This window comes from Poecile atricapillus, chromosome 1, assembly GCF_030490865.1.
Source record: "Poecile atricapillus isolate bPoeAtr1 chromosome 1, bPoeAtr1.hap1, whole genome shotgun sequence".
Taxonomy (NCBI): Eukaryota; Metazoa; Chordata; class Aves; order Passeriformes; family Paridae; genus Poecile; species Poecile atricapillus.
This window is the reverse complement of record NC_081249.1, coordinates 63,085,046-63,229,224: the sequence shown is the minus strand read 5'-3', so window position 1 is coordinate 63,229,224 and position 144,179 is coordinate 63,085,046. Positions and strand designations below refer to the sequence as shown.

At 42.2% G+C, this 144,179-nt stretch overlaps 1 protein-coding gene and 1 long non-coding RNA gene across 2 annotated transcripts; one reads left to right on the top strand and one right to left on the bottom strand.

The window, feature by feature from the left end:
- The first annotated feature begins 51,060 nt into the window (after positions 1 to 51,060).
- Positions 51,061 to 98,724, top strand: LOC131577135 (uncharacterized). Its single transcript, XM_058834614.1, has 4 exons — positions 51,061 to 51,309; positions 97,015 to 97,101; positions 97,643 to 97,961; positions 98,645 to 98,724. Exons 1-4 carry the CDS (start codon positions 51,061 to 51,063, stop codon positions 98,722 to 98,724), a joined length of 735 nt encoding a protein of 244 aa, XP_058690597.1.
- An 8,606-nt stretch (positions 98,725 to 107,330) lies between these two features.
- LOC131586715 (uncharacterized) lies at positions 107,331 to 129,472 on the bottom strand. The gene is made up of 5 exons (XR_009279219.1): positions 129,296 to 129,472; positions 112,328 to 112,491; positions 111,084 to 111,405; positions 109,938 to 110,102; positions 107,331 to 108,100 (listed from the first exon to the last, which is right to left on the bottom strand). It is a non-coding gene; the product is annotated as an uncharacterized LOC131586715 (long non-coding RNA).
- Between the last annotated feature and the right edge of the window lie 14,707 nt (positions 129,473 to 144,179).

The following is a 144,179-nucleotide window of genomic DNA, read 5'->3' as shown; positions in this document are numbered from 1 at the left end:
TCCTGTAGTGCTGGCCATCCTGGCAGGCTGTTGGGTTTGCAAGCCACCCTCAGCTATTTCATGCCTGACTGTGTGACTGCACACTTGTTCCTCACAAGCACTTGCTTGGGGGATGAGGGCCTCTGATCCCACCCCCCAGGAACTCAGCATTTCTATGATTTATGTGTGCATTTTGCACCACGTATGGGATACATATATGTAATGTAGCCATGGCCCTGCCCTCCCCAGATGACAACATCGCAGCTCAAACATCACGGCGTCACTGATGCCAAAACACAAACACCATAAAACAATCATCACACTATTGGGGCTATAAACATCACAACATCAACCCAGGCCCTAACAGCCTTAATTCATTCCTTTAGGCAATGCTCCAGGAAAAAATGACAAAAAAAAAAAAAAAAGGGGGAGAAGGAAGAAAAAGGCAGGGTGGTGGGTGGGTGGCACATGGAGGTGGGGAGTGTGGGCACCCAAAGCCCCCCTCCCCGGGGTCCCCATGGGGTATCTACACTTTATTAAAACTGTCTCTTCTCATCCCTGATTCATGCATCTCAAATCAGGATAAAATCCCGTAACCACATTAGTCAATCCAGACATATTCGTCCATTACTTAATGCATTACTCAGATTTCAGTAACAGAAGGTATGTGATCTAGAGTCAAGTTCTGTTATGCTTGGATGAAAATAAAAACACTTAAAAAAAGTTCCTGGTAACTGCACCTGTGAGACAAGATTCACTGATTTTTGGAATGATGGCTGTGAGTTTTCTAGCAAGTAATTTAAAAAATACATTTACATTAACAGCTTTGTTCTGATGATCATGTCAAAGGGCTAATTGACTAGCAATGAGCTACCTCTGTCAACAGAAAGCAAAGGGACATTTTCCTCATTGGTATTTCAGCAGCTAGATTTGGTCACATCCAGTTTTTCCTACAGTAGCAGGATAGCATAGGGGATCTGTGGGTGTTCAGTAAAAACCAAAACAGACAGAGGAAAAGCCAAAGTTAAGGCAAGAAAATCATGCTCACTATTTCATGGTCCAATTTGGAGAGGGAAAGAAAGAAAATAAAGTCTCTAGCTGAGTGTTTCGATTTCTACCCAAATTTATCTATCAGAGCTTGTGTGGACAGGAGCATAACTTGCTTTTTTGCCAAGAAACATCTCCCAAAGGTTACATGTGATTTGAAAACAAAGAAAATAAATTTCTAAAAGGTAATAAAACTTCACTGCTCCTTGCCCATCTTAGTTTGACACCCAGATTGGGCTTTAGTGAATCCCTTAAGTCATCATCCATAGTTCTCAGAAGCACGATTGCTGGCTGCTCCCCAGGGCCACTTTGGCTGGAGGTATCCCTGCCAGAGGATACAGAGGTGTTGGCCACTTTGCTGTTGCAGCTCAGGAAGTCTCCTTGGCCTCTCATGCCGTGTCACCAAGGACAGAACCAGATACATAAAGACAGATGTCTTTCCAGCATTGCTGTCCTGATTCCTGCCCTGGCTTCCTTGTCTCTCCTCTCCAATCTGACAGGGCAGCAGCTCTGAGGCACTCTCTGAGGGTGAAGGGAACAAGATGCTTTTGGGGACTAGGTAAGAACCGTAAGGGACTCATGCAGGGCAGGAGGGACTTCCCTAATCCTCAGCATTTTGGCCCACATGTGCAGTGCTGCTCTTCCAGGGGGATGCTAGGAGAGAATCTGATAAAAACTAAATCAGATCTAGAAGTCCCCTGAGTCCCACCAGTATTCACATGCCTTGAGAACCTTTTATCCTACCACACCCTGCACCCAGCTTGGTACCTCCCCTGCTAACCCTGCCTGATCTAGTCTGCTCTGGCCCACTTGTGGGGACCAAATGTCTTGGTAGCCCCAGGCTCAAGACAGCCTTTGCCATTGGTCCACACTCTTCTTGTTCAGTATAGATCAAATCAAAGAGCACATGGATTAAATGCAAGAAGTTGATAGCGAGAAGGGACCTTAAGGTCATCATTATGCTTATTACCAAAAAAACACCCACACTGTGACCCCCAAATATGGCAAAAGCCAGGCAATCTTCTGGAGCTCAGCTCCATCTTTCATCCCCTCCTGCATCCTATCACACTCTCCTTTGCATGTTTGCAGGCATTGGGCAGAGGAATTTAGCACAACCACACCCTGTGATCCTGGCTTCTGATCTCTTCCTGGTACTGCCCAAAGTAGGGAACTTCAGTAAACCCTGCATGCAGCTCACTGAAATTTCTTGTCAGGGTGACACATGCCACTCAGAGCCAGCAAGAGGGACCCCTTGAGGCTGACTGTAAATGTCGATGTAGAAATACCGGGAGAGTGTTTGGGAGGAAAGCCAGGAGGTGAGTTTGTGGGACTTCATATCTGCAGCCTTGTCGATGTGTGTGTTGAAATCTCCCAGGATGACAAGTCAGGGTATTTCATCACCATTGTCAACAAGGTATCAGTTAACTCCTTTATGAACCCTTTAGTCTGTAGAGGTCTGTAAATGAGCATAAAACTCTTATGTTAGCTTTGGCTCAGGTTTCTATTGTCAGATGAATGAATTCAAACCTTACTCTCAGCCTCCATCAGTGCTGCCAAATCCCACCCAGAGGAACTATCTGGGGCAGCAAACTGCTTTATCAAACCTTTGTGCCCCTGCACTTAGCTGAACTTTTTGCCAAGTGCTGTGCATGACCTCCTTGCTTTGCAGAAAAAAATCATGCACATCCAGGAAGGTTCAGAAACAGCACAGATCCTTTCTACTCCTGTTCACCGAATGACAGGAGACTTCCCACCCTGGGGGAGTCTGTATTCACTCATCAAGGGCTATCAAACTCTCCAATGAGAGAGTAATCAAAGTGCATGTGTTGGGGCTTCAGCAGCTCACCTGCAGGAACCTGGAAGTGTTCGATTTTTTTTTCTCCAGTGTGCATCTGGCTGTGTGTTTGACTGGTTTGTCTCTTCCTTACCTTGCTCTGAAGTCTTGCCGCAGCTGAAGACTCAGTGCTCAGGTGGGTAGCACAGAAAATTGTCTCTTTTTTTTTTCCTTTTTTTTTCCTTTTTTTTCTCTCTTTTGGGGTGTGTTTTTTTCACATCTCCTGAGATAGCAGAACTACTCTAAACCTTTTAAAGGCTTTTAACTTTTACAACTCCATTGTCATCTAGGAGAAGCCACTGTTCCCTGTGGTTCTGGCAGATATCCTCTCCAAAGGAATCAGACTATTTGAGGGCACTTTTCTGAGACCCATTCTGTCCTTATTTGCATCTTCCGTAGGTCTGCTCAAGGATTTTTGTGTCCTACCCAGGAAAGTATGTGGAGCCCTAGATAATGAAACCAACAGTAAGAATGTGAGTGCCAGTAGTATCCACAGCACCTGATAAACAGAAAACCAGGGCCACCCCTGGCTAAACGAGCAGACAGTGACCTTGATGCTAAGCAAAGAAAAGCACCCCTTTTCTTGCTCATAACGCATGGGCTGTATGTAAAAATAGCCGCTAGTCAGCAGCAGCGTGTTGCTCACATGTGTGGGCAATATGAGAACAAGTTTATCTCCAAGCCCCCTTTCTTCTATTAGTTCCTCATATTTGATTTTATGTGGGTTATCCAAGGATGAAGGTTATATGAGGACTTATTTTCAGCAATAGATATTTTTAAAGGGCTGGAGGTTATCTGAGGTTTAGCTTGAAAATAACAGTACTTTGGAGAGTTTACAGCCCCGCCTAGTATCATTTAGTTGAAGATATGCCCACATGCACAACTAGTCAATTCACTCTGGTAATTTAACAGTGTTGTTGAATTCTTCACTGATGCAATGGTTTCATTTGCCAGCTTTTATAAATAACACTTTCTAAAAATCTCTGTTTACCCAGGACATCCTGGCTAACAGTGTTTTGGCACAGGGTACTCGTTCCTTCATCATTTTGTAGCGAGACCTCAGCAAAGCAACACACACAGACATGAAGCTGTCAGCCCCTACAAAACTCCAGTTCAAAACACAGAGTAAAATCTTCCTCAATAGCACTCGTTATCAAACTTTACTAAACACACTCTTCAACTTCAGCTTCACCCTCCCAAAAGATTCAAATTAACAGTCTCAGGTTTTCTCTTCAAGGCATCCAATGGTCACAGACTGTGTCATCTGAAGTTCAGATTAAGCTGTAGGAAGAAGGGTGGTTAACATGTGCATTCGTGGCGTATTAAAACTACCCACAACAGTGCAAAAGCCTGTCTGGGCACAGAGCTTTCCTATAGGCAGATCCTAAAATGTGCAAAAGACTCACCAAAAACTAAGAGGCTGGATAAATGTCATTACAAGCGAGTACTCTATAAGACAGTACACATTTGTTTACCTTCTTTTTCTTGCTAAACATCCAAAGAAATATTGATTAAAAAACCAGAAACTGGAAAGACTGTGGTGCTATCTGACACACTGTCCTATTCTTCATAGGAGAGAAGGAGGGAGCTGCAAGGATCAGAGTTAGTCACCTTGCTCAGCGCCAGCTGGATGGTGCTGGGAAGTCCTGATGACGAGACCAAGCTTGCCCCAGGCAGGTTTCACACCACTGTGTGGTAGATCATCTCAGGCCATGGAATGAGCTGGAAGAAACTTCTCCTGCAATGCTCCAGGCAACTTCTAAAACTATAAAAACAGCCATGAACTGGGACCTTGTGTCCCATCACTTGCACGTAAGCAAACACCGGCAACTTCCATCGAAACCCGTGTCTGCCTTTGTTTTAATTGAGCTGCTGAAGAGAGGACACCGATGTGGTTAGAAATAGCATATTGAGAGGTCAAGAATTCAATCTGTTCTAGAGAGGCCTACCGCTGGTTTTCTTGGCAGGGCTCGCAGGGTCTGCCGTCAGCCAGTCCCCAGGAAGCATTCTCGCTCGCGGAGCAAGGGCGATGCGAGTGGCCAACATTCAGGCTTGGCTGCCGAACCAGAGGAAGGTTTTCAAAATGTCAGCTTGGATCAACCTAAATCATTTTTCTGAGGCACAAAGGGATGGAGGGGGAACTGAAAAGTGTCCTTTACTTCTGTTTCACATCTCACAGTTTCATTTTCAGTTACTGGAATGAAATATAGAGGCAACAAAAGGCCAGGCAAATCCTGTACCTTCCCCATACCTTAGCCCAGCTTTTAAGGAGTCCAGGATATGAGTAATCCAAATTCACTTATTTTTCCCCATTCGCACTTCCCCCATTCTGAGACACAAGAGCGTCTTAGAAACCTTCCTCATGGCTTTCTGGCCATGACCCACCAGTCAAAGCCAGCTGGACCCCAGGATAGGCCAAAGATTCTCTTTCCAGGGTATACCATGTGGAATGTACTCATTGGAGCTGGCAACATGGGTTCAGAGCCACTCAGACACTACTGCAAGTGGTACTTGGCTGTCTCATACATTCTGTGCATGCTCTATTTACCTTGTGATTGCATGAGGGTGTTAAGACATCACCACGAATTTCAGGAGTGCCCCCTTGCACATACAGCTTCAAGCACATGGATTCATGATTCACTCAAGATGACTGCAATCACATGAATGGAGTGTCTTGTTTCTTCTTTCTATTTTTGAAATTTCAACTGGAGGGAGACAGTCCATCCCAAAGCCCCAGGCTTTGGCCCACTGCTTCACACGTCTGAAATCTGATGACTGTGTTTGGTTTAAGGCTGGCTGCAACCTGCAAAGACTTTGAGAATTTAAGCCTTGCCATAGCCCAGTCCCACAGGATACTCAGCAGTATCATCTAAACAGAAATAGCCTTTTGGGGTAGCTGTGTATGATGCTGGGATTGTGCAAGCCCTTGCATTACTCTCCAAAGGAGAAATATAAATGGACTCGAGAGAAAAATACCTTTCTAAGAGCAAAGCATCCTGCTGAAGGCACCAGTATAGGCAAGGGCAACATTAAGTACAAAAAGAAGTCTTCAACATGTGCTGTGAGGAAGTCATTCAGCATCAAAAGAGGGCAGAGAAATAGAAAGGTTTCCCTTCAGAAAAGATGCCATAGTGCTGTGTTCAGGTTCAACATCCCAATGCCCTGGGCAGCAACCAGAAATCCTTAATATTAATGCCAGTAGAGACACAGAAATTGCTTTCCTAAGTTACAAAAACAGCCTGGGCTCCAGGGGATTCCCTGTCCCTCTGAGCACTTTGTGCCCATCTGTGTTGCAGATAGCAATCATTATCTCATCCAAGAGAAAATGAGCAGCGTTTGCAAAGAAAAGGCAGAAGAACAGCAGCCTTTGCCAAACCAAAGAGGGGCCACCAATAAGAAGATGGTTATTTTCCAATAAGAGCCTATTTTTACTAAAATGTGATAAAATGTGTGTCATTGTGAACAGCCACACAAACACTTAAAAATATTGGCATCCATGTGACGTATGACCTTTGTCCCTATGGCAATTTTGTTCAAAAGAAAAATATGTGTCACTGACTCAGTATGTTTTCTTAGCATGTAATGCTTATATTAACATAAGAGTATCTTGCAGCCTCACTACAGTAAGCTTGTGTCAGCACTTCCACTGCAACTAACCCTCTTCAGAACTGTTTGGATGAAGCAGGATATGTAAAAGACTGTTTAGGGGTAGAGTTTCAATCTTGATTTTGAAAGCATTTGTTTTGTTAAATCAGAAGATGTACAGGCTTCTTGGCCTCACGTTTGATCAATCATGACTTAAATCCTATTCTGAGCAGTAGTGGTTTTTGTGGATGGGATTATGGCTATCTTTTCATAACTAGGAAAGGAATCTTGCCAAATAACATGATTGTAACATTAGTTTTGCAGTATGCACTGCCATTCCTGAAGATCCAGTTCTTAGCTTTTGTGAACTTCTGAGAAAATCCTGCTTAGCTTTTGTTTATTTGTTTGCTGATCTGTAGAAAAAGTAAAAAACACAGTTTCTGAAAGAAGACAGGGCATGTTAACTTTAAAGATTCTAATACCCCAAGTCAAATATAAGAGCAGAAAGACCATTCATTTTTAACTAATATTTTCAGCCTGTAACTTTTCATGGTTATACGTTGAATATATATATTCAACTGATATATATATGTATATTATATAGAAGGTATAAGTCTATAAATATAATTTACATATATATGTTCAGGTTTATATATAAATAAATACATTTAACAAATATTTTCAGCCTTCAAAAGTTATAGACCTGTGGCAAGATTTGTGACATTCAGCAAAGTTAAACTGAGTGTTAACAGTGTACTTAAGCAGAAAAGTCAGAAAACCCTGCAGTCCAACCTACATAACCACTGTAATTGAGCCAGGGTTTCTGGCTTGAAGTATGATTACAAGTTACAGAAGGAACAAAAGTTGCATCCATGGCAGCCCAGGGTTTTTTCTGGGTTTGAGTACAATTCTCATTGCAACAAAGAGGCAATCCAGTATTAGGAGTGTTTGTGGACAGACATGCCAGACAGCTGGAAGTCAATGGAGGATAAGGGGGTGGTTGTGGTTATACAGAGGAGTATCTTTATATCTATTCTGATGTGTATCAGAAAATAAATTTCCCCATAAATTAAACGTTCTGTCTCAGCCTATAACAAGAGAGTTTTTTTGAATATGAGGTTTTACATAATTTGGGGAATAGTTTTCTGTATAAATCTCTAAAGCCAAAAGAATGGAGACAGTCGTAAAAGTCATATATTGTCAGTGTCTGACAAACCTAAATAGTTTTCTAATACTCTGTATTGTGCTAGTGAGTGGTAGATGTAGCATGCATGCAGAGCTGCTTCACTGTGAGAAAGCCTTTATCTGACATCAGAAAGGACTTCATGCATCTTTAATAGTATTTCAAATTACAGCCCCAAATATTTTTTAAAACATAGGAGAGACACATTGGGAGGTACCCACAGGTGTTATTATTTCCTTCTTTGTGGATGTTCTTTTGAGGCAGGAGAATAAATGAATTGTTCTTCCTTTAGAAAGAGAGGTGGAGAGAGAGATAATATTTCTAAGGGAATGAAAAGAAAAAAACAACATTGAGTGCAATTAGCAGATCTAGAGGATTAGTCATAAAATCTACATTATGTTCACAACACATGTCAGTGTAAAGACACATGACTCTCCTGATAGACTGCAAGAGGTTTGTTGTGCTTCAAATGAAAATAATATCGCAAACCAAGGAGGACATGGGCACAACCAGCTGTGAGCAAAAGCACCTGTCCCTTACCAAGGACATGCAAAGAGGGCAGCAAGAGAGCTCTCCTTTCTCCTTCTCAGGCTGAGGCACTAACACAAAGGGAGGGGCAAACTCTAATCCCTCAGATATGGAGAAAAAGGTACTTGCTATCTCCATAACAGAAAATAATTCAGAGGCGCGGAGCTAGATCCCAAGGTGTCAAACATGCTGCTCACAGCCAAGTGCCAGATCCAGGAGGTGGCTGGAAGTCCTCACAAACACCCATTTGCCCCTTGTTTCCTCCTCCCTTTTTCCAGCCTCAGCACATCAGTCTTTCTGGGCTGGTTTTCAGAGGTGCCTGCGGATTGAAGGGGCAACCTGAGCACCTGACTTCAGCAGTCTGGATTGCCCATCTGGGGTTGTGCAGCTCCTGAGCTATCTGTCAGAAAAACAAGCCCAGCTCTCATCTTGATCCCTTGCAGGGAAAGGGAACACTTGGCATCAAAATAAAGGGCTGAGGAAACACAGAATTATTCTCAGAACCCAATCATGTCTGTAGCACCTTTACAATTGACTCCTTCCCCTTTAACACCATTTCTTGAAAAATCCCTGTTATTTTCCCTCCTTGGTTGTTTCATGGTTGTGAATCTCCCTGTAAAGTGAAAATAATGCACATCGCAGCCTTCTTGGTTGTAGTGGCTTTGACTTGCCAAGTATTTTCATGCACATTAACAAAGCAAAAACTGAAAACTGGCACAGCTTTCTCTTAGTTCAGTTTGTCCTTTTAGTACTTGTTCCGTGGATGCAAGCCTCACTGTCAGGTCTATTCTTTATGAGATGGAAAGAAGCTCTTCTATTCTTATAATGGGTTTCATTGAAAAGCAAAGCCACTTCTCTGCATTTCTTTAAGTGCAGAGCTAAAATAGAGACCAGCATGATGAATTTTAAACAGAGTTCACATCTGGTCCAGAAACCACAATCAATTTATTGCTGTATCTGAAACATTTTCAGCATCTGTCATATAATATATTTTCACACGTTTCTAACAAGACATTTTCTTGGACATAACATAGACAGGTATATCTGTCAGTTCAATTTCATGCAAACGAAATAGAAGAATTTTTGGCATGGTTTATTATACTGTCTTTGGAGCAGTGTAACTATCATGTGAAAAGGGTATTACTTAAGGATGCCAAAAGCTCAGCAATTTCTTCCAAAATGTGGAACTACTGACTACACAGCAGATTTTTTTTTTTCTAAATCTGTTTTCTTTTTTTTTCCATTTTGATAGAATCCATTATCCAATGAATTTGAGAGAGAGGTGCATACCTAATATTATAAAACCTATCTTAGCTCATTCTGGGAACTCTCACATTTTATGTCAAAGTGGAATCTTCCACTCATGATGGCCATTTAATCACAACTTTATTCAAAGTTTTATTAAAAATTAAATGGCAGTACAAATCATATTAAAATTCTTAAGAGCTTCACATTTTCACCCAGACCTGTCATGGGCTTTCCCACACAGAACCACAGATGTATCAAATAGCCTGACAGGACTTCAGCCCTATAAATAGGTACGCCAACTTGCCCCCATATTGGCCCCAGAACAACCATTTACCACCTCATTTTTGGCTACATAAACTGCCTCTAAGCACTTTCTCATTTGAAAACCCTGGGGTTCCTGTAAGAGCACTGCATCAGCAGACAAAGTCCTGCACTCCTCACCCTTTCCCCTGTGCTCACATAAGATCGCCCACAGCCATTACTTCTCTGATTAAACAGATAGAAAGAAATTAGGGGTCTCATGTCCTATTGATAGTTTACTTGGTTTGTTTGCCCTTTATTATCCCAGTTAAGCTGAGGGAAGATGAAGTTCGTCAGGGCATACTGGGGTGCACGCATGAGCGCGCAAGCCTGTGCTTTGGCTGTAAGCACGCTCCAGAAGTGGGGAATCTTATGGGCCTGATGCATATCAGTCCCCCAGAGTGAGAGGAAGAGCCTAAGATGATTAAACATCTGTTCCTATTAAATTAATGTCTGCCATAATTAAGGGTGACATTTAGCTCCTTGACCCAAGAAGGAGGACCATACTTGGCTATCAGGACCAGGTAAAACAACACGGTCCCTTCCAAGCAGAGGGCATTTTGGTCTTTTGGAATTGGCTTAAGCATTGGCTATGAAACTGAGCAAAGTAGCCTGTGGCTGCAGAAAATGCTCAGGCAAAATTGATGGAGGAGGGGGAGGTTTGTAAGCAGTGACTGTCCAAGGCTGTTCACACCATGGAGGGGATGTGAATGGAGACCCTGGTGCCACAGGGCTTGGTGTCCCTGTGCAACAGGGCTGGAGGGTCACAGCTGGGAAACAGACATAAATTCTGGTAATCCCATACCAGTATTTGCTTATTTTCTTATCTTTGCAGAAGTCTTTCCATCACTGGACAAAGAGGAAAGTCTTGTGAGGACAGAAGTAGAAAGCAGCACTCTCTCCTGCACCCCCATGAGTCTTGTGCCTCAGGGATGCTCAGCAGCTTGTTTTCCCATGCATAAATCTCTGTGGGAAGTGACAGTGCAGCAGGGGCCAAGGCAGGACAAGGTGGGTACCTTTTTGCTGGGATGTGGTGCTCTCAGGCTTGTTGTCATCTCTGAGTTTCTCCTCCAGGAGCTCTAGATAAGACTCGACTCAAATATGGAGCTTGAAAAAAATGTCAATTTGATTTCTATTGCATTTTAATTTGTAATAAATGTTTTATTGACTTTCTTGATAAGCCTATGACAGTTTGGAAGTTTGTTTTTATGAAGCTGAGGCATTTATATAATTTAAAGACTTTTTTTGTGCTAGAAACAAAACTTAGGACCCTGATTCATACTATCACTCTTGTTTTATTTTTCTCTACTATGAATCCAGGTTTTCACAAGAAGATTCTCTTAAGATATTTCATGTGGGCTTGGCTCCACAATAAATATAAATGTATTTCCAGTGAATGTGCCACATGAAACTTGCCAGCTCCTTTGAATAAGTTTGACTATTTGGCTACTAAACAGCATAGCAGGTATACAGTGCTGAGAAACTCTGTGTCTCATGTATGTCTAATAAAGGTATGTTTCAAATTAAAGCGCTGGTATCTCAGTGAGGCACCTTTCTTAAAGGAAGCCCATAAAAGTTATAATGGCACAGGCCAGCAAAGGGTTAAAGAAGTATACCTCCTACTGTGGCATGCCCTGAATTAATAAGAAATGGAATTTCTTCAAGAGAGAAATTAGGTGATATCTAAAGTTCACTTAGAACAGAGCTTTTCAATATTTATATCTAATTATTTTTTAGCCTGAAAAAGAGGACAGTACTTCATCTGTGACTCTGAAGAACCATACTGTCCCCATTTAATTGCAATGTTTTAAAATAACTGCACATTGGCTTTAAGTACCAAGTTACTCAAGAAAGTGCAGGACTGATGGGTTACAGAAAATCACCTGTGGAAAAAGCAGATTTTTATCTTTTTCAAAACACTGTATTATGTGTTGCCAAGATTTATAATTTCCCTTGAAGCTGGAAATCAAACTTTCTCCAAAGGCACGGAGAAGTGAATGACTTCTCTGCAACAAGAAAGCCAGATCTATGGAAGAAAACAGACTCGAGGAAGTGAAACACATCTATTTACACATCTGCAGTCATTTGGGACAACTGACATTTAAAAAAGAAAATTCTCACATTTTTCTCACACTTAAGTCATAAATAGTTGAGACAAGGTCCTCACCTGCCTTAAATTTTGCTAGTGTGCTGTAAAGAGGTCACAGGGAGGCAGGGAGTGACTTGAGGAGCAGATGGAGACAGGGGCTGCAGACGGATGGTACGGAGTGGCAGGAGACAGCTGGAGGGGTTAGCGCATCCCCCGGCACGTCCCATGGGCAGGCGTCAGGTGAGCGGGGCACCGAGCGTGAAATCCTGGCACTCCAGTGGCAACCGTTCCTAATGGAAATCCCAGGCTGGGATCTGACAGACAAGTCTGAGCCTGCGTTGTAAAGCAGATGAGCAGTGCCAGGCTGTATCAGATTGGAAGCTGCACAGTCATGTTTAGGGTTGCAAGTATTTCAAATCAAAATGCAATGATCAGTTTTCCCCTCTCTCCAACTGTGCAGCTCTGCAACATGTTTTTACTGTCTCAGCCATAAATATTGATGCTGAACATATGTATAGTATGACAATCTGCAGGCATCTTGTGCTTCAATTCTGCAATGATAACTCAGCTGTCTCCAATACCACACAATGGTTGTAGTTTAGTTTTAGCAAACCTGGTACCCTGTATTTCTTCATCTTTTACTCCTTGCTGTTTGTACACATTACACTTGTTTTCTGTCACTGCACATCTTGAAGTCATAGGAAATGCATGTGAGTACCCAATGTGTCTGTGATGAGCCAAGTTTGTGAGTTAAAGCAAGACCCCTCAGACATCTTTCCAAAAAATAATATGGCCCATACATCTCCAATCTCAAAATGTGACATCATTTACCATATCCAGAATTATGAGTGAATAGGAGCAAAAGAGGCAAAAACTCATTGTATGGCCTTTGCCAGAAAGCTTCATAAAATTGTTTCTATTACAGCTTCTAACCAAAAGGCAAATTAACCACTGCATCCAAATCAGCCCTCATCAGCCTTGCAAGGCCAGCTCACTTTCTGAACCACCACGCAGGGTTTGGTTGGCTGTCAGGCTGGGTCTGGTCTCAGTGAGTATTGCCTGTCCCTCTAACTCCCAATAGAGGATCCCTTGAAGCTGCCTCAGGCTGTAAAGCTCAAAAGGCTCAAAGGGAAGGATGGACTTCATCTTACTGCCTACAGCTCTGTCTGATTTACCACAACTGTTCAACAAATGTTGCTCCTTCATAGGAGAGAGAGGTTTGGCTAAGTCACCACTGAAGACATCTATGTCCGGCTGAAACATAACATGGAACTTTGTTTTTTTTCATGCTTGCAGCATCAGGACTCAAAACTCATGACAAGAGCTAAGCAAATAATTAGATTTTTTTTCATCTCACTAGCCAAAACTTGTTTGGTTGACCAAAACCAAATAATTTTCACTGTCCCCACCCAAAGCAAAGCATTTAAAATCTTCAGTCTAACAAAGGGTTTATTTGTAAATACAAAGCCTTTTGTTTTCCCGAGGAGTGGAAAGGGGAAGAGGAAGTACTTTATTATTTTTCAATTAAGGCTAGATTAGTCTCTAAAAATAGAAATCTCCAAACAAGCACAATAATTATTCTTTTTCAAATATTGAGACAAAATGTTTTGATTTTCTCCTTTCCCTTTCAGAAAAATTTTAATAACTTAAAAGTGCATTTTCACCAAGAAAAAAAAAACTAAAAATCATCCAGCTCAACTTTTGAACCATTGCCTTCAGGAAAAGAAAAAAAAGCCCTTTGCTCTGTTGTCATTCAATCTGCAGTCCATAGATGACTGGGATCAACACCATGGTTGGGAGTAGTCTGCAAAATTCTTGCAAAACAGTGAATTTTCAAAGCAACATGGTCATGGTTTTCCATGCAATCAATGGGTGCACCAGTCCTTTCCAAAAGAAAAAGATCAGAGTTGGCTCCCTACTGCTGAGTGTTTCCATGAGGATTGTCCTTATAGTCTCAAATTCCTCTGATGAGCTTGTTTTTTAAAGTTATTAACATTTTGGCAAAATATCATCATCCTGTGTATCTAAATATTGAATACTAAATATGAATACTTTATCTCTCTTCCTCTTTCCCTTCCAACTGGTAAACACCAGCGAGACACAAGATGGCAGTAAGTTTTCTGGTTTTCCTTTTTTAACTGCTGGGTGAGATGGTTGTTAGTCTGAAGAAGCCTTCCCTCCTGCATCAATTCGGAATTAATTGTGTGAACATACCTGGCAATTATCCAGTAACGAGCAGAGAACAGAAATACAGAGAAGGCCTGTTTCTCCTCACTTACTCTGATCTGTGTATGGGCATAATGGTGCATGTCACCCAACGCATCTGGCAAATCTCATCAGAGCGTCAGGCAATATCTATATCCACCTCTGCTCTGCTCAGACACAGACAGACACAGCTAGAGGAGATGACTCCCACCCATAGACACTTCAGTGGCTAATGCAAAAAGCAAATACAGAAGCATTCAGTGTGCACTCCCCATCCCCAAACAGTTTGTATGTTTTATTCAATAATTACATAATGCCAAAGGGGTAAGGTCTCCCAGAGTCCTGAACTTCCAGCTGAGATATATAGTCCCCAGGCTGGCAGGGGAAGCACCCTCCTTCTGTGGCACAACAATTCTTTCTACTTTGTGGCCAGGTTTGGTAGCCGAAGGGCTACAGGGATGGCTTCTGTGAGGAGCTACTGGAAGCTTCCCCCATGTCCGATGGAGCCAATGCCAGCTGGCTCCAGGACTGACCCTTTACCGGCCAAGGCTGAGCCCAGCAGGAATGACAGTAATGCCTCCGTGGTAACACATTTAAGAAGGAAAGAAAAAAAAAAAGTGATGTTGGTTTTATCCTCTCTTCCAGAGAGAGGAGTGAGAATATATGAGAGGTAAAACTCTGCAGGCACCAAGATCAGTGGAGAAGGAGAGGCAGGAGGTGCTCTGGGCACTGGAGCTGGGATTCCTGCCCATGGTGCAGACCACAATGAAACATCTCGGCCACTGGACCCCATGGAGGACCACAGGGATGCAGAGCTCCATCTGCAGCGTGTGAAGGAAACCCACACTGGAGCAGGTAGATGCCTGAAAGGAGGCTTGACCCCATGGAGCAGGGTCCTGGCAGGAGCCTGAAGACCCCAGGAGAGAAGAGCCCACTCTGGAGCAGATTTCCTGGTAAGACTTGTGACCTTGCAGGGGATCCATCTTGGAGCAAGCTGTGCCTGAAGGACTGCACCCTGTGGGAGAGTGACCCGTGTCACAGCAGCTTCTGGAGAATTCTTGCCCATGGGATGGACTCATGTTGGAAAAGTTTGTGGAGGACTCTCTTCTGTGGGAGGGACACCATCACTGTGGGGGGAGAAGGTAGAGCCTGGGAAGGAGTGGGGAGTGGGAGGAAGGTGTTTTTAAGATTTATTTTACTTCTCATTATCCTCTTCTGATTTTGTTAGTAATAATTTCAATTAATATCCCCAAGGCAAGTCTGTTTTTCCCGTGACAGTATTCAGTTTGTGATCTCTCCCTGTCCTCATTTCATCTTTTGAACCTTTCATTAAAGTTTCTCTCACTTGTCCAGCTGTGGAGGGGAGTGATAGAGCAGCTTTTGTGGATGTCTGACATCCAGCAAGGGTCAAACAAGTATAGTCTTCCTTCCTACAGCCTGATTAGGGGAGATGGGGGACACTTGTTGGTGGCCTTCTGCACCAACAGAGATGGAGTCACGGTGCTGAGGGATGGAAGCTATATGCACAGACCCATTCACAGTGAGTGGAAATGAACCATACATCCTACCAAACCGTGGTCTTCTTAACATCCAGAGGGACATCTCCTGTGACAGGTAGTGACACCACAATGCCCAACCAAATCGACAGGGAAGTAGCTCTGGACAAATAAAGTGCACTGGGATGCACTGGTCAAAATCCAGTGAAGTCATAGTAATAGCACTTCTAATAATGAAAAACAGGGTGCAAGCTTTGAGGACCTGTCTGGGATTTAGACACCTAAATTCTACCATGTTTTCTTTTTAACCAACTAAAACCTCAGCTGCTCATTTGAACCTCTGAGCCTAGAATTCTAGCACTCATCAGCCAGTAGAGGTCTGACAATTGATCCCAGAGGGGTGAGAATGAGCACCAAAACTTCCAGGGTTTGACAGCTGTCATCTCAGGATGGATCCATGCTTCAGGAAGTACATTCATCATCACAGACTGGAGCTGTACTTTAGCCACTATTGGAGTACTTTAGCCACTATGAACTGCACAGCAGAGGCAGCTATAAACAGTAATGAGATAGATTGACCTGAAACTGTTGTAAGGGGGTTATCTGGTCTGATTGGTTTCTGTAAAAGCTGAGTAGCAGGGAACAAAAAAAAAAACCAAACAATTTTCCAAAGGACCTCTGCTAGCAGTCATGTGGATCCCTCTACCTCTGCATCTCTTCTGACTTCTCCAATGTGCTCTTATATATTTCATTCCCCAGTTCAGCCCTATTTCATTACATTTCCTTCATTCTACATGAAGAAAAGAGATGTAAAAGACACATAAATATGAGCTGGGAAGCTTCTGAAAGCTCTTTGCCAGATGACTACTCGAGCTGATTTTGTCCTGGGCAAATCATACCTTCCAAAGAACAATTCCTGCCACCAGGAAAAAGCTATCAGTGAAGTGCTGCTGGAATTGCAACATAAGTCAGCAGTCCCAGTAAGAGGCAAAAAATTGATGAACAATTTATCTTTTTTTTTTTACCCACAAACTGTCCTTTCCACATCAAACATCAAACATGACAGAATATCAAGAAAAAATCCAGATCTATAGCAGTGTGTTACAACAGAGCAAGCTGCTTTTCAGGGCCGGAAATCTGGCTCTTTAAACAAGGACTAGCACTAAAAACATGTTTTAAAGGTTATAGAAAGCACACTCTAGTCAATTTGCTCCAAAATGTGAAATCAAATAGACTGTGTAAGTTCAGTGTCACTAAGGTTGGTGAATAATCAGTGGAATGAAATCTCCGCCCAGAAAAATACCCTGTCTATGGATTAATGCTATAGATACCCCTGAACAGACGGGACCCAGAAAGGTCCATGACATCTAGAGATGAAAATAGCTTTTACAAAAAAAGCCAAGATTGCAGGCCTGATTCTGATCTCACCTTGCTGTAAATCATAAGTCACTCTGGAAGTTAAGTGAAATCAATTTAAGACACTTAATTTTTAAGGAAGGATAATTATCTTATTCCCTCCTTTCCAATTTGAAGCAGTCCATCAAGAATCCAGCTGGCTGCAGGCTGTAAAAGAGCAATTCTCTGGATGAAACCAACCCTTCTCCCTCCTTTAAATCCCCTGCCCTCTAGTAAAACACTTTAATAATGTGTAAGAGCTATTTTTGTTGGGGTATGCCCAGTTGTCCCAGACATAATATAGACTGTCTCCCAGTCCAAAATCAACTCAGGTGGCCACTGTGAAGCTGTGAAGTCAGAGACATGAAGCATGGAAGCACCAGAAGTACCTTCCAGAACAAAAGGTATCTCTTTCCCCTTTCTGTGTCAAATCACCTGCAGCCAGTGGAGATTCATCTAGGAAACAGCTTCCTGGCCTGTTGTTGGCCTCTGAAGACATCTGTCTCTGAAGGGCTCTGCATTTAGGTAACAATCCATTTTTGAAACAACTCAATTTCTTTGTGGAAAATTTTAAAAATTACTCCAAGATATATTTCTTCCTACATCTGTCAGGGTAATGTTACACATCCTGATGTGCATGAGAGATGAGCAGGGTCACAGATGTGTCTTGGTTTTGAGCCAGACCCTACCAATGTTAAAATGTGCAATTTCTGTGTCCAATCCAGCATCCAAACTAAAACTGTAAAAAAGCATGCAAACCTCTCATTTGCCTGATTGCAATAGCATTAAACCTTCCCCAAGCAGGGTTAATTCTATCTTTTTAATTTAAATTAAAATGTTCTCCTTTTCCCATGCGGGCTTGTAAAGTCATGGGAACATATTCTGCTGCCTTCCTGACATAAATCAATGGATATATTGGAGGGTCAGGCCAAAAAATATATACATTCCTTGCCCTTCAGCTCTATTTCACCCATAAGCATTTGCCCACATCCTGGAACAGAAGAAATGTTTTCTTTCCATTGAATTTCCGACTTTCATATTTCTGCAGAAGTTGGCCATCACCACACAGTTGATATTAGCAACTCGACCCAGAATCTGTTAGGAAGGTAAACTCTTATAACAGAATTACAATTATAATTCATTGAAAAATACCTACAAACAGACTAAAGTGAAACACAAAGGAATGTTTTTCTTGAGGATACTGTCTAATACAAACTCCTTTCCAGTCTGACTCTCCTTCAAACGTACCACTCTTTAATAGGTAATTGCCAGTTTATTCATCCTAATCCTGTTCAGAACATGAACAAAATCATTGCTTTGAATATAACAAAAGAATAAAGATCTATGGAAAACCAGACATTTCTTGGCCAAGAATGTGTAAACTCTGACAGTTTATAAATTCGGGCTGCTGGAAAGTGCAAGTTTATGGTCCTCACTAAACTACCACATACAATAGTTACAGGAAAATGTTAAAAAAAATGTGTGCTGGAAGGAGAGAAAATCAAAATTTAAATTAATTGCATGTAACATGCTGTAAGGTGTATCTATGATTCCTGTGGACCACTGTTTGTCTGGAGATCAGTCATTTGGGGACGGGTCATTTCCCAGCAAACCTCAGGGCATGATTCTTTTCCATGCCTTTCATGACAAGTATATTTCAGCCAAAAGTAGTGTTCTCCACTGTGTTATTTTCAAACCTATCTTGAGCAAAACTTTAAAAGTTTCTAAAGTGCAGCCCGCAGTGTTCTGTGACTGTGATGTTTCATCTTTCTGCTGTCAAAGGAACAAGTATGACTCTGGCTACATTAATATAAGAGGGAAGTCTTTACTGAATTCACCTTTATAGCAACCCTCACAATAGCAACCTTCACCACCCCCTTGCCCCAAGGTAGAGAATGGTGTCTCAGGAAAATCATCACCAGGATTCATCCCAGTGCTTAGACATATTTTGATGCTCAAATACCTCCTGCTGGACAACTCTCCCTTATAGTCTCACCTGATGGTCTGAAAGACCCTGCAGACTAAAGTACCACTCTTGGAAATAAAATGTAATCATCTGTTCTGATCAGCTCTAATCTCTGCTATTTCTTAATTGACCTCACACTTTGTAGTTTTGACAGCCCTTTTAGCAAGGTGAATGCAAATACAGCTGCACTGTTTCTAGACAGTGTGTCACTGCAGCAATAACAGCCACTTAGGGACATTTATCTTTAAATAGAAAGTTTCCAGGCAGTAAACAGGTTGTCTGAATTATTTTATGTGTATTATTATGTATTACTACTTTGATTTTTTTTCCTCTTTTCCTTGACATTTTTACTCTTCTCAGAGGTACACAATGAAAGGATAACACAAGCAGTAATATATTGCAGAATCTATTTGGATATTAAGGAAGAAGATCTTACGATGAAGATCTTGTCTACATTAGCACAGAGGTTGCAGAGCCTCTATCCTCAGAGATACTAAGAATTTGACAGTACATGACCCTGAGAAATGTGTTCTAATAGAGTTGGAGTTCAAGTCAGCCCTGCTTTACATGGTGGTTGGACCACATGACCTTCAGACATCCTGTTCACCTGAGGTTATTCTATTAACATTTCTGTGTGAATGTCTCCTTAGACCTTAATTGTAGTGGTCCCCCCATTTAATTTTTCAGCTTTTGACAGGTTTTCTCAAAGGTCTTCTCTAGTGTTTCAATAGTTCTAATGCCTTGAGGAAAGAGAAGTCATCTGGGTTTGCATATGAGCCCATCAGGGCAGACACCTGTGTTTCGCTGCTGTAGCACTTCCATCCCTGGGCTGACACCAGCCCCAGATCTCACTTACGGGCAACCACCCAGCAGCTGTGGCCAGGAGGCTGTGCAAGGAGCCCTGGCTCCCCACAAGCCTCCGAGGGCTCAGGAGAAGCTGAGTGCCCAACATCAGCCCACATCCTAGACATCCATCATGAGATGGTGAAAGCCAGTGGGTTTGGGCTGCCCTTCTCCGGCAAGGCATTAAGCTGAAGCAGTTTCTCAGCAAGAGTCTGAAGGCTGACTGTTTTTATTAAGGTAAAAAAGTTTCCCGTGACACATTTCAGTGTCCAGATCTGGTGGGAGCTAAGGGAGAGCTCAGATAGAAGGTAAGCTGAGAGCACAGCCATACCCCAGCACACCTGGGAACCTGGGTAGTAGTAGAGAACTTACTTTCTTTTTCCTTAATAAAGCAAAATAATTTATTTCCTGGCCTTTGCACTTCTATTACAAGCTGTGTAAATGGCTTTGTTTGTTTGTTCTGTAGTTTTATAGCTGGACACTTTTGTAATTAAGGGTGTTTTTCAGTGATATGTGTATAAAATTGAAGTGGGCAAGTGGAAAAAATAAACAGAAGGAAAGTTTTTAAGAAGTTATTTGAATTGGCCGTGATATTCTTCCCTACTAGCTAGTGAGGTTTTAATTAGCATTGAAAATCATAAGTAACTGGAGATGAAAGAGCCCCATTAGGTCATCCAGTCCAGTTCCCTGCCAGTTCAGAATTGTGCCCAACAGTGTATTTCCCAGTGTTTTGTCAAGTCCAGCACTAAGCCTGTTCATTACATGAATAATATGCTCTTTTGAAGTAGCAGGAGGGAAACTGCTCACAAACCATATCCAGGCACTTTCTTACAGTTTGTAACAAAAAACAAAAAAAAAAAACCCCAAAAAAAACCCGATACGTGAAGATTCAAGCCAGTATAGAAATTTATATGCAGGACTCCACATGGGGTATTTACTCTCATTATTCTTATAGGGGAGCTCACACGTGGCTGCATAAATATGAACGATGGACTAAATGTCATAGCAAGGATTGCGGGAAAAGTGTTTAACTGCTTCACTGAAATGATTCTAAAGGGGCCCAAAAGAGGGAGAGAGGAGGAGCTGCAAAGTCTTCACTCAACTCCTCCTGGCCTAGGTCAGACTTCATCCCACAGGGATATCTTGCATAGCTCACTTGCGTTTTTTAAAAAATCTGAGCAAGGATTAAAAAACAAACCAACAAACAAAGAAAAATCCTCAAGAGCATATGTCTCAGGTGAAAAACCCCATAAAACAAGCAGCCAGCAGTGAGTTGTCAAACAGAGGTGAGGGTTTCTTTTAGAGCAAACCAGAGATGAGGGCAGCTACAAAAACTACAAATTTGGCAAATGGGGACAAGGGATCCTTCTATATTCGGCAGCCTGGCATCAGTAGGATTTCTTTGAAATACCTGCAACATTTTTCTAATAAAAATGTCTTGCATAGAATACAACTCTTTATACATCATTATAGTAAAAATTACAGAGAGTAAACCGTGACAGCAATCATGATCAAAAAGACATCAGCATGAAGCAAAAAAGCCATTTTTAAGATTCAGCCTACTTAAATACAGTTTTATATAGACATAGTTCTGCAAACAAAACTTAACAAGTGCTTCAGAAGATCTTTGCAGGCAGGAAGGCAGGAAGGCAGGCAGAAAGGCAGGCAGGAAGGCAGGAAGGCAGGAAGGAAGATTAGAAAGTAATTTGACTGGGGATTCAAAACTAAGAAACAAAAATATAGATAATGTAGGGACCTTCTTAGTCAGCCAAAAGCACGCTGTCATAATCAGGAAAGATTATGACATTTTCTAAAAGGCCATACTGATGAATTTAGACATAAAGGAACAATAAATGACAGAAAGGTGAGGAAAGAAGAGAGCAAATAATGTAAACTAAAACTTAAAGTATGTAAAGTTAATATGGAAGTCTGAAAATATCAGGATAAACTACAGCTAAGAATAACAATAAAGGATAAAACCTTGCTATGTTTTAAAAGCAATTCTAGACAATAACTGATTTGCAAAAAATATGTAAGGAGGCAGAAGTGTTGAGTGTCTAGTTCTGGCCTATGCATGGGAGGCATGGTAAAATGTAAATAATATATTCATATCACCAGAATATGATAAGAAACACTTCATTGCATCACAATAAAAAGGATGTTGAAGATCTACTAAAAGTAATAATTTTTATATGGAAAGGCTCATAGAATATACACCTATAGGTCCTTAGACTTCTGCTTAAGGCAGCAATTAGGCAAGTTACATTCAATTTTGATGCATCTTTGAACACTGGCTACATTCCAAAAGTTTAAAGCATACAATAATGTGGCAAAACACAGAAAGGACAGGCCATGAAATGCAAGTAGCCAAAATCTGGGTAAGTGGATGTTAATCCTGGACATCATATAAAAGTTGGTAATGAGTAAAGAATGGGATGACAGGGATATAATTATTGGTATTTAGTACAGTTTCACAAGGAAGAGGTCTTGCCATCCTAAAAAATAAGTTGGACTGGTGTTTATTAGGTTGTTAAAAGTGCAGCTGAAGTATGGCTCAACTTCTAGGGTGTGTTCATCTCCCTAAAATTAGCATTATACTCAGTCAGTAAAGGCTGCAGTAACTGAACTAAGTGCTGGCTTCAGTACATACCCAAAAGTAGTTATCAGCAGACAAATTTTCCATATGGGTGCACCTGATGGAGAGACTCTTCTGTGATCAGAGCTGGGCTGTACACTATTCAGCTCACTTTTCATCAGCAGCCTGGGAGTAATAAAGTAAGAATGTTTTAAAGCAATCAAATTCAGAGCTGCACGCCTAACAAGGACTACAGAGCAATGTGAGGGTATAAGAGTCCTAAGCTCTTTGTATTTTTCACCAAATTTTTTCCTCATCAAACAGCTTTAACCCATAACTGTGTGATGATTAGGTCAAGCAGAAGAGTTCCCAAAGGAGACAAGAGCTCCAACTCTGTAGCATGATGAGAGTATTCAGCTGCTGTATGGTCAGATGGCATAGCTGATGATTTAGCAATATGGCTCCCACAGAAGAGGTGTAACAACAGCAAAATCCACTCAAGAGTGTCTTACTCAGGCAACAGGGGTGGAGATTAAAGCCTTTGGCTGAGGTCCACCTTCTCATTTTTCAGGAGAAAACCACAATTAACTTGCTTTCTGCAGAAAGAAAAAGTTCTTTAAACCTCTCAGATGTAAGAATATACCGAGCAGGAAAAAGTTTTCCACAAATTCAATCACTCCCTCCCCTTATAAATGATAAAATAGCAGGGTAGGACCAGAGAACAGCAGCCTGTGCCTGGGCATCCTCCACAAGCAGGTGATGAGACAATGCTCACAGCTGACGTGCATCCAGGTCTGGGATTTAAAAAATTTTCCCTATATTTTGTCAAGACAGAAAGATTATTCTGTAGTTCTGCCACTCATCTTCTTAAAAGGATAGTCAAGCACCTGGGAAGACAATTATATAATTTTTAAGTGTTTTTTAAATGAAATATAAATTTCCTTATTTGGAGAAAATCATAGAGCACAACCTGTTTGCATTACCTTTTTAACAGCTAGAGAAAGGACTGGGATGTGTATTGATAAATATAGCATATATACAGATAAATACAGCATGTGTAAGTACCTTCATGGAGACAAAATACTATATTCCAAATGGCTGTGTCACCTGGCAGGAAAAGCATAACATGAACCAAAGTCTGGATTCAGTTTCCAACCAAATTCAAATAGGAAACAAGGCACAATTTTAAATCATTGTTACAAACTACCAAGAGAGTGTCAGAGACTGTGGCCCTGGATGTCGTCAAATCCAGGTTGGATATGATTCTGGGTTCTTGATTTAGCCAACTCTGACATTATTTGGCTCAGTAGGAGGCTGACTGGGTGAAATTTAATGGCTTGTGATGTACAGGGGGTCAGAATGACTGTTCTAATGGTCCCCTCTGGCCTTAAATTTTGTGGAAAACTTCAGCTAACCAGCAAAGCAAGTGCAAACAGCCCAGCGGTTGCAATGTATTGCTCCAAGTGCAGCTGACCAACTTTAAACAATTAATTCTTATCAAATCCTTAATTACAAACAGAAAAACAGAGCGGGGAGAGGGGGTTAGCCCCTGAGAATAGTTCACTCAGCCTCACTACAGAGAAAAATTGCATCAAACTCCTCAGAAAAGAAGGTGTGCAAGTATTTTCACAGAATCAAACCTAGATTTTACAAGTAGAAAAATGGCTTACACACTTAAAAGTCCACTTAGCACTTGGCATAGAGCTATTTCTTTCTACACCGGGTGCTAGCACACTTCAAGGGCACTGAGGATCCAATTACTGTCCTACAAAGTGTAGGGGTTGGCTGAACAACCCCAGAGTAACTCAAATACCAGGGAACCTGGCCTATTCCCTGTCCATAAAATACACAGAAAATGATCCCACTCCCTGACATTTTTTCAGCTGGGACAGCTGCTATAACAACTCAGAGCTTTTCAATCTCTGTACAGAGCTCATGTATAACCTCTTCAAGTTCTCAGCCTGGAACCACTTTTCTTCCAAGCCTATTTCACTGGAGCAACCAAAAGTGTTCAGGGAAAAGCTGTTTGATAGCCTCTGAAGGGGGAGCATTAAATCAATGAAGAATTTAAAAGGTGGGGAGGGAAACAGGGGAAGGGGAGTGAGATAGAAAGATTTATAGCAAAAAACAACATACAGCTTGAATCCAGTCCAAGAGGAGCCACAGGGGGCTGGTGCCAGTCATCACTGATGAAAGCATTTGGATTTGTCAAGGAGAAAGATGCTATGTAAAAATTGCATTCAAAGCCCCAGTGAAATTGCATTAAGGGACTGGTTCCTTGGAGTTTTGCCTGAGCAATGGCTCCAGGTTTGTGCACTCTGGGTGCATTCTGATCCCCTTCTTCATGCCCCACTCTTCCCCAGCAGCCCTGCAGCTCCTGCTAGGGTAACAGTCCCCTCAAATCCAACTTAGGCTGCAGGGAAATGCTGTGTTTAGAGAATCAGCTGGTTCAACACTCACTGCTGGATTTAACTGTTTAGCAATGTTTTCCAGACACTTGACTCCCTCCATCACCCAGCCCAGCCAGAGGGCTTAGCCTCTTTGGAGTGTTTCTTTATATGTTTTTTTGCTCAGTGGAAATTTGCTATAGTTATGATGTGACTCAAAATCCTGCCTGTGTGTCCCACCTCTCCCTGGGACAGGGCTTAGCAAGTGGCTGCAAAAGCTGCTTCCCATCCTTCTCCTACACCCTTCCAGCCCCTCAGTGCCCCTGGGTCCCACTTCCACAATATCAGGGAATGGGAAAACTGGAAATTTGTAGTAAAATGTAGTTTGCTTGATTTAAGGGGCTGATGGCATCCCCTCTAGTATTTGGCATGGGGATGTTACCCTTGGCTGTGCTCATACTCAAGGGCAGAAGTTTCCATCAGCAACTTAAAAGCCTTATAATGGAAACAAAAAAGGCAGAGTCAATATGAAATCTCCACCAGTGAAATATGAAGCATTCAGCAAAAGGGAATGCAAAACACAAAACAGCAAACATTCTTCCAGCAAGCTGTACACTGTTACCTATTGACCAAAGCAGTCAGTCAATATTCAGGGAGTTAATCTTCCCAGTGGGTTGAAGAAATTAATTCTAGTCTCAGTTTTTTCTTTGATGCAATACTACCAAGTTCAAAAGACTGTAAATAGAGTCTTATTTCATGGGACAAACTCTCTTCAGCCACATTAAAACCAAAAATGCTTCACATCTTCTTCTCAGGCCAATAACATGAGGCCTTCTTCATGGTCTTCTTCTAGGTGCTGTTGTTTCTCAGATCCTGAGTAGTGACACTGAATCAGCCCAAATCCCCCAGAAAAGGCTGGCAGCCCAACCCAGGACAGTGGCTTGGCAGCTCCAAACTCTGCCTGCACACTGGGCTCCTGCTGTTTCAACCCCCTTAGCCCAAAATACACCTCCCCAAACTTACCCCAAATAAGGGAAGGGTGGACCTGACACCAGTACTGTTAATGACAACCAGGGCAGCAACCTCAGCCCTACAGGCTCCCACTCTGCCCCTCCACACCCCAGGCCCTGGGCTGCTCCACTGGCCTCCCGCCATCTGGCCTGTCACAGGGATAAATAATCACTATGCTGCAAGCAGCCCTTCATTCCAGGGTAGAACAGGGACTTTTTCAGAGGCATTCATGAGATGCAAAATTTTTTCACCCACTCCTGTAACCCTGTGGCACCATTTCAGCTGCAAAGATATGTGCACCACACCTACATCTTTTGGGAGTTTGGCTTCCCTGAACTTTCTAAAATGTCACTCTGATAATCTTTCAGGTTTTAATCCTGAGGATGGAAAGTTTGGGTTCTTGCTTGGCTCTCATAGACAGATTCTTAGTGAACTTCAAGGGAAATGGCTTCAAACTGAGGGAAATAGCTTTAGATTGGATATTAGGAAGAAATTCTTTACTATGAGGGTGGTGATGACCTGGCACAGCTTGCACAGAGAAGCTGTGGATGCCCCATCCCTGGCAGTTTCCAAGGCCAGGCTGGACTAGGCATTGAGCGACCTGGTCTACTGGAAGGTGCCCATGACAGGAGGGTTCCTTCCAACCCAAACCATTCTATGATTCTGTGATTCATATCAGGCCAAATTCTGCATGACCAGCCCAGGTTTTACACAACAGGCAGATGTAACTCCTGGTTTCCATAGGATTTTTTGCTTATTGAGTTGCAGCCATGATGACAATCATGCTCCTTCTGGAAAAGAAGCAGAGATATCTGTCCCACAAGACCCATAGCTGTCTCTCACTGTGGCCTAAAGAATCTGCAACAGAGCTCCAGCAATGTAAGAGATAAACCCAGGCTTTAGGCATGACTTCATTCCTTGCTGCTTTTTTTCTCTCTGACTTGCAGCGTCACCATTGGCATAAACAGCCCTGACTTCTCCATCAGCTATTTCCTTCTTTGCTTCCTCCTGCACCGAGTGTGTGTTTTTCACATTTGTATAGTACTTGCAAGCTCAGAAAAGCTCATCTGACTGTGACTGAAACTCTGGCACATAGCTTGATTTTTTTCCCCTTTAACTGAACTAATTTTTTGCGTGATATGCTGCCAACTTTGCTTTTCCCCCCTTCCTTCTATATAAACAATATTCCTTTTCCAAATATTTCTTACACATTTGATAAAATGTGTTGCATACGTTAGATGACTTTGGCTCCATTTTATAAAGAACTGGCATAATGCAACATACTAACTCAACTTTGATTCACTGAAAAAATATGTCATTAAGAGCTGTATATACCTCTGATTTTAGTGTACAGACATGATTGACTGTTTCAGTGGTAAGTGATGAAGGCATGGCCAAATATAAATAAAAGCTGTACACCACTTTTCAAATGCATGCCTTTTATTTATTTTATAGGAATGGATTAGGTTCTAAAGTTTTTCAGGAGGTGTTGCTTTACCAGTGGCACTTTTGCAAGTACAGCGGTGTTAACCTTGGTTCCTTGGCCAGATTCCAGTGTGGTTAATTATACTCTGCACACTGTGAAATTCCCACATAATTTTCAATTAAGGAAGTTATTTGCCACTTCTCCTACTCCTTGAAAATTATTGGTAAGCTCTGCTGCATACAAAATGGCTGCAGTGCTCCATCCAGAAAGGGGCTGTATGTTAGCCAACACACACCTATAAGTTTATTCTAATTGACCATAGAGATTCTTTGGTCTTATGTTTCATAGGCCAAAAAAAAGGAAGGTCAGAGGCTGAGAACATGAAGACATCTAAATCCACGCACACACCTCACCTAGTTAGAACTGTTTGGAGCTGGTCTGCACCCAAATTTTAACTTGAATAAGTGAATTGTTTGCATTAAAACTCACCTTTTTGTTGTCAAATCCTAGAGAAAGGGAGAGAAGGATTACGTCTGGCTATTAAGGTCTCCCTGAGAGGAGGAAACATTCAAGCTAACATTCACACCACCCTTTCAAGGACATCTCCAGCCTGGGTGGCCTCTGGCAATGATGAACATACTCCTTGCTGGCCAACATATCCTCAGGCACAGCCAGAGTTGCTTTGCCCTTGTCATCCCAGAAGACTCTGGTCTTGTTTTCCAGCCCATCTGCTACCCCAGGAGGTTGCTGTTGTTCATGAGGATTGTGGAAAGACAATGGGAAGGAGACTGTTTCTGGGGCTGTGACCCAAGGTCAATAGCTTGAATTCCAGGCCAGATTCTTAACACCATGCCTTGTTTAGCCAATGAGGAGCCTTTTCCAACATGACCAGGTCTAGCATCCCACATTCCTCATGCCTTGCACCTCCAGCATTCACTGACAAGGTTGGGTCATGCTCAGAGAGGATGCTGCCAGGATCACTGAGGGCTTCAGCTTTCACAGAACATATCACAAAGGGAAAATTCCTTCCACTTCAGTACTGGGGGAAAGATGCATGCTGGAGTGTGCTTGGTCAAACCAAGGCTGACCTTGACCACAGGCTCAGTGAACATGTGAGGACAGGGTTTTATCTGAAATCATATTCCTAATCCATCCCATTCTTCCCAGTCCTTGGCTACAGTCAGTTGTTCCTTTTCATCTCTGCCTAACCTTAAGACACTGGAATCTTCTTTCTTCCTTTCCAGTCCTTCCAAGTTTGACTAACTCCCTTGCTATTAAATTAACACTTTCCATAAGCTCTTCTTTCCCTGTTCTTCATACTTTCTATAGCCCCTTGTCAACATTGCAAACTGCCATCTTCAACATGTCCACTAATTTTTGGATGTCCCTGTACTTTCTCATCAGAAACACATCTTCTTGTGAATTAAAACAAGAAAAATCCTTGCTCTCGCCTGCATTTTTTCTCCAACTCTGTCTGAAGATTCCCCTATACTGGAGGAGCAGCTGTTTCCTCTTTTTCCAACACCCTTATTTGACACAGACATGGTACTCTGTACACTGGATAGTCTGCCAAAGTGTCTCCATCAAATGCATGACCCTCTTGTCTATCCCAATGGACATACAAATATGTGCATACACAACAAGTCGTCTGTACTGAAACACCATCCCAAAATTGCCACGCTTCCTGCAAGGCAGCTTGTGAGCAGATGCCCCACCCTTTCACTTTTGCCCAGAGGTCACACCTGAGCACTCCACCCCCCACCACTACTGCACTGCCATCTCTTGATTTTGCAACATGACTCGTTATTTCTAGGATTTTACACAGGTAAATGAAATTATCTTCAGGAGGAGCTGACAGAAGCCATCACCTCAGTGTGTGAAGTGTGGTGAAGAGTCCAATGTGGCCTTTTTCTCTACTGATAATGTCCTTGCTATCTCATTTCTTAAAATATTTTCAGAAGTAGCTTATTCCATGCCTTTGTCAGCATAAGGAAGGTCTCCCATGTTTTATTATGGATTGCTAAAACTGAGGTTAGCTATGCCAAGAGTACTTTTCCAAATCCAGTCACTGTTTTGAAGGCCAAATTGTTCAATAACGGCCTACATCTGTCAAACAGGGGCACTACCACTGACCAAGTGATAAATTTAATCCATGAGAAAGCTCAGAGCACATAAACTATATTGTTCCCCATCCAACTAAGCTAGAGAGTAGTTAACTCGCTGTGAAGCCGTTATTTTATAACATCTGAAAAAATGTTCATAATAACGATTCTGTGGAGGCCGTTTTAGAAGTGGGTATAATATTGGAGTGCCTGTGGTAGTGACCCCCTGGGAAGAGCCCCTTGTAAACCATTCATAAACAACATGGAGAGGGGGAGCTCTGTGTGTGGTCTTGACTTGATCTTGCAACTTTGGGAGCTGAACAGCTCAAGGTGGATCCATTTCATAATCACTTTATTTGTTTTGAAATCTCTCAGCATCCTTCAGATGACCTTCATAGGAATATGAGGCAAGAACTTTAATTATTATTGTACATAAATCTAGTGCTTATCACAGAGAGGCCCTCAATCTCTGTTGGATCCTCTATGTATAACTGCAATAAAAACAAAGCAATACTCCCACTAATTACAAAATGAGTATTTAATCTCTCTGTCAGTACGTCTGATGCTTGCAGCATGGCTTGCAGAACTTCCCTGGTAACTGGCAGACAATAAATTCTACAAATGCTACGTGACAGACATCTATTTTGAATATCCATCTCAGCTCCTTGACTTCCCATGAGTTTCTCAAAATAACTTGGTAAACAACCTGCTAACACGGATAGTGGGAGCACCGCTAAAATTGGTTCCTGCTTGTCCACACAAGCCCTGGGATTCCAGGACCTCAGCAGTCCGAGTTTTTGTGGTCATGCCAGGCATATGAAGTAACATATATTGCAGTTTCTTGGCTAACCTGAATTAATGGTGGCATTCAGACCACCCTGCCTTGTAATTTCAAAAAGGTCACCTCAAAGGCCACTGGTGCAGACACAGGAAGAGACGGTGTTCTTATTTTATACAGCTGTGTTGCAGAAAGTCCCAGGTGTGGAAGGAAACAACAGATAACTGTTGATCCAATATTTTGTAAGAGTTTGGTTGTAGAAGCAGGACCAATATCAAACTTTGCTCAACCTTGTAAAGTTTGATATTCCTGTTATATCAGAAAGGGGGGTGTTTTGAATAGGCTTTTGATATCCATGAAAAATTCTGCCTGCTACTTCACAGAACAAATAAGAAGGTGTCCTTGCCAAAAGGAGGTAAAATCTGTAAAATCTCTTTTCAAACTGGTTTAACAAAATATTATCAACTAAATAGGTAGAGGGAAAGAAATTACAGAATTCACTTGAAGGAGTAGTATGTGGGTCTTGCCACAGCAGGATGGGAAATCATCATTTCTGCTAAAATTACAAATAAAATCCCTTCACAGAGATTTAAAACTTCTTAAACATCTGAATGAAAAGAGAAAGGAGAATTATTTAATCAGTGGACAGTAAATGCAATCTAATCCTTCCCTGCTTATCTTTTTAGTGCATAATCAATACAGTCAACACGGAAATAAAAACTGTTACAATTATGGCAATTGTTTCTTGTGCAGCAGGGTCTGACATCATCTAATGAGAGGTTAATTAATAGTTAACTTGGATAGCACAATTACCTAGTGAAACCACATTATTAAACCTCTGGCTGTAACCAGCATGTAACTTGAGAAGAATTTGCTCATATCTGGCTCTGGCCCATGTTGGAGACTGGGGACTTTAGTGGCTGCTGACTCCTGGCAGTGCAGCCACATGATGTACATCCAGCATGGAATTCTCCTGCTTGAGATCTAAACATCAGTTACATATACACAGGATTGACCCAAAGGAACAGCAAACCAGCCTGCAGCTCTGCAAGAGAAGATGCTCAGGTGAAGGGTGAACTCTGTTTCCACAATTGGGGCTTTTCTAATTACTGTTATGGTGCCTCAGAGGTGTATGATTTGGAAGATTCACCCTCAGCCCAAGCCCACTGTGCCTGGGCTTCTTAGTGGTGCTACAACTGTGAGTCTTGCCCTGAAGTGCAAAGAACGAGGCACAGAGTCCTTACTGAGCTGATGCAGTCATATGTTTGCCCCACAGGGTTCGTGACCCATGTCTCACTATTTCAAGTCTCAGCTGATGTTTTCACAACTTCTGACAGAAAAGGAGATGCCTTGTTTCTTAAAACTAGATGAAAAATTACTTCTCATAACTTCAACACCTAAAGTCCGCTTCTGAGACCCAGAGACTTAGTTGACCTGCAAAAAAACATGAATACTCTCTGTTTGTGTCTATATTGCTGAGATAATCAGTGTCTGGAAGAAGTCCTGTGTCTTGGAAAGAGGGATCATCCCTGCTGTTAAGCTGTTGGAGTGACCCGTTACAGCGTGGTTTGGGACAGTGCCGGCTGGAGTGTCCCTCTGCAGTTTCCAGGCACAGTTTGGGAGCCAGAGGGTGTCCAGGAGTGGGTGGTCCACAGGCAGCCACCCTGCTCCCAGTGCTGAGCTCCTCTGCCTGCCCAGGCATTGCGTGCTTGGCCTCATGGGGGCCAGACCCATGCATGTTTTTTAGACTAACACAGATACAGCTTCAACTCTCAGAAGAAAAAGATGGCTTAAAGCTGTCAGAAGAGACAAAAAAAAGCAGATATGTACTTGATGATTTTTAAAAAAATGCTAAATCCAACATTTTCCAAAGTTAAGAGTGGAATTCACTGAGGACAGAAAATTGTCTTCATTGAAATCTTACTAAATGACTTTTATGCATAGGTATGTAAAAGTAATTTTATCTTGATTTCAGAAGGATTTTTTTTTTTTTGATTGGTTGGTTGGTTGGTTGGTTGGTTTTTATTTTTGGAAGCAAGCATGGTTTTGCTTTCACATTCTACATTTCTCTCTGCTCTGCCTTTCTCCACTGAAATAAAAACAGGGAACTGGACTGAAGGGAAGGGGAGACCTTTGGGATTCTGCTGTCATTTGTTTTTCTCCAGAAGATGGTAAGGATGAATAAAACATTTCTCCTGCCAAAGAAGAAACAGCCACAAAATCTAGCTGCTCAAAAGATGGAAAATGAGAATGAGAATTTCTGGAAAAGAATTCTGATAGGCATAGGGGATGGGCAGAGAGAGGTAAGGCATTGGAAGCAAGGTTGCATGTAACGGTTGACTGGAGATGAAATCCATCTGGAGCTGACCAGCTGCTTTGAGTGTTTGCTCAAGCTGTACCAACATGACTTGAACAATGATTCTTCTGCTGGTGCAGATCCAACCCCAATTCTATAGCTCAGTCTGCACACTCTGGATGTCTGCATCTTTAACAAAAAAATAATCATCAAGGTGAAAAGAAAGGTTTAATTGGGCACATGGCACCTCAGTTGGGAAGGACTGAGACAGAGCCTTCTTTCTATAGCAAGGAATTTTGTTTAATTTCCTTGGGTAAAAGACACATGCACTGTATAGCAAAAACAAATAGGAAATAATGTGATATTGGTCAATAAAACAAAGAAGAAAATCCAGAAAGCCAAAAAAGGGTGGATACTAGTATATTATATTAATCAAATCAGTTAAGATCCATTGAATCAATGAAGTCACATGCTTGAGATTTATTTCATTTTCTAGCTGAATCCTGGCACAATCAGGAGTGATTAAGTTTATATACAGACACTTTTCTAGGAAAATCAGAAGTACTAAACACAGTCTCAGGGCAGTCTATCCTGTCTATTTACATTTCATATGGGAGAAGATGCAACATAATATGTCACTTGCAGAATTTGGTTCACTGATAGAACTCTAGATCCCATCTGTTCTGATAATGAATTAATTTCATTTGGTATTGCACTAATCTGACAAACTGCAGGGTAATTCACTTCAGAAAAAGAAAGATTTTTTTTTTTCAATGGAAAGATAACTGTCAAGTTCTCTGGTGCTTTGCAAAGCATAAAATTGAGTCCATTTCTCCCACTTCTAATTTGCAAATTCATCTCTGTACTTAGCCCAGCAGCATTGCTATGCAAACAAATGCACAGGGGCACTAAGAGCCATAGGCCTGAACAAAAAGCCCTGGAGCCAATGCCCTGGAGCTGAGACATTGTTAAGCATTTTGCCATTTGTGGCTGGTTGTGCTCTCATGGTGCTCTGTTCCAGTTATTCAACTGGAATTACCAACTGAGACTAAAACCCTGGTTACTATGTGGTCTGCATCCTGAGAGAATAGAGGATTTCATACTACACTGCATTTTGTAAACATTAATTTTTTGCATACAAAAAATATAATTTTTCTTCATATAGGTTTCAGAATGTCAAAGAGCCAGAGCTAATTAAGGTTCAATGACAGATTTGATAATTTCAAGTTTGATTGGTTTTTGTTTTTTTTTTTTTACTGTTGTATTTTAAAGAAGAAAAGCCATAACCATTATGTCCTAATTTGTAAACACTTTATTTGATGGTTGAGACTGGAAAGTATGTTAGTGCTGTTTGTCCTGTCAAAGGCTTAGGAATGGTGTGAAGTCTATTGAGTTACATCTGCTGCTATTTATCAGGGGTGGAGGAGTTACCCTGTTTCTAACACAGTTTATAAAAGGAAGAAAAATTTTAAACTCTGCAATTAGAATTTAATTAGAGGGCTTTTTCCTCCTAACAAAAATTATTTAAGCCTTTCTTTGAACTTCCAAAAAGAATATGTATCTTGTAACGCAGAAACCCAAAATGTTCTTCAGTTTTGTGTCTTGCTTGTGGTTGAAAATTCTTGCAGATGTTCAAGTTCAGAAGTGGACTAACAGCAGGAGAGCGAAGCTCAGAGACCGCATTTCTGTCCTTTGCACGTTCTTACACCATGTAGGCGCCCAAATGTCTTCCCAGGAGCACCCGCTGGGGCACTGAGCTGCTTCCCACATCTGCTGCTCACAGGACAGCACCCAAACCCAACACACAGATCTGTTCTGTGGCAGTTTTAAGCACAGAGCTGGAAAACCGCGGTCTGCCTGTCACCATACAGACGCCAGCAATCCACAATTATTAACTTGGTTTTACTCTCACAACACCTTAGAGAGGAAGGAAAATTTCATACCTGTTGTACTGGAAACTGAGCCAAGGATTGAAACCAGGTTTGCTGAATACCATCTTAATACCCTGCCCTGTCTGCTGTTTGTCAGCTTTGACGGCATACCTGCTGCTGTGCCAAAGACAGGACTAAAGCAAAACCTTCCCTTTCCATCCTCCTTCCCTGCAGAACAGACACAAAAAGGGGCAACCCACCATCTGTGCTTCTGAGCGCTTCTTCACAGGTCTGCCAGCACTGGGATTTCAGTGTGTGGTTAAATAAGACGGAGTCTTCTCAGGTCAAAAAAAAAGAAGTGTTAGAAATTACTCTGTTCTTAAGGGATAACCAAGAAAGAGGTGGAGACAGAGCACAAAGCAGGTACTGAAGAGACCATCAGGACTGGTCCCAGCAGCAGAACTGAAGAGTTATAGAGAATACAAGGAGAAGAGCTTTTCTCCCAGTATTTAAAGAAAGCACATCCTTGGAATAAAAATGACAATTTAACAGTCAGAGCCATAGGCAGGGGATATATACTAAGCAATCCTGTGGGAACATCACACAAAGGGACTCAGGAATAGAGAAAACAGAAGCAGAGGGGCATCACAAACCTTAGACTCCTTCCAAGTGGGAAAACTTGCCTATAAAGGAAGGAGAGAGTCAGTTTAGCAAGTTGAGACACAAATTATGAAGTCATGTCTCTTCAGTGTTTCTGCCTCAGCTTCCTAAGATTATGGGGGAAAATTCCTCTGTGATATTCAAACTTTATTAAGAAACATAGAGCTGTGCTTTTATCACATCACTGTGAAACACCTAAAATGTACAGCAGCACAGATAAACTTTAAAATAATCTGCAGCAAAATTCATAGAGATCACATATCTGCTGTCTTTGAAATCCAACCTCTTGATCAAACCTAGAAGTCAGTATTTATAGCAATAACAGTACAAGTCAAAATATTTTTTCCTTGCAGAAAAGCAAATGCCAGGGGGCAAAAATGGTTAACAAAATCATGTGAAAAATACGTTGTAGTAGTATTTTGTGGGAGCCATAATGCAGGTCTCCTGTGACTCTTTCCTCTGGTGCACTCTGAATTCCCTTATTATTCCAAATTTCACATACACCACAGACTTTGCTCTTGCAGATAGGAGAAGGAAATCCCCTAGGGTCCATGATATAGGAGGAAGTTCTTCCTACTATTTTCATCCTTGATAGAACTAATTCAGAATACAATGAACAATTATTTTTAAAAGCTTTAGTTTAGCTAACATGAATTACAGAAGTACTATTTTTTACCTAGAATTATTTCAGTCCTGGTCAATGCACTTTGGCCTTCTAACAAAGTAACAAATAGGAAGCTCACATAGAAAACTGGTGTTTTCAAAGGAATGGTTTCACTGGAACACCAACTTCTGGGAGTGGTCATTGTGAAGTGCCAACAAGCACTGGTAAGTATTTTGCTTTTAGCATTACTATCAGATGAGGATATGTGAGAGGAATCCAGCCCACCACCTCTAACAAACAACCTAAGCTGTCAACAAAAACATTTTGTTTTAGTCATTATACTAATGGGCAATTTAGTTGTTACAGTATGAGAAGTGAGTACAATTCAATTTCCTTTTAACTTTGGTTTTGCCTCTTTTAATTAATTTTTATAATTATTGCAGCAGTAATGTTGCTCAGCAATCACAGTGATAATAGTTTTAAAAAAGAGTCCCTTGTTTTCCAGATTCTCAGCCTCTCCTTGGCCTTTCCTTGGCCTTTATGCCATTGGTGGCATAAAAAATCTCTAAAAATCTATTGCAAGAGGTAGAGCCATCCATCTTCCATACCGCATTAGAAATATCGGCAGGACACAGGAGGTAGGTGGGATTTGTCACAAAAGTTAAGTTCAACTTCCAATAAGCTTTAGGAAGCCTTTAGGAAATTCCAGAGTCCAGGAAAAGCAACCGGTGGCATGAAGCCTTACTTACTTAATTTCCTCACCTAGCTCTTGCATTACTTTGGGTAAAACCATAGTATCCACCAGCCACGCTTGAAAACTCCTACATTACACTCTTAACAGACTCAGAATTGTCAAGAGATTCCTCTTGAAGAGCTGCTGGGCACAGCCCAAACAGCCCCGGAAACTGAGTCCAAAATATATTTATTTCTTGCTGAAATCAACATCCCTGATACGTTTTTAGGAACCATCAGAAAATACTGCTTTCTGAACTGCATTCCTTGAAAACAGTGCTTTATTTTTAGAGAGTTTTCAAATCTTAAATGTGCTCAAATATACCCAAACCCAAACAGCTTGCAAAAATCAAGACAGAATATTACAGCAGTTTATTAGAGAAGGTGATGAGTGTTAGATAACAAGTGATCCATTAAATATTTTGGTCTTCAGTGTAATGAATACTTCAAAACAGTCACATGAAAGTTAACAGTCACCATAGAAAGTGGCATATGCTTACACAGGAGGAACAACAGGAAATACATTTAACACACTTTATTAGTAAAATCAAAAAGGCATTGAAATTCCAGCATGTTAGCATGCTCACAAACTCAGTGACTTTGCAAGAATCAAATGACTTATTAAAAACTCAGCTCTTGCAGAAACAGCTCCTTCTTTAACTGTTTGTGTTCTTTTTAGTTTTAAAAACCTTCTCATCCATGTAGTCTATGTCACAGCCTTGAGACTCCTTTTTCTCATGAGTGATCCCAGATTTGCTTCATTTCCACATCACAGTGTCATCTTAGCCATGGTTGTGCCAAGTCTTCCCTTTGTAAGGATCTCATAACTAATGGACTAATCAGGAGACTTGCAACTCCAACATCTCATCCACTTCAGAAGTGTACAAAATAATAAAATTGGTGTGCTAAAGAATTAATGCATTTTACTTCACAAAGAACCACAGACTTCTGTCTCAAAATTTATCATTAAACCTTTGGCCCCAGAATCACTCCTGTTATTCCAGATATACTTACATCTGTTAAAGAAATGAAGAAGTATTTTTTGTCAGGCATCTCAGAATCATGTTCATAATAATTCATCTCAGAATAATGTTAATAATTCAGCATTAAGTGTTGTGAGGTAGCAGACACTGTCACACAATCCTCAAAAGTCACGGTCTCGTGATTTAGAGCCTTTAAGTAAGGCAGGATATCGGTTTTAGGAAACATGCAAATATTCTTTGTTTCAGTTTTTTGGGGAAACTCTGCAATCTGTGATGGCTGTGACAACCTATTCAGGATCCATGGATGTAAAACTTTCTCTCTCATCCATCCCTTTGGGAGCCTGAGGATGCTCATGATGCACATAAGGATAGCAATCATTAGCTCCATATTAGGATAAAAACCGCAACTAAGATTCATGCTTCAAGCTTCACTTGTATTTATCAAGTGCCTTCATAAACTTTGAGGATGGGAGAGGATTTCCTCTGGCCATGCTAGGAGAAGTTTCCTGTTGCTGCTTCCCCTGATGCAGTGCACCAACACCTATCAATCTTAAGCTGTACAATCACAACAGACAAGAAGCTTCCCATTCTCTGCCAACAGCACTGAGTTTTGACAAGAGGAATATTCCTTCCCATCCTGAAAAGTGATTAAAAGTGATGAACAGGAGATTGGGCATAATCTCTGAAAAATCTATTAAATGTGTCTTGGCTCTGGAACCCAAGTGCATTTACTCACTCTTCAGAGAGTTTGGTTACTGCCTTCTCAGTCACTGATCACTAATTAACAGGGTAAATGAATGTGACAATTGGCTCCTACTGCACTTGCTTGAAGATGACACCTCTTGGAAAGGATCAGTTACATTTATTACCAAGGGACAGGTGGATCAGGTATATTGCACCTGGCTGAGAGGGAGTGTGTTTTCCCATAGTACCCTCACAGTGCTGTGCTTCCTATTTGTAACTGAAAAGGTGGTGATAACACACCAGTGTTTTGGCTTCTGCTGAGCACTGCTGGCACATCAGCACTGCCTCTCCAAAATTCTGCCTCACATCAGTAGGCTGGGTTTGCAAGATTTTGGGAGCAGACACAACCAGGACAGCTGACCCCAACTGACCAGAGATATTCCAATACCACATGACATTGGCTCAGCAATAAAAACTGAGAGAGGAAGAGAAGGAGACAGAGCATTCATTATTACAGTGCTTTGTCTTCCAGGGCAATCAGGGCACACAACAAAGACCTACTTCCCAGGACGTGGCTGGGTATCACATGCTTATTGGAAGTGGAGAATAAATCTTCTCTATTCCTTTGCTTCTGCACACAACCTTTGCTTTTGCTTTTATTAAACTGCCTTAATCTTGGCCCACAAGTTTTTGCCATCTTATTTTCTTCCTCCTCCATCCTGCTGAGGGCAGAGAGTATGGGAGAGTGACTTGGTGGTGTCCAGCCAATGTCAACCCACCGCACCAGGAAATCTGGTTTACTTTGTATGAGACTGTAGGCTGAGGAAGTTAGAGGCTGTTATATATCTCTCTTGGTTTAACCTAAAAGCTGAGATTTTAGCCATGTTTCTACAGTCCCATGTCACTGCATCGTTCCTTTGAATCCATCACAGAAAATAAGGAAACGCTGCTTCATACCATATCTGTGTTGTAGGTGATAACATGGGGTGATGTGTCATCCCCGGAGAGAGAATGGCACAGGGGCAATGGCACCTCTGCAAATAAGCACTTCAACTGTGGGATTATATAACAATAATTTACTTGACTTTCTCTTTTCTCTATTTTCATTGTGTCCTAATCCAGCCCCATAATTTCTTGCAGTTATAGTTCTCCTGGATTAATCAAACTGCACTTTCAGTTTATTTGTGACTTGTCAATTTTTCTAGGTTCTAATAGACAAACATGACCAACCCAATGCTCCCCCAAATATCTATGGCACAGTTTTAACATTTTGAGGATTCATATTCTCCAGAGAAATCAATGAGATCTGCAGGTACCTCCTTATAGGTAGTAGTAGAGGGCAGTAAGGTCCTCCTCAGCCTTCTTTTCTCCAGGCTAAACAACCCCAGTTCCTTCAGTAGCTCTTCATCAGACTTCTGCTCCAGACCTTTCCCCAACACCATTGCCCTTCTCAAGACATGCTCCAGCACCTCCATGTTCTTCTTCTATGAGGGACCCAAAACTGCACACAGTACTCGAGGTGTGGCCTCACCTGTGCCGTGTACAGCAGCCGATCACTGCCCTGGTCACTCACACATGTAAGTACACAGAGCAGTTTTTCAGAGAGATACAAGGTCAGGTTAATAAGAGGCTGCCTTAATCCTCTTTCCATCTCTGCAGTTGTTTTACAGGAAAAAATGTATACGGCTTAAGTATGGAAAAGATATTACAGAGTCCAGTAAATTGTTGGAGAAGACATCCAATACATCTGAAATATATGTACTTCTGTTCTGTTCTTTGGCATTTTGCTGCTATCCATAGTGATGTGCTGAGCACAAGTTCAATGTTCACTGACATTCAACAATGAAAAACCATTACTCAAACCTTATAAAGAAATAAGGAAAATGTAGAAGCCATAAAAAGATGAGCTTGACTTCTCCAAATTTGTTTTCTTCCTCTATATAAATCAGAGTTCAGTTTACACTAATTGTTGTGGGTTAAATGTAAAAGGTATGGCTAAGCAGCCACTGAATGCTTGAGCTTATTTCAAATATTTGGACATATTTGGTAAGATTTTCAGACCCTGCTCCTTCTCTGTCTCTTCTGCTCTGTGGGAAGGCTGTTTCTTAACAGCTTGACAGCCCTCTTTAGATTTCCCCTGCATTGAGTTGAAGTGGGTAAAGGACACAGCTGGGGCTCTGAGCCAGCCTTACACTTTCAGGGCTTTAGTTAATCACTTTCCTTCCCTTCCCTCTTATCCAGATGGCTCATAAATGACAGAGAAATTACATTTAATATCTTATCTTCTTTCTTTGTAAGTGCTAGATGGGGAGTTCCTGGTGTCATTCCTGACAGAAGAAAGGAATCCACATAGTAAATCCTTTTCCATCACTAGGACTATATTTTTAAGTTGAAGAACATTGTGTTATTCATATCATCTCTAAGATGATCTTTATTCAATATTTCTCCAGCTTTTGCCCTCAGCTCAAGCTGACTTAATGCAGAAATTGAGAAAGTTTCTTCTAGCTAGTGATATGTCTACTAGGGGGAGACATGAAAGATTTTAATTTCCAGGGCTATTGTTAGAGCAACTTCTGAGGGGTGCTAGATGAGGTTACTAGGAAAACAACAGCAGAGAAAAACTATTGCCTAATCACAGGAAGGTCTAAATCCAGCCTTGATGGACAGGCAGAAGGGAACAGCATCTGGTCTTCACATCACAGAGGGTAGCTATCTCAGTGGCTTCTTGCATAGAAACAAAATTTTTAAAAAAAAGTTTCACTGTGGCAGTGCTTATCTTGGAACAAATTAATACCCTGAAACAGAGGCAGCTTGGGTAGGGAAGGTTCCTGTGCTGTATGAGACCATTTAGTCATCCCTGGTGAATAAATAATCTGGTGCCTTTCTTTTGTTGCTGCCTTTCTTCCTGCGTCATCTCAGCCAGGGAATGGGTGTGGGTGAGAAGAAAGGAAAGCCCCATGGCTGCACCGTTGTCCAATGGGGGAAGAGAGAAGAAAGGAAAAAGGAAAACAGCTGAGCCTGTTTGGACCTCTCCATCATCATTACCTTTTGTCTCAAAGGTCATCTACCCAAATGAACAAAGCCAAAAAAATATATCTGAGGAGCCTGTTCCTGCAACTGCAGATTCACTCCATGCACTTGTGCAATTTGGTAAAATCCTCTGTATCCAACATATTCTGTTTGTAAAATGAAGCTAGGAGGTGCTGTCCTTTAGAAAGAATTTTCAAAACCTCATATGAAAAGTACTTAGCTGTATGTCTTATATTTACCAGTGCAGCTGTCCTGCTCAATTTATTTCTTCCTGGAGAAAGTGGGCTCTACAAAATAAGATAATACATTTTCTTGGCTGTGTTCCTCTAACATGTGAATACAGTCCCCAGCTCCACTGAACATTGTAGCAGACAAGCAGAAGACACTGTTTGCAAAGTACTTTTGTCCTAGACAAGTGAAGAAAATTGTTTTTCCATACAGTCCTTTAGTCAACAGTGAGCTCATGCACAGTATTGAAACCACACCCCTTCATAATATGCATATATCATACTTTATCTATATTTTATCTATCTGCACTTCAGCAGCCCGCTCTAAAACTCTTCATGAGTCACAGATTTTGACTGGCTTTGGATTAGACCATAGATATCTTAACTATCATATAGCCACTCAACTGCATGAACTTCCAGTATTATCTGAAAACAAGAGCCTTACTTAGAAATGGAAAAAATTTTCATGTCTTATTCTCTAGCTCTGTTCTCCAGACCCATGTATATCTGCCCACAAGGAGCAGGTGCCACATCTCATCCCAAATATATAGTTCCCACCAGAAGTTTTAAGCTTCTAGCAAAATATTGTTAAGAGACAACATAAGAAGTAGTCAAGAAGAATTCTCTGAAGCTCACAGCAAATTCCACTGGTCTTACAAAATCCAGAGACCACCTTACCTGTACTTGAACACCCACATCTGGTACCTGATTGGCAAATCAGGTCTAGATCCAGCAGCTGGAAAATGACGGATAGTGATGAGCTGTTCCATATTGTCACAGAAGCATGCCAAGAAGGAAAATGCACAGAGCAGAATGGGACAGGGGTTACAAAACCCATCCCTTGGTCTCATAGTGTAATGTGCTCTGGATAACACAATCTTGATACAGCACTCTGCTATACCACAATGTGCACAGAACTGAATTCTCCTGAGACTTCAGTCCCATCAACACATGATGAAAGCAACAAATTTCCCTTGAAATCAATACACATAAATAGCTGCTTGTGGTTAACCATGCCGCCACAGCTCCTTGCACCTCATTGAGGAATAGCTTTTTCTGTAAGCATAGGCAAATACCAGGTGAAACATTAAAACCTTGTGCCACAGTGAGATATAAGAGGTCTTTTCCAAAGAAACCAAACTTTTGCAGAGCTCATCAGCATTTCTGGAACCTGACACTGTCCACGGGCACCAGCTTGAGATGTGTGCTCCCCTTGGTGAAGTGGGATGTGTAGGAAGTGCTCACAAATAAGATTGCAGTCCAAGAATTAGGCACTAATTTAAGATCTACAATATTAATTAAATCCTTTTGTGACACAGACAGTCACAGACACCAGAATTTGTCTAACAAACCTCTCTTAAGGATGGTGCTAATGTTTCTAGACTACTTTTGTTCTGTGAAGGCTCCAGGTCCAAGCAGTCCTTCATGAGAATAGATCCAATCCTTCATTTAATGCAGATGCTGTGGCAGAGCAGCTATTGCAAAGATGAATTATCTTTTTGTTCTTTTGGAGACTTTCTGTTTCTTTTGAATGTACCTTTGAATACTTGAAGTTCCTATGTCAATGCCAAACATTAGCATACCCAATAGCAAAAGATTTACATAGACCTGGTACACAGCAGGAAAAGAAGGTGGATTTTGAAAGGCAAAGGATTTTTGCCCTACTAGTAAAGGCAGAACAAACCACACCCTGCTGTATGGAGCTGGTCTTTTGCATGCCAGCTTTGGGGTTTTTAGTGAATATAATGGAATTTCTTTCTGTAAGACAAAAGCAGAAAGCATGATCTGGTAACCACATGGCAAACACAAAAGCAAATCACAGAGGATAGATACCCTCTTCAAAATTGGTGGGTACATTGCAAGGGCTGTGCCCTTTGCTCCCCTGCATCTCATCAATCTCTGAAGCAGCAGGTAGAGAAGGAAAACTGGGTGTGATATGCTCTTTCAGCCAGGAGAAGAGAAGTATTTTCAGGATATGAAGGTAGAAAGTGGCTGACCCACCGTCCCAGCCCCCCAGCAGCTCCAACATCTTTGTGATGAAGCAGCCACAGCATACACAGAGAGAACACCATGGCCCAGAAATGCCTGGCATGCAAATCTGTGCATCACCCTTGCAGAACCACTCTGGCCCCATTCCCAAACCTCTCCTCAGCTCCCAGCACCAAAAAGATTGCATCATCACAGTTTGGTGCAAACCACACCTTCAATATTTTGGCCTGCTACTGAGGGATGTATTACTGTCAGTTTACAGACACCAGGCATTCTGGAAGTAGTTACCAAGAAGTTGGCACAGTGGGAAAGCTGCCATTTTCTCTGGAGTTTAACACAAGAAAGTATTTTCTGCTTTCACCATTAGCTTTTCTGCTTTTCTTTGCTTCACTGCAAAGCCACATGAGGGCCAGACACAGTAACTGCAGTTTAAGCAGCACTTGCCGATCCAATTTCTCCTGCGTATTTTTCACTTGCCTTAAATTCTAGAGACTTTATCTAACTCTGACACAGGTTTAAACCACAGAAAGAAGTTTGGGGAGACATTTCGTTGTTTGTTTTTCTTACTTCTCGCTCTGAAAGGGGAGGAAAGGGCATAGGAAAAGAATGAAGCACTGGACAACTTTAGCTAAGGCAGATGCAGTCCATCTCTTATAGCTTATACACATGTAATTGGTAACAGTGCTTAGACCTTGGACTAAAAGTCCAAATTTCCTCTTATTTAGCCAGTCCTTCCCCCCTCAACACCCACCCAAAGGCCCTAATCTAAATCAGATCTGGGTATTCAGGAAACATACAGGCCACTACAATGAGCAAAGTATCTGCGAGTCATCCAGAAACTCAATTTCCTTCCTAAAGGAGTAGCACAACAGGGTTTATTTTGTAAGGAGAAAAAAATTTGGTTTGGTTGCCTACACTAAATTTTCTGTCTCTTTGGCTGAGCCCCTCTGAAGCATCCAGGAGCTGAGAACAACTGGTTCACTTCTTAATGATTTTTTTATCACTACCTTGTTCACTTCCAAATGTGGAAAAAAATGTAGCATCACACTGCTAACACCAAATAAAAACTTTAGTCATTTCCACCCTCTCAACAATAAAGAGAGAAAAGTGATGATAGTAGAATTTTATTGGCTTTATTTAAACAGGCTTCTTCTCCCCCAACAATACTGTGCTGCTACTATAAAACTTTTCTGACACATTACTTTAAACATTAGCGCATGGACATGCCAGCTCTGCACTTCAGGAGCTGCAGCTCAATGCCAAGAGCTATTAGTCACATTAAGAAATCTCTTCACAATACAGCAGATAGAGACAACAGTGTCTGAGTCCTGCCTTCGGTGCCGCCCTGTGCTCTGTCACCCCCCCGTCTGTGGCCAGCTTGCCCAGGGCAGCTCAGAGAGGCTTTCTGCCAGTAGCTGGGAGTGTGAGAGGTTTTGGGGAGCAGGAACTTTCTTTCGCCTGGTTTTAAGGTGTATGCCTCTGCAGAGCTTCACGGGAATTGCTGCAGCCAGCTGAGGACAAGTGATGAGAGAAGGGAAGAACAATGAAGTTAAGCAAACAAATGTCTCGTTTAGGTCTGGGGAACTTCTAGTCTAAATACATCACTATCCTCCTTTGGTATACATGTGTGTGCTGCTCCTAAGGACAAATGGGGCCTTTCTTTTCCGACCCCTTGACTTCAGCAAGGATTGCACAGCTGGGATGATGACTTGTCTCCTCTTATTAAAACCACTTCTTACAAGTGTCGGCTGTGTCTTCGTGTTCCTCTGAGTCACTTCTTCAGAGGAAAGAGAAAAACAGAACATATCTTAAGACCCGATCTATCATCCTTATTCACTTTTATCTATATTTAACCTGGTATGGGGTGAGAAAAATACATCCAATGTTACTAAAAATTGTGATTTATTAAGTAACCATTCTGCGTGTTTATCTGTCTACATTTTTCCCCAAGTACAGGTAAAAGCAAGAGAATCTGAAATGGCCAGAGCACTCCTAAGTAAAGACACAGCCTAGACAAAGCAGAATATTCCAGAAGAGACAGAGAGGGAGGCAGCATCCAGAGGGAATCAAACAAACCACATATATGACTGAAGAGAAGTCTTAATCATACCTATAAAAATAGTAATATCAGTGGGTTGATTTTTGTTTGTTTCTTTTACTTTTGCATTTAAAAGAAGCACATTCTCCTGCTGATCTCAGGCAGTGCCAGTTTGTAACATAACACACATGCTGAAATACAAGATGGAAAATGTGTACACACACTGCATAAGAGAAGCTACAATCTGCAGAAGTGAATGTTGCATCCATATATCAATTGAAATGACCTACAATTCAGGGAGTAATTGTTTTGAAACAATCTCACATGAATTCACCTTCACAAGATTAGAGGCTGATGTCACCAGGAGGGTGAAGTCATCAGCAATGACTTAAGCTAATGGGATAATGCCAGAAAAACTCGATCAGTCTGTTGAGAAGAGCTTAACTCCTTCCAAGCAACAAGGAATGCTGAGAACTATTTACCTCCTTTGTTTGCAGCATTTCCTGAGTGGATTTTAGCACAGGAAAGCTCATGGTTGACTAATGGGGACAGGCAATGAAATCTCCTTCCTACAGTGTGCCTGGTAATCGCTGTTTGGAAATTTTAAAGCCATACGTCTGAATTCAAGTCAAACTTCAAGACAGAGGAAACTGGCAGTAAGCTGTGGGGATAAATTTGTGATGTACAGTCAATTCCAGCACCACTAACTCATGGGAATCATCCCTGCTCATTTTAGGTCACAGACACAGTGGGAGTCGGTAAGAGGACTTGGGCTCAGCTTTACATGCATTAGAGACAAAGATTCAGAACAGAGACGTGGCCTGTGGTGACTATGGCAAGCTTTTCCCAGACACCACGAGCAAACCAAGCTGCCCATAGGCGCTTGGTGTGGCTGACACCAGGCCATACCAGGCAGCTGTGCCAGCTCAACACGTGTTGGGTGTCTCCCTGAGGTAATAGCAGAGCACATGATTTAGAGTCAGTGGCATTAAAAACGATTGGAGTCATCGTGGAAAGTACAGATATTTTTGTTTGACTGTGTAATGCGTGCCTGTGTGGGAGTGGTGTGAGCTTGTTCTATTTCCAGCCTGTGAATACCGAGGTGTGACAAGCCCGCTCCGCTGTTCCTTCGACAAATGGTGCCGGCAGTGCCACTCCCTGGCGACTGCAAGGAGCTCGGGCACAGCACAAACCATCGGAAAGAGTGCTAAAACCAAGAGGTGGGCCTGACCCTGGGTGCTGCAAAGCTCACTGGCTCCTTGCACTTGGATTCAGGGCCCCAAGCAGAGCATACAGGAAGGATTTGCTGGTGTGGACAAGTGGCCCTTGCCAGGCTGGTGTGCAGGTTGCTTTTGCTCCTGATGTGGACATTCTCGATGCATGCAGTCGATGTGGCACCTCAGGCACCTCCTTGATAGCATTTAAGAGAGCCCCCAAGCCCCACCTTTGCAAGCTACAGCTCCACACACAGCTGCAGAGCCCAGGTGGGCTCCAATTTTAATGAAGCCAACTCAGCTCTGCTCTGCTCTGCTCTGATTCCCTGGAAATAAGATTAGAGCTTGGCCCTCTGTCTATCTGAAATGTTTTTCATGTTTGAAAGCCAAATGTTTTCTTTAACCCTCTCTTACTCTGCAGCACTCTTATAACTCCATTGTATTCTTATAACTCATTTACTTCATAAAGCTTGAAAGAGAAAAGCACTCTCTCACAAAACAAGTCTACGCTTTGAGTTGAAATGCTGAAGGTTAAATGTTGAAAGGTGCTCTAAAAGTACACGCTGGTTGAATTATAAATATGGGCATGCACAAGTCCAGCCAACATGACATATCAATCCTAAAAGAACTTGAGCTGTGATCTTTCCAGAATGGCTCAGCTGGTAGCCTGTAGGCCAGATGTTGCTAAGTAGGTTAACACATCATTTTTTTCCACAAAGGAGTTAAAGGTGACTTCGTATTTTTATTTGGGCAACAGGCAGAGGCAAATGTCCCCTGTACCTGCCCAGCTCTCAGATATGCCACCACCACAGATATGTGGGACTCCAGCCTGCTCCTGAAAGACAAGCAGAGAAGCCAGGGCTGCCAGTCCCTCTGGCCAGGTGGCTTTCAGCTTGCAAGGAGAAGGAGATCCCAGAAAAAATTTGCAGCCCTTTTGGACATCAAAATGAAGTTGTCTGCACTTAAAAGATCTATGTGCTAGCTTCAAATGGCCTCATGTTTAACAGCATGTTTTCCCAAGCAGGAAGTATTTGTTTGAGGAAAAAATCTACAGCTGCAGACGAAAGGACTCTACAAGAATTTAGGCTCAGGTTGTCCTTGTTTCACAGGACCCACACTATACCAGACAGAGAAATATTGGGTGGTTCAGCAGTGTACTGCAGAAAAATACAATATCCTTCTTCTTTTCCTTTTCCCCTTCACTTTTCACCCTGGCAGATCAGTTTCAAAGCAATCTGTCCACCCTGAAAATGGGTTGACTAAGTATGAACTGAGTACGAACATAGTCATTTGTGCAGTAGTAGAAGACAACTTCCACACAGGAAACTCATGCCTGTTTTGAAGAAATTAAGAATCCATGGATTGGGATGTGACTCAGTTTTTGCACTTTCTATTTTGGCCTTACATTGCTTACATTTGCTTCTTACCTGGGCAAAGAATCTATTTTCCTAATGGCACTGAAGGGAAGACAAATTACTCCGTGTCCGAGAGGCAAATTTTGAGCTGCATAGCATAAACAATAAACAATAAAACAACAGATCAGGGCAGAGCTAAGAGTACTGCTAATGTTTCAAAGGAGTAGGAACTACTATGCCTTCATCCCAAACCCATCCTGACTCCCTCTCCAGAGAAGAGTGCTCCTGTAGGGCTTACTGAACTAGCACAGTTGAATGCTTCATCTACAAATCTCTACTTAGGACCCCACTTGCTTAGTGTTCTAGTCAAGTGCTATACAGTTAAATGAAATAAGAACCTCTGAATTCTGCAATGAGTGACACAGAAGTGCCGTGCCCTGAACTCCCTTAACAGCAAGCAAAGGTGAGGGAACTCCTCCACAGCTCAGTGCATCAGAAGGCTTCCTCAGCCTCTGAAGGTGCCTATTTCTTTCCAGCAATTGCAGAGGGGCCTGTTAGGGACTGAGCTCCTGATGGAGGTGGCACAGGTAAGCACCTGGAGTTTGATGGGGGGTGACCAGCACTTCCTGCCCTGGGAAAGCAGCCAGCACACATTTTGCTGTCACAGACTGGGACAAGGGGTTGTGGTTGCCAGTTCCTCAGGAGACACTCTGAGCTTTTCCTTCTAATAGAGAACTCTGTTGGAGCCATCTGGCTTCTGGGGTGAAGGGAAGAGAGGAGGTAATTCTACCTCACTCATTACCCTGCTGTGCCTTATGTAGGGACCCATACTGAAAGCTTATAAAAAATATCAAGACCTTATATTCTGTAAACCAAGTCCCAGAAAGGGAAATTTCTACAATCTTAATTACAATTTGCTGTAGAGGTCCAATTCCAGCCAGTTTTCCAAAGCTTGTGGCAGCTGACTTATTATTCTAGCACGCTTGATGGAAATACAAAATTGCATATCCCTCTTTGCAAGATGACTTCTCGGACTCTGGCGCTTGCTGGCTGTCAGTGGATTATATATTGGATTTTTCTGTCAGCATGTAATAAAAAGGAAGTTTTAAAAAAAATAGTTAAAGCAATACATGAAGATAATTCCATTCATATTAGGTATTTTAAAACCCACCAGCTAGTTTTGGGCTGCCCATGTATGGATAACTGAATGAAAAGCATGAGGTCTTCAACCGCTCGCAGAGCTATGCAAGGGCTGGCCATTAATTTCATTTTTATGCTACCAGGGAGAACTGGGGATTTCCTGCTACCAGCGGTGCTCACACACTGTAAAGGATTGGCTCTAGATTTTGGCCACCTTAAATACACAGAGCTAGGGTAACTGGCAGGAGAAACTTTCACTGCGCTTTCTCCCAGTGCATTCATCAGAAGGCTTTCCCCATGTTGACTGGATGAGATTAGCCAGAGAAACACCAGGAAATTACTGTAGGGATGTCTTCCCCTTCCTCTTTCTCTTTCCCCACTACCTCAAGCTTCATGTAGTAGGGCAGAGCCATCAATGTCTGTCCTATATGCCTTAGCAGCATCCTTCTCAGAGCTTGCTACCCACCACATCAGGCTATTTAACCCACCAATGGGTGACACTACCCAATCTTCGCCAAACAAAACCCCCACAGGCAATTTCAGCTGTTCTGGTCTCTGACAGATCCAACAGGATGCAGTGCACAGCACTGCACATCATGCAGCACAAGGAACATCTTTTTTGACTACTGCAATCATCTTGTTCCCAGTCCCCACATCATACAGGAAACAGCTTTCACACAACCAGTAAAGCAGATAACATATCTGCTTGGGAAGGCAGCACCAAAACAGTTAAGCAAGTCCATAGAGCTACTTTGCTGGTAAGATTTTAGAGAACTGGAAAGGGTAGAAGAATTAGCCCAGCCAGATGTAGCTACTCTCTGACTCAGGAGAAGATTTTCAATATTATTAGAACATGCCTGAATTAACAGAGCTACTCAAAAATTACTCACAGCTCATACTGTATCTTGATCTGTACAAATAATCTGTTCTTCAGTCCCTTGCCAAACAAATAACAATGAACAGGAACAAAACCATTTTGACTCAAAAATTATTAAAGTGCAATTTAATTCGTGTACTTAAAGTTAGGTACTTTTATAAATAAAATACCATTTTGGAAACAAAAATATCACTTTATTTAGAAAACAACCTTTAAAAAATTTTAAAGGAATCAGCTGTTTTTCAGCCAAAATAATTTGATGAGATCAACAAAATTTTGCCAGTAGCTTCAATAATCCAAATCTGCATTTTAAAATTTTTTTCATATATATTGAAAGACCAAAACATTTCCCTCAGCCCTGGATGCAGGTTTAGTCCTAAAAGATGCCCATTTTTCACCTCCCTGTGTTGGATGTGGCATATTTTTCTTTACTTGTTCTTTATAGCTTTCATGATATTAGGGAATTTGAATAGTAAACACTGAAAAGAAAAGCTTGCTATTTGTTATCTGATCTTTAATCCCAGCTTTCCCCTATGTACATTTTGTCTAGGGAGCTATGTTTTTCAAAAACATAAGGGAAACTCATCTGCTAATCTGTCAACAAGCCATTCATCTGTAATGTCTGCTCTACATTTGTTTTGCTATGTCACTATGCACCGAATGTTTGATGCAGATGTTTTGACACAAGTAGTAGAGCAAAATGAAATTTGTTGTTTCCTGACACCACCATCCTCAAAAGATTTATTTAAACAAGAAAATCTGGCCTAATTTTTAAAAATAAGAGTACTCCATGACGATGTGTGACTTCCCAATACCTCATAAAAAGATAGAGAAGAATGATTTTGCTCTGATTTTCACATTTATGGTGGAATCCAATGCACAGCTTCTGTTAAAGAAAAGTAGAAAAGTTAGTTTGCAACAGGCACCTCCCAGATGAGAACTAGTCCAAACACTCAAAGCCAGAACTGAAACACTCCTGTCTGTTCCCATATGTTGCACCAGTAATTGTGCCAGACATCTCACCACCTGAGAACGGATGGAAAGACATCTGCTTCCTTTCAGACAGCACCTTACACCAAGCCCTGGGCTCCTGCTCACTCAGTCCACTTTCTTTAACTGCTTCCACTTTAGGAGAGGGGAAGAAATAAAAACCAAATCCCTCTTTCCAGCAAATATTACATGGGCAGTGTGACTCATGTAGAAATCGTTGGTAGGACACTCAAACCCAAAGTTTTAGGTTCAGATCACATTGCCAACAGGTCAGTATATATTTTAAGAGATATGTAAAGGCATAGGAAGCCAGATCACCTGGGTTTAGGCTGGGTGGCTGGATAACCCGATGCGGTCTTTATTTGAGACACCCTAATTATGTAGGAACGGGCCATGGCCACATCACCTGCTAGTGGGATCCTGGTATTTGCATGCACTGTGGAAGGGGTGGATGGCTGCATGTGCCTGACCCAAGACACCAAGCCAGCCTGTCTTCTTCCCTTCCGTGTAGTTCCCAAGGCAAAAGCCACATCTGAGGACTGTGCTCGGGAGTCAGCACTAACAGCAGGGTTGGCAGGTGGGTTGGAACTCAAGAACAAACTCAGACTCCCTGCTTATGTGTTTGCACAGGCACATCATAAGGTTAGTTCGTCCCACTGAATTTTACTTATGGGCCCCTTAAAGTCACTGGGTTGAGACAGGCTCCCCCTGGGAGCAATGCTTTGCTTTAGGGCCTAAATTTAAAGCAGACCACATCCGAAAGCACCTCTTTCTCTGCAGGCTCTTGAAAACCCCTGCCAGCTGTCTAAGACCTGTTGCCTAAATGTAGACAGAATCAGCTCAGCCATTGTGCCAGCACTAGTAATACATATATATATGTGTGTGTATGTATGTATGTATGTGCATTTCTAACCATCTTCACACAAAGGATCTTCAAAAATATTTTGTTTTAAATTTACAGTGGAGAGAACTATGTCACAGTGACACTAGGAAGCCTAAACGAGGTGCCCTCAGAAGCCGTAGAGGAATGAGCCTCTAGGCATGAGCAAACCCTCAACCTGTAGAGACATAAAATGAATTCACAACTGTGAAGATGATGCCACTTGGACTACTTCCAGAGGCATGAGGACCATCATAAATTACCATGTGGCTGCCAGCCAAGAGCTTGCAGCTGAGGCAGGTTTTCTGCTATCCAGCTGGGAGGATGAAGCACATCAGGAGAGGCAGGCTGGAAGCCAGGGAAACAAGGAGAAAAAAGCAGGAGAGCAAAGGACTAGTGACTTCTAGCACTGAGTCTCATTGTATGACTAGATTCAGTAGCTAGAAAATGTAGCAGTACTTTTGCTACTTTATACCGCTTCATCCTCTGATCCAGATCACCTTTTCAAGTCATTGCGTCTCTGCATTTCTGTAAGCATAGCCATGCTTGACTCTATCCTATTTTCATATTCTATTTTTACAGTGTGCTCATCACATGAAAAAAAAGTTACTATTAAGCCAAAAAGCCATTTTCTGGAACCACCATGTGAGAGCTGCAGAGAATGAGACTGCCTTTCTTTCCTTCTTTTTGAGCTAGGTGACTACAAGGATGGAGAGCAATATGCCTCTTGAGAGGAACTACTCAAGAGATTTTACTCCTAAAAATATGAGACCTTGCAGGAAGAACTACCAGCTTTCTAGCTGCCTAATGTGCTCTCGTGCCAGCTGAGCACATATTTGCATATGAGCACATATATGATTAATATGTATGATACACAAGTGCTGATAATACCAAATAAGTCCATCCTCTTCATACAACTGTTATTATTGCAGCTTATCCAAGAAGTGTACATTAACAGGGGAAGGCACCATGATTATCTGAAATGTGATAGCAAGCACAGCTTTTCTGTTCAGGGGTTTTTAGTTATTTCCCCATCCCTAAATCTGCTCATGTAATTTTGGAGAGCTCTGTGGATTTTCAGTTCCCTGTCACACTGCACAGCCAGTTTAAGGTAGCAAAACTAACAAAGTGCTCTGGCTGCTCCAGCCATTTCAGTCTGAGAATGATTTGGTTTCAAATCAGAAAAATCAACACACATCCAATAAAGAAAACCATCCATGTGACTGCTAAATAACTTAAAGAGGAAATTAAGAACTAGCAGATGGCACAAGAAGTTGTATATGGCTTCATAAGCACCAATTTATCTGCCTAACTTTCCCAAAATTTTTAAAGACACCAATCATGTAAATCAAGATGAAGTTGTTCTGTGCAAAACAGCCCTTTCCTGGATGTGTTTTAAGTTTGAACTGCTTGAATTGCTTTGCATCTCTGGGGCTTGTCTGGGGAGGAAGTATTAATGCCCAGGAATAAAACCCAGTGTGCAGGTGCACTTTCAGCAGTTTAGAGAGTGGCTGTGCATGGCACAATGCTTTTCTATGGGCCAAACAATGCTGATCTTTTTTCCTATTCCATGCTGCATTCTAGACTCCTGTGTCATCCTCTGACATGTCTTTCAGCACTTCACCTCCCCATGGAAAACTGCATTTGCAGTCCTTTTTCAGTGGCTGCTGCCCAGAATTCATTCCATTTCAATATTTCCTCCCCATGCATCAGTGGGTCCCAAGGGTAATCCTTCTACATCCATGGGTCCAAGGAGTTTTTAATTCTTCTGACTGAATGGCTGAATCTACTTTTGGGTTTCAGTTTGGGTTGGGAGCATGCTTTGAAGTGAATCTCCAGGCTGTCCCCACATAATGTGCTTTGGTTCACATCACAGAATGGGCTCAGAGCACATGAACTGGATTCCTTCCCAACAAAGCTTGCAGAAATTGTGCCTGTGGAGTCAACCTGCTCCATCAGCCAGTGGGTGTGCTGTGAATGGCCCAGACTAGAGCTAGCGTGGGGTAAACTTCCCTGGAGCATGCCTGGTGTGGATGTCAGGACCTCAGCCACAACTCTTTTGCTTTACAAACCTCCTGTCGATCTGCACTGCCTACTAATACAGATAGCGTCAGCAAATGCTATAGGAAGTCTAGGCTAAATTCTGAGCCTAAAATCTTTTAAATGGGTGTAAAAAAACTTTCTTAAAGCAATAGAAAAGACATCTGGCTGTTGATATATAAACATCTTATCTTTGTGAGAATACAGTTAACCTGCAATACAAGCGTTCCCAGAAGCACAGCTTATTTCTGGTGTAACCTGAGTTTACATTTGGTCTTTTACTAGTATAAATATTTTAGTAAAACAGGCCAGATCACAACTGGCACAGTTCTTATGGTAAACTTTTAAGTCTAAACTGTTTTCAGAGTGAGTGAGATTCAGTCCTTCATCCACAGTCTAAGGACTGGCATGAGACCACTGCAAAACTGAAGCCAGAGATCAAGGCTGGGCAGAACATCAGAAAGATGCTCCTCACTTGAGGAGAGACAAATCTGTGACCCTTCCTAAAACTACAGCAATTACAGAACAGGTGATCTGTATGCTAAAATTTTAGGTGTAAATGTTACTCTCCTAAGAGCTAGTAGAAAACCCAGCATGGAGAAAATTCCCCCTTTGCCTTTGGGGAAACCAGTAAGTGTGATAATTCTGCAATATTAGCATGTAATGAAATATTCACTTGTAAGACACAAGAAACATGTTGTCATGTACAACATTTTGGGTTGGGTCTGCTTACCTTTTCACTGGTTTTATGCAGATGTTATGCTAGCCTACTATAATTCAGCTACTTGCAAGTGTTAGGTCTGGCTTCTTAGGTGTACAGATATTTCAAAAGGCATGAGGCCAGTGGGTAAACAGTTTTACTGAAGGATAACACTGATCTCTTTGAAACATAATGTGCTTCATCCCATTTCTGTTTTAGAATGAAAGTTACAAAGAAAATTAAAGAAACACCTCCATCTCCATTTTCAGGAAAATATTTTACATGATATGACACCATTGGGAACTGGCAACTCCCTCTGTTCAAATCCATCAATCCAATACCTTTTCAAAATCATTCCCTGTATTACTGCCACCACGTCTTCTATTCCAAGCAACTAAGGCTTTGATCTAAGAACAAATTCCCCTTGAAAAATCCAGCTGTTAATGTGTAAGCTCATATGTTGATGATGTGCTTGAACACTTTCCTAAACTCGTCCCTGGAACTGGTGGAAGATGACATAGAAAGTCCAGTGCATTCATTTCTAGAGCAGATGTCCTCATTGCACACATTAACATGCATAGTTCCCCATCAGCACCGTTCACACAAATTGATTCTTCACTTCGGTATCATAATTTATGCCAGTGCTCCTACAAGCCCCTGGCCAGTAACCTTCCTTTGTTCAGACCAGCAAAATCTGCTTAAAATTTTGATTTGCCAAGTCAAAGGACTGAAATAATAACTGCTGGTCATCTGCACTGTACAAATAAAGAAGATCAAAATGCCACATAGAATAAAATGAACTGTGCATGCCTCAAAAGCAATACCCAAAACACTTGGAGGATGCTTGCTCTACTGAAAATTACTGTGCATTTCCAATATATTTTCAAGCAGACAGAGGGTGTATGTAAATGTAATTTACTGATGGAAACTCATTTAGCTGTTTTGCTAGGGGTGAATTGCAGTGAATACTGCAGAAGACTTCTGAATTTTGAAATAACTTTCATATAACTTTGAGGCTGCTGAGAGGGCCTTGTCTGCTGTAACAACTTTATACAGTGAGTTTGCACCTCCTTATATGCTTTTTTTTGTATTATTATTATTATGAATGATTCGTGTTTTGATGATTTCAAAAAGCTCCAGGAATGGTCTAGGACCCCATTATGTGAGGATTATACAGGCACAGAGGAACATGCACAGCAGTGTTAAAAGTAATCCGCAAGTTGCACTTTGTCTGAGTATGCTGTATTTGAAGATTACTTTGTAAGCATTTTTTCCAAGCATCTACCACTTGGATAATGCACTGAAATACCTTTGGGGAGTCTCTGCATGACAACATGCATTCGTGTTAGACACAGTAAATTTAAAGCTCTCTCCCATATTACACAATAGTATTAGGCCCTTTGAGTCCTGTTAAAATGAAAATGTCTTGGGACTGTTGTACTTCTGCTAAGCATATTTTAAAACCTAAATGAAATAAAATTATGTCATAAACTACATACTCTTATAATTTAATTATGTAGTTGTGGTACATTAAACTATGAGCAGGATTTCTAAAAAAATCGGACTCAGAAATAATTCACCATTTATGATTCACTCTAACATGTTTTATCGTTAGCAGTGCAGATCAAAGAAAGAACATGGAGAAAAGCTGGAGAGTGTTTCTCTGCACACTAGAATGAGAGTTTTGTGAACATAAAGCACAAGAGAAGCCTCTTTATTTAGATGCCTATTTAGTAGCTGAGTCACGTACATATTGTTGGACATGAAGGAAAGTTTTAGAACAGCCTCACAAAATCTTACCTCCCTGGGGTATTTTTTTTAATTGAAAATATCAGCAGTGTTTTCATTATCATAGCAAAGGAAAGGCAATGAGTTCTGTACCTTGGCTGGCTTATGACCATGATAATTTTGCAGAAATGCTTTAGGATAACATATCAAACAGAAAACAAGTAATTTACTAGCTCTCCCAATTTTTACTCAAGTATGTGCCTGCAGTGCTGTCTGCCAGCATGTCTGAGCCCTTCTCTGCCTCATATGTGCGTTTCCCCTGCACGAGAGGCAGCAGTGCCATTGCACACATCACCAGCACAGAGAGACAGACAAAGCACAACAGCATGGGGTGCCAAGAGCCATACCTGCACCCAGAACAAGGACAGGAATCTCCATTCCTTCCACTGTCTTCCTCCTCTTGCCAGGTGTCATCCTCCCAGAAAAGGGTGAACGTCCTCAGTGTGGGGGCAGTGCCTGCCTCCCCTCCAATGCCTCGGTGAGAGGATGGGGCTGCAGCAGCAGGGAGAGAAACCAGCTCCAGCTCAAAATGTTGAGGGCTCCTGTCAGTGAGGCATGGGGAATGAGGGGCCAAGAACACCTGTTAGGATGCTGAAGTTCCCAGGATCCTGTCCCCACAGTGGGTCCCATCCAAAAAGACCCTGACTCAGCTGGGTGGGATGCTGCCAGACTAATCAAAAGGCATCGTAGTTGTAATAATAGTTGTAATAAGACCTTCAAGGACTCAGGCCAACCAGAGCAGTGACTCCTGCAGGGACAGGGTGAAACTTCTTTCACCATGGGACATCTGAGTCTGCAGCTTTTCCTATCCCATCTCGGTCACCCAGGGGACTTGGTCTGCATGGACACTTCAAGATGTGGAAGCCCTGAGGATTTATACAGGTGGATGATGGCAGATTAACCTTTATTATGTGCTCCTTTTGTAATAACACTTAATGCACCCTTTGTCTTCCTGACCACTAATAAGCAGGGAGCTAATGCTGACTCTCTCTTGAGAGGCAGAAGTTAGGTACAGACATTTTGTTGTACACGTGTACATAGCTCATTTTTCCTCTTGTGCCTCACCTTGCAGTGAATTCCTGGTCCTTGTGTGTCTGCTCTTCTGCAAGCATTGCCTTTTTCATGACTCAGTCACCCACATTTTAAAATCTTGAAGCAAGTCTTCTCAGTTACCTTTAGTTTTACTATCCTATATAATCTTTAATCACTCATAAATGTTGATACCCTGTACTATACCTTTTATTAAGTCATTTATGAAGATGATGATCTACACAAGTGTCTATGGATACCTTCAGATAGTCTTTCTCCATTGTGTAAATAAATAATTTTCTCATTGTCATCTTTCTCAACTTTTAATCAAACTTCAATCTGGGTCTGCACTTGATTCCATTACAGCTTTGAGAGTCAAGAATTAAGGTTTTTGAAAAATTCAATCCACTATTTTAACCATACGGGATTTACCTGCTGCCTGCCTGTGGGCAAGAGACCCTAAATTTTAGGTTTGGCTCTAGCCAGAGTCTTGAAAGAAACTGCACATTTAAAGCAAATGTTTTTAAATTTTCTGTCTTCATATGGTCCCTGGGGGAAACATAACAATAAACAAGAAAAGCAAAATTTTCTCTTTGGCCTGAAGAATGACTCTCAACTTTACATGTGCCAAGTTTTGTGAACAAGTTTATTCTCCCAGTTATGTCAGCATGCAGCATAGATGTCTAGTTACCTGATTTGTGGGGGTAATCGGGTACTCAAATGACCTAAACTGTGCAATTACTGGTGCTGGCAGATTACATATGGAAAACTAAGACCAGGCCATAAAAATTTGATCTATTGTGTCCATAGTCATAATAAAACCGTTATGGTTGGTGATTGATTATAGGAATATTAAAATGCAGAAAAAGAAAATAAAAGCTGCTTTAAATTGCATTGTATTCTCGTGTTCAGGGAAAAAATGATTGCTGTTATCTTGACATGTTTATCACTCTGAGGCTGAGCCAGTCGCTATCGTGTGAGTTCATTCTGTCCCAAAGCTGACAAATTCTATCATGTACTATAAAATTCATTATGGCTCACTTTTGCAGCTGCAATAAAACAGGAAAGAAAATACAGTAATTATTTATATTTAGGACTTTAGTCCTAATACACATCCAGCAAAACTGACTTGAAAGTTTAGACAGAAAACAGGGTAGATCCTCAACCTGGATGCACAGATTTTAATCCAGAATTGGTCTCAATGGCAAGCATTGATATTTGTGTAAGAAAAAGAGCAAAGAGAAACAGAGGCAATATATTGACATTGTATATTGCTGATCTCAATTGTTTGCCAGGGACTCCTCTGTAATTTTTTTAGCATTTTTACTTCTTTCTTTTGGAGGGAGCCTTGGAGGCCTGAAAGTGTCCCCTGGCTGCACCTCTTATGTGAATTTTCTCGCCGTAGCACATTATGCAGCTACTCTTTCTGCAGAAGTTTTCTCCCTTGGGGCCTTCTTCCCTGAGCACTGTTCCGTGGATATGTGCAGGTTGCTGCCACACCACCAGTGTCATGCTCAAACCCCTGTCCCCCAGATGTCCCCATAACCTGACACAGATGTATGGCTGGGTTGTGCTCCAGCCACTCCCTCACCAAAGAACACCAGCGTACATTTGGGTACTTCAGCCAGGGGTAGGACAAATTGGCTTTAGAGATGTCCAATCCTTGTACATTTTCCCTGTATACATGCATGAATTCAGTGGTATGGTCAATCATACCAACAACAACTCCTACTTTTGTGGAAATGATGTGGGGTTTGTTGTATGCCTCAGTTATGCTCCTCAACCAGGACCAGATGTACATCATCTTGGTGTCAATTTGCACCTTCCCTTAACAGCCTGCTGCCAGACTCCCACCCTTTAGACTGAGGGACTGAAACAGTTGAGCAATCTCACATACCCCACTTTTAGCTTTTTTCCTCATTCATCGTGCTTGAAAATGCTTGAAATATCTCCTGGGTTTGATCACAGAACCTAAATCAGGAATATTTTCCATTCCTCATTTAGCTTTCACAGAAAAAAAAGTCAGATCAAAACTGTAACATGGCTATGGACACCTGCAGCATTAGAAGATACAGATGGCCTTTGCTTGCCTTTATAAATACACAGGTGTGCTTCATGAAGTGGGAACTATGGGTTTCATCTGTTTTTCTCAGTTCAGGATGCTGTCATTTCCAACCTCTAAAAGCATGCCAAACTAAGAGTGAAGATAAATACACAACATTGAGCTACAACAAGGGACTTCAGGGCCCATCCCAACACTTCACACCAGCGTCTCCATGGACTCACATCCCATTGAGGATGATGACATGAGGACTGGTTTGGTCAGATGACCAAATTTGGCACCATGCAGGATCAGTCATGGGAGGCCATCCTTGGAAGACCCAATCTCATTTATGATGGGCTGGAAAAATATAAGACAAATATTGTACTCAGGAAACTTCTTCCATGCTTAACCACACCCTCCAGGGGATTCACCAAAGCCTATATCAGTCAAATTCTCTTAAAGCCGCCTTTCATGGCTGATGTTAACTCTCCATGAACACTACCAGTTCAGGAGCCTGAGCACCAAGAAATGTGTAGGCTGAGTTAATACATTGCCACAAATTACTGAAGGTTCATCTGAAAAATAGAAACAAAACCCACCTCAGGAGAAATAAAGACTTTTACAGCCTAATGCATCAAGCGATGCCAGGAAACCTAGCAAGGATCAGCTCCCAGCATCTCATCCAGTAACCATTTGTTCAGAACAGCTTTTAAGCAGAGCAAAACAAAAAGTACTTCTATACTCTTTTCCCTTTTTTTTCTGGGAGCCTCAGGAATATAATCACATGAAATGCTTCAGCACTGATTGGCAAGTTTCTGTATTGATTGGCTTCAGAGGCTGATTAGATAAGACAGAGTCAACTAATGAGAGCCACTACAAAAATCTACTAGAGTGTTATCCGCAGAGATTAACTACCCAAACTCCCAAGCCAGTCTATTTAGTTGATCTTTTATCTAAACATACCCTGATATTGTTGACAGTATTGTGCACAAACAAAACATGGGAAACTAACAAAAGGGCTTTGTTAAAAAAAGGTAACTACTGTCATGGAGAGAAAAGAAAGCAAATAGCCTGGACTTTAAACCCAGAAGTAAGAATTGGGAGACTGGAATTAACACCTGCCATCTCTTATCTTTAATTCAAACTCTCCTTCACCCTCAAAACATAAAAAGTAAACACTAGGATAGTTTTGTTAAATGCCTCATATCCCATCATACTGACCACATAGCCATAACCTCCTCCAGAGGAGCAGCTGGATATTGGATGCCCTGTCTAGAAAAAATGCTTTTCTTAAGCTGTGTGCTCTTCTTATCTTCCTTCTTTTCACTTTGTCGTGTTATTTTTTAGCTATTGTACTGGATCTGCCTGAAGCCCTCCCTCAGTTTTCACACAGCTCTTTTGGAAGTGAAAAATCTTGCTGACTCGGTAGGGATTTTGGCTGATTAAAACCCAAGTAAGGGAGGCAGGGCAAAGCGCAGAGTTTGTGCTTCAGCCTTTCCCTGCTCAGTCCTGCTTAGCTTTGGGACCCACCATTCCAAATCTCTGTATTTCCCATAGAGTGGAAATACCAGTTGTTGGAAGTGATTTGCGGGTATACAGGACATGAGGGGAACGTCCTGTGATACATGACCTGTTGGGATCTGTCAGATGCACAGCACTCATTTAAGGCAGATGTCCAGGAAAGAATCCAGCCCAGCCTTGGGCTTGCACATCAACCTGAAATAAATAATAAGTCTAAAGAGGAAAAAAGGAGTTTGAACACACTGTGTGCTCTGAATTTCCTCAGAGGGGTTCGCCTGGGAAAAGCAAAAAGCATTCCTCACCCTGCTCTGGCTCACACTGACAGGAGGTTAAGCTGCAGGGATGTTCCAGTATACTGAACTAGGCAAGGGGTTTTCAGAGCTGTTATCTATTTTAAAATAAACATTCCAGTGTGTATTGTTATCATATTTTGTCGTGCTCTCATAATTTAGGAAAAATAAATAAATAAAGGCTTCTGAATATCAGTTTCAAGGGGTATTTGTAAAGAATCTGGCTCACATACAAAAGAAGAAGTTATTTTTTTTCTGTTCACTCTTCTACTCAGCTTTTTATCTAAAAACAACTTTAGATCCCAAGAATACAACTGCTCCTTGAGACTCATGCAAAAGACTTATTAGTAAGCATACATGGCAAGGCAGATGGAAGCCACATCTATTATTCTTCCTTTAGGGTTGTCATTGCACAAAATAAAGGTCTCTCACCTAATATCTTAAGCCTAGAAAGTCCAAACTACTGAAGAAAAATTTCAAATTATTTCAGGCAGTCTTTCCCTTCAATTATGATACTGATTGCCAAAAAATACAGTTTTCTGTGCATCCCGGAATCTGCTCACAGGCCTTATGGCACCAGATCTGGAATGCTGATGCTCCCTGCAGAGCTCACACAGTACAGTCATGGTTTGGGTTTTTATGGAGATTAAGTAGTATATGAATTCCTTAGATAAAAAAGCAGCAGCAAAGCTGAGTGAACTTCGACTGTCTCAAAACAAGAATGCCAGGAAACAACCAACTGGCTGTGTAAGAGCTTCCTACCCTTGGCCACTGCTAAAATCCAGGTAGCTGAGCAGATAAGCAGAGCTTTGTTACCATTTAGTTCTTAGTAAAGCAGCAGTACACATTCAAAGCTGTTGTTATCTTAACAATCCTGTAATAAAAGTTCTGCCTTCCAAGGCAGTGCAAAGGTTATCAGCTTGTTTCTGAAACACAAATTCACTATAAATCTTCAAGAGAGCTGGAACAACTGAGGTGCCACTTTTGCAGGTGCCGAGGGGAGAGGAGAGCTGGTCTCCAGAATACAAAGCAGCTAGTGAAGGGGCCAAAGTCCAGTCTCACGTTCCCTTCAGAGGGAAAAATGTTGACTTACGTGAACCATTTCACATAAGTTATCATGTCAAAAGCAGAAAGCCTATTGGAAATCTCAGGGATTTGTATCTCCGCTTGGATATCTCTCGGACTTGAAAATGGGAGCTCCTTTGGGGGATCATGTACAGATAAGTCACTAATGTTATCCTCTGTTTTGGTCTTCATTTTGTTCTCTCCTACCTAGAGGATGGGCAAGCTTTCAAGGGCTTAGAGACTAGGCAGGGGTAAAGAAAAGAAGTGTCCAAGTGCTAAGAGGACTTCATAAATCAGTATGTAGATTTGCTTACTCACTATGATGTTTTGCTAGGAGCTGGGAAATTCCGAATACATGCAAACAGTTGTGTACTCTTGAGTCCTTTAGGAAAACCTGTCCCTTAACACTGTGTAATTGTTGACTGTTTTATAATTATTTTAATTATATTTTAAATTGTGACTAATGAAAAAATCCTAAGGATTTCCTTGGCCACTGAACTTTGAAGGCTGCTACATTTTTTTCTAATTACTTATTTACATCTAACTTGCAAGATTTCAGTTATCTGCATATGATTTATTAATGAGACAAAAAAAAATTTAAGTGAAACCCAAGAATTTATAATATAGTTTCTCTAAAATATAAAGCAATTGGTTAAACACTCAAGGACTTTGCACCTTCAATATGGATGAGTCAGTTCTAACACAATGCATTAGCAAAGATTAGTTTCATATGCTAAAACTGAGTCACACACTACAAAAATGAAAAACACCCTATATTTTGTGTCCAGGAGTGCTTCACATCCTGAATTGGACAGAACAAATGAAGACGAGAGTCTGTCTGCAATCTTTACTCAAAAGAAACAGAGCTGAAGTTGAAATTGGCTCAGCAGATAGCAGCTAGTAGTAGGAGAATGGGAATTACATCAGGTCATATTTAAACCATGTATCCCATGATGAATTTATTCACAGCCAACAAAAACAAGATTCTAACATTTTGTTCTCATATAGGCTGTGTGCTTTAAGGGAGACTAAAAATCCATCTTTTGAAGAAGAAAAGCACCACTGGACTTTGTTTTCCTTCCAGACCTGCATTCTTGCCTTAAAGCAATTGTATTCATTGACCCATATTCATGAGTTGCTTCATTTGGGCACACTGGGAAAAAAAAATTAACACTTCTGCTACTGAGTGTGCCCTTTCTATGTGGAAAATCATTAAAACCTCAGAGATATTTCAGGTCTGATGGGAGGTGTCTTTCACTAAGTTTAATCAAATCAAACATATGAGGAAATGTTGACAGAATGTTTCTCAGCTGTAAATTACCTACAAATGTGAAATTGTTCTGTGTTAATGGTGCTGCTTAAAAAAATATTTACTGATGATTTATCTCCTGAAGTCACGTAAGTAATGATTCTGTTTCCCTCATTTCTGCATCCTCTTTGTAAAATAAAATATCTTCCCTGGGAACTTCTGCTGTAGTGAATCCTGTCTTTTCTTACAACTATTTTTGTTTATATCTCTGTTCATTGACACACTTTGATTCTCACTGGAAATAATTAAATCAACATTTGATTATGTGTTCTCTTTGCATCTAGTATAGACCTCATATATATAAAAGATACAATGGAGACACATTTGTGTGCATCCTGCTTGCTGTATTCAAATACAATGATTGAGGTGGACTACCACTGTGATGTGCAGCTGTGTGGGTATCTCTTGCAGGAGATGATAGAACAAGGGGAGATGGCTTCAAACTGAAAGACAGCAAGTTTAGATTAGATATTAGGAAGAAATTGTTTACTGTACGGGTGGTGAGGTACTGGAAGAGTTTGTTCAGAGAAGCTGTGGATGCCCCTTCCCTGGCAGTGTTCAAGGCCAGGTTAGATGGGAGTTTGAGCAACCTGGGCTAGTGGAAGTTGTCTCTGCTCATGGCAGGGGCATTGAAACTAGGTAATCTTTAAGGTCCCTTCCAACCTAAACCATTATATGATTCCACCTTTGCTCTTAGACTGATTCTGGAGCTAAACTGCTCAGATGAGAAGTAAAAGTTGGGCTTTATGTATTATAATGCTGTAAAGTGAAAAAAAAAGGAAAATCAGTGTGGACTTTAATCATGGTGTGGAGGTTTTGATTGAGAACAACTTGTTTTGATAAGCAAAAAGGAATTTCTTTAGCACGTCCTATTCCAGAATGGGCTTGCAAGACAGGAGTTAGCCTGAATAAATTTGCTCAGCATGACCAGCAATTTTTCTGGAGCAACATGAACACTTCTGGCATTAGAGGCTTTATAAAAGCACCCAACAATCAAAGTAAAATGCAAAAATCACATCAGTCAATCTTTTGCATTTAGACTGCTAAGGGTATGGAATATTTCAGACTCTGTCTGAATCTCTGAGTATTTGCCTAATTTTTGCTGAGTTCTTTCTGGAGCAAATTCTGTTTGCACAAGAACAGAGTTCTTATGTCAGCTGTGCACACCGCACACACAGCTGCATATCCCACCTCTGCAGGGGCAGGCTGCCAGCAAGCACCTGAAGATGTAGCTCTGTCTTTCTACACCTATTTCTGTATTTTATTAATAATGTTGTGCTGTGGCCAACAAAATGAGAAACACAACTTTGACGGCTAGTCATCTGATGGAATTCAGGTTAAACCCTTTGCAGCTTCTGAGGCAAGAGAGAAAAGGATAGTCTCACAGCTCAGGCTGTTGAACTCAACTTTAAAAATCTATACCCTGCTGCTAAATGCAGGTTTTCTGTGCAATGTCAAATTAATGAGATCAAACCTGTCACTCAAGTTCACTAATGACTTGCACTTTTTTTCCTGCACGTATAGTTTGGTAATCAGAAGTCCAAAACGTTAAGCACTCACAAATGCAAATGAAGCCAGTGGAAAGATGCCTGGATAAAGCTGTACTATGTCATGCTGGCCACAGCAAAGATAGGCTGGAGAACACATTGCAGAAGACATGGAGTCACATCTCGACTAGTGGGGGTGAAACAGCTCACACAAAAGCAGTTTTTTCTTCTGAGGAAGGCAGCCAAAGGAAAGAGTCGTCACCTGATCCAAGGGGCATCACCACCAGTGACCAACATTAGAGGCAGTAATTGATTTTGCAAGAGCAGCAAAGACCTTTTAATCTGCTTTTAATACACCGCGGCCTCAGTGCATTTGAGTCCATCACCTGAGTATTTCTCTCTCCTGAGCACAAAGACTGCCAGAGAGACTGCAAAAGGTGACAGATGGAGAATTTGTACTTTGCTATGTATGGAAAATTCAGCCTTCTATATGATCCTTGCAAATATTATCTTTTTTAGACTGAAAATATCCTTACCAAAGATCAAGCCATAGGAGAATCAGCTCAGAGCCAAGAAGTGGAACTCAAATTGTACTGATGTAGGAGGGACCACTATTCATGAAGGCCCAGCATTTATTCAATATGGCAGCAGTTGTCTCCCAGCTGTAATAGCTTATGTAGAATGGAAAAAAGTAGTCAAATTCCCGAGGGATTCAGGCTTTGAGAGTGGTTTACACTGAACCTCCAGGGCCTCCACAGCTCTCAGATCTTTGCCAGTGCCTGATCAAGTCGTTTATCTTAATCAACAAAGCCACCAATGGATTAAAACCAAACATCTCCATGACAGGCTGAGGCAAGTCTCATTTACTTGGGCATGCAATAACAATGCCAAAACTTTTCTGCCATAACCAGAAGCAGGAAGCAGTGCAAAAGCTCAGATTTTAAAAATAAATATGAAAAATAAAATTTAAACACTCAAAAAGCTGCAGCTCCCTAGTCTGTGTGCACTGGGTCTCTGAAAGCAACATTATCACTGAAAAACATCAAAGAAGGTCACAACAGAAGAAAAAGAAGATGCAAAGTTTACATTTTTCTAGTGATCTAATTGACCAATAAAATCAAAATAACACAAAAGTACAATTCCCCAGGCTTCCCCAGCACAATTTCAATATTATAGTCAAAGCAGGGTTTCATCTTGGAATTTAGGAAGACACTAAAAATGATACTGCTGGTATCTATTCATACATCAAGGAGAACATCCAAAGGGTGTTACAGCAGCACCTTGGTGAAACAGCCAGTACTTGACATCCCGCTGAGAACTCTCAGCTGCACCATTTAGCCCTGGGACTTTTAAAAACCGCATAAATTAGCAGGGTGTAATTGCAAATATGATCCAAGAACAGTCTGAAATTAGTTCTTGCTGAGTCTGAATTGGGGTTAGGATGACATGTTTCCCTGACTTCTGGAAACAAGGAGAAAATTTAACCTTTTTTTCCCCTGGCCAGATTGTCCTTAACCAAGGATTTAATAATTTCCTACACTTCCCTGAGACCTGAAAATCTATGCAGAAAAACATTTCAAGACACTTCTTTTGCTTTCTTTCAGCAAAAATATCTGTTCAGCCTATAGCAGTCCATTACAGAACCAGGCCCTGCATAGGGAAGGAAAGATTAGGTCTTTAATGAGTCCCTTGTCCCAGGGATTGGTTTTTGGTAATGGAATATCTTTTGGTTATTTTTTATTTCCTTTCCATTGTTATTTCTGTATTTTTATCCTTTTTATTCTTTCTTTTTTTTCTTTTTTTTTTCCTTTTTTTTTTTTTTTTTATCCTTCTGGTATGTATTCCAGACCCTGGATCCCATATTTAGTTTCCTGAACTTCTCCAATATTTGTTCTAGCCATCCTGGTTGTCTGCCATGAGTATCAGTTTCCTTCCTTCTAGTTAAGAGGGCAAGGAGGGAGGAAAACTGTACCCAGGCCAAGCAGCAGTGCCACTCTGGAGATCATTTGGTGGGTTGTGCAGCCTGAGAATGAATCATTGCTTGCAACCCTTAAATCTTCCTCCATTTCTCACTTTCCCTCTTCTAAAGGAGAGAGGAAGAGGTGGTGCCAGAGGCTGCTACATTTAGTAATGCGTGAAGTAGAAGTAAAGATTAAAATTATCTTGATTGTTATTCAATACCCAGGAAGATGACATGTCATAATGCTTGTCAATTATTGGAATTACTCATTTTTAGCAGTAATTGTTAATTTTTAGTAGATTTTAAATTAATTAAACCACCTATGTAGCAACTGTAGCCTGTTTCCCACAAGATGCCTCCACTTCTCTACTATACCCCTAAAATGACTAATGGTGATTGCTGAAACTTCCTCTGTTAGTCCATGCTTGATCTAACTTCTTCATTCTCTATCTGCATCCACTGCTTGGTATTTTTTCCCAAGAAGCTGTCTTCTCTGAATATGACTTAATAACCCGCTCTTGCAGCTTGAAATTGTGCTAACAAGCACATCAGTTTTCTTTCATGTTATGCTCCCACTCTCACTGCAGTCCCTTACACAACCACCTTAAATACATGGAAATCACAGGCAGTGCCTTAACATTTCACCTGCATTCAGTCCTTCATAAGAACCCTTTCTTCACTCCCAAAGGTGTAAGTTTAGGAACAGGGTGATGTAATGCTCCCAGCCACTGCTGCAGAGGCACCACCAGAACATGGGCTTTCAGGCCAAGCACAGACAGTGCCCACAGCCAGTTTGTCTGTGGTGCCACTGCTCACAGAGACTTCCCAGCACAGGCTCAGTCCTGCCCCCACTGACTCTTGTAGGAAGAGGGTAGAGTCTCAAAGGAAACAAGTATGTTCCATGTCTCATCTTTCAAGGGTCAGTGCTTAAACTCACAAATCCGTCCTCTTTGACATTCTAATCTCTGGTTGTAAAATGGATTTAGTGGTTTAACATTAACATTTCAGGCGCAGTTAAGGAAGGGATTGCAAAAGAGTTAATAAGCAAAATAGTTTAACAAACTTTGGCAGAGAAAATTGAAAAGCTCAACGATCTCCTGACCAAAAGAGCTTAGCCCTGGATTTTCCAGTGCTTCCAGCCCAGCACCTGGACACATCAAGCTATCACAAAGAAAGTGACACAAGGTTCCTATTTTGTCTCTTGTCACTCTATATTTTTGTTAAATGTAATGAACAGGCTCATTACACCAAAAAAAAGTAAAGTCATTCATTGCTGTCTGTCCAGTGGGTGTCTGGCCACATCTCCCTGTTGCTCTGCTCTGCAGTGACTGATCAAAAAATCGTGTTTATTGTTCCACACCACCCAGAACTTACCTTACATCCACACACAATCTGCACATTATCATAGTGCATTACAGGAAACGACAATAGAAGAGACAATGCCCCACCAAGCCCCCTCCAGAGTGACTGGACTCTTCACATACAGCCAGGTGTACTTAGGTACATGAGAAATGCCCATGCGTGACCTTTAGCAGCAGTTATAACAGGTTAACAAAACAAACAAAAGAATCTGAACTCCTGCAGGAGATTGAAAACTTAAAAAGAATTTAAACTTATGAAAGTAAAATGAAATCTCATTTTTGAATGAAGAGATACTGCAGGTCAAAAACTGCTGTCAAGGAGATTTTTGACCCGGACAAACAGAGCAAGAAGCAGATGTGCACCTGCTCTATTAAGCAAGACAGTAGATGCACTGCTGCATCTGCCATTCACTTTTTGGTTCAGAGACACAGGAGATCATTTTGTTCTTGAAAGCATACACTCCCATAATTTGTTCACCCTAATACCTGTGTTCAGGTTTGCAAGTGAGAGCACCAGTTGATCCAGGTTGATTAACTCACTGGTGGCACAATGCTAAGTGTCAATACCAGGTGACACGTCACACAGTGCCACAATGAGAGGGCAGTGTTACCAGGTCTGTACTCAGTTCATCCATGTTTTCACCAGGGTGGCTCCTCTTCCTCTGCTTCATCTTGTGTCAATTAATAAAATAAAATATGGGGGGGAAATGAAGAAAAAAAACTGTTATAGGAAAGAAGATACAATGAACAAAGACAACATTACAGTGCTAAGCCCAATGCACTGCAGCACAGGTTGAGGTATACTTAAGACACCAAGACATGCCATGGAAGGAAGGAAAGCAGAAGGAAGGAAGCTAACACAGTTTGTGGCAAATACTGTTTCTGAGTGACTCATCTTTCATGTCCAAATGTGAAGCCTCTTAAAAGGCCTGGCTTTCAGAATGCATGAAAATTTCTTTTATTCAAAGAGTGTGTCATGATGGGCTCTGGGGTGTGGTAAGTCCTTAAATCACCAAACCATCCCATCTGGGAATCTTTTGTCTGTGTATTTTTCAACACCAGAAAGAGGCCACTCATTCCTGCTGTGTCCCACAGTAAATAATTTCTCTTTTCTTTTTTAAGATGTTTTTTTCTAATGCTATGGAGTTTGAAGACAGACATAAATTAATATCCTTTTAAACAGCCTGCTCTCTGCCATGTATAACATCACTCATGCAATGGAAAAATAAAAGTCCATCATCCTGTATCTACACCATATCCTGCCTTTCTTGGCAAAAGAAAAAATCAGACTGGCACATATCTGTGGCCAAAGATGACAGACACCACAGCCACCCCATCCTGTGTCAAGGACCTGATGAAGCCTTGGGGAGATGGCAATCCAATAAATCACATGGATCTTTTCCAATAATTAGAGACAATTCAAGACAGAGGTGTTTTGAAGGAGGTGTGCAGAGTGAAGTGGGAAAGAGACAGGAAGGAGTGAGAGCCAGGATAATTGTTGGGGGGAAAGAAAGGAGAGAAAAATGCGTATTTTACCATTTCATGAGGTGAGCTGGTGGGTGTGAGTGCAGATGTGCACATATGCCTCTAGCCTCTCCCGGAAAGCAAAGGAACTGCTGACCTTAACCCACTGCAGCAAGAGCAAAAAATAGCTCCATTCAAGCAGCCACTGGGCAAACCAACACTCTGCTCAGCTGGAAGTGAGTGAGCTGGAACACCCATCTTCCTGTATGGCCTGGGTGCCAGCCTGTGCTCTTGATGCCTCTGGGAAGCCCTGTTTCCCACTTTTTCTTCCCCCTTTTTTCCCAAGGTTCCCCTGGTCCTGCCCTAATGCTCCAGGCAGGCACATCGAACTAGCAGCACCATCTCCCACTGGTCAAAAAGGAGGAATTTGAGGGAGATGAAAAGGGTGCTCCTTACAGTAGGTTGTGCCTGTGCACTTGTGCATCTCTGTAAACCAGAAGAAAAGTGAAAAGGACCATGAGTTCAACAAAACACCATGCTCGTAGGGGCAAGGGGTGGAAGGGACTCTCGCTATCCTAAAGCAGTCCTCCACCTCTAAAGAGATGAACAGGCAAGACCTTCTCTCCCAGAGGACAAGAGGCACTGACAGCCCTTGCTTAGAGTGCTGAATATCCAAATATCACCACGCAGTGGAAAATAAAGCTACGTGTTAGCTCAGTTCACATATGGGATACCTGTTCCTGGATGAAGCATGGCATCAGCCTTGCCTCATTGCAGGAGCAAGCACAGCAAGAAGGGTGACAGAAGCTACACCTGCAGGGAGGAAAGACAAGAAAGCGTGAGCACACTGAGTTTTAAATACATTTGTGTTCAAGTTTCAATTCTGAGGCATATCCCCAGTAAGTGGCTGCCACACCAGTGTTTATACCAGTGGTTCATTTTGCCTCTGATCAAAATGCAGTGTGCTCTGTTTTCTTTGTAAATTCATCTTGCATTATGGCATATCTGCTTACATTTTAAAGCTACCTAAGGAGTAAATAATTTGCTCTTTTTGACGGGCATACTGGGAGTTTCATTCTGTTACCCATTTGCTTTAAATATCAGGCTGTAAAACTGCGCTTGTGTTTTTGGCTGACATCGTTGTTAATGATGCGCTGTGCCTATTCTCCGGTTATGTAGGAATTCTCACATTATTTCTGGGCTAAGCTAATAATGAATGTTACTCAGAACAAATCTTATGTTTGCAGTTGACTTGCTGCCAATGTAGGAAATCATGTTACGACCATTATCTCACTCTGCCTCCTCCCTCTCAAGTGCAAAGTTTCAATATTCATTCCAATGTAATCTGTATCTAAATAAGCAGTGCCTATTTGGTGTGCAGTATACTGCACCAACTCCATTTAATAGTGTCAATGTGTCATTCGTACTGGGGGGGAACCATCCTGGCAACTCATCTTCCCAGGCTTTTTGGGGGCAGCACTTCATTTCTTATGTTCATCTCTATACCCTTCTCTGCTTTGCAAAATTTCCTTTGGCAATTCTCGTCAAATGAACCTACCTTAAATGTGATCATTCAAATCGGTTTAGTTGCACTTATTTAGCATTAGAACAGAGAAAGAAACGACACAGACATCACATAGGTTATACTCATTACGCTGCAAACACCTCAGTAGAGTGAAACAGTTCACTTCCAAGTCTTTATAAATAGAGCCTTCAGGAACAGCAAAATATGTCTGGGATCAGAGTGTTGCAATTAAGGTCTTGTTCACACTAATGATTTGAATAGCACTGAGAAACAGTCTAACAGACTGCATTCAATCTCTGTTAAGTGGTTGCCTTCACATTTGTGATCCAACCCGCCAGGGCCTTCAGAGCTTGACTTTTCTCTGATGTGGTTACCAAACAGTGGAACATTTCTAGCATGACCAAAACTTAGTCATGCCTCAGTAACTTAACTCAGATTCCACATCTTCAAGGCTGAAAGTAGTTTGAGGGGCACAATTTCATCCATGCCATCCATAAAACGTAATTTAACCCTGCTTTCAGATTGCCTTGGATGTTGTGGTGTGCATACATCACCTACCCTGCTTATGTGCACCGTGCTGTCAAAGAGGCCATAAATCCTGTGTCTGCAGCCATCCAGTTATGGCATGTGAGAATTTTCCTTTAAAAAACCCTCTCCAATGTTAGCACAGTCAAACTTATATTCTCCCCATTGTTAGAATCAAGACTTTCATACAGCTACATAATAAAAGTAATAGGAGAAAAACCACTATCTACTTTTACGATGGAACGTGATCGGTGTGTGAAAGGTCCATATGATGTGGTGACGACAGCAGAAGGAGACAGGACTGAGTGACTCAAGTTTTCCTTCCAGGTCCCTGTTAGTGTGAGGGTTCCCAGGGGCTCTTCTCCTGCTATAAGATAGCACAGTTCTTTCCACTGACGTGTAGTTATATCCAGCTCGGTGAAAACTGAGCTAGTTCCTTGATTTGCTCCTCTCTGAACATCAGGTGAGTTATGGCTGGGGGGAAAAAAAGACATTTTCTTTCCTCCTCATCTCACTGCCTACATGCCAGTGGCAATATTCAAGTCCAGAAAACAGCTTCTTGATGACTTAGAGTGGGAAGACCTCAGAAGAAAAAGACAGTAAAAGGAGAATATCTGTCTGAATATGATCCAAGGATTTTTTTTTTTCCATCTACACTTTTCCATTTCTCTAACTTAGGTCCAGGTTTCCCTCACACCTAAAATGGGTGTGCTACTTGAGGGGGGTTGAAACAACTTTTTCCTCCAGTTAGAAAACAGAGCAGGTCAAGAAGTAATAGACTTAAGTGAGAATATTGTTGGCATCACACCACCTTCTCAGCTAGCAGACCTCCTCCAGGACTGTCCTTAGAGCCTCTTCATGTTACTACTTGATTTTTAACACCCTGGTCCTATACAGCCAAAGAAAATAAGAGGCTGAACCAGATTCAAACATGTTGGTGAAACACTGCATCAGCACATACAGAATCATGCCTTAAACAACTGTCACTGAGGTCACTGCCTAAAAGTGGCACTGTTCTGCCAGTAAAAAGCCAATTCATTGTGATATTGTAGATGGCATAAAAGAAGGCAAAAAATTAAATTTTAAAAACCCTTGAAGTCTTATTGTACAATTTCAGGCTGTTTCATGGACCACTGGTTTTAAAAAGTGTGTGATTGTGGGAAGTGAGGTGTGGAGAGGGATGAGTGTTTTTATAGTCAAGCACTATAGAGAGTGGTCTTGAGAAACAGAAGACATGATTCCACAATGGATTAAGCAGAGAAGTTTCTACACACAGAAAGTGTTGGAAAGGTGAACCATAAAGAGAGAGAAGTTAGTAAATTACAACAACGTTTTCTTGAACATTAACTATTTACAGGCCAGTACTACACAAGCCTTCCCTTTGCTACATTAAAAGATTCCTTTTAACACTTGTGCATACAAGATGAAGAGACTTCAAAGAAGATGTCCATGACCAGCCAGGATAATTTCATTTTTTTAAAAAAAAAAAATATATATATATGCGCAGGAGAGGTCTCATTAAAGTTCTAGACAGTCCCTTGGAGAAAACATTTCTCTGGAGAGTAATACATTTTTGTGTTGTAGCATGCCAGCACCTAATCCACTTTCTTTTCCACAAAGTGAATGTTCTCTGGGAGTTTTCTCTTGGGATTTCTAGCAGCACAGAGCCAGAAATCCCTCTGCCTCAGCACCCTGATCCAGCTCCATGCTGCCCATCCTCCCTTACTGTGTTTCTCCAGCTCCTCACGCTCTTGCACCTTTAACTCGTTAGCCAACTTGCTCTATCTGCCCACGGAATTCTCCGCCTGATGAAAACCTCCTGTGTGCTTTTCCTGGTCTCGACGCTTGTCTCCTCTCAGACATGTAGACATAATATGGTCTGAGAAGATCAATTTCTTCTTTGAGGTCCAGTCTTATCTCCCAGACAGTGGTTTATGCAGTGGGTTCCCTGGGGAACTTCCGTCTTTGCACATGGAGCCATTCCCTTGGCCAAAAGCTAATGAATGTGGCACGTCTCCAGACTGCGCCATGAACACAGGCAGGAAGGATGCACAGCCAGGCAGGCTTTTTGTGCACTTAGGCATCTACTCTGAAGCATGGAGAGGCACTTTGCTTTCCAAATTGGTGGAATATCCCAATCCCTCAGCAAGGACCTCTCACACAGACAGTTTGACTTTTCCCCATGTCTTCAAGGTGCACTGGAGCATTTCATGGCTGAAGTCCAATGCTGTACTTCTCCCTCATCAGCATCATGCAGCTATCAGTGAGCCCTCAGCACTGTTCCCGTTGTGGGTGGTGTTAATGACCCATTGACTGCAGTACAAAAACACCAACAATTTGTTCCTAGGTCTACGGGAAAGGGAACCTTGGTACTGTGCTTTGGCCTGGTTCAGGGTGGCTTGCTCCATTCTTCAGAGACATTAGCCCTTTTGTGCAAGTTTCCCATGGCTTTGGGGGGCTCTGGGGTGTGGGTTGGACTCCAGTTGCTCAGAGCTCTTTCCCCCACACTGTGTAAGTTCAAGCTCAGTAGCTCTGGGAAATCCAGTGCCCTGTTTTTCCAGGAAGCAGCATGAGCTGGGAAGCTCAGGCCAGACAGACCTTTTGCAATTTGTAAATATCCACATCTGGGATTTGATTAAGGGCCATTTCTTGCTATTAGCTGCCCTTGGCTGTATTCATATAGGCTTGGCACCAAATTGTTCCTGCCAGGGAAGCAGAGCAGCTCCGTGGTGGTTTCTGTGTGGACACAGGGGCTGCTGGTGTGGGGTTGTCCCACTGAGGACTGAATGGAATAGCTGGCATCATCAGATGCTGCATGAAGGATCTTCGGGGTGTGGGATCCAAAGCCAGCTGTATCAGTTTGTCTTGCCTATTTACACATGTGGCAGGCCAAATAAATACCTTCCCTGCTGCACCCTCCTCTCTCACTGACCAGCACAAGATCCTCCCTTCTTCATACAGAACTACATGGTGGCAGCAAGTCCCCCAAACCACTCCCTGGGTCATCTGGCCCTCTCTGGGCAGAGACACAGCACTTATGGCTCAGAACTCCAACTGCTGGGATAACGACCTATCTTCAGGGTACTTCCTCCTGCTACCTGCCCCAGCAAGACACATAAATTTACACCCAAACCTCGAATTATTGTCATCACCCTCCCCCTTTCCAGATAACATGCCTGTTTCCCCAAGAATTCAACTGCAGAGTTATTATCTTTTCCCAGTTTTCCTCTAGAGGGACCCTTACCTTGATTTTAGTTTTATAAGCTCTGATTAAATGATATTTAATTGTAAAGAAGCCTCACTAAAAGCAAGTGCTAGCCCCACAGAGGTGGCACAGTAACCATTCCTACCACAGGCTGTATTAAAGCCAAGGGAAGTCCTCAGTGTGTGAGGAATCAAGACAGGACTGCTGCAGTGCAACTACTAAGTTTAATGAACTATGCAAAGCAAATATATTTTTATGTTTAGTCTTAAATGTAATTAAATGTTTCAGTAGCAAATTAAGTGAAGAAAACAAATCAACCACATGTTTCCAGATAGTGGGTACATAAATATTAAATCATTATAAAAGGCATATGAAGAGGAAAATGCAAACATTATTCTGATTTTAATTTCCTCAATTATTTCTAATTCCCCCAGAGCCCTACATTCATTCCCAGTGATTGCAGACAGACTAATCACTCAAAGCAGGACACCATTTAATAAGATGCAGCAGCAGAAACCCAGAGTTTGTCACTGGCCTTGTTTTGGCACTGTCAACACGGTGGCACTGTCACCTTGATCAAGCCTCCTCAGCCACAGGGGACCATGGTTTGTGACTCCCGTGGCTGTAGGTACGTAGGTGCTGTGCATTTCACACTGCTCTGCAGTCTATCTGGGATGATCTATCCATCAGCATCTGCCTTCAAAAGCCTACAGAGATCTATTTATGTAACTCCCTCTCTGGAGGAAAGGTGCTGGGAAAGCAGCCAACAATAAATGGAGTGGGTGTGGGAAAACGAAAAATAAGCAAGCAGAAATACTACATAAAAGAATGACCATATGGCTTAAGCCACAAGCTATGTAAGTCACAACTATGAAATTGTGTCTGATAACAGATTCAGCAGAGATGTGCGTACAGCCAGAAGCTCTGCGAAGAGGGTCCCTTTGTGGGGGTCAGGTGTGGGAAAGAGATGCAGGCTCAGAGACCTCTGACAAGCACAAAAGAAGCCAGACTGAGCCCAGAGGCAGCTCTGCCTGCTCCCAGCCAGCCACAGGCCTGCTTTACCCATGCACAGACACACCTGCCATGGCATTCAGCATGGATGAAGAGAACAAACACCACTAACACCTGTGCACTGCTCCACTTTGAGAAGGGGTGTTGAGTGGAGTGGACCAAGGTGTTGGTTCTGGATCAAGAAAACCATTCACACTCTCCTGACTTATTCCCAGTCTTGGAAAGGTCACTCCAGTGATGTCCAAAGTGACTATCCAGGCACAGGAAGAGAAAACCTTTTGTGTACCTCCTCTCTCTTTCAGTATAATGTAATGCCTAGGCTGGGACAGAATTTAATGGTCACCAACTCCATTGCAGAAAGCAAATTAAAATCTTTGCTCCTCCAATTAATCTTTAAAATAAGAGCTCCAAAGCAGCTCACTGTTTTGCTGCACAACACTAGTACACAAGTGTGGGAAGGGTTCCAGGTCACTGCACATAAACCCCACCAGCTACCTGGTGTTCAGCACCCAGTGCCTATCAGGGCATTGGAAATGCTCACATGAACCAGGGCAGGAACATTTTAAATGGGTGATGTAGTCTGTTTCTTTGGAAAAGGGGAATTGGTTGTCACTTCTTAACCTGCACTGAGATAAAACCATGTGGATTAGCTCTCTTTAAATCAGGCACCTTAGTTAATTAGTTCCAGCATGCAAATTCCCCGGCCTCATGGCAATAGGAACTCCAGAGAGGGATGACACCAGTCATTTGCCTATGGGAAGGTCAGCTGCTTCAAAGGAAAAAGTCTTTTTTTCTCAAGACAAGGCACTGAAATACTATTAAAATCCCACCTTAGAAAGCTACTGCATGGTGAGATATACAGATCCAAACGAGCCAGTTTCCCTCCACTGGCTGCAAAAGGACCTCAAATTTGGACTTTACATTGGATCAAGGTGAAGTCCACATATTCACAGGAGAGCACTGCCCCAAAGCACTCATCCTGTGCTTGGAGTCCCACTGGCACGAGCCTGTCTCTCATGTAAAGACACATCTTTATGATGTCAAGACACGTTTCAAAAGAGACTCCTAATGTTGCCTTATCCCCCAACCCACAGAACTGAATCAGAATTCAAAAGTTCATTTCAAAAATCCTCATTTGCCTACCACTCAGCTTGGATAGACACCTCTACAGATGTTCTTCTCCAACTCAGCAGCGGTGCTGTAGGTGAGAGCAAGGTGGGCAGACTTCATCTCACATCCCTGCACATTTGGCAAGGAAGTGTGAAAAGGATGAAAAGGGGAAACATTTTTTCTGTGCCTGTTTGCATCCATGGGAACAGTGGGTATAAGCAAGTAATTTATCCTCCTCAAGCTTCCTGTGGCAACTAGCAACCAGAGAGTTTGGCAGATGACAACAAAATGATCACAGGGCAGATCAGACTCCAGGGCACTGTTATATCCACAGCACAGTTCAGCACAGTCTGCAGAGCAATACCACATTCAGAGGGAATAAAAAAGCTGAAGAAATAACTCATCAAGCTGAGAAAAAGGGTGACTGACAAAATGAATGTCACTTTGCAAAGGCCATTTCTTCTCCTGCCACCCCCACAAATGAGCTCCAAAACTGATGCAAGCAGTAGTAACAATTTCTAAAGCAGGCAGCAGGTCTGGCCCTTGCAAAGATGGGTCAGAGAAAGGAAATCTGAGATTGACGCAACCATTATATACTCAATACTCCCCAGGGTATTGGTGCAAGAATTTATTTTTTTTCATATGTTTTCTTTTTTTGTCAGCAAAGAAGACTTCTTATTTTCAGGATTAAGTGAAATTCTTGTTGGATAGTTTTTCAGCAGGAAATGGAATTTTTAGTTGTGGTTGTTCAGTTCTATTTTTCCTCTAAAAGCGATTGTTTCCCAGACTAAATTTCAACTTTTCATCTACCAAAAAAAAAAAACCTTAAACCCATAGCATTTTAGTGGGTTTGGTCCAAATCCAGCTCAGATTTGGTATACTTTGAATATTATTCTCTCTGAGTTGGGCTAACCTATTTCAAGCCACCTCTTCCCCAGTGTAAGGTGACTTTTAATGTAGGGAGACACCAAGGCACCCTGGGATCTGTGGCATGGCAGAGTTGTCTGACCCTAATGGAAAAGTGAGACATCATAGCTTCAGCAGTATGTCTTTAACCACACCATAATTCCCAGGAGGCACCAACATGCTGTGCCACAAACCAGAGCTATCATTTGCAGCCGAAAATAGTCACATTTTGATTTTTTCACACCTAGTGAGGTCCTCTAGAGGGAAAATAATGCAGTCCCATGTAAGGACTTGTGTTCCCTGTGTAATACGGTGAAATGTTTGAGTTGGTCCTGCCAGAGTGACCTTGTTTAAGGTCAATGGTGGTGGGGCAAATGAGGGGAGGGAAACATATCTGCTTGCAGTGGAGATCATCCCAGGCCAGCTGCAGGGGCTGAGAGAGGAAAATGGGCAGGAAGTGGATGCTAACTGAGGAGGCTGCAGTGAAGTACCTCACACGATGAAGATGTGGCCACCAGCAAGCAACTCACATGACGAGCCATCAGACTTCTCCCCATTGCAGAGCTGCTCTTCCCATCTTCTATGTCTTCTGCAAGCATCCTGCTCTCCCAGTGAAAACCTTGGTCATCCATTTGGGATTTACATATAGATCATCACTGAAATCCCAGTGTGCCGCTCAGCTCAAGGGTAAAAGGCTGCACACTGCTCACTGCTCCTCACAGACTGCACACACACCCTTCCAAGTCAAAATGCAGAACACCAGGATTACTTCTGAATCGAGGTCCTACACATGGCAGCAGAAATTTTCACCTTTCCACTGCAAGATTTCATTTCCTGTGCCAAGCCCATGACAGACACCACATGAAACCTCTAAATTCTCCTTTAGGAGTTTTCATTTTTGAAAAAAATAAAAAATAAAAAAGTGCCATTTCTAGAAGGTAGGAAGCTACAGACTGCTGTCTGTTTTGCTGTGGGTGTATTTTTGAAATGGAATGAAAGATGTTCTGGATGGATACAGAGTAACAATATGTAAGCCTGAGGCATCAGATGGTTAGAAAGCTGTATTCTGTGTGTGTGCACAGATGTAATTCACTGTAAGGAATATGTGACACCACACAGCAGTTCAAAGTAGCAGGCTGGTACTAATTACTATGCTCTTAATGACTTCATCCATCAAACCATAACATATTCTATAATTATACAGCTCAGCCATATGACAACCAAATGCCCAGCCATTCTTTCATAGATGGTTACACAGCAAAATTCTGTTGATTACAAGCAGAAAACATCAAAAATAAGTGCACTTTAAGTCATCTGAGCCTTCAGAATTGTTACATTATACCCTTTCACGGGAGGAAAAAAGGTAAAACGTTGAGGGTTTGTGATGAGAGAGGTTGCACACGGAGAAGACAGAGAGGCTCTGGAGTAGTTTGCCATTTTTCTTGCAGGTCTGGAATATCCACAGCCTATGACTTGGACACTAAAGGACACAAAGTGGATATTCCTTGGCCTAAGAGAGTTGTGTTTCCCTAGAGGGACAGCTCAGTGGTGTGACTAGCACCACGCTGCAGCCAGGACAGCTGTCCTACAGGCCAGCTCTGGGCTCAGCATCCTAAGAGGGGATAGTGGAGAAGGTGAAGTTTGTCTGTGACAGATCCTGAAATTCCCCGCAGCTGTGTCAGGGCTTTCTGGGCACCACCACTGTTCACACCACCTCCATCTGCATGAATACATACCATGTCTTGGCTCTTTCTCTATCTAATATGATCACACTTAACATATCTACCATCAACAGCCACCTTTATCCCCAGCAAAACAACACACTCCAGTGCACACACTTCTCCCCTGGGCGGAGTGCGTGAGATTAAACTCTGCAACAGATCCTGTTCTCACTGCTGCCTGAACTGTGAAAAGGTGCTCTGGTGCTAGAGCAGAGGAAAGCAAGGCTTGGCCCCCAGTTTTCTGAAGTCTTTACTTCATTCCCTCACGAGATCCAGTCCCTTCATCGCTTCTGCCCACACAGCAACACCCTGCTCAGTAGTGCAGCATAGATGGAGGTAAGTATAGTACATCCACTCATCATTTGTACAATGCTGACTTCACCCGTTTCCCGTACACATCAAAAAAGTGAGTTTCCCACATTTTCATTTGCTATTTCACCACTGCTTTTCCTCCAGAATTGCTTTGGAGGGTGTTATACACCAACGTAAACGATAAAACCACTGATAATATGGAATTTATCAGGATGAACAACTTATTTCCAAGCTAATAAACCGTGAAGTTAGCGTTGCACCGATACCCTGCAACAAACACCTGCAAGTCCTAGAGCTGAGTACTGGCTGGCTGATGGAGGCTGCGGTGGGTCCGGATGCACTGAGCTCTCCTGTCCTCTATCCATCACAACAAAGCAGAAGGTCTGCTCCCACTTTTCAAGCTGAATTTGCATGTCAAATCCAGCAGGGTAATCTTCCTGGAGTTCCTCTGTAGAGCTGAATGAGGGAACACTGAATAGGTGAGCCAGCTACTTCTCTTGTGCAGCACTAAGCCATGGACTGCATGTGCTTGTTTGCAAGATGTACTGCCACAGGGATGTAAAGCACCATGTTTATTAAAAAGCATGAGAAAAAAACAGCTTTAGAAAAAAAGTGGTTAGGAGAAGACCAGAATGCATCAGATTGGCTCTTATATCCCAGCTCAGCAGAATATTACTTCCGTGACAAGGTTTTATCTCTAATTTGGGAGATTCAGCTTCTGGGAAGGGCATGACACAGACCAGTCAGGCAAGCTGAACAAGTAGTCTCCAAGAAGCATTAAAAAATGCAGCTGTCTTGCAGGATACATTAGCCTTCAGCATACTTTATGCCACATATCATCAGGGTCATAGGCACAACATAAGTTCAACAAATTTTACCAATCAATTGCTTGTCTTCCCAATCCGTGGGTTTTTACGCATATATCAATGGCATTTCAGCAACTTTACCCAGACATCTTCACTCCTGATTCAGAGATGCAAGCTCCTCATCACACAGAAACAATCAAATGGTTGTATCTGTATAAAATAGAGTTTTATTCCAGGAAAAACAGGAAAAAAAATTTGTCCTAAAAATGGACAAAATGTACAGTGCTTGCTCCTGTTAGAGTTTCCTAAATCTTCAGAGTATTTCACAATTTAATTATTGGCATAAAACTTGCACTTCATAAGTCTGGAAACAAAAATTTTAAGTGCCTTTATTCTAGTGGTAGATAGTGGGAGTGCTCATGTCTATAGGGCTTTCTTGCAAGATTAATATAACTGCTGAGAAAAACTGACATAAAAGAATTCTACTAAATCAGTTTTTACATTTTTGCTAAGTGTGACAAGGCCCAATACTCATCTTGGTGGCATTTCTGCACAGATGTACGACACCAGGCCTTCAGAGTGTTGTCACTGTGCTATCCTATCTCCACCTGTCCCCTGGCAGCATTAACTGAAGAGCCTCTTGGAGATGTTTTACCACAGCAACCATACCCTGCTTCACTGTCACCTCTCCTCTCGTCTCCTGCCTGTCTGGAACTTCATCAGGATAGCTGCACATCCCAGGCCTCCTCTCCTCCGTCTGACTGCCAGGCATTTCTGTGGGTTTAGGGCACAGAGGCTGTTTGAGCTCTGTTTCCCAAAGGGTCTTGTAGCACCTTGGGTTTGTCTACAGAGCCACTGCACAGTTTGCTTATGGGTCTTCTGGGTAAAACACATGGGGCAGCACAGGCATCTCATGGAGCTGTTGAAAAGGTCTGGTAATGAAATAGCATCTCAAAAATATTTCCTTCTTTTTTCCCCATTTGTTTTGCCTCCACCTCAAGCCATGCCCTCCACAAAACAGGGCACTTCTTGAGCCCCATCATTTGCTGTCTGTCAAGTGGCCATTTATTGCCACGCGTCAACACCTGCCTGTAGCAACTTCTCACTCCTGTACCCACAGATCTTCCTTATGCGGGATTTTGTCAGAAGTTTAAATGACTGAAGTCAGCTTTATTTCTCCTCCTACATACTGTCCTGTTGATGTCACAGAGAAGAACAATATATACAAGCTCAGGAAGAGCTGTTTGCACCTAAAGGAGTCAGCATGGTTAACCACAGTGACCTGTTTCTGCACAGGAACAAAGCTGCCGTCTCACACCAGGCCAGCCTGGCAAGGTGACACACTGCCATCCCAGACAGTGCAGTCCAGGCAGTGCTGGCTCTGAAAGGAAGGAGAAAAGTGGCACTTGCAGTATATGGAGGCCACTGGCATCTGAGGAGACACTGCCAGGTGCCACCAGCTTCTTCCTGCCTAACTGCAAGTCTGAAGCATCTGAGAAGACCTCATCAGTTCCTGTTCTCTGACATGAGGAATTTCACACTTGAATTGGATTTTTCCTGGGCTAATCCTGCAGCTTGACTCTTTTTGCATTCTGTGCCTGAGCAGTAGCAAGCAGAACAGGGAAAGATTGTCTTAATACTGGGGTCTCTTCTGCCTGTGCCAACTCACTAGAGCTATGTGCTCTTTCTGGTGGTTTGCACCAGGCCAGCACAGCCAGGGGTTCACTGCTATATGGCTTTTGATATGAAACAAGATGGTTAAGGTCAAGATCTCCATCAGTCAGTGGTTTCTATTTCTTATTGTGCCATGGGCTTGGTTTTTACACTCCGTAAGGCCTTGTACACTGTTGAAAATGATATTCCACTGTCTCCTCTTTAGCTGACAATAGGCTGGGCACAAATTACATTCTGCACCTCCCCAAACAGTCTGTGTCGCTCAAAGCCTTGCAGGTTGTTCAGCTCCCCCAGCATTTTCCTCTTGTCTCTGCCAATTGTTCATCTATGTCCTGCCTTTACCTCAACAAGTGCTCACTGGGCTCATTTACATCTACTCTCGTTTTCTAATGAACAGATGAACAGAAAGAGGAAAGTGTTCATAGAAGGTCCCTCTAGCTAAAAGTTCTTTATTGCTCCCATTCAGAAAACTCAAATTTACCCTGGGAGTTTTTCACAGCTTGCTTTAGTGGGGTTTGAGTTCGTTTGTTTCATAAATCATTAATCCAAGGTAGTAAGTCCCTCTGCCTACAAGGAAAGCAGCAGACGTCCTCTTGAGACTGCTGCTTCCACCGTGGTTTTTTATCTGAAAAAAAGGAGGAAAAGAGTTTCAAAAAAGAGACTGCTACTGGGAAAGCACCAAGATAAAAAAAGAGGACCAAGGACAACTGGAAAGAATTACCTCATCCTGCATCCTGCATGTGTCATCCCTCTCCACACCTCACCTCTTGTTACCGTCTCCACACCAACATTTTCCTCTTGCTCCCAGCACCAGTGTCTGCCTCTGTTCTACTGGATGGAACCCATTTGCACTCAACCTTTTTATATTTTTCCTAAATCAACCAACAAGGCCTCCCCCTAAGAGCCCACGAGAACACACAGTGTTAAGGACATTTCTCAGTTCCCAATGTCTTCTCAAGGCACCCACAAACACTTTCTGCCCTGGTTCATAGCGAGTAAGTGGTCAGAAGTGTATAGAAATTGTGAAGTAAGCTGGAAACCCATGAACTGGACCAGGAGGGTGAAAGATGACTCATTAGCCAAACTGGATATAGCTCTTTTTGCTTTTCAAAAAAGAGAGTAGTGGGAGTGCTCTCAACACTTTCAGTCAGCTTTAAAGAGGGGCATCATGATATTACATCAGCCACATGTTTACTTTATTTTCATTACCACTACCCAAAGAATAGTTAATCACACATGAGAAGACTGTGTCAGAGAGAAGTTATCTTCTATAAAAAGCCTGTTTCATAATAGGTGACTGTATTATCATTCCTGCTTTTGGGAGATGATGAAAAGGAAAATCATCACCAGCCACACTATCTCCAGCATGAGAAGTCAATGTATTTTACTTAATTTTATTATTAATAATAATGTTATTAATAATAATGTTAGTGTTATTAATTAAGTGGTATACTACTCCACTTAGGAGAAAATTCATATTCCTCTCTAACATAGAAGGACATGAAAGAACTTTGGAGGAAGTTCATGGAATGCCAGGCAATGATATCATGGCCCCAGGGGAGGGGCATTTTCAAGACTAAAAACAACAGACACAAAGAAAACTCTTAGCAATCTGCCTTGCTTCCACACCTTGGAAGCTCTTGCTCTTGGTCCACAGGCCATTCCTTATTTCCTTGCCTTCATACCACAGTTGGTGTCTCCTCTCTGTTCTCTCCCATGAAGACACAAAGCCCCATCGGATTGTGCAGGACTAGAAGGAAGTATGTGATCTGTAACTAGTGCTCCCTGTTTTCAAAAGTTCAAAGGGCATTTTAAGGACCTTAGTGGGTGTCCTGTACTTTAGAAAATAGTTCCTTTCAGAGTAATTCAAACAGGAAATTGTATCATCCAATGAAGCTGGACCGGAGGCTAAGAATCAGCAGACCTGAACTCAACAATTAGTTCCCTAATTACCAAGCATCAACTCTAGAGCCCAATTTCTTTGTCTAAAAACTGTGACTCGTGACTTTATGTGTTCAAAATGCTTTGAGTGCTATTAATAAAAGGTGATATTAGGAAAGCAGTTGCTGTTCTTACATCCAAATCCATTCCTCCCCCCCGCCCCAAACATTTCCTTCAAATCAACACATTTTCTAGACTTCATTGAGTAACATTTTGGAGTGGGTTAGTAGAGAACTTGACAAGAAGAAAGCACAGAACCTACTGCCATAAAACACAGTAGGAGAAAAGAGGGTATGTGCTCTTTTTGGTTTTTTTAATTCCTGACTCAGTTACTTATGGAAAAATGTGGGGTGGTGTGCAGGGGATCTGAGGAGAGAAAAAAGTCATCATGAAATGACAATACTCCTTCTGAACAGGAATAGCACTGTGGTATTTTATTTAATGGAAGCTGTAGGCAAATGCAGATTCAGAAGAAACAGGAACCACAGAGACTTGATTTGGTTTTGAAAATTATAAAACCCTTGCTGGAAAATAAGCTGGGGGCTGGGTTGGGTTTTCTTTTTTCATTTGGAGTTTTTCTTTTTGGCATTAACTTTGTCCCACAATCAGTGGCATGGTAAAAATTATTGCTGAAGGATCTCAGTTCTGGCTTCTTGGGTTTTACGTGCATAATGCCTAAATGAGGAGCTGTGTGCTGTGATGAATGCCTCGTGCATGCCAGCTGACTTAGAAAAGGTGACTTGGAATTTTTCAAGTTCAGTATTTTTATTCTTTTTACAGTTCTCTGTTCTTATCTCCTCCTCCTCAGCGTATTTCCTGTTTCCTCATCCTGTAATAGTTATGTACATTCAAACGGTGGATCAAATACCTTTTGAGCTGTTGTTGTCAAGTTTCATTAACATTTCTCACATCATTTCCTGTTTTGATACTCATACCCCGACAAAGTCTGAACAAGTGGGCAATGTGGCTGATCAATACCTCCCCTGAACTGGTGACAGATCATTCTCTTCATAGGGCTTCATCCATTCCCAAACCTATTTAAATGCTGGTGCTGCAGTCATAAACTTAGTAGACATTGAAGGAAGCATGTCCCCCCACCAACAGAATTCAGCCAGCTTTGAGAGAGATGCAATAAACTTTAAATATATAAATATAGCAAGACTGAACATGGACCTATGCCAGGCAGTAACAAAGAAAGTTGCATGTGCCTAAAAGCACAGGGGAGGTGTATGTTGGTAGAAAGATGTTTCTCATCCTGGTGTAGGCATGATGCCTCCCACAAAATAAAAAAAATAAAAAAAAAAATTAAAAAAAAATAAAAAAAGTAATTTTGTTTGTGTAGGCTGCAGCACCTCAATACCAAGCCCCATTTCTGAGGATACACTTCCAGTACTGCTGTGTCCCAAGGAGCACTGGAGACAGGCACTAATAAATTTAAGAGAAGAAATAAGGTTTCCACTGACTTCAAAGTCACAAGTACAAGAACAAGCCTTTTGCTTGCAAGCATCAAGGTCTACTAGCACAATACTTGTCATGCAAGATGCCCCAGTCTATGAGTACGCAATGCCATAGTAAAACTGATTGACTAAGTCAGCACCAAGCAATGACTTTCGGGAGGCTTTTACACTGCTTTCCCATATAATCCCCCTGCAAAATACAGCAATATTTTGCTACAGAAATAAAAAATGTGTGTGTCAGTAAGAGGAAACAAATCTAGTGCTCTTTGTTAGCCAGCAATATTAAAAGCAGCGGACACATCAAGGCACATTCAGAATATGTCAGACAGTGACTGAAAGCAGTAGGGAAAAAAGCCTGTGTTCTCCCACATCAAACTTCAACAGGCTTTGAGGGAGGGGAGTGGAACTTTAAATGGTTTGAGGATTAAAAAGAAGCCAAATCACAAGAGAAAGCCATTTCAGATGCAGTATATTTGTGTTTCTAACCAAAAGTCTGTGTTTAAAAAAAGGAACAGAGAAGCGTGTTTTTCACAATTTTCTCTTTGGTGTTTTGCTAAGTCTGTTACTTCACAGGATGTTCTATTGTCTTCACTGCCACGATGCACAGAAATACCCTGCAAGCCACTGTGGGCTCTGATACAGTGTCTGGGGACATGAAAGAAGTGTTTTGCTTTTAATACCAACAGACTGAAAATCAATATTTCAGAGCTTTGCCACCCACACCTGGCAGGCAACCTTCCTAGTTCAATGAGATTTAAATGTTAAGGAGAAAATCCAGTAAGTCCACTACATCTGACTGCAGGTTGGTGTTTGTTGGACTCCTGAAATCTGCTTCCTAAAGAAATCCCAAAATTCAACTGTAATTGTGCTCTTTTTTGGTGCTTTCAACGAAGCTAGGTGGTGGTGGAAAGAGGATCACTGACTTTTCAAGCTTTTATCCACCCTGCTGGAGTCAATCTATTTTTCAAAAAATATTCACAGCCAGGGTTACTGTCTAGTCAGCTTCTAAGACTACAAGAAAAAGCAGCAAAGGTCTTCTGGAAAAGTTGTCAGCACAGACCTGGGACTCCACCAAGATCCGCAGCAATCATGTCTTTGACCCAGTAACCTGAAATGAAGGCCCAGCATCAGAGAGAGGGAAGTCCAGACTTTGCACCATAGAAATCAAGATCCCCTTTTTCTCCCTAACTCAATGGGACCTGGATTTCCCCATTCCCCAAGAAGCAAGGTCCTGAAGCAGTGGTAGGTAGGAATGGGAAATAGCTGATGTCCAAAGATGTGGGACTACACTGCAAGAGAAGGAGCAGATTTGGGGTGACTCCACCCAGACCTTTGGCCACCATATGTCTGCACATCTATAGCAAAGGGCAGCTTAGGTCACAGTGGGCATTTTCACCTGGGTGGCTTTGGGAAGGTAAGAACAGCAAACCCTACTCACATAAGGCTCCCTCTGGAACCAAAAACAAAAGGCCCTTGTGAAGAATAACTTCAATAGCCCCTTGAAGATAGAAATCTACCTCCATGGACATGTCCCTCCCCCTACCAACTGGCCCATGGGTTAGCTAAGATGAATCCTGCCCAGAGCTTCCCCAGGGTGCAGGACTCTGAAAGGGTCCTCTGTCCTCTGGGCAGCCCAAGAGGAGGTTCAGAACCCCCTTGGCTTCTTGGAGACACCAGGATGCAAATGAGATGGAGCAGGGGCTTCTGAGGGCTAGCTCAGATCTCTGCACAAACAGCAGAGTCACCATACCTCAGTTTCACTGTGGAAAGGAACCAGCCTGTCTGAAAGAGCAAATTCTGAAGAAGACCATCTGTCACCACCTAAACCTATCCTAAACCATGCAAATGTGCTTCTCCTCATGCAAATTTGTCCCAGGGCACACTGTTTCATCCCCACCAGTCCACTGACCCAAATTTCCACACCATGCCTCCAAGTATTAAGCTTTCTTAGCTCATGGCAGGTTTTTTTCCAGAAGCCACCTGGCTCAACATGTTCCTGCAGCCACAGAGCCATCCCTCACCTGAGGCAGAGCCCATGGCAGAGGGGGGTGTGCAAATCTCTCCCTCCCCAGCATTTGAACCCAGTGTAGGGTTTGTCTCAGCTTTTGAAGGCCTGTGACGCTCAGGCAGATGACTGGTGGGGTGTATCCCAGAAGAGCTGTTGGACTTGTCTGCTTGCCCTTCTCCCTGGCCATGCCCATGTACCCTACAGCACACAGTTTGGAACAATGAAAGTACAACAAATCTCTCAAAGAGAGGTAAAAGGAACCAAAGTGTCAAAATAAGAATTCCGTGTGAACGTGATTGCATCCAGCTTTGAGGCAGTTTGGTTTAGCAAGCACGGGGTTAAAGGTATGGAAGGAGGTTAGTCCGTGTCATAAAATGTCAGTAAGCTTTTTATACAACCACCAGAAAAAGTCTTTTTGGGTTGTTTTTTTTTTAACACCTACGAAGTCTTATATGTTGTCTTTTAGACGCCCCAAAAATTCCCCCTAGCACTTTTATCATTCAGCATCACTCCAGAGTTTAGTCAGCCAAACCATACCCTTTCCCACTGTTAGATAAATTGCATCTTGAAAACAGCACAGACACTAATATCACATCATCCTAGAGCTGAGCCACATGTGAAATCTCTATCCTGTTTTTCTACAGAGATGAGTAAGATTTTCCTGTGTAATTAATATATAATATCTTTCTGTGCATTTGTGTAAATATATAGAGCAAAGATACCACTGCAAAGATAACAATTTGCCAAAGCACTTTTTGCATTCTTTCAAATGTGGTTGTTTTACTTGCAGTTTACTGCATTTTAGTCATATTTTGACATTTGAAGAATTTTCACCAAAAACAGACCTTGTATCAATAACAGAACCAGACATAAAACTTGTAGTAATAAGGAGCAGCAGTAAACAACAGATGCACTATTTATTGCATATGTTTATTATGTATTAATGAAATAGAGTATTTAAGTAAAATTATAATATTTCTAGTGTTGAATTAATGAGGCTAAAATACATTATTTAAGTAACTTGCACATATTTAACAGCAAGAGGAATTATCATTGATATATATTTTTGGAAAGATTTTGCCATTTTTAGATATATCACCTTCTTAAAGACAAGACATCTACTTCTCTAAGTCTCTTATATTGTGAGGAAGGCTGCAAATTAATAATACCAAGATACAAAATAATTTACAAAAACAAAAGAAAACAAAGTCCTGATTGAAAGAAGCCCATTATTGTCAGAACTGCAAAGAATTGGGAATTTTGCCAGTTTGGGATTCAATCTTTATTTAATAATTCTGCAATTATTTGAAAATTATCAAGCAGATCAAAATATTTGATTTATCAAGGGTTTTTACAGAATAAGAGTTTCTTCATGATGAGCTGAGATATGGGCACTTATGAAACTGCATGTTCTTGAGAAAAAAACAGGAAAAAATTCATGAGTCACTGATTCGTGAGCAACAAACAGGGGGCATGGAAAGACCAGACTATGCCTAAAACATGGACAACCAGCCCTACATACACTTGTTGGGTTTGGACAGGAGGCATTTTTTCAAATGCATTAATTTTTAGTGGGAGGCTTTTTATGTTGCTTTTCCTTGGATTGTCCCAGAAATGTGATGTTTCTGATCTTTTGCAGCAGTTGGAGTGGTTTTTATGTGCCATCTGAAACATTGGAGCAGGGAAGGTGACAAGGTGACAGGGAGGCTGTTGGCTGCTTGACATGGCCAACACAGAAAAACATTAACTCGGCTCCACTTCTTTGAGCACGCCTAGCACAGGCCTTCCTCCTCTTCCTTCCCCCTTTTAGCCGCCCTTGTGCCTCCCAGCTTGAAGTTTTCATATTCAAAACAAGGCTGCTTGCAATCGCAGCTGCATCTGCAGTGACACCTGCTCCCAGCAGCGCCAGCCTTTTGCCTTCTGTCCTTTGGGCAGCCTTCTGCAAAGCTGTACAGCTCCAGCTTATATTTATCACCATTTACTCATTGTAGGGTACATTAAGGTGACACCATTTTCTAAGCACAGCTTTCTGCTTTGCTCTAAAATCTGAGCAATTACAGCAAGGAAAACAGCTCAGCAATGTACCATTGCCTTGGTTCTTACCCTCTGTTCCCAACTTTTTAGGATTCTTTTAATTTCTGAACAGACTCAGGCACAAAACCACCTGTGTGCCCTATGGCTGCAACCCACATTGCCAGCAGGTCACCATGTCCCATGGCATGCTGTGGCTGGGAACACCCCACCAAGGGCATGTTCAGGCATGAAGTCTGACCAGATAGGCCAGAGGAGTATGATGTGGAAGGGAAAAGGGAGAGGGCATTTCCCAGGAAAGGCTTGGCAGTTTGACTTTTTGCCAGCTTTGCTCTGAATAATTAGCAATGCTAGGGAATACAGGCCGTGCTGTCAGCAGGGAGTTGTCTAGTTACACACTCTGAGGCTGTCTCCACATCTGCCAGCAGAATCCAAAATCCCAATGCAAAGCACTGCTCTCTCACACACAGTGTGGGGCTGTGGCCCTTCTGTGAGGCCAGACCCTGCCCCAGGGCTGGGCAAAAGTGCAGAGCTCCCCAGGCAGGACAGCGGGCAGGGTGTAGGCAGGCACACGGAGCACCCACTGCCCTCATGGCACCAGCACACGTCTCATCTGACAAACTTTGCCTGCACAGAAAGGTCAAATTCATAGGCCAAAGAAAAAAGCCCCCCAACACTTATTTCAGAAACACATTTCTAAATGTTTCCTATTCTCCTCCCTATCTCAGCAGAGACCCATCTTCAGAACATGGGTGTGAGAAGAGATCCCATTCAGTGGGACATGCTGCAAACACAGGCACAACAAAAATGTCTTCTCAATGAACAGCATCTGCACTACTTGCACCGCAATGTCACACAGTCAGAAGTGTCTGTGTCATACAGAAACTAGGTTAAATGAAAAGGGTGCAGTTCTGTGAACCTTAATTTCAGCATTGTTTTGTACCTTCTGGGTCAGGATCTGAAGTTTTTTATCCATTCTTGTACAGATAGGAGTAGGTCCGTAGGAGGTTTGCCTGAGTAAGAGCTAAAGCAGGAAATAGGGATTTGAGCCGACTGCTGTGAGGGGAAAAAGACACCATCCTGAAAAATAAGCCTCATCAGTGTCCAAGTGCTACTGTGTGTGCATATTTTATTGTGTTTTTAGCTGCCCCACTGAACCCAGCTTTCTCAAAGGATGCATCTGAATGTCAAGTGAATCTGCTGATTCCCCAGCTTTCCAACTACTCCAAGTCTCCCTGTCAAACTAATAAATACTTGAAAAGATGAGCAGGTTAGCACACTGTGTTGGGGGCAGGCGATTCCCCTGCTGGTATGGATGTACTCCCCATCCCTCTCCCCCCAACTCTCACATGTCCTCTCTGCCCAAGGACAGGTACCACCTTCCCAAAAGCCACTATTCACAACCTCCAGGGGCAGGATGCACACTGACATTAAAAAAGACTGTTGGGTTAGAAGATGTAGGAGAGCTATGAGCAGCCTGAAGCGTCACTCTGGGCAGGTTAATCATGACTAACTCCTACGTGGGCCACATCTCATTCTGCAAACGTGGGGCAGGGGCCCATGCTGTGCTTTCACAAGCAGTTCAGCTCAGTGAGAGTGAGAAAGTCTGCTTTACTCCTCATGGCAACAAATCAGTACACAGCTTTCCCAGGTGATGTCACAGCTCTCATTCTTTCAGCAATTGCCATTTACTCTGGGAAAGAAGGAAGAGGGGGCTCATGCAGTCCTGGGCTTGCCTTTAAAGTGGATATTGACCTTAAAAGGTGATCTAAAGTTTAGCTAAACAAAATTTAATTTGTAAGACATCAGGACATACTCTCCCAATGAACTTTCAGGTGGACATGAGTTGGGTAGGTCAGCTGGTTTACATTGTCTGTAAACTCAGGTTTTATTACAGGTAAGATATTTAAATGCTGCTTGTTCATGTCAAATGCCAATGACATTGTGCTGCAGTACTTGTTTTTCCATATGTATCCATAATGTGGTCACCAGCACCAATTGTGGTTTTCATGGCCTAGGTTGCAGCTTGTCTTTACTTTCCTCCTCCAAACTGTGCTCACTAGTACTGGCTACTGAAAAACAAGCCCATTAGCAGATTCAGAACATCCTCCCATCTCCCTACCTTCTTTTTTTTCCTGAAAACCTCCTACTAAAACACTGCTTTATACATCTAGAGAACAAGAGGAAATCAACATCATACAATTGTGTTTTAAGCCCAAACACCAACCAAAAAGATTCTGCTATATTAAAGATTATGTTTACAATGTGATAACAGCGTTTTCTCAGTATGAATGGTACAGGCAATCATAAAAGCAAACACCTTAGGCCATGTCTACTGAGCACAGCTTAAGGTATTGGTCCTGGGGGAGCACGAGTGCTCCCGTGCTCAGTGGAGGAGCTCTGGTATAACATATCCACTGACCTGCACTTGAACCTACCACTTGCTGTTTTCCTCTTATAATCTAAATCTGGAAATGTGCTGTCTGGTCAGTAGCGTACTACCAAATCATTCAGCGAAATGCTCTGGATGCCATAAAAGCGTGCCTGTGCTTGCAGTGCCCTAGCAAACAAACTTGTAAAATATAGCCCGAGCACAGCTCCCAGCCACTGGCATCGCAGCCGGAGCATGTGCTGCTGCGAGGCACCTTTGTAATGCAGCCAGGCAGCAGCTGTGTGCATTGCAGACATTGTGGGTGGGTGGCTGTCTGCAAGCTCAACAGCTGTCCCCACCGCCACGCCGGACCAGCGCCCGGCCTCCCCAGAGAGCGCCCTGCATCGCTCAGCCAGAGACCGATTTCAGAGCTCCCCATGAGAGCGGTGCTGCAGCTCACACCCGTCCTCCTCGGTGGAGTTCTGAGGGATGTGGCTGCCCCAGTCACAGGAAGAGCCTGGGCAGCCTGGGCACAGGGTTCAGCTCTGAGTAACTTGATTGGCTGCTGCGTCCATCTTCACAAAAATGACTGCAGACACTGACTATCTGGAGGATATATTTGTGTTAAAAAACACCAGGCAGTAAACTGCAGCTTTGTAATTTTGCTTGTTTTTATTCCCCAGCCCTGAAGTTCAGTCAAATCGATGCATCTTGGTGAGCCTGCATGTTTGCTGCCTTTCGGTAAATCCCGTGTGTGGACCCTGGTTGCACTAGTTACAGGTGTGTTTGTGACTGCAGCTTTTGTAAAGGTTACAATTAATCCTCCCATAAACCCCCTTACCTTACACCACTGAGCAAGAAAAGCAGCTCTAAGTTTTTGTTACCCAAAGAAGTTCAAAAGCCTTCATTTCCAAGTCTACTTGATCTGCCATGAGTGGAGGCATGATCTTGGCCACATTTGTAGAAGCCCCTGGCTTTCGGTGTGAGGGGGCTGGGGCAGGCCAGCATCTCAGAAACGTGAACCTCCAGAACTGCATCTTCTCACTGAAATTCAGAAATTGCTGCAGCAGCTGTAGAGGCTACCAAAGGCTTGGATGGAATGAACCCCAAGGATAATGGCAGTCAGAGAGAGCAAAGTGCATGACCTCACCTAAAACCGCCTGAAATCACTCTGCATCTTTCTATTGCCTTCAGTGATCTTTGCCTCCTTCCCTGAATGAGTAACAAGGATCCCCACAGACTAGGCAAGTGAGAAGCATGAACAGACAGCAATGACAGCTTTGAAAGTGTTTACTTATATTTAGATACTTTTAGCTTTCTACAAAAGTCTGACAGTCTCCATGAGTCGTCATGGGTTGGCTTCTGGGGTGTTTTCCAGTTTCATAGCAGAATCCCTACCAGCCATTTCAATTGATCCTGTGAGCACAGGAGCATTTTTCACTGTGAAGTGGGGGTTTTTCAGGCTGTATTTTGCACTGACACTTGAATAACATCAAGCAAACTGCTGACTCTTTTTAAGTTGTAATGTGTCACTTAGAAAGTCTTTAAGCAGGACCATACACTTTGTTCATTCTGATTAAAACACTGGAGTTTTTAAAGCTGCACAATATGCAGGAAAGCACCAACTGTGCAAGCAAAGCCTTATTTTTCCATCCCAGGGTAACTGGTGAGCTCTACTGGATTTTCCATTCTGGTGATTTGCTCTGGCCACAGAGGCAGGGCTGTGGCCCTTGGGGTAAGAGGGGCTGGCAGGGCTGGGCACACAGAGATCTGAATCTTCAGGACTATTTGGGGAGTACACAAAACATGAATGTGGGGGCTAATAACACAGCATCTTCCTTGCAACTGTCAATACTGAAGCTCCAGCTCAGAACACAGGGATCACAATGATGCAAGTGAAGGCTAAGCAGCTTCAGTGCTGGACTGAGAAACCATAGTTCTAAACCCTTACACAGTGTCTTACTGAAAAAAGAAAAGAGGACTTCCTACAGGCTTGATGTACATACTGAAGGGGATTTTTCTAGGCTTGGAAGAACAAGGGAAGATGGAAAAATAAGCAGGATTTTAAAAAATCCTTCTCTGACTTCTTTTTATTTTTTCACATCAGAATATTCATTTCTTCTTTCCTGTTTCATCATATGGCAAAGCAGCTGTGCTGCCCCCAAAGAGAGGCAGGCACAGGTTAGGTATTGGGGCCAGCTGGGCAAGCCTCATTGCCTGGCGGAGGTCCTTTCTCAGCCTTGAGTCTGCTCTACCTTACCAAGAAACACCTTCTAAAAGCAAATTAAAAGGGGAAAGGAAAATGGAGTTATTTGGAGGATTTCTGTCCTGCTCACTCCCTCTGACCTAGCAGAGATGAGAGGAAGGCAGAAGAGGAAAGAAGCTCAGAGGAGTCTGAGCAGATGTTTTTGTGCTGCCTCAAAGCCCTTTAAGTGCACCGAAGAGAGCCCAGAGCCAGTGGCAGCACAGACACTGCAGGTCTCAGCGAGCGTGACACCCAGTGTAGCTTTGTGATGCTGGAGCTGCTCCATTTAGATAACAGTGACCAACAATCACTGATGCCCACAGTTCTCAGCAGGCCTCCAGGGCCTGGCAAAGGGGGCACAGGTCCACTTTGGGGACCTCTCTGTCCCTTGAAAAAACCGACTTACAAGCCAAAGGAGAGAGGTAGGTCTGTGGTTTCCAATGAGGCCTATGCACCAATGCCAGAAGAAAACCAAATTATATATTACATGTTGTATGAAATTATCAAATCTTAAACTGTGTGTTAAGAAGTGTCCAGAAACAGTTATTTTCATTACTCACTGAGGACCATCTATCTAGCAGCTGAGAGAGCTTGGAAGTTGTTTCATCAGTGCTTGCCAGACACCCACTTCTCTTATCAGACCTTTGCTCCCAGGGAGCACCAGGCTGGGAGAGTCCTCCTGTGCTCACAACTTCTTCTTGGATCACAATGATTTCTTTATATTTACAAAATCTTTATTAGCCCCCAGAGGCACCAGATAAAGACAAAAGACCATAAAAATGTCCTTAGGAGGTAAGACTAAAGGTCCCTCTAGCCCAATATCCTGTCTCTAAAGCTGACAATGGGGAAGAGTACAAGACTAGGGCAAGCCTATAGTAAAACTACCATGATATACTCTGTCAGCCTCCAGTGATTTGGAGGTCAGGGACTTCCTGACCCAGAAATGGTATGTTTGTGTTTGAAGGCAGAGAAAGATTTGAACCTCTATTCCAAGCATTTGAATGCTACAGGAAAAAAACACTTAACTCAGCTGGTGAGAGAAATAAAAGTTCAGTGTAAATACAAAGCTGGTGGAAGCAGACCAAAAGTTCATTTCAAAGCCCATGACATTATCTCCAAGAACACACTCAGCTTTCTGAGGCCAAGAAGCATATTTTAGCCTGAGAGGCTCTGACTGCTCAGTATTCCTGAAGCAGCACTCAGACAGACCTCTTCTTTCTTTCAGCTGATTCTCCAGGAGAAAACAGGGAGGATGATGAGCTCTTAGCATGTAAGGCTGGGGCATTTGAAGCCTTCCCCTTCAACAATTCAGTCAAATGCTAAAGGTTAGGTAGGTGTTTCCTTCAATCATCAGACCAAAACAGTATCTCATACTGCAATGTGGTGGGCAAGTGAATTATTTACTGGCCAGAGCACAGCTATCCCAGCTGCAGTCAGTGCAAGGAAGTAGCTCAGATATTGAAGTCAAGGGGTTATCACAGTGGTCCAGACCCAGGCCAGACCATTGAGCAACACCTACACACTTGGCAAGTGTGTGCCAACAGCACCCCAGGACCACACAGCTCCAGCAAAATGCTGCCATGCCACAACCAGCAGTGTTGGGACCCAGGTCACGAGGACAGCCACCACAATGGGTCTCAGCAGCAGCAACAACAAAAACAAGCACAGGTCCCTCTGCCACATGAAAGGCTGCACAAAAATTCGTTGCTTTGCAACTTTTCTGCAGGGCCCTGGTGCTCACATGAAGAAACAACGGCACTTCAGACCTACCCCACTTTTCTCCGTCAGCCACCACATCCCTCATTGAAATCATTTCCTGTTTTATTTTTAAGATTGCTGTTGTCATAAATTGTTGCTGGCATGGGGGTGGGGATGGGAAGGTGGTGTCTGCCCAGTGAGCACAATAGCCAGCTGTCACCTCCTTCCCAAGGTAGCTTTTACTGCTGCTGCTCTGCAAGATGGCATGGTGGCAGAGGGAACACCATGAGGAGCAAAGAGAATGATGCTTGTCACTTTGCAGCATCTATCCTGGAAAATCAAGGAAAACAGGCTTGATAGGACAAGCAGAAAATGAAGATTTGATGTTTCAGATCCTTGTGGCGCAAGAACATAAAAGAACATAAAAGGGACAAGAGTATCTCTTTGAGGGTGAGTCTCTGTAATTGTAACAGAGATGCAAACCAAAAATCCAAATTCTTGCTAGCAAGAGTGGCAGCTGGCATAACTGTCCCCTCTCCATATAGCACGCACAGCAGGAAATAGAAAAAAGGAAAATTCAAACTGGAAATGGTGTTAGTGATATTGTTAAGCTGCATTATTCCTAGTATTACCTTTGCCTCCGGGTCCCAGGTTCATGCTCAGTTTACACAGGGACAAGTCTGTGGGTCCATCATGAATAAAGAAACCATGAGGTTTCTTTATTCATCTTAAAAATATACATAGCAAGTGGCATAGTTTGAGTGAGATGAGGGTCAAATCAGAAGGCAGAACCGAAATTAGTAACAAACCAGCTGCTGGAAATTATTTCACAGACTCTGGAACAAACTACTCAGTTTCACTAGGGGCCACTGTGCAGCACAGGATGGGCCCTTCCGACAGGGCTGGCAAGAAGGACCAGTCACATCACGGGCACCACTCAGGAGAGGCAGGTATGTTTTGGTGCATCAAATTGATTTGAGGATAGCCAAGATTTTTTCTCAAAGGAATTTCTTAAAAATTCACTAGCAATCCCGGTCTGAAGCCAGAGTAACTGCAAAATTTAGCTGCTTTTTTTTTTTTTTTTTTTTTTTTTTTTAAATGCCAGAACTCATGTAATTTTCATGGCTGTGAATCAGAACATCTTCATTCTTGTGGCATGTTTTTCACTTTTATGAACACTAATTTCACTACATTTTTAGAGTGGTGACTTTAGCCACAGCGTGGCTGCTGCTAAGTTCCCACGGCTACCAGTAGGACTTTTATGTGGGAAATCTGTGGGCAGCAGGGAGCCTCCCTGTTTGTATCAATATGAACTTCCCAAGAACATCAGACTGACATTTTCTCAGCCCCAGTAAAAGCACACATGCTCTCACTTAGAGCTCTCTTTTCCTAAGCTGAAGGACATGTGTGATCATTTTAATTTCATCAGTTTTCTAGCAGGCCTTTTGCATACACAGAAATGCTGCACAAATGAGGTTTTTTTCTCTCCAGCCAGCAGAAGCCCGATCCTACAAACTGCTGAGTGCCAATTGTAAGGCCCTAAGGGACTCAAGCAAACACCAGGAGATCCTAGTATGGGGCATCCTTCCAGCTTTCACGGTCCCAGCATTCTGGAAACCCTCAGTGCTGCAGAGACACCCACGATCCCTCTCCACCATCAGAGGCCAGGCTGTCAGTGCTGGCAGGTCATCACTGGCACAGCCATCCGCAAGAGTTTCCCAGCCTTTCGCTCGGCGGCTACGCATTCCAGAGATGACCAGACACAAACACATCTCCTGTACTTGCATACTGGAGCACTTTCTGCAGCTGGGTAACGAGTCGAAGAGCACATTAGAAACATATATATACTGTCTCTCCCAACTGAAAAAAAAAAAAAAAAAGTGATTTTTTAAATTTTTTTTTTTTGGTGGGGGGAGGTTGTTGTTTTTGGTTGGTTGGTTGGTTGGGTTGGGTTGGGTGGTTTGGGTTGGGTTTTTTCCCTTTGTTTTTTTTTCTCTCTCAGAATGTAAAAATGTAGTGGAAAGACAGAAGGTGAATTTTATGGCTTCAAGTTTCTTAGAGATAATATATTCCAGGGGAAAATTAGCGATGGTGGGACACTGTTCAGTCAACCTTTACAGAAGCCCACAGACACAATAGGATCACACTTAGTGATCCTTATCACACTTATCTAACTTCTGCTTCCTATACGCAGAACTGCAAATCTGTGGAAAGGTTTCAGGTTCATGATCACTAATACGAGGCATCCATACTCAGGAGTGTGAGGCATTGGGAAGCAGGGAAGCAGAAACACTCAATTGTTTATCACTTTGGTCAAAAAGGCTGATTTGTCAGTGAGAGATGCTCCAGCTTTGCATGAAGCTGAAGCCAAGAAAAATCCTTAAACACTGATCCTTCAAAACTCTCCCCCTTTTCTATTTGAAGTGTTTAACTCTGTTATGAACCTGTCCTTTGGAAGGTGCTGCAACCTTCACTCTTTGTACCTGACTGCAGGTGAAGTCCACAATACACTGCTCTGGGCATATTCCTCAACATCATGCCACGTGTCCCACATGAAGACCGCAATATTGTGAGATATGCTGCCACTCAGCTAGCAGTGAGAATGTCAACATATAATTTAGAGGGCTTGAAATGGAAAAGAAAATAAGAAACTGAAGGTAGTTTTTATTGTTGTTGCAGCCAAGATAATCTAGGACTATAAGTGTGGTGAGGCTTGGAAAGAGGCCATATCTTTCCCAAGACCAACAGACATATTTGGGGGAAAAACAAGATAACCTTTCTCTAGCCCAAAACTGTCATTTCTGGGCTTTAAAGTTCTACATATTTCACTGCAAAAACCTAGAAACTCTTTTCCCAAGCACAACTGTCTTGCTGCTGTGCTCATTGTAGGCTTACAGCAGAAAAAGAAAGCATGTGCTCAGCTGCTGAGCACTGCACAGGGTTGTGCTGTCACTTCATGATCAGAGGGAGCCCTGGGCATGTCAAACACCCACAACCCAGAGTGGCAGTGAGGAGAGGAAAGGTGTTTCCAGTCCATTGCTAAATGATGTTATGTTTTGGCAGTGCTTTATTTAAAAGGGTCAGGACAATGAGGGTTTTTTTAGGAGTGGAAGCGTTGGAGAATATACAGCAAAATTCAGAAGCTGTGAGGTGTACCAGGAAGATTTACCACAGAGGGTTTGTGTACTTCTCTGACATCAGGACAATGTTTTAATTTACCTGTTAAGAGATGCATTGAGCCATTTGCAATCTTCCTTGTTCTCTTTATCTCAGATAATGAGACTGGTAGCACATTCCAGGCCTGTTTCAAATATCCTCCAGTAAAAATCAGAAAGCGAAACATCTAGAGACACTATACCTAGGTCAAATTTCCCTAAAATTTCTCTTGGTGAAAATCCTCACCAAGGGCTAGTGCAACCACTAGTGCAAAAATGCCAACAAGATTTCTCTGCTGTCTATAATTTAGGACTGTTTTGAAGGCAGTGTCAGTGTCCACATGTGTACATCTGTGTCTTTTCTCTTTGAAAAGCTGCTGAACTCCTTGGCCAGAGAAGCCAAATGAGATAAAGATCTCAAAGTTACCAGCTTTTCTAGAAGCCACATGAAAGTAATTGGCCAAACAGGAAGGAGGAGAGCAATACACAACCTCTGGAAGAACTCAGGCTGAAAGTGGGGCTGTGGTACGAACCTCCATGTTATGTCCCCTGACACCCACCCTATGGGGAAGAAGCTGTAACACTTCAATAGGGAGAATGGCTTAAACACCTCAGTGTGCTCACCTGTTATACAAATCCACCTGCTCTCAACAGCTCTGCTGATTCCTTATGGACATTTAGAAGCTTATTCATTTTCAGGGCATGGATCTACAGATGTGGTTTTCCTGGGGACCTCAGGGCTTCAGCCCTTTGAGTCAGCAGCCAGCTAACCACGCTCTGCTGACTCTCTGACCTCAAATGCCCACTGGGCAATCCCACCCAGCATCTGCAGGGAGAGGGCAAATGTGGAGGTGAGCCGAGTGCTGGGCTGGCAAGAGGGGCTGGAAAATGAGAAATGTGCAGAAGAATAAAGGGGAGCAACAAAAACAGGGCAGAAAAGAAGGTCAAAACTTCAGTCTCACTCTGCAAAACTTGTAAGAACTTTCTGGTATCGAGTTATATGAAGGGAAAGTGGGTGGCTCTTGAGACACAGTAAAAATGAGATTAACTCACCTACTAAATTCTCAGTCATTCTGCTCTTATAACCACTGCCAGGAAGTATGAATAACCAATCTAAATTTAAATGGAACAAAAAAGAAAATACTATACAGTGTGACTAGTCCACAAAGAAACCATGAATTTGCTCTTTTAATAATTAAAAGCAATACAACAAGTTTTCCAAAGCACTCATCTCTTGTTCATGAAATAAAAGACCATCTTCACTGCCCAAGTATGCCAAGTGTGCTGCATTATCTGCCCAGATAATTGCATTATTTTTCCCATTTGGATTAAATTGTATTTTGTGAGAGTGACAAAGTAATTCCCCAAGTGCCAGTTATTTCTCTGCTTAGAAAATACCATGTACAATTATTCCATTCATGGAAGAATTGAAATGCTTTAACTACCTACTTGCTCATATTTTGTAAATTATGGAAGAAAAAAATTGTTCATTGCCACTACCAGCATGAAACAAATGTTTTACTGCATATGACCAGGGCTGACAAAATTTCCACCCCAAGCCCATTTGAGTTCAGCTTGGGACAAGCCTTACAGATATTTTTGTTGGTTTTTTTTTTCTACTTCTTGCTGTGCAGAACCAGTATGCTCCTACAGCTCAGCTAACAGGCTATGTGCTTTGACCTTCAAAACCAGATTTCTAGATATCTTCACTCTTGGATATTTTTAATGTGTTTCCTTCACCAGACATTAGGAATATTATTAATATCTCTGTCTCAAGAGCTCTCCTCCAGATACTGCCTGCAATGTAGCACTCTGGGAGCCATTTGGAGAGAGACCATTTTTAATCCCTTTCAGCAGAACTTTTTCACTCAAGTCGGTGAGTGCTGATACTATGCAAAATAAGTAGAGGTGGTAGGAATGAGTTCACAGGCAAAACTCCATGAGTCAAACTGTCCCCCAGCTACCACATTAAATTGTGCTGATAAGAGGTGAGATTGCCAAATGCCATGAAGAGGGCTTTGGCACATTAGCATCGGAGAGCATTTTTCCCAGACCTAAGTGTGGTCCCAGATCTGAAGTCCATTAAAGCCTTTTAATCACTCTGGAGTTGGCTTTAGAAAAGAAGAGCAGTTTCTGGTGTTGTAGAGTTAGAGTGAGTGTATTGAAACAACCCAAGTCGTTGAACGGTCGGTGCCGCTGCGATGGAAACAAAGGAGGAAGCGGAGCTGAAAGGATTTCTGAGAAACGTCGCAAACCAGTTAAGTGGGCAGGAATTGGACAACCTATCAAGCCATGTGGAAAGAGGCTGCTTTCTAGAGATATGCCACCTACAGCCATTTCGTCTTTCAGTGCTCCACTAATCAGATCCATACATATGGATCACGCTACTGGGCAAGAAAAAATACATCATTCAACAATGTCCATAAATTACAGACATAAAGTAAAAAAAATTGCATCTATTTCTGCACCATTATACACAGCAGCTCCTGACTAAAAACTAATAGTGTAATGCTTACTGTGTCTACATACTGAACCTCAACAAGTCTAATTTCATGTTAAAATCACAAACCTTTGCCTTTTATCAGAGAGAGAAAAAAAAAATTAGCATTCTCTTTTTCGTCTTTCAGAACAGAAGTATGAGCTTTGAAGTTCTCTATTTGTGAAAGAAACCTTCGTAGCCTGTTAAAATGAGCTTTTGGTAGTGAGAAGGTTAACTAATTTGGTTTCCCCGATAAGTTTATCTATGATCAGAACTGAGTCATACAGAAAATACTCCTACAAGATTTGACCTTTTACTTGTATCCCACACTGAGATAATATACTTAAAATGGATATCAATAAGAACTTTGTTTTAAAAAGCATATTTAAAATAAATTACTTTTAAATAACAGAAACTGTTTTCAATTAGCCCTGTTAAAGGAAATCAGCTAGAAAGTTATGTATGCTTTTTTATTTTCTTTATATAAATTATACCCAGGAGTCCTATGATAGCAGCACTGTACAAACTATGCACTACCTTTATATTTATTTCTTATCAAAATAAACTTAACAAATTAGATTTGTTTTTACAGCACTTTATATCCAATAATGACAATGTTGTATTGGTCCCAGGATAAAAACAATGAAAGTAGCAGCTGAATGGTATTTTTATTAAGAGTTAACAAAAATGTCTTGTGCAAACAGAGTATATAAAGAAAATTAATTCCATAATTCCTCATGATGAAGGCGTTCTTCTCTTTTTTTCTTTTTTTCTCACAATATCAATCTCATTTGGAAAGACCATTTTGAGGGGAAAACTTTAAGTTTTAGCATGACTTACTCAGCAAAATGATATGGCTGAACTTAAACATTGCTGACTGCTAGGATTTAATATTAGGACCTGGCAAATGTTTTGATAACTTAATACTATTTAAAAGAAAACTTGTTTGTTACTGAAGATTTTGGGAGCCCAGAAGAAATATAATCTAAAAAATAACAGAACTAAAGAACCAGAGATGTTTCTTCTTTTTCCCATTTTTTTCCATTTCCTTTACCTTAAACTTGTTCCTCCTTGCTAGCATTTTAGAAGCCTTTTTACTGGAGGTAGATTCAGATATCCAAGATATTTACCATACAGCTCAGCAAGAGTCCACATTTTCCTCCAGCAGTGGAAAAATGGCAGGGCTAATAGTCTGGGGTTTGTTACTAAAAATGAGTCCTTATACAAAAAAAAAACCAAAAAAAAACCCCCAAAAATTAGAACATTGTTTAGAACATGTGGTTTGCTGCTATTAAGTTAACAGTGGAAAATCTCATTACTTTTAAAGTTAATTTTATTTTGTGGTGGGATTGTTCTCTAGTCTGAAGCAGATTTTGTTTTAAACAGAGCCTCTAATCCTACCTTACAGTCTTCTGTTCAGCAAGTCACTCTCTGCATAGCTTGGCTAGATGCATGTTTAAAGTCAAGTGATTAATTAAAAGGTAAAAAGGAAGAAAAAGAATTTTTCTCCACATGTGCCCCTGGGGCTGCTAGCAGGCAATCGTGTACCATCTTCTCCAGCTCTTGCTCTAACTACAGGAGTTGTCCAATAAAGATCTTGGGTTAAAGATGTTCTTTTAGCCGTGCTAACAATGTTTCTGCTTCTAATGCAATATTAGAGTGCTCTGGTGGGACAAATTAGAGTTTGGGCAAATTCTAACACCAGCTCCATGCAGGAAGCATCATGGAGAAGCAGGGGTGTAAAAAAAGTGTAAAGTAGTCTGATGGCCCAAGGGCTCTGAAAATCAAAGGGGTGAAATAGAGAGGAAAGTAGTAGCCTGTAAAGATTTCTAGTCCAGGTTTGTTTTCAAATTTTGGAAGAAACAAGGCTAACTTCTGACTTTTGATTTAGGCTATAATGATTTACAGTAACAGAGAATGAAATCTGCAATTTGAGGGGAAAATGACCCCAAGACAAAAGCCTTGTTTATACCCTGCATGATCTATATATATATATATATATATATATATATTCTACTTACAAGTTACGATGACTCAGATCTAAACTCTCATACTTTAAAATACCAAGTGAGATTCAGTCACGTAATATTTGTGTTCCACCAACAGCCCAATGTTTTGGGGCTTTTTTTGGTGACATATGATCATACTACATAAAATTCACTCTTGTTCAAAGGTGAGCCATTATATTGTAAATTCCACTCACAATAACTCTTGTGTAGCTCAAGTCTGTGAGCTGTATTTCAAGACACCCTTGAAACATTGTATTCAGCCATTCCCCTTGCACTTTCCTATACCAGTTCACCAGGAAAATTTGATACATGAATAACCAAAACACATGCACACAAGATCACTGATTATTTGATTTTTTTTTTTTTTCTGAGCATCTCTCTGGTTCTTCTCAACTAACTTGCCAAAGTATGAGAGCTACATCTAGAAGCTGACTACCTTAACTCCACTGCTACTGAGGTCTTTCTTCTCCATCAGTGACAATTTAGAAAAATCAGGAGTTCAGTCCCTCGGAATCTTTAGAAAAAGAATATGGACAATCTGCCCAGCAAACAAGGGAGTTTTGACCTGTCTGAATTCATAAGCACTCAGCAATGCTCTATTGATAGTGTCTCTGTCTCTCACAGCTTAACCCCAGGTGGCAATCTAGTGCCATACAGTCACTTGCTCACTTCCCCACCTGCACCGATGGAGACGCGAATTTGAAGAAAAAGCAAACCTCTTGTGTTGAGATGAGCAATGATTGAAACAAAAAAAAGTATTAAGATAATAACAATTATAATGAAAATATATTGGGGAGCTAGGGGGTATGTAAATAAAATCCAGCAGAAACAAGTGATGCTCAATACATTTGCTCACCACACACTGCTCAGCCCCCGAGCCCTGATAGCAGCTCCCAGCCAAACTCCAGCAGTTTATATGCTGGGCATTATGTTCTGTCATATGAAATATCCCTTTGGCTACTTCAGGTCAACTGTCCTGACCATGCTCCCTCCAGATTCTTGTGCAGTTGCCCACTGGTAGAGCATAAGACAGTGAAAAGTCCTTGATTCAGAGTAAGCACTACTTAGCAACAACTAAAACATCAGTGTGTTATCAACATAATTCTCATATTAAATCCAACACACGGCACTGCACCAGCCACTGAAACCATTTCAACATCAGTGCAGTATCAGTTTGTTGACTTACACTAAAATTTTACAGAACCTGAAAACAGAGCAGAGGACTGCTTACCGCCCCACTGTGAATAAGAGTACCTCAAGATGAGGTGTCTGATCTTCACAGGGGAATGAGTTCCTGCAGCTCCCATACCAGCTAGGGAGAGCAGCAGGTATTCAGTACCCCTGAAATACCAGGTTTTGAATTTAACACATATGAATGCTTGCATGACCACCAAGTGGGGAAGTGTCAACTCCCATTTGGGACTAGGAGCCATATAGAGCATTGATAAAGATTTGGGAAATGAGTTGTCAGTACTGGATACAACTATAAAAAACATACAGACTGAATTTGGGTCTCACCACAAATTTTTTGTTTCATAGATGAAAAAAAGCTCAATGTGACTCACCTAGAACTGAGAGAATTTCATCTCTTGGCAGATGCCAAAAGTATAAAACAAAACAGAGAGCGAGACCTTGCTTGAACAGAAGGTGAAGCTTTAGAGCTGTGGCGTTTATCTGTGCCATGGGGTTGTGAAACCAACACATTTTTGATATCTCACACATGTGCAGTTGAAAAGTGAACTTGCAGAAAGGAGTTATTTCAAGAGCTGAGTGAAACTAGCTTGCTCAGTTTGCAGAGTTTTTGTGTTAACTTTCTTATGTTTTGCTTCACACAGTTCTATACTCCAGAAGTTTTGGTTTGACTTTTAGCTTCAAACAAAGCAAAACTGATTGTAAACCGCTGTATTTTGACTTTTCATGTTGAAAGTATATCTCACACGGAAAATTTCAAAAGCCAAAGTGCACAGGACTTGTAACCTGGAGTAGTTCAACCTGTGTTCCAGCTGACTGAACTGAGGGTCAGAGGCAAGATCTCCCTACATGCAGTGATGCTGATACCTATTTTTTGTGTGCAGTCCCATGTCTTTATTAAACTAACCAAACCCATACATTTTTATGTAGTTTTCTTCCAGGAATAATAGAAGAAGTATATAGACAGAGTTGTCAGATTAAACTAACATTAAGTAGTGGAAAACTAGTATTTTTTTATTATTAGGTTTGTTTCCAGCTAGGTCCAATAGTATTATTATAAAGGCTTTTTCAAACAGAAATCCAGACATAGAGATAGCACTATTTTCTGCTAAATGTATGCTAGTTGTTTACCTGTATTGCCAGAAACAGCATGGCAGTGTCCAGAAACACCTTCTTGACAGAAGCTTTCCTTTTTTTTTTCCACATTTGTGTTCCTAGCAGCCCTTTGGTCCAACTGTTAACACATTGGAATATTTTAAATGGACACAGGAAATAATTTATGTCTGATTTCCAACAGCACTTTTTATCATATTTCCATGATCATCATTTAACTTTCCACTATATTAATAACTAAGACAAATTTTACCTAGCAAGCAGCAATCTAAAGCCTCTAAACTTTACAAAAATATCCTGTGCTTATTTCTCTTTCTAACCATCAAAGAAAGTCACTACAACAACCTTGGGTACCAGCATTTTTCCTGTGTGATTCACTTACACCAAGCAAACCCTCTAGACACAGTTTTCCTTTTTTTGAACTTCTGCTTAACCAGTATGATCAACAGGTCCTCTCCTCAGTGGGTGGTGGTAATGCCAGTATACCACTGCCCAAATAACCTTTCTCTATAGGGAAATACTAACATTTAACTCTTTAAATTTAAACCACGTGTATTTTGGTCTCATAACTGCACTCTATATTAACTGATTTTTTTTTTATTAATTTCTATCACTACAAATCTTAATGAAACCATTGGAAATGTTAAGTGCAGTAGACAACTAAAATTTGTGCATGAGCTAACATAATTAAATGGTGACTAAATATTTTCCCCAGCCATTGTAGACCGGTTTTCAGAATCGCTGATGACACTGCTTTGCATATGTTCAGTGTAAAGCTGTGTCTCAGAAGAGCTGTTCTTTCCAGCTCATTCCAGAAAACATAAGCAATGGCTTTCAAATTGTTTCTATCTCTTACCTTCACCTTATCCAGAAACATAAAGTGTCATTCAAGTGCTGCCTACATGAGACCTCCACCAAGGAGAGCAAATTCTGTGCACATTGATCACTTCCAGTTTCCCTCCTGGTATTTATTCCCTGTGAGAGACACAGGGTCTTTGCATGCATTGCCATCAGGTAACCACAAATTTATAGCTGCCAGTGTAGGAAAAATGCTGGTATTTGGGGCAAATACTTGGGGACTTCTTGTTCAAACAACACAAACTACTGATTCAACTGTTTCCCCAAACTAAAGTGTTCCTCAGTAAAATTTAACACAACTGCAAATGTTAAAAAGCTAATACATGGATTAGCTCTAAAAGTTCAATTATATTAAAAACTAGTGGGGGGAGAGATGGAAAGACTGTATAAAATCTTAAAGTGTTTTCTGTAACCTCTAGAAATGAAACAGTTTATATAATGTTTGCACATATGTTTAGGTAGTATTTACACAGTTCTTTACTCATAGCCATTGTTTTGATTATACATTTCATGTTTCATCATACACATGCTATTTAATACATATAAAAATGTAAAATAATTATTCTTAGAACAGAATTTTTTAAAACAGATACCAACTCCCAGGTACAAATTAGTACTGCCATTTTTTTTTATTATTTTTAATCTGAATTCTGTATGAATCCCATAAACTGTATGTTTCACTGCTCAGAATACCCTCCAGTCCCCTGGAGTAATATTAATAAAAGGAATGTATTTTTCCAGTCTGTCTGGGGAAGGGTACAGGGGTTTTTAAATTATATTTTAAAACAACAGTCATCTGAGATAGTTCCATCACCTCAAAATATTCCATGGGCATGGTCACAAATTTCCGAATGTTGAGGTTGTAGTCCTCCACCGCTTCCCATAATGTGAATTCTTTCCCATTTCACAATCTTTCAATTAATTCCCAATCCATAACCTCTTATCACATGTCCTGATATTTGGTAAAAGTTTTTAAACTGACATTATACCCCTGTTAAGAGACAAACCATTCCCAGTTCTGTGTAGGAGTTTTCTTTCACCTTCATTCAAGCTCCAATTCCCAGTGATCATAGATGAATGACACCGAGAGGGTATCTGTTTCTTATTCCAAACAACCATTGCAGCCATGCCTTGGGAGTCCATCCTGAAAAAGATTGATAAATACTTTAAAAAATAAAAAAAAAATTAAAAAAAAAATAAAAAAAAAACCAAAAAAAGACAGAGTACATGGAAACAGTTGTCTCTTTCACTCCCAAACTATAAAATTAATATTGTACATCACTGAATCAGATTCTATGATTGCTTTGTAAGTCACCATCCATCAGGACTTTTTTTGTAGCAATTTTATTTCTTTAACTTCTACAAAAGTAGTCCAAACTCCTATCAACCATAATGCTAGTGAGTGATTGTAAAAAGTTCACAGGAAAGTGTTCTCTGCCTACACAATCCTAATTAAGGCCTCTGGTGGATTTTATCCAGAATTCACTACTTTCCACTAGCAGTAATTTTATTTTAGGATGGGTTATGTATTTTATACATATACAGTATATAATTTTATGTATTATATGCAACAAATTGCTGTTGTTGTAAAATAACAATTCAGAAATGCTCAACCCCACATTGTGCAATTTATATACAATTATACTGACCAGTTAGTCAAGATTTTTAACTTCCTTCTTTTTCAACAGACCATCAAAACTGGACCTGATTAACATACGTTTCTAATTGTGTATGTAATTAATGCACTCTTTAACTTCATTTCTTTAATTAAAAAGGTATTTTTTTTTTAATTAAAGAAGTATTTCTAGTGTTTTGATCCCTGAAATTACCACTTTCTTCAGGAAAATTAGTTTGCTGCACCATACCCAAAACTGGCAATTAAGCTTCCTTTAGCCAGACTCCCAAGAGTTTGTAACCTCAAACCACTACGGTCCTGATGAGGAACCCCAGGCTCCTGGCCAGGACCTTCCGTGGTGCATTTGCTCAACAAGAGCCACTCCCAGCTCACACACAGGGTCACTTCAGCCCCTGGAATTCAAAACTGACCCAAAAAACAGCATCCCATTGAATACAGCAACTCTATCCTTGTTAAAATTGAAAGCACTGTCCTGCCTCTATGCCTTGTTAACCTGAAATAAAACACCTTAGAGGGAATTACCTTCCCAGACATGACATCTTTAATTTTCTTAAGCATTTGCAGAGGCATATTACCTTTTACAGCAGTTTTCTAAAGGGGAAATTCTGGTTCCTTAAAGAAGGTACCTAATGCCTGCTAGGATAGCCTGGAGTACCCAGGATATATGTGCAGGGCTGGCATGATGTGGGACCCACAGGAGACTTTTGACCTTTGATAAAATCCCACACCTTTGAACTGGAAGTGAGAGGCCAGATGGGATTCCTATGGGCTCTAAAATGCACAAGCCTATGTTTAGGCACGTGAGTTTTTTCTTAAACTAGTAAAATAAACCACTAAAATTAAAAACCAAGAGAGACTAAATATAATTTTATATGATTTCACTTAATTAAAAAACCTGGGAAAAAATAGTAAAAACTTTAAAGAAATAACGTTGTCTAAATCTCATCCTTTACTGTACAAACACCTGCTGGAGATTATCTTGATCCTATAAATGCCATAATGAACTAGGCATATTCACAATACTTTCATATTTTCTGACTTCAAATTTTAGTATACCACTACATTTTCAAAGTTAAATACTTAAAACATCAGAAAACATTAATACAGGCTTCATGCAAACCCAAGAATACAGCTTTTAGCTATTTTGGAGTGAAGTTTTTAATTCTATGTTTATATACTGTTTTTTCTTCCTCAGCAACTGAGTGCTTGATACTGTTCATAGGAAAAGTGTTGTTACATTTGTAATTAAATAACATCTTTGAAAAGGCATGGCTGCCAACAGGACAGCTATTTTACATCCCTTTGTTGCAAATAAAAGCTCTAAAACTGTAAAATAAATTCCTACTTTAATGTGCTCCTTGCGGCCAAGCCTTGGAACTTGTTTTCATGTTTCCCCTCAAGCAAATTTCCCTTTTATTCCAGGAAGAGTTTGCTGGGCCATCATATCACAGTAGCACAGTCCTTGGTAGTCCGTCTAAAAATGGCTGAGGAGAAGGTAAACTTGGCTGGACTAGACAAAGGGAAGATGATTACGATGAAGTTGCAAGAAAAAAATTAGCTACAGAGCTAAGATGTAGCAGGTGAAGTATTTCTAGAGGGGCATGGAAGCTCTTGCATTGATGTTGCATGCAAGGCAGTGATGAATGGTGCACACTTCTGTGTGTTTTTGTTTAAAGCAGATCAATTTAACTTTGAGTAATGCCAGGGGATTGGAAACTTAAGCTTCTGGGAGAAAACAATGCAAATTGTGTTTGTTCAGGCTAGGATGCTCAGGCCCAAAATGTCTCAGCTATATGTCAATGCAAATGGTAGGGGGGAAAGTAATGTAAAAGGACAATAGAGATACAAGGGATCTGGACAAATGCAAAAGACAGAAAGACAGAAAAATATTTATAATCATCAGAGCTGTGATGAGTTGGAACAAAATTCCAATAGCCTATAGGGTGGTCAAGGCAGCTCCTGCATGGATTTCACAGTAAGTTTGGTTTTAACAGCCAAAGATTAGACTTGATAGACCAGGAGCCCTCAGCAAAGAACTAGCAGGGTATTGGTTCTTTATAACTCTGCCACAGCTTTCTCACTGTGATTGTGAGACACCAAAAACAGTCTCTGCATATTAAAGGAGGTTGCAGCTAATACCCAGATGAACACTTAAAGGAAAACATAAATATTATAAGAGACATTAAAATTATTATGAGATTATTTTCTGCTTGAGGCTTATTTATGGAGTAGAAAGTTAAATACTACTTTTGGTTATTTCAGACTAAATTCCAAACATTTCTGCTTTCAGTTGCTTCAATGAGATTACTTCAAATTTACCTTGAAGTAAATGAGATCTGAATTCAACACCTTAATTCTTTGTTTCTTGTGGGAAGATTGATGAATATTGCTGATTTCATAGACTTGGAGGGGAGCAGTGAGTAAGCAGTGGTAAACACATCACAGAAAACATTAAAAAGCAGAAGACAGCTATAAGTAGACATTTCTTTACCTTACCAATTGTCTGCCCTTTGTTATTTATAGGTCAAGACTACACACTGCACAAAGATTATTAAAAAATGCAGACCAGCCAGCTTTCTCTTGGTTTTAGTTTGGAGTGAAGTATCCTTCAAAAGCTATATTTTAAGGAAACTTTTTTTCTTCTTCTTTGTCACAGCCAAATTCTCCAGTTCAGGAATTTACAATATTTTCCTTTTTCCAGAATGACACCTGCTGGTGGGAGAAGCATGGATGAATTGCAGATATTTCAGAGGTTCGATTGTTGCTAACCAGACATATTCTCTGAGCATGCTCATCACCTGTGTGCAAGCCAGCTGTGGAAAATAAAGATTTGGAAACTGTAAAGGTGCTATAAGGAGTTTGTTTTAGAAGTAATATCATTTTCCAATGTGATTTAATATTTGCTCTTAGTAAACCACAAAGCTACCTACTACTAAGACAGTGCTTCCATGGTGTTTCAGTGCTGGACACGAGCCCTATTTTGGGAAGCCCAAAGCATCACTCTGTCAGACTGAGGTAAAAGCCAAAAGGAAATCCTCCCTACCCACTGCAAAAAGCTGCTGGGCTGCTTCAAACCCTCAACTGCAAGTAAAACCAGCTGCAAATGCAACTATTTGTGCTTACCATCCCAAAAGATTAGATCTCAAAGACAAGTATTGTGCACATGTTCCTGACTCAGTATGGCAGGACACAACTATGAGAGACAGAAAGCAATATGCACTTTTGCCCAAACTGTGACAGATTCTGCTCAATGCACCAGGCAGCGTTAGGCTCTGTAGTGGGCTTCCGTACTCACAGCTCCTCTGCTGCTGGGTCTGTTGCCACAGCCTCCCCTACAGCTAAACCAGACTCAGACCTGTGCTTTTGAGACTTCCAACACATTTATAACAATATTTCTAAAAGTGATTTTCAATGCTAAGGACAATATATAACTCTATTTCCTTTTTCTGAGCTGCAAACCATCTACTGTCTTCTGTAAAGGCAAGCTGAAGTGTAAGGTACTCAGAACCCTGAAGAAGACTCTGAAGTTGGACTCTAAAATGTATGTTTACTTATGAAGAAATTGTTGTGGGGAAAAATAATTTTAAAAAGACAGTTTTTAAAGAAAACTACTATATATTAAATTCAGAATTAGAATTTAAAGAAATCTTTCAAGGTATTTACAAGACCATAGGCAAATAAACACATTCAAATGTGTTCCCCTTGGATAAATACCTAGGTGTTGTTATGGCATACCTCATTGTAACACCAGAAAGCAAACTTTCTTTTGATTACACTGGCTTGTTAATGGCATTAGAAGGCAATTTAGGAGAGTCGACTTATACACCTGGATTTATCATTGGTCTCCTTTATGGCTTTGAACAGGTAACTTCACAGCTCTGTTCCTTTAATTCTCCCATCTGTGAAAAGAAGGTAGCATTGAACTATTCTGATGGTTAAGAGGTTGATTTCCAAAAATGGATTTTATTTTGGTAAATACAAACACATGAAAAGGGGGTACCTTTCTACAAATTCACTTGTAAATACAAGACAGATGAGACATCAAAACATAGTTTAGATCTGAAGAGTTTTTTGAACGTATTTTTTGCAAAGTTGATCAGAGTTTCAGTCCTACCCATGGTTGTGCATACTTCCATTTCTAATGTCCTTGTTTGTCACACATATAATTATGACTATCAAAATCTGGAAAAATGGTTACTGCCGTTTATCTTTCTTAACCTCCTTAACAAAGCAATGGCTTCACAAAGAGCCCAACTGCATGTCAGTGCTTTCAGAGTAGCCCAGGGTAAGCACTTTGCTGCAAACAGTAGCAGGATGGAAGCAGAGAGACCGATCTAACAACAAATCTGTGATAGCCTGGACATCCCCACAAGGTTTGAGCTAGCTGAAAAGCAAAGAGGAAAAAACAGAAAAAACTCTTGTGCAAATATGTTCCTATTTTTTAGAGCTGGATCCAGTTTGGGAAACTGGTTTTCTATCTGCTTCCACTTAGCTCAAGGAGCGTCTCCTTGAGCACATCATTATCAATGACTGACCATGACCATCTCCATTCTGTGCTAGAATCCAGCAAAAAGACACTTCTAATCCCAAAGGGATAACACAGCTTTTCGTGTGAGATTACAGGTCAGCTTGAGTTTGAGCTCAGGCTACTGCTCACCCTTAAGCAGTCATTCCGGTTTTTATTGCCACACATGAGGAAAGAAATACATGGGATACAAATAGCCTGGGATTCAAATAAACCTCTGCACAAGGATAAGAGCTCTGAATTTGGCCACATTTTTGTCCTCTCTACTCCCTACCTATCGAACTCGCATTATATGGAATAAACTTGGAGTTGGAAATACTTTCATACCCCATTCTCTTTATTTCACCTAGGACACTCTTAACTTCAACACTTTAACTCTTGCTCTCTGAGATGATGCATGAGATATTCATGATTGCTATAGACCCCTCCAATTTCTTATTCATCAGCTATTGGGAAACTGGTTTGGGCCAGAGTAATGCAGCTGCAATGTTTTTAAGCATTCTCATCACTTCTGGCAATGTATTTCCAGCATTATTTCCCATAGAAGTCCTTCCATCCCTTCCCCCACTAAACAGCATCTACTCCTTGATGAGTCACAGCTCATCCAAACTCCCTTAGCTGCTAAACCACACTGTGACCAAGAAGCTCTTCCTCAAAGGCATCCTGGCTCCAGCTGACCTCCTAAGGGACAGCCACAGGCTCTGCAGAAGTGACCTCTAACATCGAAGTTAAACATTACTTCAAACTGATACACAAAGAAAAAGACACAACCGTACATGATACCATGGCTTCATTTTCTCACTAGTTTTGTGTGTGTAAGTTTTCTTGTGCCCGATGGACACACTTTTCTTCTGTCTGTAACCAGCTTTCTCCAGCTTTATCTGGTTCTGTACTTCTAAGAGTACTTTCCTCCCTACAAAAAATACGTCCCTACATTCCTCTCTTTTGTCTCAAGCTTTCTTAACTTGTCTTACCCACATAATTTCTGTATTTATATGGATCTTTATCAACATGTACTTTTTCATTTGCTTCAGAGAAATTTGTCTCCTTCCAGCCATAGTCATTTGCAGTCAAGTCAGAGGGAACTCTTTATTTATAAGGTGCAGTAACTTCTTTGGGCTGCACAGTGCAGCCACTTCTGAGCAATCAGGTATTTGTTCCACAAGGATGAATACCAGGTAACATATAAGTTTTGGGAATGTCACTCTATATTGGCCTGAAGAGGTCTGGAAGACCCAGTCCATTTCTCCAGAGTACTAAAGGCTGGTGAGTGCTGGGAGTCTCCAGTGTGCAAGGGGATGCAGGGGCAGTGTTTCGCTGGGAAGTGAAATACTGTGTAGGGAATCAGAGCTCCTGGAAACCTGAACCAACCCGTCTGTTTGTGGGTCAGATCTGATTGCAGACACAAAGTATGTGCTACCCTCACCACCCCTGAGGAAAGCCCACTGTGCTTTTTCCTGGGCAAAATCTCCCTGTCCAGACCACAGGGCAGCAGAGGAGGTGTACACCACTCTTTCTTTCTTTTGGGAATTGTAAGTGCTATATGGGAGTTTGACTGCCGGAAGTGATAAAGATACAGAATCTCAACAGTTCCCTGCACAATGGAAGTTAAAAACTTCCTGAGTGCTGCATATTTCTGTATTTCTGCTTTTTTCATTGTCTTTTTTTCCTTTCCACACTGTTTCCCTTTCTCAGAGTTGTTTGTCATTTTACAATCCTACCCTGAACACCAAAACAACACTTACAGTTCTCCATCTAAAGACAAATACTTTCAGCCAAAATATATTTTTAACTCTGGTAAGAGCAAAGCAAGAGAGAATCCACACTGTGAGTACCTTCTGCATCTGCACAAGACTGCTAAATGCTGCAGACTGCACAGGTTATAATGTCAGTCCATAGGGGAAAAAGCATAATTACCTGACACAAACCAGCAGATAAACTCAGAGAATTCTATTTCCCACTTTTCTCCATCTTACATTTCCCCTACTTTCATACTTGTCTCCTTCTTTTCAGAGATATATTTTTATGGGGCTATATCAAATATGTTCCTGTACCACAGAAACTCTTCAGTGAGATCCAGAAAGGTTAGCTTTTACAAGATGTCACTTTTCCAGTAAATCAAAGTACCAGATTTGCATACCCTATACAAAGTGGAAGCTTTTTTCCCATTAATTTTCCCCCTCCTACCCTACCTTTACTGTATAAAAATCTTTCCTTCAATATCTCTTTTAAAGCTTTGCACCCCTGAGATCAGGATAGGCCAGTCTTCATACCAATCTTTCCTCCCTTCATGCACAGAGGAACTCTCCTCTCACATGGCTCCTTTCCTCTTCAAGAGATATTCACACATATGGTTTCATACACCTGTTCAGTCTGAATTTTGAACAACAGTTATCCCACTATCCTGACTGGAGCCCATGAACCGTCCTAAGCTTTGTTACCTCTCTAGCTGGTTATCTGCCTTTTCCACACCTTCAGTAAGCATCCAGATGTTGCCCAGTTGCTAGATCATCATTAGTTTCTCCCACACAGATTATAGTTCTTCTTCACAGCACAAGAGTGTTTCTCTTTCCCTTTCCCACATATTTTTCTAGATAAGAACTCTTTTTTTTCTCAAATGCTGCCTGAATATTTTTCTCAAGCTCCTCTCACTTGTTTTTACTTTATTCCTGCATATCCTGGCTCTGAGATACAACTTTCTATTCTGATCTCTCTTTTTCCTCTATCCTTGCATGACCTACCAACATAATTTCTGTGACGATTACCCATCCAATTAGACAAGGTGCTTTTCCAAACTGTCTTTTGTTTGGGATATAAGTTCTAGGTCTCTTTCACATCTGAAACTTTAAAAACTTTACACCTCCTCTACATTTCAACCCCAAGGCTCCTCAATCCGGGTGACTTGTGTACCTGAATCATATAGTTAATGAAAATTTTCCTCTTCAAAATCAGGAGCCTTCATTACAGTCCTGTTTCTATTTAGTCTTATAGTTAGTGTAAACACAGTAGACCTGTGAACACTTGAAATTTCCTTTCTTTTTATTCTCCCACAGAAGCCACGGTAGTCCTCAAAACTAAGGCAAAACAGGATTGGCTGAGAGGTCATTTGATGAAGTATTTCACCTACTATGTTCATAGGTTCCTTAAGAAATAGATCCCTACTTGCGCACTGCTTCCTCCAGCCTCCATCTAGCAAGTCTGTCTCACTTAGACACATAATTTCCAGTTGTCACTTATTTCTCTAATTATACTACAGACATCTCTCTCCATGTCTAGACTAAAAAGATGAACTAAGGGATACACCAGCTGTCTGGAATGATTTCTACAGGCTCTCTTTTACTCAGTTTTACCAAAGTAGTTTTGACACATACGAATTTTGTAATTTTGTCTTAGGCCAACAATAAATGCTAATTATTTTTTTCTCTCTCTCTTTTTTCTTTTTTTCTTTTTTCTTTTTTTTTCTTTTTTCATTTTTCTTTTTTTTCTTTTTTTACTTTTTTTTCTTTTTTTCTTTTTTTTTCTTTTTTCCTGAGGAAGTATTTAAGACATACTGGGTTTTTTGAGAAAGACAGTATGCAATATTTCCAGGTCATGGCCAAAGCAATTGCATCACTGGACTCCTGGTTGCCCTCACATTGGGATACCTCAAAAAAAGCAGTCTCCAGTAAAGCCTTGGGGAAGGATAACCAGAAAGGGCAGCCGCCTGAGGACTCAGTAGGCTTGAGGGGGCAGACCACAAAGGTCTGATCTGCCACCAATCTAGCAGGAGGCAAGGGGAGGGAGCTGCTGGCATGGACAAGGTGGGAGGGGGCTCTGCTAAGGTAGCAGAATTCATTATTTGTTACCATGCCATCAGTCTGATCAGCCCAGCAAAGAGGCCAGGGCTGGCTGGGGGGAGCAGTGGGGGCCAGGCAGCAGCTCTTCAGCTCAGCTCAGCTCTCTCTGAGGCTTCAGTGGAGTTGGTGCACCCTAAGGACAGCATTTCCACTCTGCACAAGTTGCATTTTTCAACTGAGCATGGCCCCAACCAAATACTTGTGGCAAACTCTTATCTGCAGTTCTACCAACTGCAGTAACCAACAAAACATCTAAATCTTTCACAAGTATCAAAAGTGTGAAGCAAGACCGGTATTTAAGCCACTAAATGAGTAATATCTGAAGCAGACTCAGCAAGAAACTTGTGGGAATTTTTGTCTAGCATTATTAACTACTACAAATTACTTACCACATCTAGCCAGTTCAGACTGATGTGCTTGTCACACTAACATGAAAAAAAGCTGAATTCTGGGGGTCTTTTTTTTTTTTTTTTTTTTTGTGGTTTACTGTCCCTCACTTTCACTAATACAATACAAAAAATTATGCCTGGAATTACAATAGCATGGTGGAAACTTTCTACTACACTGCTGTGAACCTTAAGAGAAAACATGTACATGTGTGCATTTCCAGGGACCTTGTCAAAATGGATCACATGAAAAAAACAAAACAATTAGGAAGAAAACTGCTTCATTAACTTCTTCCATTAGTCACACCATAGGGCAGATGTAAGATCAAAACCAAAAGTGTAATTTTCAAAAGCCTTTTGAAAATTTGAACTGGAATTTGGCTGGATTTCTTACCTTGTCACCTCCATGAACCCTGGAGAAAATGAGCAATCTGCAATCTTTCCAGAAGGAAAACACAACCTTAAGTACCAACATGGTTCAGGATTAGGTCCAAACACTGAATTGTTTAATTCAAGAACGAACCTCACTGTGCTTAACAAATGCATCTGCGAACAGAATTAGGAGATGACGAAACAGAAAATTCTCCTTGTGGCTTTGTGTATGTCATGCTTGCCACTTTCATAATTAGAGGACATAGGCTACCATTAAAGTCAATTGCAAAGTTCCCATTCACTTCAGTAGATGTAAACCAGGCTTTAATATTATGCTTTTCAGTTTTCTTGAGGTTTAAACACCTCATAAAATAAATTTACAGATGAACTAGTAAATGTACACTTACAAAGAAACCTCCTGAGGAGTCCCTGAAGCCATATTTTTAAATGCTGCTATTCATTTAAGGTTATATCAGATAGATTAAGGGACTGTCAAACATAGATCAAGAACAGCAATAAGAAATGCTGAAAATATACTCCAGAAATATAATTTTAAACACATCATTTGATACATTTGACAAAACAGACTTAGAAGAGGGTTTTATATTATGCTACATATTTCACAAGCTCAGAAAACCCTATCTATCTGCCTATCCATTTCAGTGATCTGGAAATGAAAATGTGTACCATATATACAGCAAGTTCTAAGAACCATTAAAAAAAAAAAAAAACACTCACATAAAAAGGCAAGAAAAGCAAGAAAAGCTAATTGAGAAAGAGAGAAAAAGTGTGGGAGTAGAGGGAGTCTAACCAATGAGAAGTCAGAAATACTACCATCCAGAGCTGACATTTCCTACTATAGAGCTATGTGCCCACTGGGCATAATTTTTGGTCTCGCAGATTTTCCACAAGCAAGACTCCAATTGACTTCAGTGCAAATGAATGAACTGCAGGATCTAATTAACCCTGCTGAGGTTTGAAAAACAATCTCATATACTGCCTGAATATTTCAGTATATTTCAGAGATTTTTCAAGATAGTTTGCCCTATTCACTGACAAGTAATTACTTATATTTATAAGTATAAAGAAGACATATAAATAGAAGGTGAACATTAGATGATAAACAGATATAAGGAAGCAATAATTACCTAACCTGACTTGATGAAGGCTTTATTAGATGGCACATCATAGACATTACCAAAGAAAGAGTAGTGATTGCTGGATGACCTTTGCAGAGTCATCTTCTTCCAGGTACTACCGGAACAAGAAGAATCTTTTGGCAATTAATAACCACTGGGAAAAAGTCTGCCCATTAACACACAGAAAGACAATAGAAGAGGCAAGAGCACTGCCCAGCTCTCCAGAACAGACTTCAGATACCTGAACCTAGACATCTTGTTTCCTTTTTCTACCATGTCCTGCTTCATTCAGAAAATACCTTGCACCTGCTCAACAAGTGAGCTAGAGTTCTGCAGTCAGCATCCACCAACCCTCCTCAAAGCTGCTTCATCTCCAGAGCAGATGCATGCTAGATACAGAGATGAAGCCATAGGAGTGAAAACACAGTGTTATCACAAAACTAGAGTCAGTGTTTCCACACAAACACATTTTGGAAGCATACTGAGGTTGCAGAGATCATTTTTTTAATCTTCATTTTAGGATACCCGTCCATGCATCTTGAATATTATCTTAATGAGGTGTTTTGAATACACTTGTTTTTAAAAATCAAGTAATAAATACTATTTCCACTCTGTGCAACATACCTAGAGAAACCCACCGAGTAGGATGCTGCCTTTAGGCCTACACACACCAGTGGAGAAATGGTCAGTAAAGAATCACAGAACCATGGACTCACTCAAGCTGGGAAGGACCCTCAGGATGTTGTCTATTCCCACCCCCTGCTCACAGCAGAACTCATTTCACCATCAGATGTGGTTGCTCAGGGTCTTGTTGAGGTCGTCCAACACTCTTCGTGCGTGAACATAGTCAGGCTAGTGGCAAAGGGAAGCCGTGCTGGAGCCTCGGCAACAGCATACAAACTAAAGTTTGGGAGCCCTAAGATGCATTCCAGCTCAGGAAAGACTGGCTCCCTAATAATCCCGCTTCCACTGCAGAGCGTCACTGTGGCTCAAAGGAACGCCCAGCGACAACGCTACAGGGGTTGCCTCACTTTTGGCCTCTGGTGCCCCCAGCTAGTGACTGTTCAGTCGTCCTGTGAGGATGGTGTATGGAAAGTCTGATCATGGGAAGGAGCTGTGCAAGGCGGAGAAGATGAAATCTCTGGAAATATTTGCTGTTAGGCTTTAGTAAACCTCTATGGGATATTTGGTAACTGCAGTTTTTTCCATTCTTGAAACAGTCGACCAAACTTGAAAGGCTTTGTGAGGATGGCAAAAGGCACATACATGATTCAAAGGCAGAGAAAGGCCTGTCTTTGCTCAAAAATACAGGGGGCAGATATTATTTTTTTAAATAAAGCAAAAATCTTCTTCTTCTTATAAACAGTTCAACCACTTTTCAATTCAAAAATGTAAAAAGCTGGAGACTGGCATTGGATAAAAATTAATTTAGCCTAAATACATTCACATTGGCAGAGCTCTGGGGTTAAAAAAAAAACAAGAAGAAAAAAAAAACAACAACAAAAAAAAAACCAGAATATTGAAACAGGAAGCACTGAAAGACATTCATAATGACCAGAGCTGCCCATCCTGCCTGTAATATTGTTTGTTAAGCACTTTGGAATTCTTAGAAATTAACAAAATCATATCTCTGAAGCTTCTGGATTGCATTTCTCTGCTCCCCATTTTTCTGTTGCAGTATATTGCTGTTAATTATTGTCATTATAAACCACAGCTGGCTGGTGGGAGCACCAGTCAAGTATGTTTTCCTCTGGAACCAAACTCCAGGAAAATAAAAAACTCTGAATATGCATTGCATCAAGATGAAAGACAAATTTTGAAGTTTGCCTCCAGAGAAAAGTGCATTTAAAGTGTATTAATGTACAGGGGAGGCAGTGCCAAAGGACGAGAGCACTCCACAAATACAGCTGCAATTCCATGAAGTCAGAGAGAGCAAGCAGCTCCTTGCCCACAAGATGAGGTAAGTAAGCGATGTAGTGTAACAGCCTACAGAACACAAACGGATCTTGCAATTCTGTCTGAGGCCCCAAAACTAACAATATTAAATACATCATATATATAGGTTTTGTATTCAGCTTGAGTTTTATTTGATGGTCCTAAATATTGACTTTTTAAAGAGTATTCTTTTTATTATCATTATTATTATTATAAAGGGTTGTTTTTTCCTGAGCTTCCAGTATGCAATGTCACCAGCTGTTAAGGGATGGCTGATGGACTCTCCATCCTGTCATACACAGCAGAGTGTTTGGTTTCAGAGGAGAAAGATTTCACCCCACAGGAAATCAAGGTAAGTGGGAAATAATACTCATTTCATTCAATTAAATAGTAAAGCTCACACATTTTCAAGATCTCAGTCTACAGACATTTCCTTTTTCTGGGAAGGATATGTAACATAAAGTACAAAAAAAGGTGCTTTAACGCAAAGTGAGACAAGGGGGCCAAAGCTGTAAATTCCTTCCATTGACATGGTGATCTGTATTTGTAAAAGGCCAATATTGAGCAGGCAGTGAAAACAGAAATGCATAACCACATCACATCATTCTACTGCCAGAAACATTCATACTAATTTCCACCATCAAACACACAGTGTGATTACTTAAAAGCTTTTTTAACTTATAAAAACAAAATCCTCAAGATGGTATAACTTCTCATTTTCATAGTCTGTAACATGAATATACATCAAATTGGCAACAATCTGTACCTTGTGTACAAGCCTCCTTCAGGGTCATTAACATGGAATCAGCTCATTGCAGTAAGTAAACACTTATTTTTCTTGGGTTTTATGTTAAAAATTGAAAATTAATCTCACAAGTAATTTTGAGCCAGCAAAACAGGATTGACAAAGCAAGCACTGTAGTATGATATCTTTTATTAGGCCAACTTAGAGTTCAAAAGTATGCAAGCCTCCTTGACCACACACAGATTCCTGTATGCAGAACTCCAGGCTGGAGCCATAAAATGTATTAAACTACTTGCTTTGTCACTACCTATATATATATATAATATACATGTATATAATGCATATGCATACACACTTTAAATGCTTCAGAATAAACTGTTCATTGACACAGGTTAAAAATAACAACTCTGAAGGATTTCTGTGGGTTGGCATGTAATCTTGCTATGTATTACCGGGTTTAATAATTTATCAGTACACAAAACCAATCCTGCTTCTGATTTCTAGTGAGGTCTAATTCCTACAAAAAAAATCATAGTAATAATGTTAGCAAACATACATTGTTTGCTGTTTATAATAATAACAATGAGAATACCTGGCAAAGATACAGCACAGTGTTTCACATCAAGTGTTCTACAAGGAATAATACAGAGCATCACTAACCTTGTAGTAGCTATGATACTTCAGGAGGCTTTATATAGGTAAGACATATTCTAGGTGGAAATCTCTTCTGTATAAGAATTCAAATTTTTCTAATGTTGTTATGTGCCCCGGCGAGGTGTGTGCACTGCCTGCTCAGCTCTGCTCTCCATCCCACAAGCACATAAATAGATACCACCATGTTATTCAGCAGCTCTCAGTCCACATGACAAGCCTTCCTCCCCCAGAACAGAGGCCAGTGGTGGGAGCTATATACAAAGAATGTATCAAAGAACGGTGACAAAAGCAACCCCTCCTCTTCCTTCAAGTTCTGGCACCTGTGAAGCTCTTTCTGGGTGTTTCATTAGGAGACCTGTCACACCAGGAAATGAAAGCCAGTCATTGTTACAGAGACTGAAGAATTGGTGTCCCTCAAGCCTTCGGGCTACCAGCACATGTAATGTTTCATAAATATGAGTATCAATGACTGCATGGGGTCTCTACAGCCCTCAGCTACTGCAACTCTGCCAGCACAGGCTGTGGCAGTGCCTTGTGCTCTCCTTGTACCTGCCTTGGGATGGGTTGGTGGGTCTGATAGTATCAAATGTGCCTCTGATAAGGTCTGCTAACTCGCTTTGAATGAACCTGAAGTTGATGCTACATTTTCTTAGATTTGATCCTGAACAACAAAGGCTGTTTAAGACCAAGGAACATCACAGATTTGTAGAAGAGCTTTGTCTGACTACAGCAGAATGCTCACAATGGATCAACATTTTGATCCTTCTGCTGGTGAACTGGATCATGGGAAAAAAATATTGGTAAGTAGATATACTGATTAATAAGAAATCTGAAACTACCTTTAGAATAAATTTAAGATGTGGCCTCAGTGTTACCCTATCCACCTGAAAATAATATGGAGGATTAGACATGAAAGCTAGAACGTCATTTATCCCTGAGCTGAGGTAATGGCTACTAAAAAATGTGGATTTCATTGACAAATGATTTAGTGAACATGATGACAGACACTCAAGCATGGCTCCATTAAAGATAAAAGCAACATACTTAAATCTCATGAGGAGGGATTTTTTCTTATTGGTAGAAAATGTATGTCAAGACCTTTAGAAACTTAGGAACCACATAATGAGAAAATAACAAAGAATCAGCACTCATAAGTGTCTGGCTGAAGTTCCCACTAAACAGGTTTTGATAGATCATTTTTTCCTGACAACAAAGGCACCAGAGGGATTGGCTGGATTCTAGTTCTCCACTACAACCTATGATGAAAAATACTTCCTGTGGCCAAATGAAAAGACAAGGAGAACACTTTCTCCCTGAAAATGTGGGTTTGTTTGCACTTCTAGAGTGAATCTAGTCCAGGGATATCATCCAAGAACATCAATTCCATAGGGGCTAAAGGGGGAGAAGTGTTTATAAATATTAAATGTATAAAAATGTATACATTGAATATTGGGACATTGTGTCCTTTGAAGAAGAGAGTTTTATCAATGACTGAGAAGATACTGAAAATCTAGAGACTAAAATTAGTTATTCATTTGCTTCTAAGAGTTCAAATTCCACTGCCAGCTGTAATGCCCTGCCTCAGTGTTCAGTGTCAATGAGGGGGACTCAGAGGCTAGCCCAGAGCTGTCCCCCATTTCTCTGTGGGCCTCAGTGACAGCTGACTGCTGCTTCAGCACTGGTCTTCCAGAAACACTGGTCTTGAGTGCAGCTGATGACAGTGGGTGACCTCAGCCCTCTCATTAACGGGACGCAAGAAGGCAGAAATAGGCACTTCTAATGTGGCTCTTCCCACCAAAAAAGAAATGCCAAAAATAGGTAAGATGAATAATTCCCCAGAAGTATCCACTCCTCTCCTAAGACGACATGCTTAGATACAAACATTCATGTTGCAGACATTTACAATTACACTACAAGAATCCTACCTCAGACATCTGCATTTCAGAAGAGGAAAACATTGGAGCCTTACAGCACAAATGCACCTAAGAGGTATTATTATTATCATTGTAGTCTTATACATCTCAAAGACTAAAATTTTTACTCCCAAGTCTTCTCTGGGCATTCCCAAAGGGTGTGAAACTGCACATTTGAAAGGAATGTGGCCCATTTCTCAAGAGGAGAACATAGATTATGGCCATCATGTCATAAACCTTAGGTTCACATATGGCTTAAAAGCCTGAGAATTTTATAAAGTTGATCATTAAAGGAAATTGCATACTAGTATTTTACTTATTTGCCAACAAACATGGAAAAACACCTATGACAAAAACATATACTGACAAAAACATATACTAACAATGAATTACAGTAATAATAAACTATCCCTAATTAACATACCCAAGAAAACACTAGGAGTGATCTGCTACTTTGCCAAGGAACAGAAAAGTAAAGATTTTTAAAGTTTGGGCTGCTTTTCACCTTTAGATAGAGTCCTTGTAGAGAAAATATACATTCTCTGATTTAACAGATTCAAAGGAAAATAAGCTTTTAATATTGCTCTGTAACAAGATTCCTCCATAATATTTTCATAATTAAAAACTAGGAGTAGGCAGGTGAGAGGCAGAGCTGTTCCATGTGAACAAAGAGATGAGAAAGAAAGGCATAATTGGGGCTCCTACTTCCAGTTCCTACTGTTCAAGCTATAAAATTGCTGTAATGTCTTTCTAAGAGAGCTTTATGTTTTTTTCACAATGTCTTCCAAGGTAAAGTAGACCTAAAGGCATTCTTTGATATCTTTACACTGAATTAACATAAATTAGAGATAAAGGGTAAAATTAATGACCTGTTCAGCTGACCAAATGTAGATGCCTAAATAAGAGTGAGATTAATTGTCTCTAAGCTCCATTGACTCTATTGACTAGTCTAACTACCTCAGGGGAGGTTCAGGTTGGATATTAGGGAAGATTTCTTCGCTGAAAGATAGGCTAAGCATTGGAACAGGCTTCTGAGAGAAGTGGTGGAGTCACTGTCCCTGGAAGTGCTCAAAAAATGACTGGAAGTGGTAATTCATTATTATGGTTTAGTGAGCATGGTGATATTAGATCTAATGTTCGACTTGATCTTGCAGGTCTTTCCCAACCTTCATGATTCTGTGATCTATGATTATATGACTCCCAAGGGCATTTAGACACTCAGGTCACTGGGAGACATCTACAGTTACCCAAAATGTAAACATCTAACATCTCCCCCAGGCCTCACAACTCTCACAGACAGATGAATACTCCAGATTAGTTTAGTCATGAATGAAATTATCCTAAAAAAAATGAAACAGAAATGGTCTTAAAATAGGAGACAATTCTATTGCTACAAGAATAAAATTTTGCACTTGGCCAGCCCTTGAAGGATACCAGGCTAAGGAACAATTCAGAGGGAAAAAAAAAAAAAACCCTGAAGATTAATAAACAGTGTAAATTGGTTATAAAAAACAAAACAGTCATAATATGATGGTATGTACATCTGACAAGGCATATGAAGGGATCCTTCATTCTGTTTGTTACAGGTTATACTGCATCTAGGAATGCATGAGGAAAGATGGAAAATAAAAATAAAGCTACAAGACTGGCTGGAGGTCAAGAAAAATAAGTTATCCTCAATCAGTTTCAAATCAAGCTCCAGAAAAGGTAGGAAAGGGTTTAGCTTGCAGCAAGAGACTCAGGTTGCAGATCAGGCTTGTATGTGTAATTGGCACATGTCAAAAAGGACAGTTTTCTAAGACAATTCTGTGATAACAAGTCACTTCAGACACTTCTCTTTGACTGCAACACTTTGTCATATCCAGGATTAGAATACTCTATTTTTCCCATTTTTTTAATAACACCAGCCAGTAATATTGGCCTATTCTTCAGACAAAAATAAATAAATAAATAAATAAATAAATAAATAAATACATACATAAATAAATAAATCTCTTTTAAACAGTCACATAAACAGGTAATGAAATCATATAATAGTTTGGGTTGGAAGGGATCTCCAAAGACCATCTAGTCCAATCTCCCTGTTCTGAGCAGGGGTTTCTTTTACTAGGTCAAGTTGCTTGAAGGCCCATGCAACAAGACCTTGAACACTTCCAGTGATGCTGCATCCACATCTTCTCAGGGAAACCTGTGCCAATATCTCACCACCTTTAGTAAAAAAATTCTTCTTTATGTCTAATCTCAACCTATCCTCTGTCAATTCAAAACCACTGCCCCTTTTCCTTTTCACTACAGTCCCTCTGTGTTTCTTAGCAGTTCTCTTTCTATACTGAAAGGCCACAGTTAGGTCTATCCAGAGCCTTCTCTTCTCCAGACTGAACAACCCAAACTCCTTCAGTCTTTCCTCATAGCAGAGGTTTTCCATCCCTCTGATCTTTTTTGTGACTCTCCTCTGGACCCACTCTACCAGGTTGTGTCCTTTACTGAGGAGTCCAGAACTGGGTGGTAACTGCCAGCATCCCGTCTTTACCACTTTAAGAACAGGGGTGATGGTTCCCTTCTTCCAGCCACTGGTAACCTCACATGATTGCTGTAACTTTTCAAGAATGATGGAAAGCAGTTTGGCAACTACATCAATCAATTTCCTCAGGACTCTGGGATGCACCTAATCAAGTCCCACAAGCTTGTTTGTGTTCAGGTTCCTCAGGTGGTTAGGAATCCACCCTTCTCTTACAGTGGGAGGGACTTTGCTGCCCCAGTCCCTGTCTTCAAGTTCAGGGTTTTGAGAGATGCAGGAAGGAACATTACCATTGGCAACTGAGCCAAAAAAAGTAGAGGAGTAACTTCTCCATTTCTTCTGTCATTAGTCTCCCTATTTATCGGGGTAGGGGCTGGTGGTGTAACCCTTGCAAATTCAAAGAAGTGCATAACAGTATTATTGTTGAATCTTTAAATACAAACTGAGCAATTTCATCATTGCTATGTCTAAAAAATCCCACTCACATTTACAGCCACATCAATTACATGGTGCAATAAACATATTACGTAGCAGATACAAAACTGAGCATACAATGTCATGCAGTACTTTTGCACCTTTTTAAGTTCCCTGTAAAATCCCTGAAATAAAGACATGAAAGAAAACGCTGAAGACTCTGTCATATATAAATATCATTGTTATTTTCTTCAGCAATTTCCCTGCAGAATAATGTTATCACAGACCTGGAAATACAACCTCACTCTTTGACCTTTTCAAAACAGATGGGTTGGGGGATCACCATGAAAACTGCAATTTCATAATCTTTTAACATAACTGTAGAAACCCTGTGCCTTCTCAGAAATGTGCTGCCCATTTGCACTGAGTTAAGGCAATTTTCTGGCATTATATTTTCATGATCTTATCCCCAGGGCTGAAAAATTACTTTGTCATTTATTCTAGATGGTCCAAGCATACATCTACCACTTCTGTGAGATCCAATGGCAATAATATGGTACCTTCCAACAAAGTGATGTTTGGGAGGGGAAGCATGAATGTGGCAATTAGCATTTTAAAGCCAAGTGATCTTTTATATTTGTGGCTACACCTGCCTATGCTTCTTCATTCCTGAAATTAATTATCATGTTACTGTTATCTGTTTCTTAGGAGTTCTTACCAAATTTTAGAATTGAATTGATTTTCCCAGTTCAGTTTCAGGACAGACATTCTTATCTGAATCACAGAACGCCAGAGGGAAATTCACACATAAATGGCGTCTCATGCTCTGCATACAGTTGTAAATGGATACATAAAATGTCTCTTCTCTGGGCCTTGGCAAGACCACCTTTAAAAACTGCTGGTCAGCATTTTGGTAGTTTATATATCAAGCTTAAAAAAGTAGAAAATGTGCTACCAACTTTTAATATTGTGACCCTATATATTAAAAAAGTCATCAGATCTATCAGATTACAATAAAATTTCAATGCCAATATTTTTCTTCTATAACCCCTCAAGTAGCAATGTAGAAGCCAGTGGCTCTGGGGCAGGCACTGTCCTCTAGAACTCCACCAGTGACACTTGCCACCCAGGCCCACAGGTAGTGTAGTAGCACTGGCAGTTTATCTCTGTTAGCAGATCAAAGACACACTCAGGGTTTGTCTACACAAGGCACTTTGAGAAAACTAATCTGGATCAGCCAAACAAAGGGAACTACATATTGGATTTATACTCTAAGTATCTGCACATGTGTTTATTACTATTCAGTAAATCTGCAATAGAAATCTATTGAGATTAGCTTCCATGTCTTATAGATAACACAGTGGCAGTTTCTTAATAGGAACTCCCTAATTCAGCCGGGAGAGACTTGATCTAAACTTGTGTGGGAATTCCAAGCACAGAAAGCTCTCAAAATCTTGTAAATGCAAGCTTAGACATAGACATGGAGACAGGGTTTGACTTAAGACCTTGGAGACGGCTTCCAGATTTAGAATCATAAGTAATAACGTGAGTTTAAATAGAAAGACATTAAGTTAGGTTATAGGAAGTTTTAAGGTTTTAAAGTTAAGATATAGAAGTAGCTATAAAGGTAATAAGTTAAAGGTATAACAAGTAGTTTTGTGTGCCATTATGTGATTGGTTAAGAAAATCCACACTGCTTCATAAACATATAAAACAAAATAATTAGCTATTGGTGTGAAAGTAGAAACATTCTTTTGTGGCATTAGTTTATTGGTTAATTAACCTTTAAAAGACCTTGTGATCTGTAGTGTTGTGACCACTAACCACAAACAACTGGTGAACAAGGTGAAGATGCTCTCACTCCTTTATGAGACCATAAAAAAGAATAATAAATCATGTTTTAAGATGTCTCCCTGTAGTCCCGTCTCTCTCAAAATCCTGATAAACCTGCAGTTCTCAATCAGGCAACAAGAGGAATGATGGCAGCTATGACAGAAGTGATCTATCAAACTGACTAGAAGTATTTGGTATTATAATTGGATCATTTAGACATTCTCTATTTAAATAGTGCCCTGTTGCTATCAAGCTTTCAAACTAATGATTCAAACTAAAATTCAAACTAATGGCACATTCCAAATGTGGAGATATTGCCCCTCTTTCCATAAGAACTGAGAGAACAGAAGTGATTTGTTATGCAAAAGGGAAACCAAAAAAACCTGCATAACTTAACATTAGACACATTAAAATATGCATGTCTACATCTTACCTGTCTGATCATGTTCTGCACAATTGGGTATTTATGGGTGCATCTCCTCTGTAAAACAGACTAGATGAGTTATATATTCCAAGTACCTTCTTCTCTCTACTGACTATAAAGAAGTGTAATGAGACATGGTACACACTGTATACCTCTAAACTGCATTAATATGTATCAAATTTTCCCTAATATTTGTTTCATCTTGGCATGCCCTGCTAATGATGATCGAGTTAATGACTGCTGGTTTCAGATCTCTGGCTGCAAGCTGTATCTCCCCTTCTCCTCTGCAGGTCATCTTCTATGCATTTTCATTTTGTATCTGAATGAAAGCCGTATTTCAGTGTTGGTGGGTTTTCTGGTGTGTTCCAATGATCCAGCTATTTTGCTACAAATAATGACTGAATGGTACTTGGCTCAAGCACTGGTTTTTAAGACACCATGCTCACCTGTAGGAAAGACAGATGGAAAATACTCAAGGGCATTGTCTCACATCAGATTGCTCTAGCAGTCCCCCACTGCTGAGACTGTGACACCACAGTAACCCTGGCAGAGGTACTTAAGCCTGTGAGCCCCACTTCTCCTGTCTGATTCCAGGCAGGTTGGTGCATCCCCTCAAAGCCACATCCTTCACCTGAGGCCACAGTTTGGGAACTGGTGCTCCAGGCCTCATAAAGGCTTGAATTAAGCATATATTGCATTTTCTGGATAAGACTAGGTGGAATCTAGTTTCCTTCTGTGGCAGGATAACAGATGGGAGAAGCAGGAGGTGTCATATCTTGACTGTTTTTGACACTGACATGTATTATTCTTCTACCTCAGACACAGAAACACAGTTTAGAGGAAACTGATATAGGACGACTAGAAGCTGCCTGGGAAATCAATCACTAGAAGTATTTATCAGTGGTTACTTACAGAAGTGGAAGCATATATAGAGTGGAATTCCTCAGGAATCCATGCTAAATTTGGGGCTTCTCAATATTTCCATTAACAACCTGAATGAAGGAAGATAAAATATGCTTATTCATCACTACAGCTAATCCCATAGAGACCACCAGCTCACTGGAAAATATGACTGAAATTCAAATTATCTTAACAAGCTGGAGAAATAATCTTGAAAATAGATGGCAAACTTATGTAAGGACATATGTAAAGTCCTGCACTTTCACACTACGCAAATAAAGGCCAGGCAAGAAGTGGTAAGACAGCAGCCCCACAGAAAGGAGCTAGGGGAGCACAGCCAGGGTTTAATCAACAGTGGTACATACCATAATAAAAAAAAAAAAAAAAAATATATATTGAAAAATATTAAATCCCACAGTGGGATAGTAAGAGTAAAGAGTAAGATAGCCTTGGGAGACTTGAATTGTGGTAAGCTCCTAGATGGAATACTGAGTTTAATTTGAGATACAGCAAAAGAGAAATTGGACAGAGTTCAGAAAAGAGAGAGAAGAATTGTGAGAGGTAAAAACAAATAGCACACCAGTGAAGAAAATGCAAAAGGACTGGCATGGTTTAGTGCACAGATGACTACAGAAGATGCGCCAGGAAAACACTTCCAGCATGAGAGGTGGTTAAACACTAGCACAGATAGCATGAGGATTGTGTGAGATCTCCATCCATGGGTATCTTTAGGAACAGACTAGACAAATGGAAAACACAAAGGGTAGCAGATCATCAGGGCATAGGGAGAGGTTCAGTAATCTCTGGGGTCCTTTTACCTCTATTTTCTAGGATGCAGTCATTCTGCATCTTCTAAACTTTTTGTTGTGAGCGGTTGCGTTAAGAGTAATTGTGCAAAAACCAGCATTTCTCATTCAGCATCCTTGGAGCTGAATGAACCTGAGCTTTTTACTTGTTATAAATTCAGTAACTCCGCTACTGCTCAGAGTTCACTGCACTAAAGCTAAGGCAGTTAGACAGCCTGCTTTTATAATGCTTTCAGTGAATAAATTTGCACAGCTGCTACCTACAGTCTACATTATTGCTCAGCACCACTTTGTTAATTTGGAATCCAGATCTGGTGACTGATTTAGGAAAACAGTTCAGCTAATCCCTAGTGAATAGAAATCCTCAGCCTAAGATTGTACGGCTCACCAGATTCCCACACGTGCAAAAGCAGCAGCTGCCTTGCAAAGGGAAGTTAAAATATCAAGCACAAACTTTAGGGGGTTTTCATATGACATGCTTATTTTCCTTCCTCAGAGACCTAGGGCTCCAAAAGGAAGGAGTAGAGACAATCACAAACTTTCCCAGTAGATGACTTTCATAGTAAGGTGGAAAGTGCATGTATGTGTTCTAGAGAGCTCTGCGAGGGCAGTGATCCTGGCAGGATAACATTCAGGGCTAGTGTTAAAAAAAAATAAATTCTGCTAATTAGCCCTGTCTTGTATCTTCAATTAGCCAATACAGTTAGTGTGCATAGCCATGTGATATCAATAATCCATATATTTTAAACTACTTCCATGTAATTGCCTTCTGCATGATAAAACACATTCAGGCAGAGTACTGTGAATTGCAGTTCCTTGGTGAGAGTTTCTGGGACAGAATTCATTATTATTGGAAGGCTCCTGTGCATCCTTCATGCCAGATAGAAATCCCTTGACTGACCCACAATCTGTTGAGCTTTGGGACACCACATAAGACCCATTACTTCACTCAGACTTGGCATGAAGTAGGCAAGCAGCTGGGATGTGGAGATAGGCCAATCAGTCAGACATATGTTATGTACCATTCCTGTTCCAGCAATAGCCATCCCAATTTAGAAATAAATAAAAAATACAATAAAACCAACTAATTTTAATTTTAAAAATGAAAATTTATTTCTTCCTCAAAATAATTGTTATAAAGACATAATAACTGCTCTCAGATAAGTCCTTCTGAGTGGCACTGCATTAGTGAATGGTTCTACTGCAGCTGGAACCAGCTTCCATGAAGTACAAAATTTCCACCTACCCATATTCAAGAGAATATGCCCCAACTATAAGTGTCTCTATTCTCATATTTATAAAACAGGCTTTGAGAACATCATGTAAGTTGCCTAGCTATACATTGATTTTTACATGCCCCTGGATATCGCAAACACATGCCACCCTTTTCTCATTTTTGCTGCACTCTTGAGCTGAGTTTTTTTTACTTTCCCCCCACACTTTCTTCCACTGTTTCTGAGACTTCTTTTTTTTCCTTCCAAATTAAGATGTAAGGAATTAACTTCAGAGGCTCCTTTTCAATAGACTTATGCTTCTCTCCTGTTCTCAAGATCAAAGAGATTTACTGATGAAATACTCTCACCTCCTGCCAATTACAAAATGGTGCTCAGTTCTCTAACAGTGCAGTGCAGACCATTAGAGCAGAAGAGCTGAAATCTGTTCATTACAAGTAAGATATTCTTGTCCAGTGTTATTTTCTAGCAAGTGTACATTTACAGGTGCAATGAGAGATCTCTGCTGCCTAAGAAAAAAAAAAAAGTGAGGCTCAGAATCCAAAGCTATTCAGATACTTACCCCCTACTGCCCAGCAAGAAATATTTAAACAGGAGTCAGATGCCCAAGGACTCAAGATGAACTTTGGGGATCCAGGCCTATGCATCCCACCCAAGCACCAAACAATTCAAGATGCTCTCAGGTTAATAACAGTCTCATGTGGGAAATTTTGCTGAAGTTTCTGAACTAAATGTAATTCTGGGAAGTGATTTAGGTGTTGCTGGTCTGTTTTCTGAGATCTGTATTACAGATAGCCACTGTGTACCAGAAATGGTTGTGTGTAAACCATGTGTTGATTGTGCCAACTTACAGTTTTTGTAGTGCCACACATTGCTGAGCCACCCACTTGACGTATTAAAAAAAAAAAAAAAAGAAAAAAAAAGAAAAGGAAAAGCCAAGCTGTATTTACTAAAATTATGTAACTAGCTTTTGATTAGCAAATACTTTCTGAATATCATTTTAGACTGACAAGACTTCCTTTTCATATAACATTTTAGAATTTTTACCTTTAGCTAGATACTGTCATGTCAGATCAGGCCTCTAAGGTAGGATACACACTTCTCAATCAAGTGCTTCAATTTGCTGTGAAATACATGAGAAAATCTGGACTCTCAGAAGAGTGATAAATATACAGTTGCACATTAAACCATGTAGAGTCAGGTAATACAATAGGCCAGACATGCGAAGCTGCCAAAATCTCATTTCTCTCTGGAGTTTGCATACCTTGAAGCAATAATTCAAAACTAGTTTGAATTCTAGACCAGCACCTAGCATCATCTTGAAGCACTCAGCATTGCTAGTATGAGTGAGCACTTCAGCAGGAGCAGTACTATTACATTTGCACATTGCAAATCTCCAAAGCCACAAGCACACACATTTCATCACCCAAATACTTTCATTTCTATCTATGCAGATTATATTAGAGATACTGAAAGTTTCTCCATACATTAGCCATTTAATACACTAATCATTTTGGTTACTCTTCCTTCAGTTCATTCTAGAACACATCAATTTATGACTGAGAAGTAATACTAATTAATCTATTAAAAAGAGGAAATATACATTCAGATGTATGCAGGGAAACATCTTTTCTCTGTTTACTCTTAATTTACATCTTGATGAGTCAAATCCCCACTGTTGCACTGCCAAGTCAAACAACATTTCATTGTCGATTAAAATTGTCCCACGGGACTGTAGAACGCAAACCTCTTTGATGAATTTGGTCCGCTAAATTATTACGGCCAAGAAAAAAAATTGCATTTTACACCTCTAAGCAAAAGTAATGAAGAAGACATCTTTTCGGAGCCACTAGCTTTTGAGAGGGCGAATCACTTGCAGTTTCCACAGAGGAGTATCGCTGGAGCCGAGCCGGAGGGGGGGTGGCCGGCGGAGCCGCCCCGGGTGACTCGGGGTCTCCAGGGGGGGAGGCAAAAGAAAACTCGAGCGAAGGGGGAAACCACAAGGTGTATTGGCGCAGCTGTACAGAAGCCAGAAGGGAATGATGTTATCAACAACCTTTTCGAGCTTTGGGCTAATCATCTGTTTATACAGAGAAGAGATACGGGATGCGGACACTTTTTGAGCGCCGCATTTCGGCAGCCCCGTGTTACCGGAGAGCCCGGGGGGAGGCGGAGGCCAGCTGTAGGGAGCTCTGGGCGAGCTGAGCGGAGAGCCCCGGGCCGGCTCCGCAGGCCAGCCCTTCCCCGCAGGGACCCTTCTCCGGGCCGGGCCCGAGCCGCGAGTGTCCCGGGGCGGTCTCGGCTGGAGCGGCAGAAGCCGAGGCGGAGGCTCAGCCCTGCCGGGGCCCGGCCCCGGTGTGGCGGCGCTGACACGGGCAGCTCCCTCCTCCCCTCATGTCCTGCCCGACTCGGCCTCGCCCGACCCGGCGGCTCCCGGCGCTGCCCCCTCGCAGCACGGGCTGCTCCGGCTGTCCCGGCACCGTCCCAAGAGGTGCCAGCACCGTCCTAACTGCTCCAGCACCACTCCAGCCCTGTCCCAGTCTGTGCCAGGACCGTCCCAGGGCAATTCCAGACTGTACCAGCACCGTTCCAGGATGTCCCAGCACTGTCCCGAACGGTGCCAGGGCGGTTCCGGTCTGAGCCAGCTTTGTGCCAGCACCGTTCCAGGGTGTCCCAGCACTATCGCAGCTGTTCCAACACTGTACCGAGTGTCCTAGCATCGCCCCAGCTGTCCCAGCACTGTCCCACCACAATCACAGACTGTCCCCGCGCTGTCCCAGACTTTCCCAGTGAGCTGCCATGAACTGTCCCAACATAGTGCCGGAGCTGCCGGCACTGCCACAGCCCCTCCGCGGGTACCCATCCCACCTGTGCCCCGGGGACCAGCCAGGCGGCCACGAAATGGAGGGACTTAGCGAGTGCAGCCCTCGGTGACAGTTCCAGTGCCCCGGAATAGCACATGGCCACTGTTAGAGAGACAAGCACGGGGAAAAACAGCCGGGGGCTCTCTGCCGATGGGACCCACAAGCTGCTTTGCTGTGGTGTTTGCAGTTACTGTGCTCAGGGAAAGATCGGCAACGCTTCAGCTCCCCAGGAAAGTCCGAGCATGGACAAAACCGCAGCTCGGGGTGTCAAGTTTGCAGAAAATGGCCGAAGATACTTTTTTCTTTTTTTTCTTTTTTACACTTTTTTTTCTTTTTTGTTGTTGTTGTTGTTTGGTTTTGTTTTGGTTTTGTTTGTTTTCTTTCCGGAAGACAATAAGCTGAACGTGGAAGAAAAGTGACTGTCTGGTGGCAAACTGACCAGCAGTAGCAGCTGCAGCTGGAGGCGGATCACCAGCACTGCCAGCGTGTTAACAGCAGCGTTCAGAGGAGAGAGGGAGAAAGGTGAGATCTCCGGGCTGCCGCAGCTGCCTGTACGCCCACTGCCTTCACTGGCTCAAGCGTCTGCGAGAAGAGATAAGAGGCTGGTGCAGAGAAACAATAACAATAAAAACAAACAAAAAAAATATTTAGGGGGAAGGCAAACAAAACATTAACCATTTAGAAGCAGCTGCAGAACCACCGTCCCCGGCAGGGCGCGCAGAGCAGGTGTCAGCGGGTGGCGGTGGCGGTGTAGCTGTCCCTCTGTCCGGCACAGGCCAGCCAAAGGGGGCAAGGGGACGGCGAGGAAAATGAGTCCCCGCCGCAGGGAGACCCCGCTGTCCCCCTGGGAAACCTGCGGGAAATGGACAAGGCGCCCCGTAGCATGGATGGCAGGACAGACGGTGATAAAGGACTCGCCCCCTCTCCAGAGGTGACGGAAAAGGAAAGTCTAAAATTCCCCCAAGCACACAAGTTTCAGTTTCAGCGGAGCGGTATGGAAATGACTGTCGTTCACCACGAGGTCCTGAAGACTTTTTGGGGAGTCAAAAGTTATGTTTCGAAGCGGTGTCATTGTCGTTTCTGTCTTTACATATTTCAAACACACCGGAAAGTTCCCATCCGAGCAATTTGAACCTTTTACAGTAGCCACTCTTTTCCCCGGAAGCCAAAACCAGCCTGGAAAGCAGATCTGCAGCAGGCTGGCAGCTGCTCTTTGCCTCGCTTCGCCTGACCAAGGGGTGATGATAAGGACGGCTGCACTGCCAGGACCCCCCGGCCCCTGGCTCCACCACCGCCTCTCTGGGAACTGCCCCGGGACCAGAATCGGGTCCCTCAGCAGCTCGGCGTCTTCCCCGAACGAGTAAATAACCCAGAAGCAGAAGCTAACTCAACTCCAAAAGGTCACATTTGGGGAGGGGAACTCTAAACAGTTATTTCTCCTTTGATTTTTTTTTTATTTTTTTTTTTAATAGCAGCATTCCAACGTTTCCCGACTCTCTAAACTTCTTTGCTTAATTGCACCGTTTGACCTTCTGCTAAAAAGACGTGATCCTTCACTTTTTTCCTACATGTTAAATAACTCCTGATGTGCCAGGAGAAATAAAAGTACCACCAGGCAGCCAAGGTGCCGAGTATTTGCATTTGGTATTTTTACGACGAGATTTTAAATCACATCCTTTAATTATGCCGAATAGGAAGATAACACAGTAGTCTATAGAGCTCAAATACCTGAATTTACACCCAAGTCTGTGCAAAGTTTGACAAGTGACGAAACCCCGCCTCAATGCCGCTGAGGCGGGATAGGGACGGACGGGGGACACACAAAAATATGAGCTTGGGGACACCTCTGAGGAAAAGGGTGTTCGAAAATGGGACGCTGATAAAGCTGACATAGAGGGGATGAGCAGGATGTTGAGCCTGGCACGAAAGCGAGACGATATTTTGTTATCTTCGGAGAAATCTTTGGAGCGGGGAACGAAAAGGAGCGAGAAACTTAACGTTTGAGGAAGGCAGAAGTGATGTCCCCATGCCCATGGTCCCTGCGCCCAGCAGCCCCTCTCCAGCCAGAGGCGGCTAGGCTGCCATGGGGGACACATTTATGAAATTACACCCCCTGTTCCTGGCCACTGTTTTGAAATCACGGATGCTCAAAAAGAAATAAATAAATAAAATAATAATAATAAAAATAAAAATAAAAAAGTGGGGAAAAAAAAGGGCAAGCGCTCGCTGGCACACCGGTCATCCAAACCCAGGCTACTGCATTTATATTGCTAAGCGCTGTCATTTTTTGCTGTGTATATCGTCACACCAATCAATCGTGATGAGAACGTGTTAAAGACCACACTAATTTACAAAGAACAAAGACATTTTCCAGCTACGCTAAGAAAGAAAAAGAAGAAAGGAGGAAACCAACCAACCAACAAAAAAAAAAAAAAAAAAAACAAAAAACAAAAAAACAAAAAAACCAACAAACCAACAAACCAAAAAAGCCCCACCAAACCTCGACTCAATTGAAAATAACGATTTTGTTCTTGGACGGCTACCAGGTTTTTGCTCTTACCGTCCCGGGACTTAGATTTAACCTCAGTAACATCCTGAAAGGCTACAGTCACTTTGCATACATTCCATCGTACCTTTTCGGTCTCGAAATAGAGAGCAGTACCCCGCTGACGGCAGGCTCTCCAGAAAGGTACTTTTTTCGGTAAAAGAAACGTGACGAGCCGCACGGGGTTAAATTGAACCTCGCAGAAATCCAGTTTGTATGAACAAAAATCGCCCAGTCTTTAACAACCTGGTCACACACGCTGGACATCGACAGCAGTGTCTGAAAAATGATTACGGAATTACGCGGGTCCAGACGCAAGCCCCCCCCCCCCCCCCCCCCCCAAAAAATTAGACCAAAAATAAAAAAGCGCCCCAAAAATCTCGGTAGAAGTGACTGGTGTTAACTGCGGCTTACTGATCCTTCAGCTTCGCTTCGACACGCAGATCACGTCCATTTTCTCCACAGGTTTCCCAAAATTTCGCCTTTCCAGCCCGTTCTGTGGGCTTGACCGTACGGAGAGAGATTTGGGGGAGCGGAGGGGGCTCCGCCGCCCGCCCTTGTCCCGCTGCGGGGTTGCCCAAGCCCTCTGGAGGCGTTTGAGCGAGGGGCAAGGGGAGGTCACGGAGTCCTGGGGCTGCCTCGCAGAGCCCGGGGAGTGCAGCCCGGGAGAAACCGCTGTGCTCCCGCACAATTCCCAAGAAAACCGCCGAGGAAGAAAGCGGGATGCCGGAGTCGCTTCCCGCTTCGCTGGAAGTACAGAGGCACCGTGTCAGCCCCGGTACAGCTGAAGCCCCCCTCTTCTCACTCCCTCTTCCCTCACTTCTCTCTCCTCCCCAGCTATATCTGGGGCTTTTATTGTTGGGCTCGGATTTTGGGGGTTCTGGTTGGGATTTTTTTTTTTTTTTTCACTTTTTCCTCCCTTTCTTCTTTCCTTTGACATTTGGGGCTTGTGAGCAAGAAGAGCTCTCTCTTTCCACGACACCACGGGAGAATTTTAGGGGTTCTTTGAAAAAGTAAAAATCAGGTAGGCGAAGGCGATGACTTTATTTGGTGATAGCTGTCAGCAGCCGCCGAGCTCAGAGCCGGAGGTGGCTGAGCGACAGTGGCTCATCCCCACGGTGAGGCAGCAGGGACGCACCCCCGTGTCCAGCTGCAAACTCATCTCTTGGGAAACGGGGTTTGGGGACCTGCCACAACCACACCGAGAAACAACTTTTTCCCGACACCCAAAACTGCACGAGGCACTTTCCTGTCCCTCTCCCTGCTTAGGGACACGGGGAGCTGCTTTCAGTCTCTGTCTCCGAATTTCGCTGGTTTCTTAAGAGGAGACACTGAACTAGCACTCTTGCAAGAAACTCACAGCTGCTACAAGTTGTTACTAAAGAGCATCGAATCAAGTCTTTATCACTGCTGCGATATTTTCTTTTAAAAAATAAATAAGGGAAAGGAAATTAGATTTTTCTGTCCTGTTATTAAATGCTGTAAGTTGCCGTACTCGAGCAATAAAACCCTAAAAGTTTATAAAAATATATTAGTAATAATGACAATAATACCAAAAGCAGTGCTCGAAGCGGTGTGCAAACCCGGTAAACTCCTGACCGGAAAACTAAGGCGTTTGGAGCTAAATTTTGTCGTTTCAGTTCTCCTGCTGGTGGCAACGACGTGTCGATAAACAAAAAGTGAGAATTGAGGGGGAACGGCGGGGGACAAGGGAGAGGCGGCAAGAGCGGGTTTCCAAAGGCGGAGTTTTCTGAGGTCATTTCATCTCGAGTCTTTCGTCATTTTGAATATCAAAGAAAGCTGACTGGGCGATTTTCCCCATCCCTCGCCCGGCCGGTGTGATGCGGTACCTTCGCGCACAGATTACTTTAATCAAGATGTTAAAACATTCTGAGTTCTTTCCCTGACGCTGACCGTGCGTTTAACAAACGCTCGGCACAACTGTCCGAGCGCTCTGAAAACTGCGCTCAACTATGAATCTTGATAGTGTGGACATTTGGAGTTTAATCGTTGCTACTTTTACTTTACATTACAGAAGAAATATGGAAAGTTGTTAGGTAAGTTTTTGATTGGAACGTCAGAGTTTCCTTCTCTATTGTAAGAGCAAAGCGGCGTGCAACATGTAGTAACTTTTCCCTACAAGGGATCTATTTCCCGGTGCAGAAAACAATCAGTATCCCTTCGGAAAATAAAGTACAGCTCTTAAAAACTTGGGGAAAAGACCTTGTCCTCCGCTAAAGCTCTTTCCCCTTCAAAAACCAGCCGGTAAACCAGCGCTGAGGCAGGCAAGCTGCTCTGTCCGCAAACCTGGCAGGGGGGGGAAAAATAAAAAAATAAAAAAAATGAAAAAAACGGCGGAGGCATTCCTCAGAGCAGAAGTGAAACTGTCTCGATCCAGGCGAGTTTGTTTGTAAACCCGGGAGGCAGCGAGCCCGGGCGGCGGCGGGGGGGGCGGCGGCTCCGCCCAAGGGGTGCGGGGTGCGCGGCGGCGGCGGGACCCGCCGGGGCTGGGGCTGCAGCTGCTGACTCAGAAGAGCAATGTAGGTCATAACGAGTTTCCTTAAGTTACCTAAGTTCCAACAATTCAGCTTTTCTTTAGAGACTTCCAAAGGGCTGTTGCAACATTTCTGAACGCCGTGGCTTCTGCTGAAGCTCAGCCGCCGGCTCCGAGCCACCGGGCTGCGGCGGGGCAGCGCCCGGGGCGGGCATACCCACTTCGGTGCTAATGCCTTTTTACATCTCGCTTTTATCATCACATTTCCACCGCAACGCTGTTTTTCTTTCTTTACTCTTTTCTCTCAGAATGTTAAAAAAAAAAAAAAAAAAGTGCCAACGCGTCGCACTCCTTTTTCAGAACAGAAGCGAGAGAATTGCCTACCTACTCTCTACGCACTTCAGCTCTTTCCAAGAAGGCTTATTCACGGTTCACAGTTTGGATCTATCCTTTATTTCCACTATTTACTACTTTCTACCACCAGTCAGTTTTTACACAATCAGTTACAAGGCTGTTAAAAGAGCTTATTTGTGCCAGGGATTTTGTATGCAAAAAACCAATCCGACACTCCACACAGTCCATCTTCGAACTACGTAATTTTGGATAATATTTTTTTTTCTTTGCCCTTTACTATTTTCTTCTCTCTCTCTCTCTCTCTCTCTCCTTTTTCCTTATTTTTTTTTTCTCTTTTTTTGCAACCACAGCAGAAGGAGCAAAGAGTAGCCGCAGTCCCCACGGAGAGCCCACGGAAGATGAGCAAGCACCGTGTTCTGTCCCAAGAGCAGCGATGTGGGACGGAGATCTGGCGGCGAAGTTGGAGAGGAAAGCCCGGCATTCAGGGGACGCTTCAAGAAAGACACCACACTAAGGGAATTTATTTTATTCGCTCAGAGCTTTCCTCAGGCATTACCTGCGCTCCCCGCTCCGCAGGGAGCTCCCCCGCAAGCAGAGACCGTGCGTGGGTTGGTGGAGCAGGAGGGGTAGAGTCCCGAGGGAATAGCACTCTCCCCCAGAAAATCATCACCGCGAAGGCATCTGCTGTCCGAAGCATGAGAACTCATCCGCCCATAGAACTCACTAAATCAAGGAGTGGGGGAAAATCCCCAAACGTCGCCCGGTTCGACGGCTGCGTTTCTGCTGGGCAAGAATCGCCCGCGGGTCCATCAGGGGTACTTTTAGGGCGACCACACAACCGGTGTGTCACGGTCACGCACGTCTCCAACCTTCCTGCTTCCCTCCAGCTCCTCTCTAACCCACCGGCCTGTGCGATAGCAAGGAAGGATTTTCCCGTCTAAACATAGAAAGATTTGCTCAACCGAGCAGGAGCCCCGTGGACGTTTCCCCTAGCATGTTACAAGTAATAGAACCAGCAGCTCCACACGGAGCCCCGAGGCCGGAGCCGGGAGCGCTCGGCAGGCTCGGGCAAGCCCGGTCCCGGCCTCCGCCCGCCCGGGGCACAGTGGCTCTGCCTCCCGGGGCGGGAGGGACGAGCCCTCGCTCGCAAAAAAAGAAAAAAAAAAAGAAGAAAAAAAAAAAAAAAAAAAAGAAGAAGAAAAAAAAAACCCAAGCAAAAAGCCCCCAACAAACAAAAACCAAAACTCAAATCCAACCAAAAAAACAGAAAAAAACCCAAAAAGCAACAACCAGAAAGAGCACCCCAAAAAAGAAGTTGAATGGAAACTAACAAAACAACAACAAAAAGGAGCACACTTGCTTTGGTTTTTTTCCAGGCTTGCTACCCTGCGCCGTCCCCGCCGGCAGAAAGTTCTCCCCCCGTCCCGCGGCACCCGAGGGCGGTGGCCGGGGTGACCGTGGGGGTTCAGGACCCGGAGGGAAACGAGACGTGGGCAAAGCTCGGCACCCCTTTGGGAACACGTCCCCCCAGCCTTGGCGGCGATGGAAGGCCCTCCTCTGGTGTTTGCAGTTTTCTTTGTTTACATTCAGTTTAGAAACATTGGCCTTCGGCCAGAACAGCGACGGCTCCCCTTCTCTCCCCCCACTTCTGTCCCCCCTCCCCCTGCTTCTTCTTCGGTGGCGGAGAAAATCCTTAAGTTTCACGACCCCCAGGTTTTAAAATGTTTTCCCGTCGGTTCCCCAAATTAACCCTTCGGCGCTACCTCGTAAAGAAAACGGAGCCGGGTGGTGCGTGCACCTGCCCTCGGAGCTCCCAGCCGAGGGGGTCGCAACAGGTTCTACCGGGAGACGGAGGGCACCGGCGAGCCGATCAGCGCCCAACCGAGCGGCGGGTCCCCCCTTCCCCGTGGCCCCGCCGCTCGGCTCGGCGCGCCTCGCCTCGCCGCCCGCGGGGCGGTGCTGTGCGGCGGCAGCCGGGCGGGGAAGCGGCGCGGTTCTCCCGGCCGCCGCCGCCGCCGCCGCCGCCGCCGCCGCTGCTGCCGCTGCACCGCCCGGTTCCCCCCGTGGTCGCGGCGGCTGCAGCGGGTGGGGGAGAGCGCTGAAGTCGCTCGTACTCGCCGGGCTTGTGCGTCCCCCCTCCCCGCCCCGCCCCTCCACCCCGATATCTTCCCCCACCACCCCTCAGCGAGGAGTAAGTGCCACCGCTCCGCCTTCTCCTTTTCGCAATGTTGACGCAATCTATAAATAGTGGAACAAAAGGACCAACTTCCTCGCAGCTTTGCTGAAACTGCACAAAAAAGGCAACCGGGGGGGGGGGGGGGGCACACACGCGGTTATTTTTTGATTTTATTTTTCTCCGGTTAAAAGGCGAATCCTCCTCCTCCCTTCCTCCCTCTCTCCCCTTCCCCCCTCCCCCCTCCCCTCGCTACTGGAAGATCTTTTTTTATTTTCCCTTGCTGCCTCCTATGCTGGCAACGTCCTGCGAGTGGCTATTCTGCTTTTGCACCGAGAGAAGAGCTTCCCCCCTCGCCCTCTCTTCTGACAGTAAGTGCCATTCAGCTACTGCCTTTTCGGGGACTGGGGGGGCCGCCTGCTCGCCTACCTGCCTGCTGCCCCAGAGAGCGGGCAGCAGGGACCGAGAGCTCCGGGGAAGCGGGGCGAGCTTTGGAGGCGGCGAGGGAACAGCGCCGCGGAGCGAGCGGGGATGCGCGCCGGGGGGACGGGGCGTGGGGGACCCCTGGATTTGGCCGGGGGGGCCGAACGGTGAAATAAGGTGGTCGGGAGAGGGGACGGCTGCTGCCGCCCGCCGAACAAAAGCTGACGCTGATATCAAACGGGCTTTTGTTAGGGGGAAGTGAGTGTGCGTGCGTGCGTGTGTGTGTGCGGGGGGGACACCCCGCCCGCAGCAAGTTGCCGTGCGGCGGAGGGCACCTCAGACTTGTTTACCGCTCGGCGCGGCGCTCGCTGGCGTGTTTACCCTGCACACACGACGCGGGGCTCCCCTCCTCCCCCCAGCCCCATCCCTCCTCCGTGCCCCGGGGAGGGGAGGGATGAGCGAAGCGGGGTTTAAAGCGGCGCTGGGGGGCTGCGCCGTCAGGAGATGCTGATACGATCACGCGTAAAACAAACACCCCCCTCCGGCTAGCAAGTCGGATCGGTGCAAGCGCAGGCAGTCACTGGCCGGAGGGAGAATTACATCATCCCCTGTTCCAGTGATGCTACCTTTCGTGCCGCTACCATGCGCGCAGGCAAACAACCGGGGGCGCGCCTCACATCCCCCGGGCGGCTCGGTGCCACCCTGGGGGCGGCGGGGGGGAGCAGGGGGGCGGGGAGGCGCGCCCCCGCGTCACTCACACACACACACCCGCCCGCCCGAGTGTTTACAGCGCTCACACAGGCGTATTGTGACGTCGCCTGAGTGACAGCCCGCAGCTCCAACGGGGGGGGGGCGCACCCCCCGACGCCGGGGCAGAGCACGGGGGCCCCGCCCGCCGCGCCCCGCCGAGCCGCTCACGGCGCCCGTCCCGCGGGGAGCGGCGGCCGCTGCAGGGCCCCGCCGAGCCCGGGGCAGAACGCTCCCGAAGTTCAAGCCGACTCGCAGGCTCCAGCAGCAGCGTGCCTTACGCGATGCCGAGCAGTTCGAGTTTGTGACGTTCTGTGACGTTCTAAGCGCTCGCTGTAGAAGGGACTGCTCGTGA

Bases quoted from the DNA above. Each gene is read 5' to 3' on its own strand.
- LOC131577135 (XM_058834614.1), top strand. From the start codon at position 51,061: ATGGCCACATCACCTGCTAGTGGGATCCTGGTATTTGCATGCACTGTG. The intron at 51,310-97,014 runs GTTAGTTCGTCC...CAGTTTCACTAG, and splicing joins TTGCACAGGCACATCATAAG to GGGCCACTGTGCAGCACAGG. The intron at 97,102-97,642 runs GTATGTTTTGGT...TTTTCTCTCCAG, and splicing joins GCACCACTCAGGAGAGGCAG to CCAGCAGAAGCCCGATCCTA.